Genomic DNA, 144,179 nt, shown 5'->3' on the forward strand with positions numbered 1-144,179 from the left:
GTTAAGCCAGCTCTTAGCACACCTCTCTGTCCATTTATCTAGTTATGTGCCAATCCTGCTGTATAATAAATATCTAGTTTTGAGAAATAATGCAAAATAACACTTTATTAAGGATGTCAACTTGGTGAATCTGTATTATGACAATTAACATTTTAATGGGGCAAATCAATCTCTGATGCAGTTAAAATAACCGTGACAGATCCAATGTGATTTAATTTTAACTCAGCAGAACTGATGAGGTTACTTGTGTCTTCCTAGAATGTTCTCTTTATATCTAAAAGATAAGAAGCTATCATAAAAGCAATGCTAAAATTTATTTTTCACATGTAGCTCAGAAGTGGAATTCTTGACTAGGACTGTTTAAACTCTTTATTGTAATATAAAGCATCCATCTATGTATTCAATGCTCTGGGAAAGTGGTACACAAGCTATTGCTGAGAAGCATTTAATTCAACTTCTTAAAGGAGTTCTTTCTCTAAAGTGCTCTTGATACTGATGGAAGGCCTAGCACATTTAATTATTGCTGTGTTGCTGGATATAATGCCTATTTCTGTGGCTTAAATCCTACATGTCCAGACTGCAGTGGAAGTGCAATCTGCTACTTGACCAGGACTGGCTGAACTAACTTGACAACATTCCTGCCTATTTATTATTTAGATCACCAAAAGACAAATTTAATTCTTTTAAAAGTGACTTTAACCAACAGAAAGAAATGAATTCTATATAAACTCTAATTTCTGTCCTTACATATGCATTCATTTAGCATCATGATGCAAAGATATGAATCACACTTTACTGAAAGATTAGATTTTCTAAGATTTTACAATTTTATGCAAAACACTTGCACCAACATTATTTAAAAAAACATCTCCTCTTCCATGTCAAGAACAGCCATTTTCAATTTCAGAATTTCTCTCCTTTTTAAAAAAAAAGGGGCTGTTCAATGGCTGCTTGTTGTTTTCCCCATTAGCAATGGTAATGGTACACTACAAGGAGGCAAAGTAACATCAACATGAGGATTCAAATTTTGTCTAACCAACAGCTTACCTGTAAAACATACCAGTATGGCTATGTGTTACAAGTAAGCTGGCACTCGGGGTGTCAGTACTCCTGAAAAAGAGGTAGCTTGCTTATAGAAAATCTGCTGCATATTCTGATTTCACCTTTTGTTTGACAATGAGTGGTTAGAAACAGAGCAAGTCTCTAATGGTTCCTTGGTTTTCACCTAATTTATAAATAAAACTAAATCACAGACTTTTTTACGTCTGTGTACTTTTGTGTTTTGTTTTAAAGCACGTTCTATTTATTAAGCCATGGTTTTATCCATGTGATAAATTGACATCCCTACATGCTCCTTTGGTGTTGCAAATTCTAAATTCAGTGAGAGACAAGATGACACAAGGATAAAGCTGAAGGATATGTCATCTATAGAGCAGACTCCTCTTCAAGGTGTAAATGTAAACACTGCTACTCCGAGTATGCCTACCAAAGCTTTCTGAGGCAGACATGAAGTGTTTTGGTTTTCCACGCAGTCTGCCTGTGATCCAGCTCACAGGGACACAAGCCAGCTGTACACAGAACCCCAGCCAGCAACCCCAGCCAGCAAACTGAGCTGCAGGCAAAGTATGTTAGCTTGGGTTCAGTGCTGTGTTAATGTGGGCTACGTGGATCCTGTTTCAGAGACGGCTTGGTGTTTGGGTGGAGCTGAGACACCTCTGCCTGCAAAGCATTGCACTGCCATTCCCCGGATCTTCTTCCCCACTGACAACAAAGCCTGCCGCAACCCCTTCTCTTCCCCACCAAGTGTGTGCTGCGTTTTGGAGGATGACAGCAGACTGCTGCTATCAATCACTCTCTTGCAATCAGTGGCTGAGGTCTATACAAGTGAATTACACAAAAGAATTGTTGTAGGCTTCATAAAACTCAGTGTATCTCCCTTGTCTCTGTCTCCAGTGTTTTCTGAAAGGTGTCTGTCTTTCTTGAATTACACCCTTACATGTTTCAGTCATGATTAATCATTAAGGAGTGCCATTTTATTAAGTACCATGTAGTTATCTTAATTTGTATCTGGAATTCTAGCATCTAACACAGGGACAAACTGAGAGAGGGATTTCATGCACTTTTCCCCACTGCTAGAATCACTGTCCCTTTTCACTCTGGCACATTATTCTTTCCTTCACATTTCTTCTTCCTCCTGGTCAAGCTACTGCAGTCAAGTGTATCCAGTACTTAAAAAGACAATTCAGAGGATTTGCTTCTGCATGTAACTTCCTGAAATTTGGTCAAGATCTTACAAATGGCCCTTCAAATTTCCCCTCCCCTTTTTGGAAGTCCAAGAGATACCTGAAAAGAGTAACGTTAGTAAAATATTATGCCAGTGTGACTGAAGAGCAGATCGGAAGAAAGGATTTCAAACTGTAACAGTAATAATTTCCTTTTCTGTTTAGTTGAATTCCATCTTCTCTATCCACAGCAAATGGAAAAAGATTTTCTGCATCAGATATTTCTCCTCAGATAAACATGAGGAATCAATCCAAAGAATGCTTTGAGATAATTCAGTGATGTCAGGAAAAATACCTCAGTATGTAAAATAAGGATTTTCTGTTCACTGTTACTCAGGTTGGTTTGCTGCTCTTTTAATTCCTGCCTGGCACAAATTACCTCAACTTCCTCCTCAGAGATCAGCTCGTCTGCCTGTGCCTTCTTTCTCTTCAGTTGTGTGATCTCATTCACTAGAGTCTGCTTCTCATTAAAATAAATTTTTAAGTTGCAAAAAAGGTTATTTTAATGGGAACAGGTGTTTTTCTTTTTTCTCTCTTTTTTTTTTTTTAGAATAAAAAGATCTTTTTTTATCCTTATTTGATAAGCACACATTGACAAAATCACAAACATTTATGTAACAGTCAGCCAGGATAATTATAGATCATTTTACCCCACAGGTAGATCAATTATTTCTTCAATCAAGTTAGGCATGTATTACGTCTTATCTGTAGCAAGGCTGGTACTAATTGAAATGATACATGATTACTGCATAATTTTAAACATCCTCAGATTGCGGAATCCGGTTTGGCCTAGCAAAGGACTTTGTTGTTGTTATTCTTCTAGAGCCAAATTAATTGTGCTCTTTTAAATTCTGTATTTCATCATTTCCATTCATTTTGACTGCCTCTACCAGCAGCCGGCCCCATCCAAACCCATTCAATGGCCAGCAAGGAAAAGTTAAGCAAACATAGTCACAATGCAGTTTACTAGTTCTGCTCTCATTTTATAGAACTGACATTTTTAAGGCATCACATAGAAAGAAGAATAACAAAAAAAGCCTATATCTGCTTTTATCCTAAAATGAACATTGTTTTCGTGTTGATCACCTGTAAATAAACTCAACCTCAGTACTTTAGACTGAAAATAACACCACTGATTACTATGATATATTCAAGCCGAAACACAAATATTTAAATTCAGTACTTTTCTTGAGAAAACCTCAGGAACTTTTTCAAATAACCTCAGTAAAACCTATTCAAAGATTTCTTTAGGTTCCTTTCTAACATACAACTATATAAATTGCCCCCTTTATCGAGACTCCTATGAATAAGCAGTACACCGTTTTGCCACTTGATGGTGCCAAATGTTTTACACACTTAAGCAAAGCTAAAACCACTTTAAAAACAGGTTGCCTTTTGAAATACAATTTAAATTGAAGCTTAAATTGTAATCATTTTCTTAGGAAACATTTATCATTTGATGTCATAGATATTTGAAGATTAAGCGTTACCATTCACTTGCTGTAACTTTAGCACTGAAAACTGTCTTAAATGTGTCTATCTGCCAGTGGTTTATCTGGCCTCCTCCTCTCAGATGCCCACACACTTGGTGTTTACACCCTGCAGGTAAGGACAACTAGGCACATATCGGTCTCCAGTGTGCTCCTTTTGCCCATACACATCCCTGTCAGTGTGAGTATCTGCCCCACAGCCATGTCCTTGCCAAAATCAGCATCACATCCTCACCATTTGCAAAACTTTCATTTATATTTAAGTCCAGGATAAAATTAGCTAATCAGAGCAGTAGAATGTGGCTGACTCTTAGCCCTTGGCTTACCATCACCATGAGCAGAGTTAGGCAAGAGCAAGTGCAAGATTCTTCAGGGGGGGGGTATTAGCTTAGGTTAGCATGGTGCAGACTGTAGGATTGATTTGATATGGGACAGTGAGCAATACTAGGGTAATTCAGCACTAGAAGAAGAACAGTCTTGGTAATTAGAAAAAATGTGGCTGTGGACTCATGCTTGGTCCTTAGGACTTTGATGTGGTAAAAGACAACATCCTATGAGGTGAGACAATGGACTTATATGTACTTGTGTTAATGAGGGTGGAGACAATTTGCAGGCAAGCTCACATTTTGCTGTAGTGTGGCTGCTCATTAGAGAATTTACAAGAAGGAGACCACCTAAGTGCTGCTACTGCTAACTTTTTGCACATTGTGCTTTTTAGGCCTCAGAGAAAAGCTCTCCACTGGTTTGCTCTGCTTCAGGATAGACGTGAACAACATGCTGTGCCTTTACAAACTCGTCTTGATTACTCATCACAGTCTTCCTAAGGGCTGTTATGAGAGCTGCAGTAAGCATCCTGTGCAGGTCTTCTTTTCAGCACAGAGTGGTTTAGGCTGTATGCTTAACAAAGTCTATAGATACCTTCTGAGAATATGGAATAATTCCCCACAGGCCTGGTGAATGAATTCCTATCATTCATCTGTTCTAGCAAACATGGGGGTCCTGTGTCTCAGAAACACCCCTGGGTTCATACCCTGCCAGTGGAATCCATTCCTGCACCCTGGAATATATGTCCAGCCTCCATTTAGCTCCCAAGGCATCACCAGCATTTGGTGTTTCTAGCCAAGGAAGGAGACCTGCACATTCCTGATTCTTACAAAAGATATTGAGCAACAGCATGCACAGAATGAGCACTTTGTCAGCCTTCAATACAGAGTCAGGCAGGATGACATACAGGACGCACAGGAATTCCAGAGCTGGAGGAGCAAAAGAAACACCTTCTCAGGTTAGGGCATGTCATCACTCTTCTGCCACAGCACCAAGGGAATAAACTAGTGGAGAACGATTTCCTCCCTTTGCACAGAAACACATATGCCCTTGCTGGCTGTACTTTGTTTTCAGAGGCAGGGAGAAAAATGTGCATCAAGATAGATTTATAGAGGAAAAACTGTTAAAGTTACGCTAAGTGCAGAAGGAAGATAATGTAGGGAGAGGAAGAGCAGAAGGCACCTGTCTTGAGGACACCTTCAAGATGTTAGGAAGCTGTCTAGCTGCAAGAGAATTACACTGAAGTGCAAACCTAGGTGTTGAGTGTGCACCGGTCTGTGCATATGGGAAATTATCTGCCATGCTTTGCGACTTGTAATTTGGGAAAGGGATTTAACTACACTTTCTGACATCTGTGCTATGGTAGAAGTGTCCCAGCTATGTGCCTGCAACAACTTTACTCCTGATTAACTTCTGATCAGGGTGAGAGGCTGGCATCAGAAACCATGTTTAAAAAAAGCTATTAAGTTACACAATTTTTGGAGTATTGCAAAACATGTTGGCTCAATAATCTCACCACTATTAAACCCAGTGTCTATCTGCTACTTTCATATTTTTAAATTGTCTCATAGAAGTCTAATTAAATTATATTAATTATAATTAGGAACTAGATGATCTTAAGGTCCTTTCCAACCCTAACTATTCTGATTCCATATTAAACAGTACCTGTCCTCTGGCACTGCCCCAGCCCAAGAGCCTGAAGATACAGGCCTGTCAGAGCACAACTAGAATCAAATTGCAACATGCACACAAAGCACGTTTCAGGGTAGGTTTTTCCTGGAAAACAGTTCTTGCTTCCAACTGCTCAGTTAGATCCAGTTTTTCATCTGCTGTGCTGAAAACATCATGCAGGAATGAAAAGTTCAATTTCTGAGGCTTTGCTACTCTGCCTTTTGTTTGAAAGAACTTTGCTGTCTCTTATTTGAGGAAAACCTCCATTGTTACTGCTTTCCTGGCCAACTCTCCCTTTTAGCACCCATCTGCTTAGCTGGGATGGGACCCTTGATTCAGGCTAGCACTTCCAATGGGCTCTGACATGTAAACTTCCATTCTTGGCTAATATATAGAACTGTCCTAATCTTAGGTCACCTAGGGTGGGAAGGATTTGTTGGCATACATGCCTCAGCATAGCTGCATGTCCAGTTGCCAGTGCTACTGCTTAAACTTGTATGTGAGAATTAACATAATGAACCTACAGAATGCATAAATCTAGTACAATTGGATAAACAGGACTAACTAAAAATGTTCAATACAGCATTCAAATTATATGCATACATATACAATACATACAGTAACATACACTTTCATAAAGCATACTACAACATGTAATAATGCATGTATATTCAAGATAGAGGAGAAAATAATCTGCATTTAAGAAATACACTATTTTGTTATTTTACAGTTTACATAAATATGAAAGCAAAACAAATAGCTCAGTCTATGAGCTTGGCTATACATATACGTCCACAGTGTCAGTAAGCAGGCTGAAAGTTTTTCCAATGAATTAACTTCCTACTGTGGGTGGAGAAAATGACAAGCAGGGAGTTTTCCTTCTGGGAAAAAATCTGCCCTTTAGTTCTCAGGCTGCGTTAAGAAATTGGTGGATAGGTAAAATGGGAACATTTTGAATCATTTAACTAAAACACTGCTTATCCCTGTAGATAAGAAATAAGTGGGGTGTGAAAACTGGTTGAATATACAAGAACACTAGAACTGTGAAAAAGGGAAGGACCCAAGCCCTTTCCCATCTGGGCAAGTATCAATATATTAGTTATTGGTATTTAGAGGGAAGACTTTTTCTCATGACAGATTATTTAGCATCTGCTCAGTGCATAGTTTCTTGCGGCTCTTTTGGAAGCAATAATCAAGAGGGGTCTTCACTGCTGGAGGTGGTATTCTAAAACAGAATAATTGTTGTAATCTACTAGAACTGTTCTTCAATATTGTAATATTGACAAGACAGGACATATATATATGCTTATAACATTAAAAAAAACCCCAAACCTAATCATATGAAGCATAATTAAGCCATTATACAGTTCCATGTTTTCCCAGATATTCAGGACTGTGCACATCTCACCTTCTCTACTATACCACCCATCTCAAAAAAGACCTGACAGAATTGGAACAGAGAACAATAAGGTTAGCCAAAGCAATGGAAGAATTTCTGGTATGTGACCAGTTCACAGGCTAGGCTCCTCAGCTTGGAAAAGCCATCTTGGATGAGGGAGAACAAGAGGAAATTTACACAATGAGATAGACAGCAAGGACACACATGTCATGAATCACATGGGACAGTGAGCAGAGGCTGATAGCTCACTATCTGTTCCCATACAAACTTCTTATCAGGATCTACTGCTAATTCCAAATTCCAAACAATCATGAAGACATACTGATGCACGTCATGTGTGCTGAGCTGTGCAGCTTCCTTGCCACACCATATTGCTATTACAAAAATTCACATTTGTTCAAAAGCGATTTGGAAATTTCATTTTAAGATACCCATAAGGTCAACAAAATATGAAAATACCACTTCTCTTCCACAAGATCCTGCAGAGTCTTCAAGACTGCTTAACAAGTTCTTACACTACTCAAATTATACACTATCAGACTGATACAAGCTCTCAAGTACGGAAGTTACTGATTCAGAAAGACTGTTGTGAGTGAATTGGTAATCCATTCCCTGGTTGAACACTAGAGTCTGTGGAGGACCAGAAATCTGCCTCAGGGTGGCCACTCCCACGCTGTTCTGCCCATGCTGTCCTAATGTTCAGTCTATTGTGAAATATTGGTCACTTCCCATGGAGAGGTAGAAAGGAAATGAAAATCTAATATAAAAATTACCTGTGAGTGACCAAAGATTGGAAGCAAATATGCTGCCCTCTGATAGCAAAGAAGATGATACTTATCATCAGTGGAGAGACATGTTTACAAAAATTTAAGTGGTCTGGGAAAGATGCATTTGTTGAAATTGAAAAAAATAATTATGATCTACAATCTCAATCTGGTTATTAACATATCCTTTTTCTTTCTGCAGAATATTTAAACCATTTTCCTTTTGCTATACTGTCAAATGAAAGCTACCAGCTTGAGAATGCTGGTAGCATTCTCAAAATACTGTCCAGAAGAAAATATTTAGGGTGTTTTACAATACAAAGTTTGATTTTTTACAAAGTTTGATTCATCTCTTTAACTGAATGTTTCCATTCAGATAATCATCTGCCTTATTGTCTCTCAGGTCAAATTAATAAATCTTTAAAAATAAAATAAATATTTTAAAATTGCATCCAGATAGAAATTTGCATGCTTAGTGCCTGACAACACTTCAAAGAGTCAGCATCAAACTGCTGTCACCTTCCTGCTGAAAGCTGTATTTCAGACATCCTAAAACTTTCAGTTATGAGTATATAACACTAGTCTATTGGCCTCTCCATCTATGTCTGCAATGATGTTTCAATTAAAGTAGTTTTAACTAGTCAGATAAGACAAGTGACACACAAAGATTGCTACTTGTTAAGTTGTATCAGTTATCTAAAAATATAATTTTAGACATAAGATCTGAACACAGCCTAAAAAATACTGGCCACCAAGGCACTTTATAGAATAAATAATGGAGTGATATATAATTTTCTTCCTCATGTTTTAAGAACAATGGGCCATGTGCAGCCAGCCTCAACTCTTACACTTTTTATTCCCAGTTGGTGCTACACATCTCCCAGCTAAGAGCCCTTCCTGGCTCCTACAAGTCACTCTAGGAAGATCCTGATTCTTCAGGATGAGATGGAATGAGACTTGTTTAGATTTCAAACCATTCAAGCACATATGGTTATGGCTTATCACAGGTTACATGTGGAGCAGCTTTTGTCTGTACACACCATATCAAACTCTGTCAATGGATATCTAAGTCTTTTCAGGATGCAGTATTTATGCTCTGGCTCTCTTGCTTAGATGCATGTTCAGAGACCAGAAGTGAATCAACCAGGCAAAAATATCTGTCTGTGATAAACTACGTCAAGTCTGCAGAGACCCAGAGCCTCTGTGCTGAGGCACTGACATATTGAGGGCTGTGTGAGATGTAGTGTGTTGCCCCTGATAAAAGTCACTGCAGGGTCTGCAGGATCATGTGGTGGGTGAATACATCTTTCTGGTGCAGTTACGAACTGGGAGGTAATCCTAACTTCAACCACCTTTCAACTCATGCAGAATAAAATTCAGTGTTCATCAGACTAAAACCAATTTTGAAAACATAACAATAGTCTGTTATTTTGCAAAAATCATTCAAAGCTGTATGCTTTTACCATCCCATTTTCCAAGCAGTTCCTTCCCCTTTAAAATGAGTTTGGGAGGCATGCTTCAAACAGGTAAGGCTGATGCTAGGTTTCCAAGTACACAAAACCTTTTCAGAAATACCTCACATTCATCAAATCCACTAAGGTCAGTCATATCCCATTTCAATGCATTTCTGAACAGTACTCCAGTGATTATGTCTACCCCAATTTAGTTTTCTGTTCATAAGCAAAGAGTACAATATTCTTATTCAGTAAAATGGCTGCATTTTTTCCTTTTCATAACATGCAAAATGTCTCATAAAAATGCCTTAATTTGATTTATAATTATGAGTAAGCTTGATGTGCTGTTCTTCTACTGGGTCATTTCTGACTTTTGTTAACTCCTGCACAAATTCATTAAGTGCCTGGTTACAGAAGAGCATGTCATACAGTATTACTTAAACATGATATAAACCACTAACACACAATAAATCTAATGTCACGCCTCTTAACCCACTCAATCATTTCCTTTTTCTGGCATGGTGGGCTATCAGTAAAATAAGTGGGCATGAACATGAGAGATTTAGCAAAATGAAGTGCTTTCTCTCCTGAGGCTTCACAGCCTTGCCAGCATAACCAGACTGAATCAGAAAGCTTTTTCCATATGTAAAATGAACTATATTAAAGCTCTTGAAAGTGAACGCTGTACATTACTGGTCTTAGCCTCCATCTATGTAAGGAGACAGACTTTGGTGGACTGCATGGCTCCTGATGAACCAACATTTTGTGGATAACACACAAGGTTACAGTCAACTAATAATTCCACTGTTACTAAGCAGGAAAGGAACATGTGAGTGAGCGTTTCCTTCAAGACTGGTATTCCAAAAAAGCAAATGCAGGGATTTTTTTCCAAGGTAAAGTAACTTGACTTCAGAACAAAATGATTGTAATAAGCACTTACACTGGCACAGCTATCACAGCATAACTGTTCTATTGCTTTGTCCGGGGTATCTTAAGTCCCTAGTCACCATCTCTGGCTGGTTCTTTTAATTGGAGCAAGACTTAACTAAACATGGTCAGGTGAGATAGCTGAAAACTGACTCTTTCCCCAGTGCAGGAAAATCTCATCAGGGAAACTGTTATAATGGCAGAAAAACAATTTAAGAAAGTTGAAAACTACATATTGATAAGATTATTTGTAGCATTTAAGTTTACATCAACAGAAAAATGATGAAGAAAGGCCCCTTAATGCATTTGTATAGCCTTTACATGCATATTTAAGTATTACATGTACACAATAGTTGTACACAGAAGTTTACCTGTACACAGGTACACGGTACAACATCACAGGTAGCCCAACTGCTCAAGTATCTTTGCAGATCAAAGCCTTATTCATCTGGAAGTCCCTGCTTCTGATCTAAATAAAATGATAAACTGAATTATAAAAACACACAGTTGACTCTGAAATATTTAAGGCTAGACTATGTACAGAATAAATCTAATCATAGAATAGTTAGTGTTGGAAAGGACCTTAAGATCATCAAGTTCCAACCTAATAATCTAATTCAGAAATGATCCATGCCAGAAGATTTATGGCTTTTTTAGGCTGCCCAACAGTGATGACTGAAATATGTTTGTTAATTAGTTTCTCATATTTTTTAATATCTCACACTTTTTTAAATTTAAAACAAAAGCTATTATTTGATAAAAAATGGAAAGCAATATAATTTATTAGCAATTTCTCATTTAGATTCTTCTCTAGCAATTGTTTGGCTGGTGACTTACACAGCACCACAAAAGGATTAAGAAATTTCAATTCAGGAAAACTTTTGCTGGAGATTCTTAATATATTCAGACTTGATGCTTGAAGAAATAGTCTCCATAGCCAGGAAATATCAGGTCAAAACTATCAGTACCTTTTGATTTCTACTCCTAGCTCCAGAATTTATCCTGTGCTTGTCTATGTACCTCTTTTCCTCATCTTTATATGTTTCCATACCTGCTGCTAGTAACTGCTATCCAACATGCAGCTGGCACACTTTCAGTGATCCAATTACCATTGTTGTGCTTTCATACTAACGTTCAAAAAATAAAAGCTCACACTGAACTTAAAGGGAGAACCTTACATATGCACATGTAAAAATCTGCCCTTTATCCTGGAATTATAAAGAAACAAGTCTTATAACATCATTGCGTGGTGGTCTAGAGTAGAATCATAGAATAGTTAGAGTTGGAAAGGACCTTAAGATCATCTAGTTTCAAGCCCCCTTCCATGAGCAGGGACACCTCACACTAAACCACGTCACCGAAGACTCTGTCCAACCTGGCCTTGAACACTGCCAGGGATGGAGCATTTATCACTTCACTGGGTAATCTGCTCCAGTGCCTGATCACCCTAACAGTAAAGAATTTCTTCCTTATACCCAATCTAAACTTCCCCTGTTTAAGTTTTAACCTATTACACATTGTCCTATCACTATAGTCCCTAATGAAGAGTCCCCCTCCAGCATCCTTGTAGGCCCCCTCCAGATACTGGAAGGCTGCTATGAGGTCCCCATGAAACCTTCTCTTCCCCAGGATGAGCAGCCCCAGCTTTGTCAGCCTGTCTTCATGTGGGAGGTGCTCCAGTCCCCTGATCATCCTCGTGGCCCTTCTCTGGGCTTACCTCAAAAGCTTCATGTCCTTCTTTTGTCGATGACACCAAAACTATACACAATATTCCAAGTGAGGTCACACGGGAGCAGAGTAGAGGGGCAGGACCACCTCCTTTGAACTGCTGGTCACACTCCTTTTGATGCAGTTCAGGATACGGGCTGCAAACACACACTGCTGGCTCATGTTAAGTTTCTCACCAGCAACACCAAGTCCTTCTCCACAGGGCTGCTCTGCATCTCTTCTCTGCCCAACCTGTAGCTGTACCCAGGATTGCCCCAACCCACATGTAGGACCTTGCACTTGGCTTGGTTGAACTTCATGAGGTTGGCTTTGGCCCACCTCACAAGTGGGTCAAGGTCCCTCTGGATGGCATCCCTTCCCTCCAGCCTATCAACCAAACCACATAACTTGGTGTTATGAGCAAACTTGCTAAGGGCGCACTCAATCCCACTGTCCATGTCACCAACAAAGATGTTAAAAAAGATAGGTCCCTATGCTAATCCCTGAGGGACACCACTCATTATTGGTCAATTACACACTGAGCCATTGACCAAAACTACTTGTGTGTAGCCATCCAGCCAATTCTTTATGCACTGAGTGGTCCATCCATCAAATTGATGCCTCTCTAGCTTACAGACAAGGATGTCATGCGGAACATGAAACGACTCCAGGCAGATGATGTCAACTGCTCTGCCGCATCCATCAGTTCTGTAGCTCCATCATAGAAGGTCACCAAATTGGTCAGGCAGGATTTCCCCTTACTGAAGCCATGCTGGCTGTCACCAGGCACCTTGCTGTTTTTCATGTGCCTTAGCATGCTTTCCGGGACAATCTGCTCCAAGATTTTGCCAGGCACAGAGGTGAGACTGACTGGTCTGTAATTCTGTGAATCTTCCATTTTCCCCTTCTTAAAAATGGGGGCTATATTTCCCTTTTTCCCAGTTGTTGGGAACTTCACCTGACTGCCATGATTTTAATGTTAATAAACACAAGCAAATATCTAAACCTTCTGTGAAACAAATGCAGAAGAGATTTCCGAAATTTGCCTTTCCAAGAAGAAGACCTCACCATAAGCAGTGCAGCAGCAAATGCCACTTGGTGTATTGGTAAGGAATGGTGAGGAAATCCTGTACGCTGTCTACATTTCTGCAAAGTTCATGCAGAGGGAACCAAACCCCCTTTCTTTCCCCTCTGGTTTTGCCACAGTCAAATGACTGTACATGGTAGAAAAGCCTTTACTGACACAGTATAAACATACAGATTAATTTACAGGGACACCCCGCAGCGGTGCCCAGTCTGTGGCTGCCATAGGCAGGGACATCCTCCTGGGCCTCCTGGGCAGAAGCACTGCCTCACAGCCCGAAGGTCTTTCTCCAAGGGATGGAGGACGAAGGGGCAGCAGCAGCAGGGCTGTGGTGGGCAGGGCTGTGGGGGCCTCAGCTCCTCTCTGGAGCTGCTCACCTCAGGAACGGAACGTTTGTATTGACACTTGAATATTTAAAGTTCCCTTATGGTGTTTGAAAACCAGTACCTCAGGAAGAGCAGCTGAAGTGAGAACGCTCGAGGTAGGACAGAGTGAAGCACAAAGTAGCCGTTTCCTGGTGGGTGCCCAGCCAGCCCATCACGTCTTGAAAACTGTTCTGGTAACCAGCATAGCTCTAGCAGATGATCAGTTGGCACTTATATACTTCAGAAAAAGGTGGAGTACGTGCTATTCCTTGCTCAGCTAGAGAGGGGAGAAGGCATCAGGTGATATTTTGGGGAGCGTAGGGATGAACTAGAGATCTTCAACAGGCAGGAGTGAGTTCATATAGGATGTACTAGGTGAAGGCAGATTATGGTGGAGTGCCACAGGAAATAAATCAATGAGAAATGTGACTGCTAGTTTTTCTCTACATGGAATGACTAATGTTAAATATTTTATACTTAACAAGCTCAGGAACCAGCTCAAACAATGACTGGACTGCATTTCATCAAGGAGTTGCCAGAGACTCATCAAGGAGTTTTCATGTATATCAGTCTAATGTGGTCAGTTTCTAACCTAAACAATGTACAATTCTCATCAGATGTGCTCACACAGCAGTCATTTTCCTTTCCTGGTAATCCTATGTTTCCGTAATCTTTGTAACTTTAAAGCCTCTTCTTGTTTCTTGTTTCACTTTTCCATACACACAAAGTCACATCCACAACTCTCTTCCATTCCTTGGTCTTACCTAAAAGGCAGTAGATAATAATTATATAAAAAGGCCATTACTGAAGCAAAGAGATACATTTCCACATTGGAATGTAGATAACTCAGTGCCAAAGAATGCCACTGAGATAAGCAAATTAGCAAAAACCCTTAGAAGTGTACATGCACAAGGAAACAAGCAGCAGTCAAACCATTCTGTTCTGTAACGTGACAAACTAGCAAGGAATGAATGGTTTTGGTTTGTTGTTGCTATCTATCTATATAATAATATAGCTATAATTATCTATATGATTACAACATATAAATTATTGTTAAATATTACATACTTTACATATTACATATTAAAATATATATTACTTATATATTTAAAAAATAGAGCAAAGCTCTCACACCACAGTAATATGACCATGCACGTGCTTCATAAACTGAGTAACATAAATGCATTTTTCTAAAATCTGTGGTTTAGGAGATTTTTGTCAGTTCACTTTGCAGTAGACAAACTCTATGCTGAAGGATACTTCATGTCTCCATATGCTTCTTATGTGCTTCATATGCTACTTCGTATACTTCTTACATATCATAGAATCATAGGTTAGGGTTGGAAAGGACGTTAAGATCATCAAGTTCCAACCCCCTGCCATGGGCAGAGACACCTCGCTCTAAACCATATCACCCAAGGCCTCACCACCCTAACAGGAAAGAATTTCCTCCTTATATCCATTCTAAACTTCCCTTGTTTAAGTTTTAACCCATTACCCCTTGTCCTACCACTACAGTCCCTAATGATAAGTCCATCCCCAGCATCCCTATAGGCCCCCTTCAGATACTGGAAGGCTGCTATGAGGTCTCCACTCAGCCTTCTCTTCTCCAGGCTGAACAGCCCCAACTTTCTCAGCCGATCTTCATATGGGAGGTGCTCCAGTCCCCTGATCATCCTTGTGGCCCTCCTCTGGACTTGTTCCAACAGATCCATGTCCTTTTTAAGTTGAGGACACCAGAACTGCAGACAACACTCCAAGTGAGGTCTCACGAGAGCAGGGTAAGGGGGCAGGATCACCCCTGTGATGTTAAACAAAACCGGTCCCAACACCAATCCCTGAGGGACACCACTCATTACAGGTCTCCAGCTGGACATTGAGCCATTGACCACAACTCTTTGCATGCAGCCATCCAGCCAGTTCTTTATCCACCGAGTGGTCCACCTATCAAATTGATGTCTCTCCAATTTAGAGACAAGGATGTTGTGTGGGACAGTGTTGAATGCTTTACACAAGTCCAGGTAGATGACATCAACTGCTCTACCCCTGTCCATCAGTTCTGTAGCCCCATCATAGAAGGCCACCAAATTGGTCAGGCAGGATTTCCCCTTAGTGAAGCCATGCTGGCTGTCACCAAGCACCTTGTTGTTTTTCATGTGCCTTAGCATGCCTTCCAGGAGAATCTGCTCCAAGATTTTGCCAGGCACAGAGGTGAGACTGACTGGTCTGTAACTCCCCGGGTCATCCATTTTCCCCTTCTTGAAAATGGGGGTTATATTTCCCTTTTCCAGTCATCGGGAACTTCACCTGACTGCCGTAATTTTTCAAATATGATGGCCAGTGGCTTAGCAACTTCATTTGCCAGCTCCTTCAGGACCCACGGATGGATTTCACCAGGACCCATGGACCTGTGCACGTTCAGATTTTTAAGATGGTCTCGAACCAATTCCTCTTCATATGCTACTTCAAATACTTCATATCTAGATAGTTCTCTGGAACAATGATGGTGCAAAACATGATACTCACTAACATGTTACCTTTACATTTGTTAACAGGAGTGGGTCCCATACCCTCTTCCAACAGCAAGATGGGGATGTGCAGAGGTCTGCTATGACTTCACTGATCCAGTAACTCTTGAGCTGGCACCCCCCCCCCAGCAAGTCCAGGATGCTTCCACCTCCTGGAGTTCCTGTACACATACCTCACATTTACCCGTTGCACAGCTGGGGGAAACAGCAGCTCAGGACAGGTTGCCACAACTGAGGCAGTAACTGTAGCTCACCTTAAGCCACTTTTTTTGGAGCACTCCTCATTTGCCAGGCTGTCAGGTGAATGAAGAGGTTTGGCAGAGATGGCTGCTGCAGTTGTCCCTGATCAGGGTGACAAGTGGCTCCAGCTAAGTTTGGTAATTTTATGAGGTTTTTTAAAATTCTAACAATGACACTTAGTCCTTAAATGCTCATTTAGGGAAAGAAGTCAGCCTTTCTCTAGCTTGTCTCCTTTTATTGTTACAGGAAAGGTAACATCAGTACGCTCATTTCTCAGGTCCAAAGCTACAAAATAGCTCATTCAAGATTACAATGAATAAATAAATGACAGTTAAATGAAGGCTACATGTTGCCTGTAATTTAAGTAACCTGCTTTGGGGGGTGTGGGCCCCAGCAGAGGAGCCATTAGCCCAGTCTGCTCCTCTTACAGCCAAGGCCACCGTACAACCTCTAGGAAAGGCCTGTTTAATGTCACAGTGCCACTTTTCAGGCTTAACTGGCTTTATGATTTTGATTTACTTTTCCTTCTATCTGCTAGATTTGGGAGACTGTCCAGCAATTTCTAGCATGAAAGAGGACAAAATAAAGCCCATCATTTACAAAATAAAGTAGGTTTGATGAGATAGATGGCAGATGGAAGTGGGTGACAGGCAGCTAAAAATGCATCTGTCTCATTAGAAAAGCAATGTTATTTATTTATGTCCAAGCTGGTCAAGGAGGCAAGGCCTGGGCCAGCACAGAACACGGACTTGGATACGTCCATCACTCTTGCCAGGCTGTAAAAAGAAAGTTTAGCTTCAGATCATTGCAGCATTCCAGTAGGGAGAGTGTTAAGGAAGAGGAAAACCAGCCTGGGAACTGCTGAGGTGACCGTTAAGTGCATCCAAAAGAGGGTAAGTGGACAAGCTAGGTGGAAGTTTGGTTGATACAAGAACATTGCCCAATCAGATGGAACAAAAAGGAGTGATGTTGGTAACAGCCTACTACAAAATGGACAGGCTTGCACCACCTCTCAACTTTGCAAATTCATTCCTTACCTATCAGCATATGCCCACCATTACCATGGATCACTGCTGGGATCTACTATGACATTCTCCCTACCCAACAACCTTCAAAACAAGAATAAAAAGAGGATGACCTAGAAATACAGGGATGGAACAACGCTTCAGGGAGATCAATATCCTCTGACAGTAAGCAAAGCCAGATGTCTGAGAAAGGGTGCAAGATATGGCAAACAAATACTGATGTCTACTACTGTTCAGGCCTCCAAACATTTTTGAGTTGAGGACATCCTGAGCCAAACAGGGTATCTGTGTATTTGGTGAGTTGCCACAAATTTCTTTCCTGAATACTACTCAAATTTCTGCTTCAGCCCACAGCATCTACAGTGTCATTTAGCAAGGTTTTTTTCTTTTTGTTACAGCTCCCACTTAGTGACTGTTTTCTCTTTCCTGCATCACCAAAACAGAGACCTTTGTTACAAACATGATAACCATTATGCATTAGTTGTATCATTCCCAGACTGAAGTGCCCTCCTCTATTTTTTGCCCAAAAACCATTTGATTGCTGTTACTAGCTGTCAGCTTTACTGTCTTAGCTAACGCTCCATCATCAGCATTGCTTCTTATGCCATTACATACCTTTTTCTTTCTGTCATTTGCGAATATGTTCAAGAGCCAAGTCCAAGCACCGCTCCCTTCAGAGCTCAGCTGGCATTCTCTCTTCATAGCAAAAGCTATTTACCCCAGCCATTCTGTATCTTCTGACCATTTGATGTCTAGATGGTCCATGTGAGATCCTCTTTCTTCGCCTGTACCCACCTGGTTTCACTTGAGGCTATTGCAAGGAATTCCAACAAAGATTTGTAGGACTTGCTGACCTGCCAAAGAACACTCTGTGGCTGGTAAGGCAAGACTCCTTCATAAAAGCCATTATCAACTTTTCCAAAGTATGGCAGCTTTACCCACATGGCTGATAATTCTAATTTTGTACTCATTAGCTGGTATTTCAAATATCCCACATTCCAACACACTGGTACCTCATTTTTCTGCTGAAGACAAACTGCTAAGCAAATACATGAGGAATTCAAATATTTATTTTTTTTTAAATAATGGTTACATGTGATTTTTTATAAGCAGGCATAAATGCATTAATGATTTAGAGAAAATGCACATCTTTATTTCCTATAACTGCTATTTCAAGTACTTGCAAAAGCACATCCATCTTCTGAAGGGAAGCATCTAAAAATTAGATGCTTATCTGTGATCTCTGTGGAACACATTAGTCCTATTTATGTAGAGAAACACCATAAAGTTTGCTTTTCTAACTTTTGTCAAACAGTTTAAGAGTGCAAGTGAGAAGTTAGCCTTTAACTTCAGTTTCAGCTCTAGGAATATCGATTTCTTTGGCCTCCTGACTATTTTTCCATTGCTGCAGACTGCATGCTAGAATTCCTGCAGATAAGGCACCTCTGGCATGATGTCCTTGACATTGGAGTGCAAATCTTGACTGTTTGGGAGGTGGCTGGGGAGAAGGCTGAAAGGCTTGTCCTTTGCCAGAAGCAGCTAACACAAGCCTCAGTATTTTGCTGTGTATTTCACCACAGGGAGTTGTTTTTCAGCTTGATTTCCTACAGAAACAAACTGTAGGTAAGTGTGTTACCTTGTCTGCCTGTGCATGAATGTGTAATTTCATAATTAGGCAGTGTTTAAAGCCCCCAACACAACAGACAAAACATTCCGTCAATATGGTCAATTCACAAAGTGCTGAAACTGAAAACAGCTTTTTTTCCAAAGAAAGGGCACCTGGTCCTATTAATGGATTACATATTTCAAGTTTATACCTACAGACTGCTTTCTTCAAAAACTGTCTTTGAAGGAGATGGAGCTATAGGAAGTAATCCTAAACAATGCAATTGGAAAACTGGATTGGAACTTATTGTTTCATTTTGTATTGGGTTATTTTAAGCTAACATTTTAACATTTCATGAGGAGGTAAAATTTTGTGTTGTGTATTAAGATGCTTTTAGAAGTGAAAGCAGTAGCCCAGAGATAATGGCACCACATGTCAGGGAGTATTTTCCATTAAAACATTCATCATAGTAAACTGGCTTTTTACTTCTAGTTTCATTTTTAGTGTTAAAGCAGCTAAAGAACAAAGTGACTGTAATAAAGTGTTTGTGAACACACAGAGGTTTTGAGGTCGTTATAGGAGAACCATAAGAAATTATTACAGATTTAAGCAAGACTGCTTGGACCTTGTCAGCTGTAATTCATGCATGCAATTGTTTAAACAAGGAGTTAAACAAGTTTTCTTTTTCAAAACTTTATTAGGTAGACGTTGCTAGATGACATTGTAAAACCCCCTGTGTGCAACTGAACAAACTCTACAACATACATCTTCCCGAAATTCCTTAAATCCACCTCCCTACCACACACCCCCACCCCCCCCATTTCTGAATATTGATTCCAAGACAGGTGGAGTGCATTAAAATGCTACTTTACATTCTTCCATTTCATCATGGGGAAGCACTTTTTCAGTTTGTTGCTAACAGGGGCGTGGGATATCAGTGTGAAAGGAATGCCTTTAAAGGGAATGAATTACCCTAAATTTTGACTTAGGAACTTAACTCTGAATACGGACACCAGATTCATCGCAGGGTCTTTTAAATTAAACTGCCTACCGTGATTGTGATTGTATTTAGCAAAGTGAAGCAGTACAGAGACATACCTACTGCTGAATACTAGTGAGGTAACATTTTGAAAATAAAACTGTTAAAAAATTCACTTACTCTCAAAAGGTCCTGTCCAGCAGGACAAACATTGGCAGAACACCTTCCCTTTTACCCATGCATGTACATGTGCATATACAACCTGCGTCTACTACAGCTTCTTAAAGAACAGGATTTCAGTTATACATTCATCAGGACAAGTTTATAAATCAGACACTACTGTGTTAGATTGAACACAAGACTTCAGTGAACCATCTCTAGACCTCGTAAATTAAAAGGCACTCTGAGGAGGGTAGCAAGAAATAATCCAGACGAAACACTGACACAAACTAAAGCAGACACAATGGTAGCACACTCAACAGTAATTATTGGTATACATCTGAAATACCAACTTGAAGATGGATTATTTGTATAATATTGCCCAAGACCACCAAATATTTCATCAAGTTATTACAGCATGAAGACCACTGTTGCAAAACTATGCAACAGAAAAGTAGTTATCAGCTAAATGCAAAAGAAAGATAATGGAAAACCCTTATCAGCTATTTGGCTGTGTGCCTGATGGTTGCAAGAAAAAGTTCATTTAAAGGAAAGAACTTTAAAATAAATAGTAATTCATAAGATTGAACAAGCATTTTGACACATAGTGCCTCCTATTCAGTGGGTTATAGAATGACTTAGTTAATGCCTAAAAATGAGACAATACTGAGCTAGAAGTTAGTAAGGTATCTGTAAGTGATATTTCAATTATTTTATTGCAGTATGGCTCTAAATCAAACTCCCTAAACCTTCAGATATGCAAGCTGAATCCTGATAAAACACTTGTGTGTGATGGTTCATAAAGAACACTTCAAGTTATATTACCATTTAAGAACTGGGGTGGGGGTGGAAGGAAGCCTACTGTTCTGAAATTTCAGGAGAAGAGAAAATTCAGAGATACTCTTCTTCATTTCTCCCTCACTTTCTTCTTTTCTTCCTTCACAAATTCTTAGTAGAAGAAACTGAGCATAGTAAAACCATTTTGTGATCATGAATCTGCAGGAAATAGACCTTCTAAGCATCAGTTTTGCTCTTCCCCCCCCCCCCCCCTTATTAACTCCATTTCCTTCTGACAGTTTTATAACACTTTTTTTTTTTTTTTTTTAAGATAATTCAAGACAATTTTAGAGAAGTAGCTTATTCTTGGCACCTGACTTCCAATACGTGGACAAAAGTGGCAGCAATGTTAGCAAGAAAAGAAACAAAACAGATCCTTTAGAATATCTAGATCATGAAAGGTGAAATTCCAGAGTCTTCTGGGAAAGGAGGTAATCCCAGAAGATACTCTACAGAATCTATTATGAGGCTACCTGAAGATAGTAAAACGAATGCTACTTCTTCAGACCACACCTCCCACCACGTAGTGAAGGCTTGGGCAGAGATGCCAGAGCTGCTCCACCAAGACTGTTTGATGGTTTGGTCCATCCAGATACCCACCCCAGAGGAATTACCAACTTTAATTAACAGCATGTGTTAGTTCAAGTTGGATGCCACTGAAATGCTCAGCCTAGTGCACCTCCGTGCGCCAAGCTCCTCAGCACTTCCACTTTCATGAATTAGTGCTGACAGAGCCCATTTAAACCCTGGAGTTGAATTCTCCAAGAAGTTGCATTTCCTTATGTGGTTGAAAATTCCTAGCTAGTTAGCTGGAAGACCAAACTCATCCTGACAATGTAAGATGCATTTCTGCAGAAGTCTGAAAGGAAATGGAGGGGTGGAGGGAAGAGTGAACAGCAAGTTAAAAACTCAGAAATGAGATCAAGGTCAGAGTTAAAATAGGCATGCTGGATTACTTTTATAAATCATAAAAAGATAACTTCTACCCTACATTTTTCAGCTTTCTGGACAAACCATTATTGGTTACTTTGGCTTAACAGGTCTGTCTGGAAGAGTTCACAGAACTGGAATTCCCATATTGCTCTATGGAGGGGAGCGAACACGTTTCATTTGTTTCAAGCAGTAAGGCACACATTTAAAAGTCCTCATTATAAAAAACACACTGAATACTGGAATTCAAGCACTGATTACATGGGTATTGCCTACCTCCAGCTGTTACAACTTCTTAGTCATCAAGTAAACATACTACAGAAAGTTCTGATCACTGATGCATCTAGTGTGCATATAGCCCAAATGTGGAGTTAGAAATTGCTTTCTTAATGAATCTACAGTGTTTTGGCCAGCACTCTAGTTGTGCCAGAATCCTTTACACTAAAAGGATGTAATCTATCATCTCACTACCCTCATCTCCTGCTATTCAAATTAACCAGATTCTAAAGGAATACTTCACCATAAAATATATAAAAGGAATGGGTGCAGAGGAATATTTCTCATTGAACTGTCATGGAATTAAGATAAAGTCCAGCTTGGACAATCCCCTCAAACATCATGTTTTCTTTTTTTCAGCACCTATTATTCTTATCTCTACCATAGTCACGAGTTAACAAATACCTTAAAAAGTTATTTGAACTCAGACAGTAATGTAACAAAGGTGACTGTGCTTTTAATTACATTTAAAAAAATGCAAAATTAAAAGCCCTGAAGAAAAACAGATTTCAGCATTTTGCATTCAAGTAATTTCAATACAACAGAATCAATCTTTTGCTGGTATAGCTCAGCAGAGCATTACGGAAACTTGCTATGAGATCACATTTTCCAGGTCCAATTTCATCTTCAGCCATTTTCACAAGTCAGTTTCAAGTTACAAAATGTGGAAGGAAAAGGAGAGCATTAGAAATAAAGTGTATAACAAATGGAAATATGGTAAACATTTTATTACAAGATGGTAAACATAGTGAAACGTAGATCTACTCCTGTCCTTGGAAGTTGTGGACATGAAGCAGCAGAATGTAAATTGGTATGAAGAAGTCTTATTGAGAGTGCATTTTTGTTTATGAGAAATACAGTCCATGACTAAAGACTGAATCCATCTGCTTAGCTGGAACTTGCATAAGGCATGGAAATACTTCTTGACTGCATCAGCACTTTTACAGGACAGGTTTAAAACGTCTGAACAGCTTGTCTGGATTCTGTAAGTAGATTTTCCTTCTAAAAATGAGGTAAATGTGGCATTGTATTAGTAACATCATGCTCAGCGACAGTGGATTAAAACTTAAACAATACTGTTTTCAGAATGACACGTTTTCAACACTGAATGGGGTTACCATGTGTTTCACCAGGTTTGTGCAAAATCCATGTTTATGCTAAAAACATCAAATTTTTTTGACATAGTAAGTTATTCCTCTTATGACTTTGATCCATTCAAACCCTTTCAGATTAGGTTGGTTTTTTGGTGTGTTTTTTTTTTTGTTTGTTTTGTTGTTGTTGTTTGTTTGGGGTTTTTTTGTTTTTTTTTTTAAAGTTCTGATTGGCCAAAAAAGCTCCAAAAGATTTTCTTTTGCACAGTGATATTTTTTAATAAACTAACTGCTATTATAACTACTCCATTACTGTTTTTTAAACAAATGTATTTATAAACAGCTGGAATTATGCTTCAAAATTTATGCATCTATTTTTACTAAGGAGCACATAATTAAAGCTTAGTACACATTTTTATCTTTGAAATCAAAGCATGCACTCCAAGATCAGTTTTGATTTCCCTACCTCATGGTATTTCACTGTCAGCCTAAGAGGTCCACCAGCAATTAATTGCCTAATGTGAGCGTTCCATTCCTTACTGGAGAGAGAACATATAGATGCTGAGCCCTTATGCACAGACAGATAAGGAAGAATCAGCCAGGAAGCAACAGTATGTAACTGCAGTAAGCTACATTTGTTAGTTTTATTAACCAAAAAGTTTGGGGGTGTTGTGTTATAGCTTCAGTAGCACTCAAGTGAAAATACTTCTAGTCTTGCAGTTGAACCAAAGTGCAGCTGTTTTTTCATGTAACAGTAGCAAGACTAGCCACCAAATATATCAGCAATGTAACTTTCTGGATGTGCCCTCTTTTTCAAGTTTATGTCTGAAGTCTAAAACATACTGAAGAGCTGGAATTCCAATTCTTGCACCATGTTAGTATCTGTTATATGAATAAAGAATTTTCAGGTATGTTATTTAACACTGTCTGTGGATGTTGTTTCTAACTTTACTAGTGACTTGAAGCATTAAGAAGGTCTCTATGACATTAAAAGCTAGTACTCCTTCCCCTGACAATCTGCTTTAGTAAGAATCTCATCTGGAAATTCTTCACTACTCCCTGCCCTCCCAGGAAATAGCATCACTCTGCGAGTGAGAGGACTGGCTCCATGGTAATTTGCACTTCTTCAGAAGTGAACCAGGTTTTCAAGTTGCTGCACAATGGCTTCAATACATTTCCAGATACTTTTATTGAAGTATTTGTGACCCAACTCCACACTAGCATAACAACTTCCCTGGTTTAAACAGGGCTATGACAGATGTCAGGAATGAAGCTGACCTACTGGCAACTGTAAGGCTGCAAAATTAAAAGAAACCAAGAAATTCTCTCTCCCACAGCTTCCTCGGATAGGATTCTTTCCATCAGCAAAATCTGAGATCTAATATAAACTATAAAAAAAAATCCATGGTTCTCATCCACAGCTCAGTGCTACACAACAATCATCCCAAGAGTTATAAATGATATCAAGTTTGCTCAAGAAACAAACCACCACAACTAAATAATAATAATAAAAGAGTCTGCATGGCAAACTATTTGGCCATTGAATATTAAAACAATTTCTCATATCTAACTGGTGAGAGAAACCATTCAATCACTGAAGAATTTGTATGCTCTAACAGAATTACTGCCCTACCTACACATCACACAAGCTACGGCGGCTTTTGGAAGAGCAGAAAGCCCCTTGGCTAAAAGGAATACCAGACAGTGATCCCAAACACTTTCTTGTTTAATTGGCAATAGTCCCTGCAAATTAATATTTTTAATAAAGTAAAACTTCACGTTGATCAAACTTTCAGAACCAACAAATAGATGTAAATGAAAAAGCATCTAACATACCAGGAAGAGTTACAAAGTCAGTATCACTAATACCAAAGCCATACAAAATCTTACTTACACATTTGCACTGCCCCAAAGGAAGATAATGGATCACTCAAAGTGACTGTGTTTAATGACATTTGAAAGATATGAATGTTGTTTATTAGAGAGGTGGTGAGAAATGAAGACTGTTTCACATGGGTCTAAAACAGATGGGTCAGATACAGCATAAGGCTACTCAAAACTGCACTTCTGCCTCTCGCTTGTATTCTCACTGTCTAATAGGCTGACACAAGGAAAAGCACATTTATTTTCCAGTCACAAGCTCCTGGATAAGCTCTGCAAATATACCTAACTATGCTCCAAGATGCCACAGCAGTCAGAATCACCCTGCTATTGACATGGCTGAGCAGCCCTGAAACCTGACCCAGTTAGTGAAATACAACCAATTACTATTAGTGACTAAAGGGAAAGCAGTCCCCTCCCGCACAGGCAGGACAGAACACACATGGCATGGCGCTGCAGGGAGGGCACCAGCTCCAACTGCATGCATGCAAGGAGACTCAAGAGCATGGGCAGAGCCATTTCCAAGCAAGCTTGAAACAGAATGCTAGGTAGAATGGATTTAAGCATTTCCTAGAGTTCAAATACAGGTATCAGTGAGCAACAACTCTGCATAAGGATAAGCAATCTTAAATATTAAACGCGATGAAAGCAAACCTGATGATCAGCGATGATCAACATACAGTAGTGTGAAATCTGCCTTCGCAGGTTATTTCAGCTGCCTGATGAAGTTTTCTGTTAATAAAGATGGAGTAGGACAATCTGATGGTTTCTTTAGAGGACAGTTATAAAAAAACCTGAACACATTTACATAATAAAAATGTTCTTGAATTTCCTTTCAATTAAATTCATTCAATTTCTTTCAAACTGATAACTTAATTCTTGTAAAACAAATGACATGCCTTTGATGTATGTAGGATTTGAAACAAGATATGAAGAACTGTTTAAAAGCTAGCATTTTATTGAATGAAGTTTTGTATTAAACTACTATTTCAGTTGCTTTTGTTACTTAATATTAATTGAAAATTGTATTTATGTACTATTAAAGTGGGAATATTTTAATAGGAATGGAAAAAGTCTTCCATATTCCTACTCTGACTGCCTCTTGAAATACGTCTCTGTTCTACAGAAAAGCAAGTATTATTGTCATTCCTATTATTTTTGTATACTGACAGAGGAAGATTAGACTCTTCGTCTTTCAAGGTCAAAGATGCCTCTTTTTGCTACGTGTAAAAAATGATGAACCATTTCCCTTTCATTTAATCTGTACGGATAAAATAAAAATGGCCTAGATGAAATGATAACGTAGGAGCAGAGATGCGTGTTCCTTTCCTCCACCCACAATGACATGCTTTCTGAATATAAATAAGTGCAGATCTAATACGTTCCCTTTAATGCATTTTATTCTCACATCTTAATTTCAAATCTTTCTGAAGTCCCATCAGAAACTGAAAATGGCAAACAAAGCAGAGTGAAAACAGCTACAAAGACTGTAAGAATATCTCACATATTTATAAAGAGCCAGAAAAAGAAAAGAAATGAACACACTGTATAGTTAATTACAGATAATCTGAAGTACGAAAGTCTTCTCATGTGGAATAGTTTGACACCATATGACAGACTGCATTGCAAACCCAAGTCTATCTATATATATCTCACTCTGAGGTTTGAAGGTTTTTCTAAATAATACAAAAATATCTTCATTATTTGACATTTAAAGAGAGGAATAAAAATCCCTGAGTAAGCCAAAGACAACTGATATGTATAGCCTCAGAAAACACACTCAAACCAAGACTTTTAAGGCAGCTTCCAACCTCAGACAGAACACAAATAGAAAACTGATGTGTCACAGAAGAAGAAATCTAATTAATGGGTGGATTTGCATTGACAATATGCTTTGAACTTCACTTCCAAATGTCACTGCTTCCCCACTTAATTTGCACATCTTAGAAAGATACTACTTCTACGGTTAGGACAACAGAGTCAACATGCCCTTAAATTCAAAAGGAAATATTAAGTACTTGTTGACTGCGCTTGCACACACTGTTTCAACAAGAAAAACCCCCCAAGAAAACAAAACCAGACGCTGACAGAAAACAAGCATACTAACCAGCTATGGTAAGCTGATATTTGTGTTTCCAGGTAAACAAGATTCATTGGTTTCTTCCACTGCTTTGAAATCAAAGTGAGTATCTTGTAACAGTATTACGCTGGCGGGACAGAATACTATTTGCTTAAAAATTACAACTAGATTCAGACTTAATAACAATTTTCAAAGAAATTGGTGCAAAGTACATCCTCTCAAATGATACGCTATTTGCAGACCTAGGCTCTGAAGTCTGTACACTCTTTAGGACGTTGCCATCTTCCTGCTTCCCCCCTCACTATTTATATACACAGGTAACTTCAAACACACACACTGAAAAAAAGTACCTTCACAGTACAGATCCAATCTTCTTTAAGACCAGCTTGTATTTTTAAAGTAGATACTTCCTTTATTGTTTCAGTGTTCTGCTTACATAAATTTATCTTCTTGTATTTTTAATTTTAAGTTATATTTGTATGATAAATTTGGATTTTAACCAAAAGTGAAGAAAATCTCAGTAGATGATTCCTAACACTGAATTACATTGCTCTTGTGGTTTTGCACTGAGAAAGAGGTCTGGCAGCAAACAGCAGCACTCTGAAGTTAGGAAAAAAGAGCAAGGATAACTATTCTCTTCAGATCTGTAATGTTCCAGGAAGAGAAACACTGGAAGCAGAGAATAAGGACAAAATGGCCTCCTAAAAATTCATGACCACTCCCTTTACCCAAAATTCACAGATTTTCCTCATGAGACATCAAAGGATACTCTGAGACTTACGTAGCCTACTTAAACAAACAAAATGTGCTATTTAGGTTATAAAATTTCACCATCAATCTTCACACAACTAGTGTGTAGCATGTGTATTATATGCCAAGTCAGAATAGAAGAGCAGGTTCCCAGCTTCCCTGCAAACACGTTTCAGGGATATCTGGGACAGAACAGGCCAGCGACACTTCCTCTTATCTAAATCCCTCAAATTTTTTCTGTACTGGAAGGATTTCACAATGTAACTCTTCTAACAAATCAGTTACACACCCCCAGTCAATATTAACAGACTGCCATAAACACTGACTTAAACCCAATCAGTATATTTGTAAGTATAATGGACCTTCAGTACTAAGGATTATTTCGCTCTGAGGCACTGCAGTTTGGCGGTGGCAATCTACACTACTGCCTAGGACTTGGAAGATAACCAGCTGTCGTGCTCTGGCATGTGAAGGGGTTTTGGTATGCTGAACAGAATGCTGTGTGATGGAAGTTATTTACAGAAGTAGTTTTTAATACCAAAAGTAGTATGCTCAGTATACAGTAAGAGTCCAAACACTTCTAAGCATTTCCCCCTTAAAGGCTGACACTGAAGTTAAATGGAGCACATGTTAGCAGTTAAATGCTTTCTTCACAGGCCAAATCAGTAGAAGTTGTGGCTACAAGAGAGACTTTGATTGTCTAATTCAGAAACTTAGACTCAAAAAAACCCTCCAAAGTAATAATTAAAACAAAACAAAACAAAAACAAACCCAAACCCCAAAACATTTAAAAAGCAGCAGTCAGGGGGCCCATCTTGTTCAGAGTGCACCAGAACAAAGAGGCTTTCTGGTCTGCAGTAGTGTTTTTATCTGAGGGAAGACAGCAGGAGATCCCCCATTCTTCTTCCAGGGCTGTGGTTTTGATGCTGTTAACCAGCACTGTATTGCTCTGTTGCACAAAGCGTGTATAGCCCTTGAAGGACCAGCTCAGTTCAGATGAGTAAGGTCCATCCTTACCAGGGCATACCTGTCCGTGACCTTTTCCTCTGCTTTTTACAAAGGCAATAGACAGGAAACACAAATAAACCTGCCGAAACAAGAAAAGAAGAAGAAAAACATAATTAAATGCAATCCTTTATGCATGCATTGTGTTCTTTCAATGTACACATTCAGATGCAGCTTTCCATGTCTCAGGAGAATTTGGACAAACAGAAAAATACACTAGCCTGCAACAGTTTCTTCAGTAATGAGTTAAGTTACACTTTGCTTACTTTACAACAAACTCCCACTAACCTGACTACCATCTCTGACAAATTTAACTCCTGAACCATGCTGGTTTGTGTAAGATACAAACCTAAAACTTTTAGAAGCACTTTGGGAATCCTTTGATCTAAATCCAAGGCTGATTTAACTGAACTAGTTTTCAACCAGTTTCATTGGCAGCATGTTATAGCTTTACTTTTTTTGCCCCTTTAAATAATATTTATTTTTACAAGCATCTATTGTGAAGTAATACCAAATGTTTATCCTTGCCTGGGCAAGGAACTGTTTATTCTTAAAAGTCTTTTGGGAGAAAAGAAGCTGTAAAAGGAAAAATAAATACATAAATCAGACTTACTCAAGTGAAAAATAAGTGTCATAAGAGCGACTCTCTTAAGTGCAAATAAGAAGCACTTCACCATTTCTCTTGCCATCAGCTGACTGAAACGGTGAAAGGCTTACTTTTCAGACACCTCTACAGAAACAACATATGACAAAAGGCTACTACAGTAACTAGGGTCCTTCCTTTGCTCAACAGCCTTGTAAATGGTGTAAAATGGTTGTCAGCTATGATGCTGACATTACTTTAACAGTTGTGTTAACAACAAAATTGTTGTAATTATCCCCAAAACCAAATCTTTCCTATAAATAATCAATGGCTTTTGTTCTTAATCATATCTTAGCCAGCCGTGTCTAGAATGGGACTTTAATGGCACACTGAGTATTATTGCAATTATTGCGATTGTATTACTGCAAAACCCTCTTAATTTTTAACATAAGCAAATGAGGTTTTTTTCTGCCAGTATAGATTATACCAGACTGCTGAGCAAAATCAGCTTTACTGGCATTAAAAAGTTTTTATTACCTATACTTTTGGCAATAAAATGCCACTAAAAAGAACAAATATTTAAGACAGAACAAATATTTAAGACAGATACCTATCTACCTGTATCTTTATAGAGATATCTCTCTTCAGTGGATCCAACACAGAATATTGATACAGGAAGAAGATGTGTATTCTTAGCCTAAATACTGAAATTAATAGCAATATTCCTTATTTGACTAGATGTAGTCCACAAAAGCTGTAGTAGTATTTGGGTTATACGCTGTTTGGTTATGCACAATCTTATTAATGTAACTGTCCTGGTATATTTTGGCTTTACTGTATCAAAATAAAAGGTGCCCAGGCCTGAGGCATCACAACTACAAATTTTAAATGGAGTAAGTAGTTTGGTGAAGAGTGATAAAGCAGCTAGAGCCCTCATTAACACTATTATTGCCAACACAAATAGTGGAAATGCAATTACATGTACAAAATTATACATTTATCGTTATGGCTTATTTAATTTCTGTGGAAGACTTCAGCTAAAGCCAAGCAAAGAGCTAGAATAACTACATCCACATTAATGCAACCACATTAACAGAGCTTTGATACTGTATGAGTTCACAGTACTTTTTTTTTTTTTTGTGATGGAATTCAATTTAGCAGCCTATGCACTGAATCAGATTTTAATTTATTCCAATTTGCTGCCTTATTGTTGTTGTTGTTGTAATCTTCAAGCTGGAGGGCTCTGGGGACTGTGCCTACTGCCCCAAAAATCTTACTATGCACATGACCAAGACCTTAGAATTGTGATTCACTGGGATGATTAAGGGGAGGGTCTAAGTCAGCGAGCGCCCAAGGCTGCTTTTAAATTATTCTGGCCTTTTCATTTGTTTAGCTATACTAGTTAAAGATTTTAGTTCAGAAAGCCAAATAACTGAAGAAAAAAAGATAATAAAGCTAGTAGGCATAAAATGCAAGTAAGAGAAAAGATTCTAAAGACAGAGTTTTTAGAAAAAAAGTCATGTGCTTTATACTAAAACATGATCTGTGAAATTTGTACTTTGTGTCAGTCTCTGAGATTAAAGTACTGAGATGTCATAGAGAAAATTGGAATTAGATTTGTTCACATATGTAGCTCTTACCTATTACAACAGCTATGGCTCCCAATGCCAGTCCCAGAACCAGTATTATGGGTGTAACGAGTAGTTTTCCAGCTGAAATGCAAAATTCATTAAATAATTCAAAGTAGGCATTTTATTTTTCCCTTTCCAATCATCCATAAATATTTCAATACCAGACTCCCAAAAGTAGGTTTGGTTTTTGATACTTTATTAGGATTCTTATTTGTAAATTCATCCTACAAACCCAGCTAAGAGCTACCACTGCTCAGCCAGCTCCCTGCACGCATTTCTCTCTGCCCTCTTAACCCTCCATAACAGTCCAAGCACAGCTCATTTTGTACATTCACAGCTCACATTTACTTCTCTTTCCATTCTGAAATCCCTCAGGCATTGACAGGAACTTGATAGCTACAGAGCTACTATCTTTTGGCTTCTCTGGAATCCTTCTGCACAGCAACCACCCTGGAAAGATTCCAACCAAACCAGCATCTTGGAGAATTTAGGTTAGCTCGAGGTGATGAGACCATCACCTCTAAATATGCTTCTGCTCACTTTAAAATGCTATGGTGAAGTCCACATGTATAGTTCTGATTTAGGTCTAAATCCACAGCCAAGTCTGTTTTGGATCAATATTTAAAAGAGTATGATGCTTCTGTTACATGCGTAAGTTGGTGAGGTTGTGCAGGAAACTGGCTAGTATAGAACTAAGAACAAATAAAGAATGCTCATGTTCTTTATTTCTGGTGAGTTCGTGATCTGTAGGAATGCATGGAGAGAAGGCAAGGCTCCTCCTGAAACACTGAAGTTGAAACTGAACTTTGAGTCCAAGTTATCTTTCCCAAGTTGCATGCTTTGAACAGAAGTGCAGAGTCTCCCGGGCTGTGTTGGCTGAGTGGCTGGATCAAAGACATCACTTGTCTCAGCTCTTTGAAAATGCAGCAGGGCAGGCATTTTTACTGATACACCAGCAGTCTGATCAAGCCTTTGAAATGAAGCAGCTCTCTTAAGTTATACACGCATTTGAAAGGTCACCTCTAACAAGAGAGGAAAAACAAGTTTGTTACCTCTCCCCTCCCCTCCCTTAAGTCACTTGTATCAGATTGCACTGAAAGGATTACCTCATTCAATAATGATGTAAACCCCTCCATAACCTGAGCCACTAATTTGGGCAGTCTGAGGGAAAAATTAGATATTTTGGAAAAATTTACAACATTTTAATGCAAAATGTCCCTTTCATGTTCTGTTTTGATAGCTTTTGTATTTCATAGAAGTGTTGTGGGTGGAAAGCATTAATTCCTAGAAGAAAAATATCAGCAAATGTTATTGGTATTACTCTAGTTGCTAGGCATCGTAATGGTGGACCTGCCTGGGACTCCACTGTGCTGCATGCTATACACGCAGAAGTTGTCCAAGCAAAACAGTCAAGTATAGACAGGAGAAGGAACGTAGAGTGATGGAAAACCTTGAGAAAACTCCAAAAATGAGCAATTAAAAACATTACCAAAGCCTTTAACTATTTCAAAGTAAACTTTATAAAAGATTATTTTAAGGTATGAACTCTCTTTATCAATAACAACATAATTAGAATGTTGGAAAATTATGATGTTTAGTACCAAAATTACAAAAATATTAAACCACTAAACTGGTGATTAAGTACACAGAAAAAAAAGCCTGCAGAAAGAGCTAAACTAGCTTTTGAGTGGAGTAATTTCTTTGCAGACACAAAGAATGGTTCCTAAACTAATGCAGTTTAAGGTCTTGTTTACTTACATGTCATAAACTAACTCAGAGATAAAATAAAGCATAAGTGAGTGCCTTTTTCCTTCTGCCTGTGTATATGAAGTTACAAGTACTGCATAGTTCCAAGACTGTACAGGATAAAATGACCTTTCACTGTCATGGGACAGTATCTTCTTTTGGTTATCAATGCATTCTTTCTAAAGGTTAAATTTTAAAAACAAAACAAAATACTTTGCTTCTTATATATCTATCACATTTAAATCCTTTATCTCTCTTTGGCTTTGTAAACTAAAATTAAGAGCAAATTAACAAAAGGTGAACAAGACTCGCACAAATTACAGTTAATTGCTGGTGTCTCAGAGGGGCTGCATTACTTGTGATATAGAGGATGATGTTTTTCTGCAAAATGAGAAAGTATTTAAAGAAACATGAAGGAATATTTTCCTCTTGCATAACTTTGGATTTGGTTGCGCATTTTAAGGTAATATATACAAACACCCATAAATCCCTAGAGAATCCTTTCCCAGGCGAAAAAAAATAATAGTTTTCTAAAACAATTTTATAATTTGTGCATTATAAAGTTCTGATTTTCAAGTCCAAATATAATTTTATCTTTAAGCAACAGAGCCACTGAAAGTACCTATTTGCACATCAAACTAGTCATACCTATGTTAAGTTCTAGCACAAGTTTGCATCTTTTTTTAAAGAGTCCTATTGAGTACCTATAGTTGACTTCAAGTACATTTAAGACAACTGAGCATGTTTCTCCTTTCTGTGCAATCCATCACTAACTCCAGTTATAAGAAAACATTTTGCCTTCAACAGTTTAGCCAAATAATTACTATGAGAATGGAATCTCTACATCTGCTGTAACTGATGGATAAAAGCAATTTCACCTTACTGTACTGGTCAAAGGACAAAGCTTCTCTAAAAAATATGCTTGCTAAAGAAGGGAGAGAAATGTCATCAAATTCAGAGACCTTCTGCTCCCAGGTTTTCTTCTTCTCCCTGTTATGTCCATTACCTTTACAAAAAACATTGATTTATGAAGAAAAGTATGTTTAAAAATTTATGCTGCCATAAATGCTTTTCTCTTATTTTTATTACAGAACAGTTTGTGATTGTAGGCACAACTCCCTGCTTCTCAACAGAAACTATGGTAGCATGCCAGCCTGCCATGAAGTGTTCTTTCCTTTCTACACGCCTCACTCACCCAGATTTGGTAGAAACAAGCCAAAAACCCTTTCCTGCACAAGGCTACAAAACCACTATGTTTACTTAAGTATTTATTCTCCATAACAAGAAAGTAAAGAGTCACAGAAGAAAACGTGTAGCAACACCTCACCAGTCTCCCACTGACAGCCAAGATAATGTTCTCTGAATTTCCGCTCTTAACTAACAAGCAGAGGTGTTTTACTACAAGACATCCAACCTTTATTTCTTGCTACATGTTACTAAAATTTAAAGACGCTTTTAATGGCCTCTCTGCTACCATCTCCTCCTTCTAATGTCTTTTGCTGAGTCTGAGAATGGAAACAAAATCCAGACTTGTACAGCGACACCTTCTACTAAGAATGCTATCCTGCCTTATAAAGCCTTAACAGATTTACATTTAGGGTTGCAGCTAGTGGGACATCTCTGAGCCTAGGTGTGATCCCTAACTGGAATTAAACACTTCTGGGTTTTCAACTTGATCTTAAATGATTAAGACTAGGAAGCTCCAGTTCAAAAACAAAACAAATACTAAAAATAATTAAAGACCACCACAAAGAATCTGATGGAGGGTCTATAAAACAAAGATAACACACAACACATATTGAAATCCTACAGCCCTTACCAAAGATGATGTGGAAGCCAAAACTTAAGAACTGCATAAATTGGTGAATGATATATCTATTGATAATTATTAAGCAAAGGTTCAGATACAAACCTTAGCTAAGGAAGTATTTAAAACAATCATTTCCACCACTGAAGATGGCAGAATCCACAAACTGACCTGACATCCAATTAGGGATTATACTGTCTCAAAACCAAAATGTCACGGGATATAGTCTTACAACAATACAACACCTTCTTAAAAAGATGTGTCCATACCGGAATCTCCTTCTTTGGAGACATTCAAAACCCGCCTGGACACGTTCCTGTGTAACCTTATCTAGGTGTTCCTGCTCCGGCAGGGGGATTGGACTAGATGATCTTTTGAGGTCCCTTCCAATCTCTAACATACTGTGATACTGTGATACCCACATGTGTGCTTGTGGGGAAAAAAATACAAAAACCTAGACTAGCTCATGTATGCCAATCATAGCCAAAATCTAACCCAATGGAGGAAGAGCACTAACCTCAATTCCTGAAATCTAATCTCATGTAAACTGAGGAAACTTTAATTTTTTCATTTTCATGCGTGAGTTCTGTTAGCACTCTGCCGTGTTTCGGTGGTTATTCATAAAATGTACAGGCACCTGTATTTTAGACTCTATTTAAACATGCCAACTGCATATTTAGATATGTTATCTGTAAACCACTGCAAAAATTAAGTCAACAAGAATGTTATTTTTTGCAAATCTGTGATAAAACCCACTAATTTTATATTTGTATCTCCATTGTACATATAAGATTTAACCTTGGAATGAGATTACCAATGTTTCTGCACGTGAACAGCACTGACTCGGTAATAGCTCTGAGCGCGGTCCTTTGCTATCACAGTAATTCCATCAAACGTACGAAGAACCATTTTAAAAAACACATTGTTTGTTATAGTAGCTTTTACTAAAAGCTCTTCTGCAACCTTACTAAGTGCTTTGAACTGGTTCTTGAATTTTATGCCTAAATTTATTAATGAACAGTTTATACCCATGTGCTCTAGTGCCAGCATTGTCTTTAATCTATACTAGATCTTCTCATGCATTGGATTTTACCAGAGTAGGCACATCCAATCATTTTGAATTTTCACCCACTTTCCTGTTCATTTCTGTATCTTTAATATCCTTTTAGAGTAACAATCACAGCAAGCAACACTCATATTGACAGTATTTTTCCAGTTTGCTTATGTATTATTAAAAAAGTTACGAAGCAGAAGAGAACATGATACTTACACACATATGTAGTCCATCAAAAAAGGGAGTGCAAATACTATTTAAAAATATTTAACAAACCACCTTTTACATAACTGAACAGCAGGCTGCCCATCCAATACATAAAAGCACTAGGTTTTATTTAACTATTACTGACTCCCGCACTCAATCACCTCATTGTGCAGCTCTCCACAAGGAACATTTATCCACTCACCACAGACAGAGCCTCGCACTAATCTCCTTAAATGTGGTCTCTCGGGGAGGTAGCGGTATTTGCATCCAAAGATACTGAGGTTTGACGTGTGATCTCCGAAGAACCGGAGCTGACGGTATCTCTCCCCACAACGGTAACAGAAATTAGTGTTACACTGGGAACAGGTCATGTGGTCACACCCTTCTGTTCTCTGGATATGGATCTGTACCAGCAGAAGAGAAAAGGTTACTTTTTCCCCCCCTCTCTCTAAGCACAGGAAAGCAGGCACTACCCCCTTCAGTCCATGAATTAGATAAAAAGACACTGCAGCCAATCCCCTCCTTACCTCACCATTTGCATTAATTAATACTTCAGCTGTCCTAAGACAACAATGGTTTTTAAAGGCATGTTTGAGAACATCAAATATGAGCTGTAGTTGATTCCAGATTTCAACACAAGCTTTTGTATATGAACTTACTTCTTTCTTTAAACACTCCTTGTATCAGATGAGAATCTGAGTGATCCTTGCCCTCACTAAAAAACTTGGTTTTATTATTGTAAGTAGACACATCAGCACCAAACCTTATTAAACATAAAACCAGCACAGTAAATAAAGTTATGAACTCAATTTAGCCCTCTACAGATGGGCTTCCCTCTTTTGCCACCTGTGGCCCCACTCTCTTTCCCACGATGAACTGATGCTGCATTTTGTAACATCAGAAAAAGCACTATTAGAGTGAATGATTTAAAAAGTATGGGTTGTTTTTTTTAATTTGAAAAAAAAAAAAAAAATCCACAAACTGTATTAAAGAATTGCACCCAGCTTTCATAAAGCCCACGGAACAGCATGAAGCTGGGCTACCTAGGATCTACATATACATCCTTCTGCTGATTGCCTGCATAAACAGCTCCATTCCTGTACCTCCATGTACTTTTCTGAAAAACTGGTACATTTACCTACTTTGCACAGACTTGACAAGGCTTTGGTGTTTAGTTAATAGTTCTGAGAGTCTTAGGCGAGAGGGTAGTCCTGAGGCCGAATATTTCACTGGATCTACTATGATTACAAGCTACTACTAAATGTTGCCAATTGAAAATATAGCTAACAGGGTGGTAAACACACTTCCCCTAGCTCATAAAATTGCTGAAAACCTCCCCCCCGTCCCAGGATCATACCCCCCAGTGAATGGAAGATAAAATTACCTAATAATTGAGGTTGGACGTGACCCTCAGAGGTCATCTATTTTAACCCCCAACTCCAAGCTGGGTTAACTTCAAAATCAGATCAGATTGCTCCAGGCCTCATTCCACTAGATTTTAAAAACTTCCAAGTATGGGTACATCCCACTCTCATCAAGCAACCTTTTCCATGCTTCACCACTCTTCCCTGGGATTATTTTTTCCCCTTACACCCCACTGGAATTGTATTTGTTGAAAATTGTGATGGATGAATGAATGCCTCCTGAAATTCTTAAATGTATCTACAGGTATTTACTCTGCAGGAAGGTACGGGTAGAGACAAGGCATCACCATTCAGTGGCCCTGGAAGCACCAGAGATGCTGAAAGCTCAGGTACAAGGAAGCCTCTCACCTCAAAAGAGGCTTGTGACTCCCCGGGATTCTGACATGCTTGAGATGGCCAAGTGTGTTTTTTGTCTTGTGCTAATCAGGGGTCATCTGGGAACTGAGAAGTCTCGCTCACCTGAACACCTACTGAAAATGGCACTTTATACATGTAACAAAGTGATGTTTTCCACCAGCAATGCTACTGGTAAAAGATTCCAGGGCAGATTTAGTTAGCAGTAGTTCCAGATATACCTGGCAACATTCCTGTGCCAACACTAGTCGTCTCAGAATTCCTATTTCTACACTTTCAAATGCTTCTTTTGCACATATGATGGGAAAGACATTCACAAAAGAGACGACTGGGCTATAAAACCTTACTTTCTACATCCCAGCTCTAGTTAGCCAGGCACCACTCCTCAATCGCTTCTGAATCTACTTGTTTCTGCTCTAAATCCCCCAGACATACTGCCCTCTTAAAACATAAAGAGGTTTATATAGGTTTTATTTTCTTATGGACACATACTGCAATTACTCATTAAAAGCATTAAAAACCTTTTAGTGGATATTTATTTGCCCATATTTAACTGTCTGCAAAAGATGCATATTTGGAACATGTGATTGTACTTGCCTACATATTTTGTTGCAAAAAGCTTCCCCTTTTCTAGAAGGCGAGAATTCATTAAAATGATGAAATAAAAACCAACCTTAGATGTGGGGCTTGAACTCCCTATCATACGCACACAGACTGACAATGCCAGATGAACATTGTATGATTCAGGCAGGATGCTTTCAAGCCTAAAATATGACATCTTGACAGATTAACTTCAGCTCCGGTTCACAGGGACATGTTTCCTTCCTCTTAGAATAATCCACTGACAGAGATGGATTACAAATCTATAGGGTGGGAAAGCAATTACCGATGGGTCAGATATCACATGAGTGTTCCTGCTCTGTTGGCAGTACCATGGCATGCAGCAGGGGAAATGTACATGGCTGGGAATGCAGCTTGCTATAGATAGCTGCAGCCGTGTGGGGTTCAGAGCCCTGTAACTTCAGGGTCCCCAGCAGCATGGTGGGGGTTGAGGAAGCAAGATGTGAGAATAACTGACTGCAAGCCCAGTTTCTGTGTCCAAGCCTCCAGGTCTGCTCAAACCCAGGAACATACCCTCACTTTATGGGGAAAGGTTTACTCATTCAGAAATCAAAGAATGGCTCCCAGAACAAGAAGGGTGAAGAATTACATACCGATGGCAAAGCACACAGAGCTAAGAGTCTTAAGGAAGCAACTGAGGTAGTGCAGCAGCTATTTCAGACCATCACTTTACGCCCTCTGCATGTTATATGCCCTTTCATGGAAATCTTCTAGGGAAATCATTTCAAAGAGATCTGAGGATGAGTGTGTGCATTTCTCCTCCACTCCTGAAGAAAACCTGGTGCATGGCCTTATCCGCTCATATAGAAACAAGAACTCTCCTCCCTTCAGAGGATGAGAAACAATTTGCAGAGCACTTTCAAAAACTATGACCCAAGTTATTTGATAACACTCGTTATGAGAATAATCAGAACAGGGAACCCACAGTACATATTCCTTGATTTGCATTGACATCTGCATTTAAGTTTCTGCCTCTGTTTGAAGCTTTCTAAGCTAGAGCCACTGTTTGGTGTTTCCTCAGTGTTGATATTGAAATCTGTGGTAAGGTAACACAAACATGAAGTACTTCCTTGGTTTGCTGTACTGTAAAAACACTTGTGGAAAAAAGGCATCTTGCTACAAACATGTTTTTGCAAGAACTCGTAAAAAATAACACCCTAAAACAGTAGTGGGGAAACCCAAATGAAGTCACAGATTTTCTGAAAAGGCATCTATTAATACATAGCAAATTTTCACTCATTAGCCAGCTCCCTCTAGAACACTACTACTGTATTTTGGACAACTTTTATTGAGAAAAATGGTCTGCACTGTATTACTGTGTAATAAATTTGGAAAAGGCTCTATTAAAAGAAGAAATATCTCAAAACTAACTTAAGATCTAGTTTTAAAGAGCAGCACTTTTTAGTATTTCCATAATACTGACATATAGTCACACTGTGAATGTATAATCATGTATTTTGGCAACGTGTAACATTTGTATTTGCTTATGTGAGCATATCTTAGAGAGACAACGTAAATAGAAGCTATTCCTGTTAGATGCATTAAAGCTGTGCTGACCTACAGGAGAAGGTAATCAAGTTTAAGCTTATTTAACAGTGCCTACTAGTATTCACATTACCAAGGATTATGTCTTTCAAAGTACTTCCCAAAACCACTGGAAAACTTGTGAATACTTGCCTAAGGATCTGCCTATATATACATATACACACACCATAAGAGTGTTCCTGTTTTCTTATCTTCATGCCCAGACAAGATAATAATGGTGTGTTCTACTTCTCCATGGTATGGCTACTCAAACTGTACATATTTCCAGAAGGTATCTAAAATATGGTCACAGTTTACACTGTAAGCTATATCACACTTTCAAAACTACCAGTATTGTTCAAGTTACCTCATTAAAGAAATTCTCTCTTCTGAAGTTTCTGCCTTTAATTTCTGCTAGCTTCAGTTTTAGTGTAAAGATTGAATACTAATATGACACAATTTAATCTTGACTCTTCCTCAATCTATTTGTCAGTTTTGGATGCTGCAATTTTTAACCAAAACACAAAAGAGGTTCTTTGAGTACAATATATGCATGTATCAAAATAAAATATGTTGTCATATGAAACATCGCTTATGTGGATCTGGAACAAGGACGAATCAAATAGCATGTTATCAAGTCTGTTTTCTCTGTCACTTTTCTCTATTTTATTTGAAAATGCAATAGTCGTCTGAGTCAATGCTATTTTTTGAGAGAGATTTTGGGGAATGACTAGAGAGAGAGGCAGAGAAAATATTACCTCCAATCCCCCTGAATGCACACTGTTAACTGTTGGTATATTTATCTCCATGTGCCCAGATATCTATTGATGCTTCGATGAAGAATGCTGCATAATGCATGTATTTCTTTTAACTACCCAACAACCAATTAAGAAAGAAAAAAGAAAAACAGGACCACTAACTGCTCGGTAAGTGGTTCTTTTGATTACTTGCTAGTTATAGATTTGGTTTAAATACAATGTGTTGATATAAACATACTGGAGGTTGTAAGCAGGAATAACTTTTTTCACCCCTGAAGGAAAAAAAATAAAAATGAAGGAACAGAGTGGGGTAGCAGCACAGTTTATGAAACTGTTGAATTCCCTCTTTAATATTCTCTTATAGCACCACATTACCAGAAAGGACTTGTTAACAAAGGATCTTTTTCTATGCCAGTTTCATGACTTTTCACACTGCCTCCCACCATGTTGGAGGATTTATTTTCTTTTGATTAAGAAACAAATTATTTTTGAAATCAATAGCCAAACTCATGTAGCTTCAAGCTTCAAAATAAGTGACTTAACCTGGGCAAGTTTCAAGTGTCCAGCCTTTTCTTCTGAAGACGGTGAGAACAGTTTTACATTCAGCAGTTTAAATTTAAAACTTATTAAGGATAAACATGTTAGGAGCTAAAACTGTTATCCCTTTCTCTTTCCAGTTACCAGCCCTCTTTCCTCTGCTTTTACACGTTCATACTTTTTTGCTTGGTGCATTTTATTTTTTTGGACAACTTATTTCAATAGCTACACCATTTGCATTGTCATAAAAACTGAATCTGACAGAAGTCAGAATCTTTGACAGAAGTCAAAGAATTAAAACCAAAACACATACTACTTCCCAGTCCAAAAGGAGCAAAGTTCATTAAAGTATTTTGCTGTAAGACTGCCCAGAAAGTGAACATTTTTAGAACTGGCTCAAACCTATCAACTCTTACCAAACAGCAAGCTGTTAAAACTCTGTTAAAATGTCATGTGTGTGTAGGAGGGAGAAAGGGTAAACAACCAACTGCTGATTTCAGAGCTTTCCGAATTTTACTCTGTGTTTGGAAATCTTTCCATTTCAAGCTATGGCACCACAGGCATTTCATTCCCAAAGAGCAAAATAAGTTAATTAGTAAACTGATTAACATTCTTTTACTTGCACAGGGTAAGGCTCAAAGCAGACAAAAGTATACTTCGGACATTTAGAAGTGTATCTTCCCTTTCAGTATTTATTTCCTATCAAATCCCCCAGTTTCTTTCCTTTGTCCTCTCCATGAAGCAGATGTAGAGCAACACACAGGGTACTATCTGACTGCGTACTCCCTTTCAATAAAAAGGATAAGCTAATTTGGATGTAACTACTCTGTCAGTAGCTGGAGATAAGTGCTGCGAAAAAAATAGTAAAAAACCATAATGGCAACCTTCACTAAGAGCAGCCAGGGCAGGGGTATGTGAGGCTGTTGCATCTCATTTTGGTAGTGAGAAATATTTCCTATCCCCAAAGAGATTAATGATGTTTTTAAGGTGTGGGACTCCAGTGTTGACAAACTAATTCAAGAGAAAGGTTTGTGAAGAACTTCTGGTTTTGACAAATCTTAAAGATATTCTTAGTTAACTTGTTGATAAAGTACTTTCTGCCTTACTCAAAAACTGAATTCACCCAGCATCTTTGGAAAACATGACAAAGGGCATCATATGTCTCTAAAGCTTTCCATTTCTTTGAAGCTTTACTTTAGTAATAATTTATTCTGTAACATAAATTCATCATAAGCATACATCAAAGCCCCCTCTTATGATTTCCATAAAGCCATTTTTATATCCAGAGATTCTGCAGAATCAGTACAGGAACCAGTAAGTTAAATATAAGACCTGCTTTTCTCAATTGACAGGAATGTGCACTTCAAGTGTGAGTTCCACTTTCCATGCTGAGCAGAAGTTACAAATATATACTTTAAATACATATCTAAACAGTTTGTAGTCACTACCTGCAAGCCAAGGCAGAACAGCTCACCTTGCATTTTGGACATTTCTGGGCATTCCTCTGCCCGTGTTCAATTTCGTTGGCCCAGTGACGCAACAGCTTGTCTCCCTTCTTGTATTCTTTGCAGTTAACGCCTTCATGCCAGGGAGAGTGGCACTTGAAACACCAGACAAATTGGCAAGATGGACACTGGATCTGTACAAATGAGAAAACACCACACGTTTGCAAGCTGGGTGCTGACCCAACTGGAAAGCCCATTCTAAAAACACTGGTCTTCAGTTAAGAGAACAGCTGCCCAGAAAAGGTCTAACATCTTTTGATGGGTCTGTTAAAAAACAAGATGTTGTGGAAGTTGACTTATCTTTTTAAAAGGGAGAAAATACAGAACTAATTGCTAAAGCCAGGAAATGCCCCAAACAAACAAGGCATAAGTAGCTTGGTTTAAACTTCCCGAATTCACTGGGCAGCTCAGATGCCAAAAGGCTAAATCCAGGAAGCTTACTAAGTTGCCTCTGATACATGTTTTAGATCATGTGAAAATTAGCAGCCAGTTTTCAACACAGTGGATCTCAGTCTTCTAGTTAAAAAATTCACTGCCAAGGCTATTACCAGGGAGTACCCAGTCTTATGAAGGGTCTCCACACAGCCCAGGATGGGTTACAAAGCTTGTATCAGAAATGGTCCTGATTGCGCAAGGGCAAGCTGAGGCTGTGCCAAACAGTCCTTTTGCTACAGACCACACCTAACAGCAAAAATCACAAGCCAAGCTCCTAAATTAAGAAAGGATCCATTCTTCTCACTCCCTGGGTTTTAAATCGTTGCACCAAACAGGTACCATTGTCATCATGTTCTCCTCCAGAGCCCAGCAGTTTTTTGGAAAAGCTATGGCAGCTGTTGTGTTTATAGCAATATGTAGTAAGAGGCACACTGCAGGTGCTTATCTGACTTAAGACAGACCTCCTAACTGAACCATGACTAAGGAAACCAAGAACTCCAGGCCACGTTAAACATAGGCACATCTAGGCTCCTACAACATCTTAACTTCTACTGTGTTTGGCACTGAAATGTCTCAGCCTGAAAGATGGGAGGGCACATCTCATGCAAATGTTGAGCCCTGCTCAGCAGCTCCAGTTGTAGCCCACCCCTAGCACTCCCCTGGCTTTGTACCACCTGATGCATGGGTCTAAGGAATTCAGCCAGCCAAAAAATAAAGCCTTCTGGTTGCACCTGTATCCAGACCTAGTTCACCACTGAACCATTGATGTGTCTGTGCTGGCCATGCATAGTGTAGGGGTGCTGCTCAAGAAACTACATTCTAGGGTGGAGATACATGTGAAGCCCTCAAAACTTATTTCAGCAGTTCTCACTCCTTCCAGTTGCTGCGCTCTCTGCTCAGACACCCTGACTGGTGGCATGCTGCCTCAGCTCCAGGGAGAGTCCAAAGTAGGCGCTCCGATCTCCCACAAATTAGTATCTTACTTTTTGCTCAGGGGGGAGCCAAAATTACTATTTATATGTGCAATTGCTACATCCATCTACCTGTGTGCTAATACAAGGCTGATCCCATCTCTGATGCATGATGAAGAAATGAAGACGCCTGCTGCCCTTAATACTATTCCCCAAGTTCCAGACACCAGGGTTAGCATTTAGTTTTTTGCCTTTAATGTCTCATACTAAAAGCCTAATTGACAAAATGGATCAAGCTGAGCATTTATATGATGCTAGTTGACCCACTTCTCTGTGGCTGTCTTTAACTTCACCTGTAGAGAGCACATGGGTTTTTTTTGCACTGCAGCACTGCGTTAACAGCTGTAGTTTCATTTGTATAAAGTGATACATCTCTGTCTGTGCAGCACTGTTTGACCAAGTATTTTACCTTTAATAGTGGACTCTTATGATGTGCTGCTCAATGCATCACTTCAGCTTACCTCCTTATGCCAAAACACATATACAGATCAACAAGCAGAAGAATAAAAGGTAATAGTCAAGAGAATCAATAATTTTCTCACTACCCGTAAGACAGCATTTCGCCCTCCAGGATCCATTTGCTTGGGCATAAGCTACAGTGCAGAGCAGGGAAGCAGCATCACGACATTGAATGGTTTTCTTCTTACGACAACATATTAACATTTTAGTTACTATCTACTAGCCATAATCCTCATAAAAACCCACATATCATACATGAATTTAAGTGTTAGAATACATGCATTTCCTTCGTATCAAGCAGACTCAAAGACTGCAATATTAAAGTGGATAAAATTCTGGTACCCTGTACCAGGTGCAAGTATGACTGCTTTCTACAGATACGCTTTATACAGGTTTCTATAGGTGATATTTTTGCTAAGGAACACAGTAAGATACCTCACACTGAAAACTGCACTTATCGCATACTTCCTCTCAATGAAATAAGTTACTGAAGATGCAGGCAGGCAGCACAAAACCAGGAGAGAACAAGAAATTAAACTCATTTGTAGGGAAATATAACACATTAAAGTTGCAGTGTGTGGATTACAAGCATTATTATTTTTTGCATGAAAACACAGCAATATCTAAAAACCAAGGAAAAAAAAACAACAAAAACAAAAGCAATACAAAATATAACCAGTGCCCTTTCTCTAATTTGTTGGCCTACTCACCCAGATGCTAACCAAAGAAAGCACACTATGCTACATCTCTGTTTGATGCATTCTCTTGACGTAAAATTAAGATGAATTCTCTTAATGTAAAATTCAATAGGGAAGAGGAAAAATCCTTCTCTGAAGAACGTAGAGAACAGCGTATTTACTGCTACTATCCAAACTAACATACAGCACCAATACACACTTCTGCTATACTAATTTATAGAATCATAGAATAGTTAGGGCTGGAAAGGACCTTAAGATCACCAAGTTCCAACCCCCCTGCCATGGGCAGGAACACCTTGCTCTAAACCATATCACCCAAGGCCTCGTCCAACCTGGCCTTAAACACTGCTAGGGATGGAGCATTCACAACCTCCTTGGGCAACCTATTCCAGTGCCTCACCACCCTAACAGGAAAGAATTTCCTCCTTATATCCAATCTAAACTTCCCCTGTTTAAGTTTTAACCCATTACCCCTTGTCCTATCACTACAGTCCCTAATGAAGAGTTCATGCCCAGCATCCCTATAGGCTCCCTTCAGATACTGGAAGGCTGCTATGAGGTCTGCACTCAGCCTTCTCTTCTCCAGGCTGAACAGTCCCAACTTTCTCAGCCTGTCTTCATATGGGAGGTGCTCCAGTCCCCTGATCATCCTCGTGGCCCTCCTCTGGACTTGTTCCAACAGTTCCATGTCCTTTTTATGTTGAGGACACCAGAACTGCACACAATACTCCAAGTGAGGTCTCACAAGAGCAGAATAAAGGGGCAGGATCACCTCCTTCGACCTGCTGGTCACGTTCCTTTTGATGCAGCCCAGGATACGGTTGGCTTTCTGGGCTGTGAGCGCACACTGAAGCTGGCTCATGTTCATTTTCTCATCGACCAGCACCCCCAAATCCTTCTCCACAGGGCTGCTCTGAATCTCTTCTCTGCCCAGCCTGTAGCTGTGCCTGGGATTGCTCCGACCCAGGTGTAGGACCTTGCACTTGGCATGGTTAAACTTCATGAGGTTGCCATCAGCCCACCTCACAAGCGTGTCAAGGTCCCTCTGGATGGCATTCCTTCCCTCCAGCGTATCAACTGAACCACACAGCTTGGTGTCATCGGCAAACTTGCTGAGGGCGCACTCAATCCCACTGTCCATGTCAGCAACGAAGATGTTGAACAAGACCGGTCCCAACACCGATCCCTGAGGGACACCACTCGTTACTGGTCTCCAGCCGGACACTGAGCCATTGACCACAACTCTTTGTGTGCGGCCCTCCAGCCAGTTCTTTATCCACCCAGTGGTCCACCCATCAAATTGATGTCTCTCCAATTCAGAGACAAGAATGTCGTGTGGGACAGTGTCGAACGCTTTACACAAATCCAGGTAGATGACATCAACTGCTCTACCCCTGTCCATCAGTTCTGTAGCCCCATCATAAAAGGCCACCAAATTGGTCAGGTAGGATTTCCCCTTAGTGAAGCCATGCTGGCTGTCACCAAGCACCTTGTTGTTTTTCATGTGCCTTAGCATGCCTTCCAGGAGAATCTGCTCCAAGATTTTGCCAGGCACAGAGGTGAGACTGACTGGTCTGTAATTCCCCGGGTCATCCATTTTCCCCTTCTTGAAAATGGAGGTTATATTTCCCTTTTTCAGTCGTTGGGAACTTCACCTGACTTCCATGATTTTTCAAATATGATGGCCAGCAGCTTAGCAGCTTCATTTGCCAGCTCCTTCAGGACCCGCTGATGGATTTCACCAGGTCCAATGGACTTGTGCACGTTCAGACTTTTAAGATGGTCTCGAACCAATTCCTCTCCTACACTGTGCCCAAGGTCTTCATTCTCACAGTCCCTGCATCGGCCTTCCAAGACTCGGGTGGGGCAGTCAGAGCCTTTGCCAGAGAAGACTGAGGCAAAGAAGTCATTGAGAACCTCAGCCTTCTCCAAATCCTGTGTAGCTAGTTCTCTCGAGAGCTTCCTGAGGGGGCCTACGTTCTCCCTAATCTGTTTTTTATTTGCTATGTACCTGTAGAATCCCTTCCTGTTATCCTTCATATCCCTAGCCAAGTTTAATCCTAACTGGGCCTTAGCCTTCTTTGTGGGTTCCTCTATTACTTGCAGAAGGAAGTTGTCTTCCACACAATCGAGGAACCTCCTGGATTGTTTGTGCCGGGCCGTACCATCATTCCAACAGATGTCAGGGTGGTTGAAGTCACCCATGAGAACGAGGGCCTGTGAGCCTGAGGCTTTTCCTATCTGCCTATAGAGTGCTTCATCCACAGTTTCCTCTTGATCAGGTGGTCTATAACAGATCCCCACAGAAATACCTATACTTTAGATACCAATATGCACAAGATTGGCAGGATAGTTGCTAGTAATCTAACCTAACAAGTCTTCACCCTCCTCTCCTGAGCTTTGAATTTACATTTTTCAATAACGCATGCCACAGTGACCTACTGCTGGGAAAACAGATTATAGCAGTCCTCGCATGCATTACTCAGTGTTTGTTACGCCGCAGCCAAAGACGGAGCTTGCCGGCACAATTAAGTGTTCTGTAACCTGAAAACTTTTATCAGTTGCAATATTCAGATATTTGAGATAGAACACAAATGTTAAAAAAAACCCCAAAACAACAACAAACAAAACCAAAACCACCCAACCCCCCCCCAAACAAACCCAAACCAACAGATCTGGGAAGCTGCAAGTTAAAGCTTCTTTTTTTTTTTTTTTTAAATAAAGTGCCAGCATAATTTAAAACATAAGTTTTGTGGGGGCTTGTTTGTTTGGCTGGGTTTTTTTTTTTGTTGAAAATTTGACACAAATTCATTGCAAATCTATCTATTACAGTACGTATATAATGTCAAGAAATATAGCAGCTACCAGGATATATATTTAAATTTTATACACATGCATTGACATCAGATGTTTCCATATACATTAGTTCGAAAGTACTGAAATACAGGATGAGGCTGTAACCACATGAACTCACAATAATATTTCTTACCATGAATAGCCCTGACTAGCTCAAGTAAACTAGTGGGAACTGTCTACTTTGCTACCAGGTTTGGAGTTCCTAATTTCTTCTTCCACCTGCCACTCTCAACAGCACCATCCTCAAAACTGAACTGGTACATAGCTTTTACATTTTGAATGGGCCACTGGACCGTTGTTCAAAACTGTCTAAACATTCATTAAGCAGGCAAAAAAAAACTATGTTCTTTTAAGTACTTCTGAACCTTATTTTTCTTGGAACTAGGGACTGCAAAACAAACTCCTAACCCTATTCAAACTTGGATGTGGTGTGAAACAACAGGGCAATTACAGCATTCTTTCAGATTCTTACTCCATTCTTTCTCTACTTTTCTGAAAGAAAAAAAGTAAAATAAGATTTGTTTTATGCTTTAGTATTAGTGGATGAAACCATCAAAAGGACACAGAAATGCTATATATATGTAATTTAAAATGGTAAAATATATTTTTGTCAAGCAAAGCCAACAAACTATATCTGAAAAAAACAGAGCATTAATTTAGTGTTTTTTCAGATACGTTTTTTCTCACACAAACATTTTTCTATTTATTTTACAACTTCTATTTCAGTTAATCAGAATTGAGAGGGTGGATATCTATACTAAATCCTTTGCCTCCTGAGGGTCAGTTGCCCTTGAAATAGAAAGGTTATAAAATTTCTCGTACTAACCTTTTGGCACCCAGCTTTCTGCAAAACTGACAACTGGGGCTAACAACTGCCATTTTCTTAGCTAGCTGCTCTATTGCAAACAGTTCTATCATTTTCCTCACCTCCAGGAAAATACCTTTCAAAACTGGTAGGTAAGTTCAACATCAAACACTGCTCTATGTGACGCCATGACAGCAAAACTGACTGTACATTAAAAACATTCTGAGAGCCTGAAACTGCAAAAAGCTCCATGGGAGATTTTCTGCTGCTTAGTGGAATGCTAGCTATATAAAAGGATGGTCAAATTAATCATGCAACTACCTGTTTACAATGAATTACAATCACTAACTATAACTACACGGCCACTTCATTCCAAACTAAATATGGGCTCCTGCCAAAACAGCTGCCTCCTTGTCAACAACCCGTCCCCCATCTTGTACCAGCTGAATATAAGCAACAACAAAACAAACAAATCTTGTACCCCATTGGAGCTGATCTTTGATCCAGCTCCCAGTGTGACACCGAAACATCAACATGAGCAAAAGCAGGCTGGCAGGAATGAACAGCTGAGGGCAAAGGAGGGGAGCACAGCAAATCCCCACGTCTGCAGAAGTTCAGGCTCAAGGCAGAACTCAGGCTCAAGGCAGATATCTGCTCCTCAAGGTTAATATCTGATCTATAAAGCAGGAACTGATACAAACCTCACAGATTCTCGATCACAGCATATTTGCCCTAGAACTAGTAGGAATATGTACCTGCAACAAGCTTCAGAAACTCCTGAGTATTTCAAACAGAAGAGAGTTTATGTCACAACTGCACTGAAAAAACACCATTGAGATTTCTAGAGCCAAGCACTCAAGCCCTTCTTATGTCTTGTGTATCTCTTGACAGAAGTGAACAAGAAAGCTTCATTATGAAGCTCACAAGTTGATGAGGCAGAAATAAGAGTTCAAGAATCAAGAACTGCTTCTTCATGGCAGGTTGCAAGTCAAAGACCTAACACTGAAACAAGAGATAAAATCCACAGCTTAGAGGAAAAACCCAGAAGTCCCACACCAACCCCCACAAGAAAAGCAGACAACATACTTGCTCTTGTGAAACACGTACCTATTCCATGCATAGAAACAGAACTACCAATTTTTCAATGTTTACCCATTTCCTTTGCAACTCTGGCATACCAGCTCCGACCAACAGTTTATTATTTTATCTACAATCAAGTCTTACACTCCCAACTGAGGTCATATGAGAGGGGGCAGGAGTATTTCCTTACTTAAAGCTGGATCCATTTTTGCTACAAATATTTGATATAGGAAACTAAACAGTCACACTGCTGTACTGTGCTGTCCTAAGTGGCATTAATAGGAGAGAGAAGGTTTGGGTAGCAAGTTTTCCTTTTCTTCCCCCTCCTCCTCTCTCAACAAATATGTATCAGCTAACTCTCTAGGCTTAGCAAACCAACGCTTTATCTCTCAAACAAAAAACAGCAGCAGCTATATGAACTACTGGGCTTAGATCCGCTCAGCTGACATAAATCAGCTATAGGTAAGGAAAATTAATCTATCTAAACTTTGCTACCTTTTTAAATTGTTATTTATAATCCATAGTGTATCAAATTTTAGGAATGCCTTAAAAACATTTCTAAAGTATCTGTCCAAATGTACACTTGGATTTTACAGTATTTTCTTGTTGCAGTATATAGGAGAGCAAGTGTGCTGGCACTGAGCCGTCATGCACAGTGATCTTAATGGTAGGCTTGTGCATAAACTTTCCCCACGCATGACTCAGTTCTTCTGAAGGCAGCACTTCCAGTGCTGGTGCAGAATTCATCTGGTGCAATTGCTGTTTATATTGCTTGCATGTGAACATTTGAGTCTCATACTCTCAAGTCAAATGTCTCCTATGATACATGCAGAAGCATCTTTATGTCCAAAGAGCCTGTAGTTCAAGGTACAGACAAGACACATACAAGCAATAACATGAGAACCTAAGAAAATGGAGATAATAATGGTCCCTATGTATGTAATTATTCACATATGCACAAACTCATATATAGCACTCTTTTTAAAGCTTATCCCTGCAGTAAAACTTTTTTGTGCTCATCATCATCATGGCTTGACTTCATGAACAAAGATTTGGGAAGGGCTTTACCCACACTTACTACAAGCGCGCTGATGACTAAAAAGGACAATGTGAGATAGGCAAATCTCAGGTCACAAAAAGCACAGGGAAAGGTCTCCTGGGGTGGTATAGGCAGGGCACAATTCTTTCTACGTTGTCTTTTCTCCTTGAGACTAGTTCTTTGTGAGCTCTCAAAGGAATCAACGGCATTATGGATGGTGTTGTCTCCAAGTCTCCCGATTGGAGGCCAAAGCTTAAAATAAGTCACTAGAACTGTATCTATGCCAGAAAACAACACAGGATTAGGGAGTAGGCTGAAACACTGGAATATGATGATCCTATACTGCTTGTCAGCATTTTCCTGATTATATTTATGATCAGCGCCAACTAGACATCCTTCCAGGCAATACCTGCACACAGCTCAAAGGACACATTTTGCCAGAGCCTTTTCCCAGGAGATCTGAGTTCTGCAGATCAGAGCTATACATAATTTATCACCACAGGACCAGGAAACTGCTTCTAGCTTGCACTATTTCATGCATCACACAGCCTCCTAGGAAAGGAGTGGAAACATTTTAACTACAGCATTTTAACTCGCAAAGGAGTAACTCATGGTCAGGACACCCCATTTCGCACTTTGAGAAATGTTCTTAAAGTTGGCATGCCCACGATAGGCTGCACCAGACCACATGTGACCCACATTGGTGGGACAGTAACAGCTTCTGGCACATTAAGAAAGGCTGCTGCAGGAAAATTACCACCTCTGATCTACCCTGGGCTCTATACCCTGTCTACATCTGAGGGAATGCTAAGTGGATGGGTGAAGGCGAATGGCTGTGTGCATTTCTCCACCTCCATGTAAGAGGCCAAAAAAGTGAAAATGTTGAGTCCAGCAGACAGCACAGCATGCAATTCATGCACTGTAGATACACATCAGTAGCTCATGACTCAGACTTAGATTTACCAAGGTTTCAGTTCCACTGGATACACAACCTTCTACATTTAATCTCCATACTGGGCTGAATCTTATGCTGTGTAATTAGGGCTATCTAAACAGTTATCTGAACTCCTGCTGGGGAGAACCGGTTTGTCCAGGAAAGGACAGCTCAATCGTGAAATTAAACACAACAAATCTAGTAACCAGATGGAAAACGTAACAACCAGAGAGCACAATGCTGCAGACAGAACCGTTGCCTTGTGGAACTGAGACGGACCTTCAGCAGCTTAAAGCTTCTTCTAACTGCAATCTCTTGCCTTTCATCTTTGACTGAAATCACAGTAGAAGAAAATCTACTAAAAGAAATGCTATAAAAGTTTTGGGGTTTTATTAGAGCTTTTGTTGTTTTTTGTTCTTTTTTTTTTTAACAATACAGAAGAAATAAGGGCTGAAGTTCCACTGCTTGAACTGTTAGAAATCTATTAAGTAGTTAATCAATGATGTACTATGGATTCATATTCCTAATCACAGCTTGCATGTAGCCCAGTGATGCAAGAAAGCTCTTTTAATGCCCACAAAATGCTGCCCTACTTCTGTGGTGCCATCTAACACAAGGCTTGGCAAGCATGCTCACTTTGTATTTGTTCTCCAATTTGGCAGGGGTAGGAATGTGGCCTCTCCTCCGGAAGGTTGTAAAGTGCTTGCACTGAGGGCATGGCTTGGTGCTGGAGTCAATGCGGCTGAGTTCCAGGAAATACTTATACTTGATGATGTCGTCATGGGGCAGGTTATAGAGGACAGTTGTTTCATCCAGGTGCTCGCTGCATTCTGTGATTGGGCATTTTATATCCGCTTGTCCCAGCTGCACCTGTATATGAAAAAACCCAGAAAAGCTGAAGGATCTTTTGCTTGGCAGAGTGAAGCAAGTATTTGTGAATTCTGTGAGGAAATTTAATGTCAAGTACTGTAACAATCCACAGACTATCAACCATATAATCTTAACATTATTTTGACTTAGTCCAAGCACACTGCAGTTTTTCCAAATAGTATTTTCAAATCCAAACTGAAAAGATAATTACCTCATGACAACTGCAGTTATTAAATGTATAGTCTCAGTGTATGTACCATAGTAAAACCAATACACAAGTCTCAACTACCAACAGCCACCTAGGGCTCCATGCTCTGGATGTAATGGTCAGTACTCCACTACCATGACTCACAGGCTGTGAGGAAGCAGGCAGTGGAAACATTTGTATACTGTTTCACTGCAAAAGGTGCTGGGAATCACAGCTCAGAGAAATTAATTTAAGATCATCAGACTAGCAGCTCTGACTCAGTGCTAGCCCTGAGCTGGTTCCTGCTCAGCAGCTTCAGTGTCTCTGCAGTCTGTTTCCAAGAAGCTCCTTACACGCTATGTTGCATGCACATAAAGTCGTAGCTGAGACTGGGGCTGACCAAGCTAACAGATTTCCCCAGAACTTGGAGTTTAAAAAACAATCCCCCCAAACAAAAAACAACCCCAACCTTAAAAAAAGACCAGGCACAGATGCAAGCTTAAGGTTAACAGGGCCAAAACTGTTGTTGATCTAATGAGCCCTGATGGTCCCAAGCTGATCCATAGTCAGATAGCACAATGCCTTTTGAGAGTTCCCTTATCTGAGCACAGTGCTGGACCCAGGTCTGCACCCTTCACACTTGGCAGGCTTTAACAGCTGGGACTCCATGCCAAAACAGCAGATCCTACTTGGTCTGGGAGCTGCAGTTGCATTTACTTGGCACTGGGCCCAAGCTAATAAACTCTGCTGGGTTTTGAGAGTCCGCAAGGACCCAGCTTGAGCATTATTTTGCCTCCTCAAGTAATCCTGAATGAATGCTGACTGTACAAGCACAGCTGACCACCAGCCCAACTTCTTCCTCACAGAGCATCTCTGTGCAGAGAAAAAGGGGTTCCATGGTGCACTCAGCATCTCTTTCTAGGAATTACTGTTTCAAGGTTGGCAAGTTTGATCTCCGTGGACTGCTTATTCTCTTAACATACTCCATTACAGGTAAACATTATTGTTTATGTAAAATAAACTCCATTACTGCCAAACAACATGCTAAATGTGATAGGATCACCTCAGGTTTGGATGTAGATCTCGCTGCTGCATAATAGTACCAGAAAACACGTCAGAGACCCCACTAATACTATATTTAAGGCAAGAAAGCAAGAGAAAAACAAACCAAACCAAACCAAACCAACACAACTCTGTCATTGCTACTTCAGCAATGGAGCCATATGGGCTCTAACTGAATGATAATTAATCTAGTCAGGAGCCAGAGGACTAGAAGAGTCACAAAATGGTGTAAAACCCAAGGTTCATCTGACTTACAAATAATAATAATAAAATAATCCTATTGCATTAGCTTTGTCCTCTCAGCAATGCAGATAAGCAGAATAAAGAGAGAAAAGCAGGGTGAGGATGGTGGCAGCCCACCCCAGACCACAGCACAGTGGCAAACATCTCAACAAGCAATCACTGCTGCTGTGCCCTGAGCAGACCCAGTTCAGGATGCAGGCAGGTGAAGATGGAGGCAGATCTCCCTGCAGTACAGAGGAGAAGCAGCTCCCCCAGAAATACACCCATTTTTAGGAGGGAAGTTTCCCAAATTTAATTTCCAGCTCTAAAACGTGAGCAGAGCTCTACCATGTGCAAATAAGGCCAGGCTCGAGCAGTTTGGCTTTTACATGGATCAGTGTAAGTACAGAAGTATTACACAAAGGTATTATGGTGTTACCCCCAACAGCCCCCCAAAGAACAACAAAAAAACCCTCACAAATTCCACCACAAAGTAAAGCAAAGCAAACAAACAAACAAAAAAAACCCAAACCAAACAACCCACAAACAACAACAAACAACTCCACAAGCTACATAACTGCTGGGAAGCAGCCACATTTTATACCTGTAGGACACTATCTCACCTGTGTGAGAACATTGAACTCAAGCATATGACATCACTGGAGTAACTCTTGTCAGAAGGCTCACCCAGTACTTAAAGAGCTGTGCTTATAAAGCAATAGATGATGAATCCAGCACTACAGCACTTAAACGTAGTAAACCAAGAAAACAACTCGCTACAGTATCACAATATCACATTATGTTAGAGATTGGACAGAAGTATCAAAAGCTATTTCACTACTGTTTCTTTTTAAAGAAGTGTAGGTCCAACAATTCAAAACCAAATAGTCATATTAATCACAGTTATGACTACTTCAGGGGTTTGGGGGTTTATAAGCATTAAGAAAATACTATGAGGCAAGCCCTTTTGCTAAGAAAACTAAGCTACAATGGAGTAACACTTCACAGTGAGAAGGCACATTGTATCTGGCATCTAAGCTGGTGCTTAAGAAGCACTGCTTACGTTAAATGCTAGTTAGAACAAACCTGCATTTATAAAATGAAGGAATATAAAGCTGAACACTTTCTATATTTCATGCCCACACAGATTATGATTAATATATGTGGTAAGAGGCAAGTGTGGTTTCAGTATTTATTTTGAAAATATGTTTTACGCCCACTTGAAGTAAATCGTTTTTATCCTCTGTAATAATTTCAGCCTTTCAAGTCTGGCAAAGGCTGATCCTTTTCCTGTGTTTTGAATGGGACTGAAGTGAACATAGCTGGGTTTCTTATTAGCAGTAACTTCAATAGAGCCTTGTCTTACTGAACACTCCATCTTTGTTTGTGCCCTAACATCAGCAATTGATGTAAGTACGGCTTTAGAGGTAGCCTCTTAGGCTACCTGCTGCTGCAGACCCAGGAGGTGCTGCTGAATGAGAGAGAAAAAAAGAATACACCAAAACCATAACATGGGTAAAATAACTGGGTTTTTTCTTTCCCACGATTTTTTTAAATTATTATTTTGAAGAGCCTTATCCTTTAGTATCAGCTTATCACAATGTCAAACCCCTGAGTTTCAAGAAATCTTTGAATTCCAAAATACCACTGTGTATTGAGAACTTCAGAACTCTCAGTACACAAAACAGCATGGTGTATTTTCACAGCATGAGGAACGACTCAGATAGGTCTAAAAGCAGCTGAGCTGCAGTATGGTGTTAAATGTCAGGCAGCATCTAGTTCTTATGCTGAAATATGCTTCAATTCTGTAAAGCATCTCAGGAGGGGCTAGCTCTGCTTCCAATTCATAGAGAGGAAGCAGGCTCTTGTGACTTTCACCCTACAGAATGGTAACATTCAAACTATCAGGAAAGCAAAGAATAGGTGCTCCTCCTCACCCCAGTGCTTGACATTTTATTTCAAAAATGGGAAGTGAGAGGGCATGGGGACACACACACCAGACTCTACACCAGTCTCCTTACTGCCCCAAAACACAGTGGTACCAGCAATGGAAAACACAAACAGATGGCATGGCACTTTAAGTCAGAAAACTATCCCCCCCCCTCCCAAGCTTTCTTTTAAAGGAAATCTTAGTTACACAGAAAACAAAGTTCAAACTACACCAGAGAAGCACTGATTTATACCTATCATTTAGCCTGGCCCAAGCTAGGTATAATGTAACCTGTGCAGGCTGTACTTGGGCAGCTGTACTACAGCTACGTTCCTTAAAGAAGAGGCTATTCTAGTTTAACACAAATGAGCATTACTTTTAACTGAAACTTTACTCTTAGTTCAGAGATGCACGTGCTGAATAGTTCTTAAAAATTACTTTTCTTGTAGGTTTGGCAAGCAGAGAACGTAATTTTGAACTTGTTTTCTAAAAACAAACAAACAAACCCCATAGAAAATACCTGAAGGGCTTACCATGGTTCAGGATTCCATAGTGGTAAGTGCTATCCAAGTAGACATGACTCAACAAGTGCAAACCAGTCAGTGCAAACTTTTACTAAGCATTCTGCACCTGCCTTTAAGGTTGTGGTTCTGTGACTCTTTTTGTGGTTTGAGTACTAACCTTAAAAAAAAAAAAAAAGAGAAAAGAAAAAAAGAAAAAAGGAAATCCTATGAAACAGATTCTCCTTTTCAGTCCATCCATCCTTCCTTCTTACTGTCAAATGATGCTGCAAGACAAGCAAGAATGAACAACTAGAACTAACAATAATTAGATTAGGGACTCCTTAAGCTGCATCACCAGACAGGAAAACAGACTGGCTTTCTTGTGTGGCACCTCCTCTGCTGGACATCTTCACACAAGCTCTTGCCTGTTGAGTACTACTTCACAAACCACACTCCATGGGTATTTTTCACTTTTATTTCCTTTCACTTTTATTTCCCCTTTAATTAATTTCTGAATACAGCAGACTTGCAATAAATTACTTGCTGAACCTCTTTCTCATTAAGTTGCCCCACCAGAGTTCTCTGCCAGACACCTCCTGAAAACTCGTCATACACAAAAACCATCGCTCCCCTGCTCAGGAGTAAAGGGCTTCACTAGCCTGTATATTTCTGGCCTCAAAAAGATCCAAGAAAGAGCTCAGAATCATTACTATTTCCTGCATGCTGGCACTTAATTAATAACTGGGGGTGGAGGAGATGGGGGGAATGTTTGTTAGTTTTGGTTTGTTTTGTTGTTGTTTTTTTTGTGGGGTTTTTTTCTTAGTTTTAATTCATATTTTCTGCCATATCAGGAAATATCTGAGTGACCATCAGAACAACTAGAATGGCCAGTCTTTCTCTGTAGTCAGTGGAGAATGAGGACGGTGACTGAGGCAATTCAAAGAAGGTGGCAAATGTCAACAGCACCTTTAAGATGCGTAGAGGAGAAAAAAAGGAAAAAAAACCCCAGAAACTGCACTTTTCCTCACCTCAGGGATTCAAAGTAGCCCAAGAAATCTAACATCTCCCAGCACCAGTGTCTGACAGGCATACAGAGACACAAAAAAACCCCATATTTGTGACTCGCCCATTTTCAGTTGTATTTAAAATTATGGCCATTTATTATAAATAAAAGTACAATCAGAGACTTCCACTAAATGAAAAAATACCAGATTTCTGTGCCATAAGATCACATAGACCAACAGTGAAAGGGTCCATCAGCATGTCCTTTGAGGATCAGCTTTGTTCTCCTCTCACACTGGTACCACACATCTGGATAAAGTCATGACAATGATGTAGCAGCTCCTGCTGTGTGACACTGAGAAGTTACTTGGACCCAAACACTGCAGGCTTGGGCAGACATCACCTGTTCTAGTCACACTGTTAATGAGATTTGCGTTATCACATTGTCAACATTAAAAAAAAAAGTCACAACAAGAAGCAAAGCTCAGGGCCTCCAGAGAATCTGTTAGTATCTCATCCTTCAGGAGAAAGGCAGTAAAAAGGAAAAAGCTTTTGAGGGAATCACAGCATGAATAATTTCAATTCAGCCACCACCAATACATCAAAGGTCTGACCTTTCTGATCCAAAAGCATGTCTTCTGAATGCCTTACAACACATTTAAATGCAGCATCAATTTAAATTCTCACAGCTCATCCAGTTTTCACAACCTCAGCCAGAGGCTGAGATTCCAGCTTCACCTGTAACACTCTAAGTGCGCTCCCAAAAGTGGTCCTCACACAAACTCACGTCCCCAGGGGTGCTACAACCATATAACAGCCAGGGCCACAGCCAGCATCCCCTGCATGGGCAGTAGCCAGAGCAGCTTCAGCTGCAGAAACTAAACAAAACCTTAACTGGCAAAACTGGCCTCTGCAGCCTTGAGCAAAACCCTGAGCCACAGCGTCTGTTTCCTGTTCAAACTCTTCCCCTCCACAGGTACACACAGGGGTTTCCTAAAAAAACAGTGAGGATAAACTAGCAAGATATTCTTCAGAATATACCTAAGCTCAATCAAAACCTTTTTTCTTATAGACCTCTCCGTTTGCTTTCTGATTTGACAACATGCCGATATAAAGCTCTGCTCCTTTTCCCTTCCTTCCAACAGGACTAGGTTTTAACCTGCTCACATGGATTTGGTATCAACAGGAACATTCAGATTTTATTATCTGTTCAAAGGGACAGGATTTATAGAACACTACTTGTAGGAAAACAAAGTAATACTAAAATTCTTCATAATATTAACCTGAATAAGCTCCTTTCCTCTACCCTTTTATCTCCTGTTACTTTCTCTAGCACCAAGCGCATTAAAACAAGGAAACGATTTTGCCTCAGTAATGTGTTTACAAAAACTATGCTGCATTAACTCATGCCCCTGCCTGCTCCTGCTCTTCAAACCTAGTGCATTTCATCAGCACATATGGAGGTGCTCTGTGCTCTGTTGTGTTTTGGTACCCATGGTGAGCCAAAGTCCACAGCAGAGGCAATGTTAGTCCCATGGCAGGAGAAAACCAGGGCTTCTACACCCAGGTGGCTGCCCACTGAACTGAGACACTCTCTGACAAAGAGATATGCCAGAGTTGGAGGGAGAGTTAGAGGCAGGCTGGCAGAAAGCTTTCACAATCTCTGGGAGCCCTGGAGCGTGCAAGATAAAGATCTTTCATCTCTCATTCCAGGCCATGTGTGGGGGCAGAGGGAAGGAGAAATCCCGGTGGAGGAAGGTAACCTGGGAGGAAGCATGGCAGAAACTGCAAACCTTGGAGAAATCTGACCCAAAACCACAGGTCTCTCAACATGCATTAAAGGGAACAAGGAAATGCACAATAGCTTTCCCATTTTGTCAAGCTGTTCATATTACCAATGCTAGCCAAGTATGGATGTGGTAATTTTTCCATTCCTTAGAAAGCACTTTCACTTTCACTAAAAGACCCAAAGATGCTCATGAATAAGAGCTTTGAGGACAACAGACCGAGCTGCATACCTGCCCTTTTTGGGGTGGAAAATAGAAGAAACTGCACCTGCCTCACAGTGGGACCAAAAGACCACATTAAAGCCAAGCAGCTGTGGGAAGGGATTACAGAAAAGAAGTAAGGGCCAGGAGACCATGTGCATACCATGGTATGTTCAAATAACCTGGCCATCTCAGCAGTGAACCCACTCACTGGGGCTCAGCAGCATTAGGAAATACAAGTAGCAAGGAAGCAATACCTCTGTAAGGTAAAGGTTTGTTTGGCTTCATGCATCAGGAATAAAAATGCCACAGCTAAATAACACAGAACTAAAACAAGCCAACTTGAACAGCTGATTCCTGTAAAATAAATGAGATAAAAATCTATTAGTTAACTCTTCACTCAACAGCCTTACATTCAGAGGAGAACAGCCTCCTTACTTCTGTCAGCATAAGACTTGTAGAAATCATCATCTGTGTTTGAATTTGTTATCAGCCAAGCTTAATCCAGGTCTATCCTGCCCATACAACTACTCTGGTAAGTCAGAGAAATTGCAAGAGCCCAGGCTGAAGGAAGGCAAGGAGTGAACAGATCAGAGTGAACAGGTCAAATGGGATGGGATGCAGGCATGGGAGCCTTCCCCCTGCCATGGGGCAGCACCCCTCACTTTAAACACGCCCGACTTCTCAAAAGCAGGAAAGTCATGTGAATGCTTACTGCAATTCATTTAAATACCTCAGAAAACAGTAAGAAAAAAAAAATAAAATCCTATTTTTGCTTTCCAGCTAAGCATATTAATCCAAGCTGTGCTCAGTGACTCAAGCAGGTGATTTTTTATGTATATGCTACTCTCTTACAGAAGCAATGCTTAAAAAGGTACACAGCTGTTTTCTCCACTTACAACAGAAAGCCCTGAACAGTTGAACTCCAACCTCTACTGGGTTCAGACAGGCTTAACCCAGATTCAGATCAATTCCAATGGAATAATACTGTTAACTATTAAAAATAATTAGTATCACAACCAAATCCTTTCCCCTACTTTTCTTAAAGATGGATAAACAGTTAGCACTCACAAGCAGTTATCGAAGAGTAAAAATACAGAGTCTCAATCTTCATTGAGAAACATCACTTCATAATTCAGGTGGAGTCAAGCAAAATCCATCAACAACAGTGACAATTTATCCTATGACTATTTACGGTCTTCTATTATTTAATAGGCACAATCCCAACCAGACACAAAAGCTGGAAAAGGCTTCTGAATTTGCATTTGCCAACCAGCATTCTCTTTCAAATAAAATAAGGCCCTAATCACCATATATTTGCAAAACCTATTTTGTATTACTAAGCCTCTAATAAAGGTAAGCCCAGCTGGTATAATGAGTAATATCGTTAATCAAACCTTTGGTTTCACCAGCAGTGGCTGCTGTTACGTTTCACTGTTTACCTACAGAAACACTTCATGGTGCTTAGTATTTTCCCAACTGAAAGCAGTGTTTACCATGAAATAAAGAAAAGCTATCATAATCAAGAGAAGGAGGTAAGAAAGGAGAAGTATGCTCTCATATGTCTCACTACTCCATCCCAGAAAATGGCTACTAAACTGAACAGAATTCCCATATGGATGTGGATGATGACTTAAAAACAGTGAGAACTATTTTCTTCACCACTCTGATCATCTATATTCCCTGGCCTCTAGATAAAAGGACAGGCATTGTATAGCCATTCTTAAAAGAGTCCTGATTGCCTTAAGAAAGTTACCTACAACTATTTAGTTACCGTATCTTTAGATCTGAGGTTGTAGGCAAGTTTTCTTATGCACGTATTAGTAGCTTTTTCTTTCCTGACTACTGGACATGAAACCAAATTGTGCCCTCTTTACTTGACAGATTTAATATAGAAACAGCAGAGTTGAACAGGTGCAAGCAAAAGCAGAAGAAAGCCTATTTTTTAACGGGCAGATGATTTTGAGGAATGATAGTAACATACCTGATTTCTAAGATTCAAGGTGGAATATATGAGATTAAAATACCTTCATGTGGTTTCCCTAACAAACAAGGTAATTTAAATAATTTTTTAAATGAAATCATGTTGTTATAAAATAGCAAAGATTTGAATTATAGTTATTTTGCTCTGGCTTCCTGAAAAGAGACCTATCTCATCCTACCAGACCTATCCACAATAAACAAGGCTCCTTTTGGTGAAAAGCCACGCTATTAAAGCTACCGCAAAGTGAAACAAATTGGTAACTTCTACATAGCTTAAAGTGACAGGTGTGCACACTGACTCATTTTCAGGGATAAGTACCTCCTGGAAAGGCTAATGCAAAATGGACTTCCAAGCTTCTCTCCACATACCATCATTTGGACAAACCCCAGATACTGTACTAGAGCTCCAACTTCTCATGCCTTTATGAAGCTATTTCTCATAATGCATTTAAGTTTAAACTCGTTTTAATGCACATTTAACACAACGACGGATACAGCCACAATAGGGAGCAAAGGCACAAGATCAGGAAGTGCAAATAGCACAGCCTTCTCCAGGGAGCTGTGGCAGAAGCTTAAGCAGTGGCTCTGAGCTGTAATCAGAGAAGCAGAAGTGAAAGTGAAACAGAAGCGTCACTCCACATAGGAGCAAACTACCCGTCAAACAGTTAAACTGTTATGTAAGATACCTCAGGAAAAAACTATGGCACAGATGAAAAATCCTCTTATGAAAGATGAAAGAACAATTCTGCCCCACAACTAATCTAATCCAGTAGAACTGCACTCATCTAGCATGCCGTTATTTCTAAACGGCATAATTAACAGCCAAACTGTCAGAGTTAATTCTCCTCCTGATCAAACTCTGGTTGTAATTTGGGAATTGGTACATTGTCAGGTCAGTCTCCCCGAGAGCCTGCCAGAATTGCGTCTCAACTGAAGCAGTTAGCCTTCACTTTAACTGAAAGCTTTTGTGTATGAATTGCTGCAGACATTGCTTGTCGCAAGCAGCTAGAACCTTTACAACATCACAAAATCATTAGAAATAGCAAAACAAGGGGGGAAGACAACGCAGATGTTCTATACTAGGAAAAATACACCATAACAGTGTTAGGAACAATATATTCAGAACAATACATGCCACTTTTTCATAAAGCAAAGAAAACATGAAGCAAGCTCATTTGAATTCATATAGGTAGTTCTATCAGCTGATTAAGGCTGTGAACATACTCATTTTTACACCAGACTTGCCACAAGAGGAAACATTGCAACTTCCCATTTGTTCCAAAATTCTCTTCAAAAAACAAAACAAAATCACAACAAAAAACAACACAACCCGAAAGACACTAATTCAGCTGCTGTTTGTACATGTAAACCTATGTTAAAAAAAAAAAAAAAGTACAACAATGTAATATGACCTTTACTACAAACCCTTTACTAGTTTGAAACATAGATACAGGTTTGACAAACCTGTTGCAAGGCAGGCTCTGACAGCCTGCTTTTGCTGTGAGGCAGAAGCAAAGAATAGGAGCAGAGTAAGTTAAAATGCCTCAGGTTAGACTCCTGGCTACATTTTCAGTGTTAACAGCAAGGAAGAGATTCAAATGTTGCAAAAATACTGCTGTGGTCTGATAAGGCTGTGGAAATACTTGCATATAGGAGGAAAGAAACATCACACCAGATAAGTCTTCCCTGCCTCATCCTGTTCTTGATCACTTCCACTTCTTTGAGGATAATCACAGTCCCAGCAAGTGCTGAATACAAAAAGGTGGAAGTAACTTGTAATCACTGAACCCAGTTTCTTGCAACCATCTTTTTTGGCTGGTTAGACAGACTGGCCTGAAATAAAGACTAAGGAAGACTTCTACCCACACAGACTTCTCTTCCTGGATTTTATGGCAGTCTTACTCTGCACCACTGGGAGTTTAGCCCTATATCTCCAGGCATGTGATCAAACACCTACATATGCCTGAAAGATTTGGGGTGCAAATCCAGCCAGATGGCTCACAGAACAGCTGGTCCACATATACCTCCACAGGTCTCAAAGCCTTTCAACCATTCCATCAGGTCACAGTCAGCTGCCATTATCTCAGACTGTACCCTGCCTAATGTCTAAGAAATTATGGAAGAAGTCAAAATAGCTTTCCCTTCTCCCTCTCTGCTTTACAGAGTGATCACAAGGCTGCAAGGAGAGAAGCTTCAGCAGGCTAACAGGAGACTAAAGTGTTTTTAAATTAGTTTTCCAATTGATCAGACAGCTGAATTACGATCACTAGTGACATACGATCACTAGATTGCAAGCCAAGAGAAAAGTGGGAAATACAGAGCCAAGGAGAGAGACTCGGAGGTAGCTGGCCACAACTCGTCTTACATGTCAAGTCAATCTACACCTTCAGATCTTCAGGTACTTCTCACATTAACTTTGTTTACTTGTAGGAAGCTACAAGTCTGAAATATGTTCAGCAGCTCCCCTCAGTAAAAACTGTTAATGGCACCTACAGTACCAGGGTTGAGGGCTGCACCTGATCCCTTCTTCATGCAAGTCCATGCATCAGTGTTTTCCACACCCATATCCCAGAATTACAGTCTGTATTTTGGCATAGCTAGGTGATTAATAGGTGTATGAGTATTAACGTACATTTTCCCATTCTGTACAAGTACTTAAAATGCACAATGGCATACGTCGAAATCCTTCACTGAGCTTCAGGTCTGAATCTGGCATCTGCCCATGGCCCTTCAGATGGTTTTCACGATTTCTGCATTTCTGTTGACACTATTTCTGCTCTCCTCTTAGATCTCTCCCTGAAGGAGAGAAGAGTCAAGCTAAAGCAAAGGAATAATTATGAAGTTAACCAGGCTTTTTAAGATGAAGAAATGCATTACTTGGAATGAAACGACTAAGTTAATAGGTACCCTCAGGAAGTTGAGACCAAGAAGCAAAGAGAACTCCACCAACAAATGTCACACACGCTACAAACACTATGAATCAGTTGACTACAAGAAAAAAGCAATTATTATAGAAGATAAACTATGAACAGGATACATCATTAACTTGACACACACTCCAAAGAATTTTCACTAAATGCATTTGTTTGTTCTGTTCCAACAGTAAACATACCACCTCTAGGAACTCCAAAACGGTTATGGTAGGAAAAATAAATGTTTACAATTAGAGGAAAACCATCATTTACAAACAAAATTACTTCAAACTTGTTTAAATCCTCCTGCCCCAAAATTAACCAAACCAAACAAAAAATAAAGGATTTTTGACTGTGAGGGTTTGTAAGGTGATGAAAAGGTTATTAGATACCTTGAAACATCACTTCTGCCAGCACTAAACTGTTGCAGGGCTCCAGAAATTAGGTTACCACACTGAGCATTTAAAGAAGCAGTTTTCTTCCTGCCAGTAGGTATCAGTGTTTTCCAACCATCACCACCAGTAAGGATGGCAGTGCGGGGACCAGAGGGTGAGCAGGTGAAGTGAGGTGAGGGAGGTATCAAGTCAACTATATCCACAGACTCCAGCAGTAACTGAACTCAATACTAGTTGAGGAAATTCTAGTTTCATTATTTCCAAAGAACATATATAGTCCTCAGTGGGAGAGAGGAACGGAAGAAGCACAGGAGAAGAGAATTGTTACAAATCATAGTAAGAGGGAACATTCGAGAGGGGTTGTACACAAGGACACACATCTTTCCAAGTCCAGATTTTGAAACACCAAAAGGAGACTGACAGCTTTTGTGACAAAAGACAAGGAGTCACAAACTTTTTAGGAAGGAGTCAAAAACTTTTTAAAGTATCTGATTTAGCACATTACCAATACCTTCACTGAAATGGAACCACACCACATTACAGTAAACGCCACTGACTTGTCTATCCAAATACTATGTTTTGTTTGGTTAAGTTTGGTTGGGTTTTTTGGGTTTTGGTTGGTGTCTTGCTTTGTGTAGTTTTTTGGTTTGGGGTTTTTTGGGAGGAGGGGTTGGTTGGCTTGGGGTTTTTTTGTTTGTTTTTAGAAAAATTACACCAAGAGCAGTAATTTTTCAACAGCAAATAATTCTAACTAGTAACTGCAAACAGCAAATACCCTTTATGGTTAAACAATCACTGATGAACACTTGCCACCAATACAAGCTTCTGTAGAGACCTGGCTAGCTGCAGTGGTTCACCCTGGAAAGGGGAAAGCAGTGACCACTCCTCTAGCTTGTTTGGGAAGAAGAAGATGTCAAGAAGGGAAAATTCAGGCAAAAGAAAGAGGTGGCACACACTTCAGCGCTTCCTAGGAGATTCCTGCTTTTCCCACAGTTCGCATCTTTTCCCTCTTTCAGTTTTATCCTGGAACATAGTATCTTCTAGCCTCACATATGAGGCGAATAAAAAGTCTTCTCTTTGAAAATTTCTGAATCCACTTACTTTCCTTCACTTCAGTAACACACATACATAGGCTGGCTACTCTCTGAACTGCTCTTGCTGACCAATACCTTCATCCAGGGAAGGCTTCAAACTTGCAGTCTCCTGTTAACCTGCACCGGTACCAAACAGTGGGAGCTGCTGCTGAGAACTGCACAGAAAAAACCCTGCCTCAAAGCATATTGATTTTCTGTGCAAAAGAAAGGGAGGAATATTTGTTTTTGTGACTTCTGTGGTTTGGAGAGCACACCCAAACACCAAGATAAGCAATCTTTTTGTTATGCATTTACATCAAAATGCTGCCTGCAGTGAAGAAAACTGGTGGCATGTAGGACTGAGTTCTGAATTCTACTGACATTTTACTAGAACGATCAAACCATCACCGCATAAGAACAAATGGGGCTGTGTTAATTTCCTAATAAATTCAGCAATTTTGGAATTTTTGTCCATGTGTGCCTACTTTTGATTCTGTATCACCATCCAAAATGCAACAGGCTTTTGAACCAGAAGTATCATAAAAGCTAAGAATTTCTGGCAGGACCAGTAGGACAGAAAACTGGGCTGACAGTCCCAATAAAGGACTTCCCCCAATGGTCAAGATTTCTAGCACTCGTTAAATCAAGTCTCAGCATTTTTCTCAGCAGCAAGAGATCAAGCTCAGTGACCTTCACACCCTCTTATTCCCAACCAGACAGGGAAGGATGGCAGAAGCAATTGTCCAGAGCTAGTCCCTGGTGCTCCTACCTGCCTTATATGATCAGCTGATGTCCCACTGTGTAGCTGTGCAACTCCATTTCCTACAAACACAAAGGCTTACTAGACTCCCAGTACCAAATAACTAATGATACAAACATTAAGATGACACCTCTGAAATTCAGTGGTTAACCGAATGAAAGCCACTCTTTAACTTTCCTCCCTCCCATACGCTATGTGTTGCCTGCACAAATTGAAGATGACATAGGTGAAACAGCTGAAAGAACGCATAGAAGACTAATTTTATTTTTTTTTGTTATTTTGTCAAAATTTGTGGCTGGGCTTATTTATGCAAACAGCAAGAAAAAAAGGAGCTAAACAAACCTCTTAAAGTCTGTATTAATCTTTTAAAATTGGGTCACGGGTAAAAATGAGAAATCTGAAAAAGTAAAAGGATGCTTACACTTAAATGCTTAAGTCACTTTCAAGCAATGATAAGACAGTGTCAAGGGAAAGTTTAAGAACATTTTATGAAATCAATTGGATTTAATCAAATGTCTTTTATTAAAGGAAAAATTAATCCTTTGTTGTATGGTGGTGCATATGGTATCCTAATTTTAAAGCCATTTTTAATAATGAGGTCTCTGGAGTCTGCCTTCAACCTCTACTGAAGTACATGTCCAATACAAGCATTTTTATGTAAGTATGCTAAGACTTGTAGAAGACTAAAGAAAAGACTTCTGTTCTACTTAAACTGTATGTAAGAGCGCTGTAGACTTCCACTGATCAGTGATTCACCCAAATGATCAGTTACATCTCATGCTTTCACACACAGAACAATGATGTAAGTTTTGCACAAGAAACAACTTATACAGGAGGTAGTTTTACAAAAATCACATCAGGAAAACAGTAAACATCATTAAAATCAGAAAAAAGAAACCCCACACCAGAGCTGATTGCCATATAATCTGTACATTGTGTGCCAAGTCTCCAAAGTACAAATGGCTTTGTGCAAGTTGCAGTTCTGTTTGATTTCTCATTTACAAAACTGTTTTAAGTAAGACAGAACAGGTTAGGAAGTCTTTCACCACAAAGAAAGAATGATAAACCAGAGATCTTAAAAGCATTTTTTAATGTGCAACCTCAGCAATTTCTGTGCACTAAACCTCTAAAGAAAGCTTTTAATTTCTCATTACAAATAAGAATGTCTTTTCCTTACGTCACTGATTTACCACAAAGCAGAGCTCTTAGAGACTGAGCGCCAAAGGCAAGTTCACAAACTGAGTCACTGCAATAAGTGGTCATCTGTGAAAAGTCTAAATTAGGGGACTTCGCCAGAATTACCTTGGAAGGTTCTAATACTGCCAAGAAAAAAAAAAAGTCATTTTCCTACCTTAATTATTGCATTATCCTCTCTCATCTCACAGCTCCTAGATTTATGAAATCTGTAATAATCCTCTTCAAAACTAGATGTATGAAAGAGTATCAGCTTCTACGCTCTTTCAGTAAGCTGGAAGTTGACTGTCATCTATAGAGGAACTTCACCAATAGCTGGACTAGGCAGTCATTTTATGCTCTTCAGCTGCTAGAGATCTGCCTAGGAGAAATTTCATCCTAGGCAGAGGAAATGCAGACAGCAAGCAGATCCCTGTAGCCTGCAGGCAGCCTGCTCCAGCTAGCAGATACCCTGTCTCTCCCCTCCCCTGCTTCCCACATCTCCTCTGGTCCTTCTGTGTCAGGCCTCCTCACACCAGATTGTTTTTATCCTTCACTAAACCAGCCCTGGTTAGCCTTCATCCTCCACATCAGAAGCCTGAGAGGATTGCCATGGGTATGCAGACTGCCTTCAGCTACCACATTGTGGCACTGCATCCACAAACAAGGCTTCCTATCCCATTCAACTTCATTCTTCTGCCACCCCATCCTGCTGTGCTTACTACATTTTGGTTCACCCACTCCTCCTGGCCAGCAGTAAAGTAACACGTATACACACAGAAAGTGCCACCATTACAGGGGTCTAAAATATCCAGGTTGGACAAAAAGTGAATCTTGCTCAAGTCTCACAAGACCGAGACAGCTTGATGCTGGCAGCATTACTAAAGAGTTAAACCAGTCAATGAAAAAAATGTTTAACTGCATGCTTAACTGAAGTTTTTCACCAAGTATCATTTGATTCCCTGCGTATAATGTTTACAAACACAAAGGAAGTCAGACATACTGCAATGCTGAGTTTCCCACTCAATCACTGAAACACTAAAAATTTGTAGTGAAATAGCCTTAATATATTTCAACATACTGGCAGGAATAACAAAACAAGTAGGTTCTCTAAACTTCACTCTCTGAGGTATCCAAAACAACTTTTTGTTAGGATCTTCCCCACGGATTCAACTGGGATGGAACATTTCCATTTGGAAGAAACCAAGATCTATTCTAACAGCAGATAATCATAGAATACTTATAAATTGCAATTGTGATACATGAGGATACTTAAGGGGGAAAAAAATGCACTTCCTGAATTTGTGTGGGACATTAACAATTTTCCTCCTTAGCTATGACAGCAAATAAACATCTTATGATGGAAGGTGGTGGATTCATGTCCTATAAGGGCCTAGACAAACTGCATACACAGTACTGACTGCTGTGCAACAGAAGTAGATTTAAGAGACCCTTGGAAAGTAAAAACCTGTTGAGCCACAAATTTAAGTGCAGTACAGCAAAGGAATCCTGGCCAACCAGCAGAAACTGTTCAAGAGATCTAACTAGAAAAGTGGAGAGGAAAGAAAAGAAGAAGAAAAAAAAAAAAAACAACCCAAAACACCCAACCCCCCCCCCGCCCCCCAAATCAACCAAACCCAACAAAATCAACCAATTAAAAAAAAATAATAAAATGGAGTGGAAAGCCCATGAGAAGAGACTAGGTTTGTTTTGTTTAACTGACACTAAGTTGGAAGCATCACAATTCTGCCCATATTCCAGGAGTATTTCCAAAGGTGTGAAAATTCAGAAGGAAATTAACAGTAAGAGTCCAAACACAAAAATCCAATGAAGCTATGCAAAATATATATACTGCCTCTTTTATGGAACAATCTGTAGTTTAACTGCAGTGTGAAGGTTTCGTTATCATAAATATTTGTGTTGTTACAGTAGTCAGTGTCATTCGATACATTATTTACAGGTTCAAGGAAATTTCAACAATTTACAGTTTTCAAGAAAAAAAGGATTTTTAGACTTTTACAAGTTTACAACTAATTTCAGATGAAATCATACCAAACCCCACCATCTTTGCCTCAACTTTTTTGAGAAAATAGGATATTTAAGATAGATTAAACTGGAGCTATAAATAGGCATGATTTCAAGCTTTTTCCACTGTGGTCACTATAGGACAGCTAAGACTCATAAACTACCCTAATCCTATATTTTTCCAGTTTAACAGAAAAAGCTATGAGCAGTTTCTTGTTTGGCTGGGTTTGCAACACGCAGTATTAGCACAATTAATGGATCTGCGGTACAACCCAAGACATAACAATATACAGTTAACTCTTCCAAATCCTAAACCCCACAGACTATTGCACTTGAGGCAGTAGTATGCAAGACTAAAAGCAAGACTCAATTCCTTAGTGACACGTTGTCTAAATTGGGTCGTGTCAGCTGCAATTTCTTAAATAAAGCCCATTTTCTTTCTGGTCTCTTTAGTGCAGCCCTACCTGCCCAGTTGTATTTGTCACTTCCTGCACGAGCACTTGAACACCAAGGTAGAATCAAACCACCTCTTATTACATCCAACACAGCATGGGGGTTTAACTGAAGCATGAAAGCTGCAACTGAGCAAACCTCTCCCTTGCACCATCACACATAAGGGTGCCCCCTGTGAAACACTGAACAGCAACTCTACTGCTTCAGAGAGAAACTAACTCCTTTTCCCAACACTCTCCTACACCCAACCAAACTATGTTCAAAGAAAAAGACAGGAGGGGGAAAAAAAGGAGGAAAAGCGGACTCCACCCTCTTCTCCTGGCTTCTAGAGCTTGAGACAAGAAAAGGGAGAACAAAATCAGTAACTCATTTGCTACTTAAGGGATGGGGTGTCTTCCAAAATCTTTTTGTAACAATCAATGCAACAGTGAGATAATGTCCTGTTACAGGCTTTTATGATTTTAAACTTTCAACTGCTCCACTTCACCACCAAAAATATCTCTATAGTAGAAGCATAGGTTATTGAGCTTGATCTTCAATATCAGCATGCTGAAATAGCAGTTGATTAAGGGTAACATAGGCTAGTCCAGAACTCCAAGCCACAAGTAACAATGCTCCCCATGACCTGTAGTAAAGAGGGACAAAAATCCCAACAAAAAGCTGTAATTTCACTGCTGTGAATACAGCTCAGCTGCCCCTCCAGAGGTGTACAGCAACAGCAAGTAATGGCGAACAGCTTGTTAAGCCAGCTGTAACTGATGTGTCAAAGGTTCAACCTCGGCTTAAGTGTCTCAGTTTAACACCATGGAGTGACACCACCACTGTAAAGGCTGGCCAGCTCTCTAAGGAATGTGCTATGCAGATCATACTTGCTCAAAAAGCAGATGGACAGACAAAAGGATGTGACATCTGATTACAATGATCCTCCTGCAAGAAAGTCTTTCTCTCCTGTCAATTATACATTGTCAGGAATTAAAACAAGACAAACACTCCAACAGTATGAAACAGGTAAGAAGAGTCCATGGCTCAGCAACAATTCCTCTCCCCACCCCCAAGTCACACAGCACACAACAGTTGTTAAGACTTTTTCCACTACAAAACTTTCATTTTAATGGCAGTGATGAATAATCCATAATGTGACCAGGTTAGCCTTAATTTGTATAAACACCTAATTTGTATAAACACCTACCTTTGCAGAGCACTACTGCAAATACTGTACACAAAAAGATCTCTATGGAAAGGAAATACCATTTTAAAAAGCTGCAAGTGGAAAGGAAGCTCATCCAGGAAAAGGAAGGAGAAAAAGAGCAAAAGTTGGAAGCTGGTACAAACAGAGGTCACTTTCCAGGATCTTAACAGCACTCAGTAGATAAGCATATACCTTTTGAAGAAACTCAACTTCCTGCCATATATAAAGGCTTTATAACCCACTTGAAATACCTATCAGCCAGCCATTTACTTCATTTCATCTGCTTTTTCTTATTCCTTGGGCAGTACTTCTGTGATTTCCAAGCGTCTCAACAGACTGTTACACAATATATATATTATTTTATATATCCAGATATAGTCCTTATCCATTTTTCCACACAGCTTACATACATGAAGTGATCCCTTTAAAAAATCACAAAATTCCAGAAATATTTTTAATGTTTCAATGCCTGCTGGTGTCAGCATATATCAGCCTTCACCTTTGTGTCAGGTTTTTTCGAACTCAGAAGTAGCTTTGTTATGATCAGACTAGTGCCCAATATTGATTTTGGAACAAAAAAAAAATAAAAAAATTGTATCAGCATGAAATTTATGTTCCCAGACAGACTTCACTAGTAAACTCAGAGACACCAAGTGAAACTAAAACCCTGCAAACCAGTTTAGTCTGGCATAAACTTAACAAGGATTGAATAAAAATGTTCGTTAATGGTACACATTCTTCAAAAGTGCAAACACATGCAAGACAGAAAACATGTTTGCTTGGCTACCCACCATCTACCTCTGTGTAAGATTTGTTGATTTTCCCTGATGATCTAGCTTCTGCATGTAGCAGCTACAAAGAGCTTCAAGAAGTCCACTCAGGCAGCTTGCAGGTATATTTTGTGATGACTACAGAAACACGACACTCACTGCATCTCAGTAGCAAAGCCCTCCCTGTGTACACCAGGCCAGGCACAGAGCCAGGATGGATTTAACCAAATTCCCAAATGAATCTCCTTGCAACCACCCTGAACTACCGAAAGACTATGTGGCCACCAAAATACGTACTTTAAGGATACTAAAATCCTTCCACAAAACTTGTCAGATATTGGTATCAGAAACTGGATTAAAAAAAAAAAAAAAAAGAAAAAGAAAAAAAGCTTTAGAATGAGACATCAGGAGATAAATTCAGAATGATGATGCTGCAGCCTGTCAAGTGAAACATTCAACTAAACTGAAGACTAACAGAAAGACCAGGAAGTTCAACAACCAGCTATCACCTTCCAGTAATTTACAGCACATTCACCCAGATGCCAACCGTAATATCACCAAAAAAAATAAATAATAAATTTAAACAAACCCCACACCCATACCACCAAATTTCAGAGACTGGTTTTCAATGTTACATAGATTTTCTTTGGTACCTTCACCATCTGTTCTGTTGTTTTCACGTAAAAGAAATCTGTGGAAACTAAAACAAACAATCACTGGTCTTTGCTAATTGTTCTTTCTCTTGTGAGTTTCTTTATATAACAGCCTGCATGAATTCCCCAGGAGAGTTATTTCACAAAGGCATCCTCTACAGCCTAGGTCAACTCAGGTAACAGTCTCTCCTCTGCCAGCAGAGGGAACCACTTGGAAATTGCTCCAATTCTGCCAGATCAGTCTAACAGAAAAAAACAGTAACAACAAAACCCAAACAAAACAAAACAATCACACCACAAAACACACACACACACACACACACACACACACACACACACAGAAAAAAACACAACAAAACCCCCCACAACCACCCCCCCAAAAAAAACACCAACAAAAAAAAAACCCACAAACCAAATAACCCCCCAAAAACCCAAACAGACTCAAAACCACAGGTTTAAATTTATTTTAAAGCCATTTCTCTTAAAAACCCCTGGACTCAAGCTTCTCAACACAGCGCACTCTGAGAAGCGCAAGTGACCTTCCCATCCAACCAGGACAAATTCAGCACATAATGGTGCCACACAGCAGTGACAGCACCAAAGGTGATGGCTTTGAGAACTGCTCAGATACTGCACCCTTCTTACCAAATTCATAGACTAGAAGGGCTCTCCCAGGTCTCACCTTTATATCCTAAATATACAGGCTCACACTGATTTTTAGCCTAACTCGATTCATTGCAGTTTTTATAGTTTGTATTGTGCCAAAACTCCTTTAGAGCTGCCTATCCAACTTAACCCTTCTTGAATTTAAGAGGGCAGTCTTTTCTCCTCCCAGTTCTCCTTAGGTTAAAATAAACAATTCTGCATGTGCACAACAGCACTTTTCTCACTGCAGTCCCCCCTGGTTCCTGCTGTTTTTCTTAAATCCTGTTGCCCGAGATCCAAAATAAAGCCTTGCCACATACAACAGCCTCATTGCTCTTGTCTCTTTATTATATCCTTAAATCGCATTCACATTTTTAGCGGTTCCATAATTATTATTTGCATCATCTGTCATCATTAACCCAGGTATCTTGCCTCCTACTAATGTTCCAACAGTTGGGCAAGCTACTACTTGAAAAATTAAAATAATAATAAACCCCCCTCTTCTTTACTCTCTCTTTTCACCTTAAGCTCTGATAAAACAAATTTCTCCTAGATCAGAACTCAATACATAAGCTAGATGGTAAGCTAATATCAGAAAACTTACCATCTGGTGCCAGCTCATTACCGAGGCCAGGACAGAGGACCCCCTCCTGGTCTCCTCTCTTTTCCTCAAACCAGAGTAAACAAGTATCTCAATGCTCCTCACTAAGAAACATGCTTCCAGCTTCTGAAAGCTGTATTTACACCCCATTCATGACAATGCACATGCTAGAAATGTGGGTTACATACAGCTTTAAAAAAAATAAAAAAAATCTGCACCCTTGTAGAAATAGGCACCTAAACTGTAAAAAATACACTTACAGAAACATAAAAAATCAATTAGAGTGGAAAACAATATACTGGAATAGTAATGAATTCATTTTGGTTGTCATCTTCAAAACAAGTTTATTTTTTTGTACTTGTACCAAGAGACCACATGACCATGTTCAAAAGAACCTTCACCAGGAAAGATCTTCAGATGATGCACACCAGTTCTTTCACAACAGTGCTGCACCTTCTTCTGCTGTGCATTTTTAAGTAATATCATATTTAATAACAATCATAGAATCATAGAACAGTTAGGGTTGGAAAGGACCTTAAGATCATCTAGCTCCAAACCCCCTGCCATGGGCAAGGACACCTCACACTAAACAGTGTCATCCAAGACTCCATCCAACCTGGCCTTCAACACTGCCAGGGATGGAGCATTCACAACTTCCCTGGGCAACCCATTCCAGTGCCCTCACGGTAAAGAACTTCTTCCTTATATCTAACCTAAACTTCATCTGTTTAAGTCTGAACCCACAAGAAAAAGTCTTTAGGCATTTTGTATCTTTGCAGAAAAACACACACACGCACCCCAAACCAAAGTAATTCCCACAACCCACACAGTAGAAATCAAATAACCTTCTGCCATTTTGAGCTCTGCACCTCTTCACTTGCTATTCAAACAGATAAGGAGCTCTCTTTTGAGAGGCTGTCCAGTGCAGGAAGAATTTCTCTTTCATGAAAATAATGATCATACTTGGCACTCTTTGACTGCAGCAAACTAAAGCTGCTGAAACAAGCAAGATCAAAATAGAGGTTCCTCATCTGCAAGCATATCCACATGAATAATTTGTAGAACTGCCTTAGGAATAATCCATTCCATGTTACAGAATACTTGGGGATGCTTTAAAATTCCAGCTAGTCAAGAACTTCTTATTTAATAATGCCACAGGCAGCAGAGATAGGTACCAGCCTGGGCGGGACCGGGAACCTCACTGCTGTGAGCAGCTCAGAGACTCTGGACAATGCCACTATGCCTGCCCAAGACCTGTTGGTGCAGACACTAGACAAGCAGTGACTTCCGCCTGGATTATGAAAGAGGAAATGATAAAGCAATAGGACCAAATTGCAGGTTTGATTTCATTGAGCTCCAGTGAAAACCAATATGTGCTGTCATCTGGAACATGGTCTGTCCTCTTTCCTCACTCTGCCTTTTCAATAGCTTTGTTCCGACAGGTTGTCACAGCTGTCAAAACAAAGGCACTGCCTTGCCATGGACATTTCATTCAGTACCACCCTGTGGTGGAATAAACATTTACACAATATGTATGAGACAATTAGGAACTGGATAAGACTACAAGAAAGGGAAAAAAAAAAAAAAGATTGATTTTTTTTTTTTTTCTGCTGGCAGATCAGATGATGCATAAATGGTAGGGAAAAAGTTGCATGTTGGGGTCAGCAGCACTGCTAGCTAAACAGCACTGCTAGAACTTCTACAGCTTTAGACTTGTCTAAAAGCTGGTCTAAAGCTTTAGACTTGTCTAAAAGCTGGTCTAAAGCTTTAGACTTGTCTAAAAGCTGGTCTAAAGCTTTAGACGTCTAAAAGCTGGTCTAAAGCTTTAGACGTCTAAAAGCTGGTCGTTTGGGTGTTAAGCTGGTCTAAAGCTTTGGACGTGTCTAAAAGCTGGTCTAAAGCTTTGGACGTGTCTAAAAGCTGGTCTAAAGCTTTGGACGTGTCTAAAAGCTGGTCTAAAGCTTTGGACGTGTCTAAAAGCTGGTCTAAAGCTTTAGACGTGTCTAAAAGCTGGTCTAAAGCTTTAGACTTGTCTAAAAGCTGGTCTAAAGCTTTAGACTTGTCTAAAAGCTGGTCTAAAGCTTTAGACGTGTCTAAAAGCTGGTCTAAAGCTTTAGACGTCTAAAAGCTGGTCTAAAGCTTTAGACGTCTAAAAGCTGGTCTAAAGCTTTAGACTTGTCTAAAAGCTGGTCTAAAGCTTTAGACGTCTAAAAGCTGGTCTAAAGCTTTAGACAAGGTCTGCGTTTTCTAGTACAGGAAGAAAAAAGAATGAGATTCAGAACTCATTTTAGATCCTTAATTTACCAGGAGTGCTGCCTTGACCCTGTCTGACTACCTGTCCTGGCTTGGGTGAGGTCCTCATGAAGCACCACCCTCTGGGATACTTCAGGCAGGACTTTTTAATCAGTTTGCTCACCCTCTTCTGCCTTTGCTGAGGGAACTGAATAAGCCGCCGCCTTTTCCAGAGCCAGAGTGGTTTGGGTTGGAAGGGACCTTAAAGATCATCCAGTTCCAACTTCCCTGCCATAAGCAGAGAAAGCCATGCCTGGCTGGGCATAAACCACCACCCTTCGGCACACTAATCAACTGCATCAGAGACACTAACAAAAAAAGAATAACAGATCAAGCCTTTACATGAAACACCCTGTGCAGAGGCAAACACACTTGGCAATATCCACCAGTAATCATCAGAACTCACTCCAAGGAAGGTTTAAATCTTAGAGACTGGGAAGATGTAACTCATTTTAAATTACTAGCAACTCCAGATAATGCCTTGAATGACTGGGCATCTTCAGAAGTTTGAAAATTACTCTTTAAGTATTACTAAGAACTACAACAGAAATGTGGTTGAATATATTTTCAATTACACAAATGGATGAAAGTTTCTGAGGTTGCTTAACTTCTACTGTCCCTCTGTGAGGAAAATGGGGTCCATTTTCCAAGCTATGGAATGGGAAGCAAGATACGTGTGCACTTTGAAATATTTAAAATTCAACAATGTCTTTCCCTTCAGCCTCACTTTGAGGTATAGATGGCCATTGTATATGTCACTGTAAATCACTAACAGCAACAATATTGATACAGAATGTCCAGTGTTTTACTGGTGATCTTCTGCCTTAATCTGAGTAGGATTAATTTGCCACAATAAAATATACTACCACCAGCACAATTCTGCCTGGAGTTCCAACATCTACATTTTGTAGTTGGTATGCAACACTGGCATCTAATCACTACATGGCATATTTGCTCTTTCTTGGATCCATCCATTCAAAGAAAAAAACCAAAAAACATTTAAGTTGCACATTCCCTTCCCTTTTTAATCTGCATGCTAATACCATGAAGTTAACTAAGCAGAGTTTCCAAACTATTGCACCATTCAGCTGCACACACACTTGATAAAGCACTGAGGAGTTTACATACTTCTTCCATAAGGCCTCTAAAGGAGTACTTCTAAGCAGACAAATTATACCTGGCACTGCACAGGTGTGCTGGAATGCAAAGACATTAAGTGCCCTCTCCCCAAAGCACACTTGCATAGCAAGTGACTTTAAAATAGATAAAAGCATTAGGAAGCCCTCCCCCACCATTGCTGTGCTCCCATATGGCAGCAACAGTACTGACAACAGTAAAGTACTTCTTTTTGCTTGTTCAGGGAAGTGCCATTTCTCACAGCACCTCTGTAATCGCATTACAGACAGCACGCTGCACACACCTTCTACACCCCTCTCTGCTGCCCATAGGGTATAAAAGTCTGCCAGCAGTCCGGTAAAACACTAACCCATTATTTTCCTGGAAATTCTACACTTTAAACTGTGCTAAAAATCCTTTTGTTATTTTTTTTTCCTTTTTTAAGGTTAGATTTATTTCCTGCCATCCAATGCCAGTAATAGAGGTAGTCCTGTTTTACTTTCTGGCCACTATTTACCACAAAAACTGGCCAGTACTCAGCTGCAGGTTTAAACAGAGGCATAAGATCCACCTGAGACATGGAAGCCACAAGTCCTCATGATTTTGGGGTTTTTTTTGTTTGTTTGTTTTTATATGAAAGCTTATCCTAAGCAAGCCCACCTTCTGGGGCAAACAGATTCTTGCAGCATCATCAAGCCCTTCCCATTCCAGCAATCTTCTCGCTCTTCTTCCTTCCTCGTATTGTGCGAGTAACCCCACAGAGTCACATCACAGCTGAAACCATTTGGACAGAACTTCCCTTTCCTACAAGCTAAAGGGGAAGGATCATTTAGATCTCCATCCTACAGCCCTTGAGCTGATGCACCACTATTCCTACGAGATCAGGGAGCCAAGCCAATTAAACTGGAGAGCCACCTGCCTTTGTTGCTATTCGTATCACGTCAGTGATGGAAAACAATACACAGTGGCATCAGAATGACTAGGCTTGAGAAAGTTAAACTTTGCTCCTTCTATTTTTTAATACAAAATCCAATATAGTTTATACTATATTTAAAAACACCACTGGGAAAAAGAGTCCACAGAAGGGGAAAGGTACTTTTGTTATTATTATTTCAAACAGTTATTTCTTATAAAACAGACATTTGCAGTTTTACAAGTGCACTACAGTCTACTAGCAAGCTCGTCTGGAAAAGGAAGTGGGCTAGCTTTAGAAATTTCTTTATCTTTTCATGAAATTGTAATCTAGGAAGTGCACAGCCTGTCTCACAATTAAGAAAATAAACAGGAGCAACCATACTTCCCCAAAAGCTTGTCAATGAAAATATACACCAATCTTGAATTGAAGCAGTGAGGTAACTGCTGAGGTAAATATGGCCTCCAAACCTGTTCAGCTCTAAATCTGGTTTAAACTATTGTTAAACTTCTGACCTCTGCACTGAAATTCTTAAAGTCTTCTTCTCTATGAGTAAAGCTTTGAATTTGTTTTTCATACTAATCTTTTCCTATTTCACTTGCATTAAACAACTGCTCTCTCAAGGCCTACATACTTATACAATAAATGTATGTGTGCCATAGCAGAACAACATACACTTAATAACTGGCTATTCAACAGGAATGCTGTTATTTTTATGTTCACTTTAGCTTCCAAATAAAATTCATTTCTTTGCCATACCAAAAATTTTTCAAGTACTTAAAAATGGACTCAAAAGTTATACAGCCTCTTTTTCACTCAACAAACGTATGACTTCTTCTCATATAGAAAAAGTGACAGGTACTTGGCTAATAAAATCCTTTAGACGAGGACTTTCTTATATACAAGTTATAAAAAAAAAAGTATTAAAAAAGAGAGACAGCGAGCAAGAGAAATGTAAGTGTAAGGAGCTAAAGCATACTGTAAATCTGATAAACCAGCATAAGTAAATAATGGGGAAATAATGCCCTTCTTCACCAGTTTAAATTCTTTTGAAGAAATTACATCCCTTACAACTCAATCATTTTGACAATGTACTCACATCCTGGCCATGTAAGATACATACTTTCCTCGAGCCTGCCTGGTTTAAACAGCAGGAAGCAAGATATTTGTACAAGAAGAAGAGAGGAATAAAGGGCCAAGAGGCCCCAGAGCAGTTGGAAGAACAGTTGTTCTGGGTGGAGAAAAAGAGGAATGGGGCAGAGGTGAGCTGAAGGCCTTCCCAACACCCATTTAACTCCTTTATTTCTCTTTGTTTGGGCAATTAAAACCCAAGAGTTTGGTCTTCAACTCATTTCACTTTAAAATGCCTGGACTGAGTTCAGACCTGTGCCTGGTAGCTCCTGGTGGGAGCAGCAGGAGCAAAGGCACCCCACAATCTACTCATGGCTCAGCCTGGCCATGGTACCCAATGCCAACAGCACCGACACACTGGCAAGGTGTAACATACTGGCTACATGAGGCAGCTGAAAAGAAGGGCTTCGACTTCACAGAAAGTCTGAATTTTCAAAATTAGATTTCAACCAAAGATAAAACAAAATCAGTTCTCCGTCTCCCACTGAAATTTCACATTCATAGGAAGTCTTTACCCTTCTATCAGCTTTACTATCAACACCAACAAATTCATGGCACCATTGTAGGATTTGCCATTTACTCTCACCCCTTCCTACCTACATAAATAATTTCATGACACTACTTATCCTCACCCCAGTAATGCAGGCTTTCCCCCCATTAGTGAAACCCTGCCTGCAACTGTTCAAAGGTGACACCATTTTTCTATTTCCAACATCTCTGATCTTAAAGAACAGAGCTTTCAGGGAAATCTTAGCTATAAAAATAGCCACTCTTTTCCCCCTTTATACCATAATAAGAAACTATGATCATCACATATTCCAGCGCCACATCTGGAAGATTCAGCCAAACAAGAGGAAGTCATAGCTATCCATTGCAGCTATTTCTACACAGGCTACAAACATACCGCACAAAACACTTAAGAGGGACTAAAAGCCAGCTACCTGCAGCCTAGTCAACCTTAATGCTTACAGTCTTAAAGGTATTTGAGTGTCATCCTGAACTGTGACAGAAACCCCTGGGCAGCTGGCTACGCAGCAATATTTCAGCACTGGCACTGCATGCAACACATCAGGAGAACAGGACAGGCTTTCACAAGCTGTTGAAAATGACAGTGAAGTTCAGGTGCTGCTGCAGCTTACGGACTGGGTCTATCTGCCACATCCTTCTCCTCCTACTTGGGAAACACAGCCATCTTACAGTGGCTGAAGTGGCTGGTTCAGTTTAGAAACCCTGTAATCTAGCAAGTAATACATTCTCTTCTCCTGCAACTCTTTAATCCTTTGGAAACATCTGTGTTCTTGCAACGTAGCTGGAGGATGGTCATTCATTGCGCCATCACCTCCTGGCAGTCACTCTGCAGCCATCCTAGTAACCTGCTAGCTAGCATCAGAGCACGGGTTTGTATTAATAACCTTGCAAACACAGTTTCTCCCTCACTGAATGACAGAGGCCCTTCTGAGCTCTGGTCTGACTCAGGGCACATGCAGCTCATTAACCATTAGATGATTCAGACCTTGGTGCCTATGCTTCTGCTGGCTGGTTTTCATCAGCAACCAGACTATAGCTTTGAAAGTGTATCATTTATATGATACCATCAGACACCTGAAGAGGCACACAGGTGTCAGTCACTGGTTCCAAGCTGGTACTAGTTTAAGGCAATACATACTGCCCCCAAATTCTCTTCCCTATGTGGCTTTATAATCACATTCACCACAAAAATTCTGACTGGAACAGCCTGCTGCTTTTTTCTCTCCAGGTCTTTCAGCAAGAGGTCATGCACAGAAAGAGGGTCAAAACCAAGACCTCAAGTCACTGAAATAGGAAGACTGGTAACAGGTCCTGGGCAGAGGGAAGACAATCTCCACGTTTCATCCTCAGGAGACAAGAGCAGGATTTTAGTCCCACCAAAACCAGCCATACACAAACACTGGTGGATGCAGCCCTTCCCTGTCTCCAACATTCCTCTCCCATTTACTCATAGCCACTAATCTCATTAGAGTTCCTACCTATAGTTAAAGCAGCATAATATCTGATCAGGAATATAGTATGTTGTTTTAAATTAACCCCTTTAATGTAAGAATGATTGTTCCAAGAGAACTGTAAGATTTACAGAATAAAGCATCGCTAATGAAATAGGGTCAAAACAGGATTATCAAGTTTCCAAATTTGCATGAAGAAAAAGCAGGCAGTCAAGTAACCAAAGTTTCCTATAAAATGGCTGTAAAAGTTTCACAGAAAAGTGAAACAAGTACAGATACAATTATATATAGCTTTGAGTATTTATTATAGAACACTGTACTTTACTTTATAGATGTTAGGAAACAGCAAGTATCATTTTGGTCTAGTCAATACTTGATAAAAAGTGAGGAGCAAGATTGTTCTGAACAGCACTACTCAGGTTTGCAGATTACAGAGATGAGAGAACACATTTAAATCTTGGCCTCTTTACCAGTCCAGGGCAAGTTACATATAAAAACCTAGTTAAACTTTAGGTCTTCTCCCTCTCTTCTTCAATCAAAATTCTTCCCATACCTATTTGTTTATTTTTAGAGGAAATTTCCAAACATACCCTGACCCAGACACACAAGTAAACAAAAAGCAAAACTCCCTCTGACTCAGACATGCAACCAGGCAGAAGAGGTTAGGAAGTGAATCACCCATTTAGCAAACCTATGTGTGCACACAGCTTCTGGAGTAACTCGGGTCTGGTGCAGTGTTAAATGCACAGGAAGATGGGAAGTGAAGGAGATAAAAATGCAGTATCACACCTGTAAGATCAAGTGCTCCGCTTCTCCCTGCCCACCCCTCCCCATCATTCCCCACATCAATTCCATCCCCAGTTTGTATGCTGGATGCACAAGCATAGAAGCACACAGCTCCCAGCTGAAGGGGAACTGTTCTTCCACCCTTCTGACCCCAGCCTCACTGGACACACACCTGAGAGCCCATGAAGATGGGCCTCCCTGAGCACCATGGTTCTGGAAGAGCACTGACATTTCAAACACATTCTTCAGCCTTATCCATTTTACATTTGCAAATGGACCCCATCAGTTCCTGGAGACAGAGCTTGCTGGGATCTGACACAGGCTCTTTGGGACCCACACCAGATCCTGAGGTGCAAAAGCCACCACCTCTTTCATGCTGACCTACCACCTATACCTACCCCTCCTTCAATTTCTCTGGGTCCAAGAGAATAAAGTCATAGAATTTTTTTCGTAAATGGTAGATAAGTGTTTGTCATCAGATCCTGAAAAGCCCTGAGGGGTCTGCGAGTATTAGCTATTCTTTCTCCTGGCCTAAACTGAGGCAGAGGTAAAATTACATGATTTACCAAAAGCCAAGCTGCAGATCAGCTTGGGCGCTCCAGGCTCATCTGCTAAGTTTCTGCTTCAGCCATGAAATCTTTGAAAGAGATTACGCAGCATGGTGCCCAGTGATAAGAAAGACTGGATTTGAACTCTAAGGACCTTCAGATGAAACATTCCTAAATCAATTACTTTCATTTTCCATCATGCCAGTATAACATTACAGTGAACTCTGCACTTGCAGTATTTTCACCTGGATAATCTTTTCAACAATGCCTAAAACTTCAGCTGATTTTCTGATCCATAAAGCGCTCCAATGCAGAAGTTTTGATGCTATTCCATGTTTGCTTAGAAGAGGGTAGAGTGAGTCAACAGGGGTTTTACTTTGCTACTCCATGAAGCATCATTTCAGAAATCACAATGAAACCGTCATCAAGAATCCAGCTTGCTTCGGTGGGAAAACACACATAGACATGAAAGAATACACAAATTATTTTAAGTATTATACTTCTGCCAACACACGATATTTTCAGCATGAAAGACCACTCCTCCAGAGACATTTGGCCAGTATCCTCTCAAATGAAGGGCAGAGATTGCTACTTCTCTGACAAGAAAGATCTAAACAATGCACGTTGCTGTTTGCTGCTTTGGGTTTTGTTTAGTTTTGTTTTCAATTTCAGGTACATCCCTAAATCAAGCTGACTGTATTCAAACGTAAGATCTGTTAAGATTTTCAAACAGAAACAGCTTTTCAACATTTGCTCCTTTTGAACTTCAGTTTTGGTTGTTTTTTTTTTTTTTTCTACACAATCTGCTAAATCTCAAAGACGAAAGGCCACTATTTCTATCCTACACTGCCTTTCCACACATCCTTCCCAGAAATTCCTCTAATATAACTGGCATAGAGAAGTCTTTCCTCTCTCCTCAGGATGAGTCACAGGATCCTTCCAGTGCACAAAGGAAAGATACATCACTTCTTGTTCTTCTCAAAGAAATATCACTTTCTTGTTCTTTTCAAAAACGAAGATAGGGACAGAACACATTGGACTGATACTTGTTATTTGTTTCCCTTTTCCTTGAACAAATTTATCAAACAGCTAAAATTCTGCCTGGTCATACCAGCATCTGGAACAACATGCTCACAGAAGTGCTCTGAATCAAGATCAGTATCCCTGCTGTAGACATCCCCTCCTCCATATCAGTATCCCTGCTCCAGCTTTTATGTATAGAAATAAGTACCCATATGGCTATCTGCCAAGCAGACCTTTTAATAGCTGCTGGGATAAGCTTTGCAGAGTGTTCAGCAATAGTAGCAGCCTCCCTGAAGAGGGCATCCCTGCACATGCATCCCACAGCTGGCCAATGCTAGCCCCACTTCACAGGGCATATACCTGATTCCCAGGCCAACCAGCTATTTCAGCCACCAAGCTCCTGGATCATTCTCCAAGAGTCCTGCCTAAACCAGGCAGAAGAGTTCTCTGGTATGGCTTTAGCTATCAGATCACATAACCTCCATTAGATCATTGTAAGCTGCAGGAACATGCAGAAGCTAGAGACCACCCTGACATCACACCACTTTGCAATTTCCAGCTTCAAAGCAAGACAATTTTCTGAAACGTGACTTCAGTGGCAAGTACAAAGGTGGCGCAAAAGTGCACAGACAATATACTCTTAAAAACTTGCTGAGAGCTGCCAGTCCACCACTTAACTACAAGCCAAACCACTCTGGGCTCTGTCTACGAAGTCCTGAAGAAGCTTATTAAGCGCTGCCGAGTTTCAGTCTCACAGGAAACATACAAAGCACAACTCTGCATCTTCTATCCATCAGCTCCCACATTAAACAATTCCTGTTACCTGAACATAAAGAAGGTGATCCACAAAAACACCAGGGAGTTTACAATGAACCAGAACAAATGCAACCAGCACTAGTAAATGTTACATAGTCTACCAATGCCCTGAGAGAAGCACGTTTCACTTCAATCAGCAAGTACAACTTCCAAGCAGTGAAATGTCCCCTGGTCAAAGCAGCCTGACAACTATTTACAGTGTGTTGAGATAGCTGTAACTATCCATCCTGTCCCTACACACAAAGCCCAGTGGGAGCACAGACTGCCCAGCATGCCTCCCAGCCCCAGCAGGTGTAAAAAAATCATTCTATCAAATGATTTTTTTTCTATCAAATCAAGCAGACCCCAAAAGTCTCTGCTGAATAACAAAGGTGATAAGCAAAGGGTTTGTTTGGCTTTGTTTTTCCCACATACCCACACTTGTCCCATTGCTCTTTGGGTTTAGGGCGTGCCTACACCAGCAGCAAAAACGTTGCACAAGTGCTCTGGGATGCTGAACTGGCTACTAAAACCACTGACAGAGACAGCACTGTGCTTTCAAGCTGTTCATTTCAGTCTGAAACAGCGGTTCTGACAAAACAGTGACGAAGATATAAGCAGCCTGTACGTGAGTAGCTGTTTACCCAAGATGAACAGCTACCTGCCCAAGATGGAAAATTTAATGTGTTTGGCTTTGTTTTTTCTCCCCCAGAGAACTTCTTATTGTAGTAACCGCGGTCCTTCACGAAGAGTCAGACAGAGCCCCCCACTATTTTAATCTTACATAATTGGCATAATACCAAATACGATATATTCTCACAGGAACAGGCCGAGCAGCTGCATCAAGGGCATGGCAAACACCCGCACGTACAAGTGGCAGCATAGACAAAATCCCCAGCCTCTGACTTCAGGAGTCATCTCAGAGGCGGCTGCTAACCCTCCCAAACTGTTCCTTATCCTTCCTTGCACTCCTCTTCGAAGGAAACGGGTGCCAGACACGTAGCAGCAAGAATCTGACAATTTAAAGAAAAAAAAATCCTTTAGAAGACAAGGCAGAAAAGCCACCACCAAACAAACCGGCTACGTAACAAGGCGCAAACACTTGAAGAACAAATGGTCATTAAACCAACAGCTCACATGCAAGCAGGCGGCTGCCAAACGCGCTCCGTTCGGGAAAGGAAAGGTTCCTCCTACCCCACGCCACGCCACCGGGGATGAACAGGCCGGCCGCGGAGCGATGCTCCGGTCCGCAGCCCGACCTGCCGGAGCCTCACGCCCGACAACCGGCAGCAGGAGGGCGAGCTGGGGCTGCGCCTGCACCCCTCAACAGTTTCCCCCCTCAGCACAACTTAGGAGCGCCTGCTGCGCCGTACCTGAGAGCTGAGGTACCTCCTTAGGCAGTCTTCGCACACCGCCTTCTTGCAGCACGACAGGGGCTTGATGGGCTTCTCCTCCAGGCACACACGGCAGCTCAGCACCAGCAGCGGCCCGAACTCGCCAGCGATCAGCCCGGAGAAGGGCTCGGGCAGCAGGTACAAGTCCACCACCTCGATGCTGCCGCCCGCCGACAGCGGGTCGCCGTCTGCCACCACCCCGCGCCGCGCCAGGGGCTGCCCCGCACCTTGGCTGCCGCTGTCCGTGCCGCCGCGAGGGGAGGCGGGGGCCGCCGCCGGCCTGTCGTTCTCCACACAGTAGACTGTGCAGTACAGTTGCCGCCGGGAGAGGCGGCGGCAGCCGTGGCCCCCCTCCGGCCCCGGCCCCGGCCCCTCCTCCGCCAGAGTCGCCGGCTCCTCCGCGGCTGGCGGCTCCTCCGGCCCGGCCACAGCCTCCGCCTCCTCCTCTTCGGCCCCTTGCCGATCAGGGCTGGGGGCGGTCGGCGGCGGCTCCCCACTTCCCCCCGGCTCGGCCGCCTCGCCGCCCGGGACAGCCTCTCGCGGCTGAGGCGGGTCGTCCGGGCTGAACTCCCAAGGGCGTCCGGCCGGGCTCGGCGGCGCGGTGGTGGCGGCGGCCGCCCGCGGGGCACTCAGCGAGCTCTGTTGCTCCCCCATCGCCGCCCGCCGTCGCTCCTTCCCATACAGCCGCCTCCCGGCCCCGCTTCTGCTTCCGGGTCCCGAGCCCCACGGCCCGCCGCACCGAGCCCCGCGCCGCCCGCCCGCGGGCGCTAGTAGCCGTCGCCAGGCCTACTCCCCACGGGACTGCGGGGGTAGAGAAAGGGAGCGAGGGGTGCCGCTCAGGTCAGCGCCGCCAGCGGGGTCTCGGCCGGGGCCCGGCCCCCATGCCGGGGAGGACGCGGGCGGCCGCAGCTGGTGCTGCGGGGCAGCGCGCCCAGCCGCGCCTCGCAGCCGCCCCGGCCCAGCCCACCCCTCGTGTCACCGCCCCCTGCCTGCGGCAGCCTGGCCCACCCCTCGCGTCACCGCCCCCCGCCTGCGGCGGCCGCCCCACCGGACACACGCGCCCCTGCCCACCCGCTGCCCGCCTCCAGCCCGCTCTGACGCAGCGCTCCTTGGCCTCGCCCCTCATTCAACCGTAAACACCGCGTGCGTCCTCGCACGGCACCGCCCGGCCCTGGGTCTGGGCCCGTCCCATCGGAAGGTGCCGGTACCTGCGGCCGCGGAATCCGGCTGTCCTCTTTCTCTCCCCCTTTTTTCCCCCCTCCTGTGGGGGAAAGCGTTTGCCGCCTCTCCCGTGAAGCCGTTTGCTGCCCGAACACACCGAGAGAGAAGTAAGAGGGGACGTTTGGAGGCAAACACTTTTGTGCTCCGAGAGTAATGCTCTCTGAGCAAACTATGAGCATCCGCTTAAAAACTAGCCCCCCCCCCCCCCAAACAGCCGTAGCGAGCAGAGGCAGCGCCGCTGTTAAGTTACACGCTAAAAAGAGGCGATACAGTGACATTCACAAAAGTAAACACCTAAAACCAGGTGGGTCCGCATAGGTACAAAATGGTATCTGGTTGTTCAGGTACATGTAATTAAGGGGAGTAGAAGAATGTTTGTGCGTTCTGCTCTGACAGCCTGCGTGTACGTCAGTGTGTTTGCTTGGAGACAGCATCTCCAGACTTTTCACATCATCAGTTACATCATCACACGGGGCAGGTGTCACAGAGCTGATCCTGCATCACCTGAGTAACTTAAGAGGGGACTGTGCAGTTTTTCCATCCTGACCTTTGTCTAGAGTGTTAACCAGAAGTTAATAAATTCCTCTGCTTGGGAAGGCAAGGGGATGGGCTGACTGGAGTAAGGAGGAGGTCTGGAAGTGGAGAGATGGCAAATCACCTCTGGCTTGTGAAGGCCCCATCGAATCTGGAGCCATTCTATGCATTTGTCCAGCGCCATGCTTGAACTCGGCAGCCCCAGCCCCCCATCTGTTTTGGAGCACAGGGTGTCAGACACTGCAGTGGGGCCAGTGCAGTTTGGGAGGGCTTTGCATGGCAGTGGAGTACATATGTGCTCTGGGAAGGTGCTGAGCCCCCTAGAAAGCCACAGGGGAGCCTGCCCTGCTCAAGGCTGGAAATCGAGGTACCCCAGGCTCTCTGTGTGGCAATTCGCAACATCTGCTGGCGTGAAGGCTCTTTGGCTTTGGAAATGCTGTGTTTCTGCCAGACCCAAGCTGATCGGAAAGTCAGTGTGAATGAATTTGTGCAGTGTGAAGACTGTAGTTACCCCTGCAGGAAAATCAGGTAGAGGAATTCTTTCTTTTAAACAATACATTTATTCAGCTTTTGTTGTTTGAGTCTCTAGAGTGTATGCTCCCAAAGCTTACTTTGAAAATACAAGTGTAAAACTTCTAATGAGTGAATAAACATCAGAATTTCCTACACTGATGGTGCTCAAGAAGCTGGAGCATAAAGAAAAACCTTGAAAGACAATGTTATTGCAAGAGCAAGCAGTATTACTCAGGTGTTAATTCATAAATGTGTGTGCTAAAGCACAGCAGAGGAAAAACAGTCCTGGGGAATTCAGGCTGGGAATGGTTAATAGTGCTCAGCTGAGGGGAAGCATTAGGCAAATACTAGTTACAGAATTCCCTGTACCCAGCCACAGCTCCTGCTGGTGCCAACCATAAACAGCTTGTTCACTGGGCGTGCGCACCCCAGTTCCTCACATCACCCTACTTCTGGCTTGGACAATGGGACTAACGCTGAGTGTTGAAGTCCTGCTAGCAGCCCCTGAGGGGCCCCTCCACCCCCTGACACAAGGGTGCTAGACACACGTATGCTTTGCAACAAGTCTTGGCTATACTCTGTGTATATTCTTTCAGAATGGTTTGGGTTGGAAAAGACCTTACAGATCACCAAGTTCCAACACCCCTTCATGGACAGAGACTTTCCACTAGACCAGGTTGCTCAAAACCCCATCCAGTCTGGCCTTAAACACTACCAGGGATGGGGCAGCCACAGCTGTTCTGGGCAATGTATTCCAGTGCCTCACCACTCTCACAGTGAAGAATTTCTTCCCAATATCTAATCCAAATCTACCCTTTTTCAGTTTCCTGTAGTTTCCTGTCACTACATGTTGCATGGCACTAATCTGTTTCCCACAAAAGCTGGTGAGAGAACAAGTGGTCAGCAAGGGATTCTGGTACTGTTGCTCAGTACACTGCTGGTATTTGCCTGGGTGCGTGAAGTGGGAGCCTGTATGGGGCTGAATGTGTGGTTCCCAAACATGCTGACTGATAGCTGGCATGATACATTTTAGGCTGGCTGTTACCCAGGTTTTGAGAAACCGTGAGTCAGATTTGAATCCAGAATGACTCTGTTGCTAAAACCTTTGTTCTAAAAATGCGATTTTAGATACATTTTATACTCTCTGTAGAGCATGTCTAGACTTTAAATAAAACCTTATGGAAGAGAGCAGCATTACCGGATTTCATGAGATAACAGATTTTTAAAAATTACCCTACAGAGATAAGCCTTTTTCTTGTCAAATGCTTTGTTTTATGAGAACTTCATTGTGTTTGAGCACAGTTGTGTGGAACTGAGTCTAGTTGCTTAAAAGATTACTTTTTTCTCCCTGTGATATACTGCCAAGTTGAGCTCCGCAGAGGTTCACACGTTTGAGCTCTGCAAATGAAGTATGAGGAACCAGCTGTCAGGGATTCATTCTCTGTGAGGGATCCCCAGTTTTGGAAAGCTCTACCCACCATCATCCACCAGAACCTGGATTTGTTTACAGAGGCAAAGTCTGTCATTTTTTTCTTTCTTGTTAAAACTGTTGGAGGGCTTGGTTTGAGTAGGTATGTTTATGGATGGTCCTTCTACTCATGCCTGACTTTTAAATTCCTCATCTGAGATCCATGGCAGGCACTTGTATTTTCAAAAATAAATGTAATTGACTGCCACAGTTCTGGTAATGCATGAATTTAGGGTTGGTTGTTGTGGGGGTCTTTTTATTCACACTGAACAAAGATGTTGTGGTGGCTATTGCATCAATTGATTCAGTTTTTGCCATTTTGCAAAATTTTACAGTATTGCCTGGGACTCTCCAACCTTCCTTATTTTCTCTCAGTTCCTTCTTTCCTCCCTTCCTTTCTTTCCTTTAATCAAAAAACACAAGCTTACATGAAACTTCAGCAAAAGAAAGTACTAGGCTATGCAGCATATAAGCAAATTATTATGCACAATCCCTGAAGCAGTTCTATAGTGAATTTAAATACTGATTGGATACTTTTAGCAATACAGCAGAGCTAAAGCAGGATAAACTGTCTTTATCAGCTGTGTACATGTATCTATATATATATATATCTTTGTGTGTGTGTGTATACACATATAAAAGGAGGACTCAATTTCCCAAGGCTGTAGTTCTTGAGACTTCATGAAAATTACTTCTACTAAAAAAATGGATATTTTTAGGATGAGTAATTAACATCCATTCTTCTGGGCTCATGCTGATGGCCTCTGAGGAAATTTGAACTCTTATTTTCCTGTGTATAGCAGTAAGTAACTGGCAGCATGATACTGGGTCAATGGGTGTAATTAATTAGGGGGGCTTGTTTTTTTTTACCTCGTTACTGGTTTTTTTCCAAAGTATTTAGAATTTTCATTTTCTGTTTTGCCTACCGTTGCAGAAGTGTGCTGAGCACTTTTATGAGTTGTCTTTAACCAAATGTTTATATTTATCTTGAAAATGAAATAAAAATTCAAGTTCTCATGTTTTCTCCTCAACTCTTGTAATTCTCATTATTCTGTACGCTACATGTATGTCATCTTACATTCTCCAGAATACATTCAGTGTACGCCACTTACACTCTGGATTTGGTTCTGCTTTCAGAAGTTATAAACTGTCCATGCTGGATTGACAGTTTTCACAAAAAAATTTCTATAACCTTCTGTGACAAAAGCTTGTAGCAGTAGTATAACAGTCATAACAGTTTCCTGGGACTGCCCAATGAGAACAGAACTCTTAAAGCTTCTCCTTCACCTACAATTCTGAATTTAAGTGGATGCATAGGCATTTTGGTGGTAAAGAAGATGTACTCATATGACTCACCTAGGAAAAGTGTCCTAGCATCTGAATTATAGCCTATAAAAGAAAGTATCCTTGACAGTACTTGAATAGTTCCTGCAGCTAGAAGGAAACTATAGTTATCTGCTTGGGTCTCTGTTCATCTTGTGAGGTGAAAGAGTCATGTACGTTCTACAGAAAGGGCAGGTTAGAAAAAAGCATGCACTAGAATAGTTTCTTATGAACATCCTAATTAAATCAGGATGATGTGCTTAGTTTAACTGTTACAGTATTGATTTTGAAAACAATCAGTGCCATTATTTTTATCTAGCACTATGGAAAAAACCTTCAAAATATAGCTTTGTATCTTGAAATATCTCCAGGAACTCCAATAAATGGCTTTTGCATATGTGTTCATTAGAAAGCTTTGAGCCAACACATTCAATTGACACAATTCACTGGAATTGCAAGATAGATATATTAATGTATATGAGTTTCTTCAAGCAGAGAGAGCATTACCTAAATGAATCAAACATTTTGGACTACATACGTGCTTACTAACCATGTCTGGGCTAAGGACAGAAAATGCTTTTCTAAAATTTATGGATCTTTCCAAACAGATCTTATGTCTAACATCATCTAATGCTTCTGTGTACCTCTAACACTGTTGGTTTGGGTTTGGGTTTTTTTTTATTTTCTCCCTGCCTCACTTTTTTTTAGTATCTTTCTCTTTTTTCCTATCACATCTCTTCTTCCTAAAATACCACCGTGCTCTGTGTTTAGCCTTTGGCTTTGTAGACAGACTCAGGACCATGTTTCTGTTCCTGATCTTGCTGAATCCCATTTGTCATTGAGGGCTAGATGCACAAGCAGCTTAATCTTAAAACCACACCCAAACAACATATCAGCATTAACCTGGAATGAAACGCCTCAATGAACAGCCTGGATGCAATGCAGTTATTCTGAGGAAGCTGAAGTTATTTACCACTGCCAGCAGCAGTACAGGCATGAGACCGTTCCAAACTACATCAGCATTTTTAGACTCTCCCAAAGAAAGAATCCTTCATTACTGCATTACTTTTATTAATATGCCTTTGAAGTTATTTTTATAGTAATAGCTGGCCACAGGATTACCTGACAACACAGCAAGAGTAGTTCTGCTGAAGGGCAAATATATTTTATAGTTATTATTGTTTTCATTAACTATGAAGAATGACACACAAAATAGAATATTTTGTAAAATAAAGACTTAGCAGCTATGTTTTCAAACATATTGTAAGTAATTCTCTGATGTGCAAATTGCTATCTTTTCCTTCTTAGCTTCAGGCTTGAAAAGCAGTTGAACATTTGTTAAAACAATTGTCTATCCTTATTACAGGATTATCAAATTATGCTTTTATAATTTTGTACTAGAGGACTGTTTTTTTTCAATGTTAATAATTTAAAAGGATTTCAGAAAATAATCAAATTAAGTAATTAAACTGATAAGGCAGTGGGGATACATAAACTATTCAAATTAGCTATTTTTTAATTATGCTTCTCTGCTTCTTAAAGCCAGATTTCAGGATGATTTTGAAGTCTTCCTTATGCTTGTCTCTGTAATTCAACAAACCCCACTGTTGTCAGCAGAGGTTACCATTATGTGCTTGGTGGCTCTGTTGAGACTTAAAACTTCTGCAAGGAGTTGCTGTAACAAATCATGCTGCTTTTGTGAGCCAAGCATGGACTGCAGCATGGTCTCATGGAAAGGGCACTGCAGTGGGGGCTTGGGGTCGCCCTTTCTAGCCTCAGCTCTTTGACTGTCCAGCCGTATGACCTTGGATGAGATACTCCTATATCTCTGTTTCCCCTTTTACCCTTTCCTGTCTCAGTTATTTGGACTACAAGCTGTGTGTGACAGGGAGTGTTTGCAGCTGCAGCACTGCATGGGCCAGTGAATCCCCAGTCTTGGCTGATCCTTGAGTATTTGCCATATCATGGGCAAAACAGTCCTTTCCACAGCCAGCATATCATGAGAAATTAGCTAATCAATAGCACATTTTATAGTTAAAGGTAAATTACGTGTGTTCAGATACTTCTCCTTAATTTTACTTTGCTTGACTAGTAAACACACAGCATTCACAGGAATTTCTCTGCTGGGCTGTAACCATTACTGAATAGCATGTGTGTGCTGAGGGTTTTATATGTATATGCTAACACCAGGAACTTAAACCACTTTCACCTTCACATTCTCTTTGTGTAAGAAGACAGGAATATAAACTTTTTTCCTTGTTCAGATAATGTGTTCAGAATTCCAGTGGGATTTTTCTTAGTGTATCAAAGCAAATATTTGGTAGGACATGTATGGCAATTCTACCAAAGAAAGAAAAGCCATGATAAAATCTGATTCCTGTCCACAAATTTAGTTTTATTACTGACACAAGTAGTAATGTCTGCTTATACTCAGTAAGTCATTCTGCAGAGTAAGATGATGCCAATTTCATACCATCACAGGCCAAAATAAAGGTTAATTTTATGGCTTTGACTAATTTGCAACCCACTGTGTTTTCCAGCCTCTGAGGCTACCTTCACTGTAGAGTTATCATGCTGAGCACATCTTCACAGTTGGATGAAAAAAGGAGGCTGAATTGTGATTCTGCAAAATTAAAATAGTGGTATATTGATTATTCTGTATGTTGTATTGATTATTCTATAGATAGTTTGGCTTCAATGGGGATTGAGAAGCATCAGGAATGGGAACAGGCAGCAAACTGAGTTGATACAATTTAACAGTTTACTTGCTGCATTACACATCTAATATGACACAACACAGTGTCAGGTGGCATGTCTGAAGGGCTGCTAAGGTGCAGCGATTAACAGAATCAGTTACATGACTTCCTTGAAAGGTATTTTAACTATTTTGCTGTGGGGTGTTTGTTTGCCTCGAGCATTCTTTGAGCCCCCCTAGTTAAGCTAAAGGCTGTTTCTTAAAACGGCACTGCACACATTGAAAAAAGTGTTGCTAAATGGCATGTATTTTGCCCTAGGAATGACTGTATACTGCTGAAACCAGCCATATATTCGTACACATGCCAGTAAAAAGTCTGCATACAACATCATGTCTTTTTGCATGTAGCACTCAGCAGCCTTGAAAAAACTGTTCCTAGAAATCTTTTCCCATATTCTCTTATCTAACATGTCTTGTTTTAAAACAGGCCAAAAATAATAATATTAAAAAGTGCAAGCCAGCCAGGGCAGTTGACAGACTGCATGAGAAAACTGTTTGTAAAGAAAAGTTCAGATAGGAATTTGATAAATATAGGTGAGAAATGGTTTGCACTCTCTCTACAAAAGTTGGGGGTTAGTAGTCATTTTAGAAGCAGCATTAGTATGTTTTGCCTAACAATAAGGCTAGTTGCTTGGTGTGCAGATTAAGTGCTGGGTGGAGTGAGAAAAAGAAAAAGAGATGTTGAAACAATCCCCGGAGTAATGAAAGGGCATCATAAATCTCTTATTGTAGTGAAGCATAACTGGGGAAAAAACCGTAACATTTGAAGATACTGTCTGGACAGAAAAGAAAAAATCCTTAGGCTGTCAGAGTAGAATCTGAGACTGCCAGCAAAGACAAGGCTGTGGCGAAAGCCCTGCAGTTTGTGCTGTGGATCTGGTATTGCTTATCAGCAACATAAGAAAGAAATCTCAGAAATGCGAAGTGTCGTGTTTAAGCCCAGTCGGCAACTCAGCCACACAGCCCTTTGTCTCACTGCCCCCACCTTTCCTCCTGCCAGTTTCCAGAGGGATGGGGAAGAGAATCAAAAGAATGTAACTCCCATGGGTTGAGATAAGAACAGTCCAGTAACTAAGGTATAACACAAATCACTGCTGCTACCACCAATAATAGTAATGATAAGGAAAATAACAAGGGAAGAGAATACAACCGCTCACCACCCACCAACTGATACCCAGTCCGACCCCAGCAGTGATCTAACCCTTCCGGGTAACTGCCCCCAGTTTATATAGTGGGCGTGACGTGCTGTGGTGTGGAATGCCTCTTTGGTTAGTTTGGGTCAGGTGTCCTGTCTCTGCTTCATCGCTGCTTCACCTCCTCCCTGGCAGAGCATGAGACTCAGAAAGTCCTTGGTCAGACGAAACATTACTGAGCAGTAACTAAAAACATTGGTGTTATCAGCGCTGCTTCCAGGCTGAAAGTCAAAACCACAGCACTGCACCAGCTACTAAGAGGGAGAAAAATGACTGCCACTGCTGAGCCCAGGACACCAAGTTATCACAAGAGCCTTCAGAAGGAGGCACTCATGTGCTGTGTCTGCTGGGAAGCCAACAGCTGTGATGGCTACACGACTCTCTGTTCATGAGGACAAAAAGCAAGTCTAAATCACTCAGTGTAACACCAGAGTAAAAAGCATTGGCATGACTTTAGGTCTCAGATAAATTTGAATTATACTCATGGAGAAAATGATCACCGTCATACTCTGCAGTGCCACTTTTACACAACAGTGTCAAATTTTAGAAAAATTACTAAATAAAATTTCATTAAAGATTGCTCTTTATTTTAATTAGATCAGGAGGTATCTGACTACTTGTGATTGCTTGACTTAGTATGACCTCACCAGCTACTTGAAGTGATCTGTTCTGCTTATACATGGGATTTTAAAAATAAAGAGAGCAACTGTGAGAGATCAACAAATAATTTCAATCACAAATTTTTATTATTATCACCTATGAACTTTTTGCATGTGAAAGGGTCTAATACTAGCAGACTATTGTTTAAGCAGCTCATATGTGAAATGGCTGTAGGCTTTCTTTATGCTGCCAATACTACTGAAGTACATTTATTGAATACTTACAGTTTTCCAATGGAAACATTTGTCTGTGGTTCCTTCAGGACAGAACTATAAGATGCATGGTAAATTTTTGTAAGCTAAGGATTGATCTGAACACAGCACTAACAGCATGATTTTAAATCAGTGAAATTAAATTGATGAAATTCAGAGCCAGCGAAGGTAAACTGATATAACTTGCATCAATGCCAATGAAACAATGCCCAGAACAAGAAGGTTTTAAATAAATCATTTATCAGTTATGTTAACCTCATGTACTTCTAGATATTGTGTTCCCAGCTTCCTTAGTCATATCAACATGACAAGAAATAGGTCTAAAATTTCTAAAATTGACTAAGTATGCATGTATTTAAAAATGGGTGAAGGGTTTATCTTAACGGTGAATGATATTCTTGTTTTAAAACACATCACATTGCAACAGAAGTAAGCACACATGTAAAATACATGAAAAACTGGTAACGGAGTTTAAAAAGTATCTATCAGTAGAAAAGGTGATCAGGTGGTGCTATTTCCAATAGAGTTCAGTAGGGATTAATGTGAGTCCTGGCATTGCTCAATAATTTCATGAGCAGGGTGGAAATAAAAAGGGTGACTAAAAGCCAGTGAGTAACTAGCAAATCATAGAATTAACTAGGTTGGGAAAGACCTTTAAGATCTTCGAGTCCGACCTTTCCTCCGGGACCGCCAAGTCCTTCACATGCTTAGGCATGGCTCTGCTGAAGGAGGCTGAGCTTTTTCTGTGACTGTGTTAGGCATGAATTAGGGTCCCAGCTCTGCTGGAGTACTGAGATACACAGAAGTGTTATCAGGAAGAATCACAGCAATTCCTGCAAACAGAGCGTGAAGGAACATGATGTGCTTCTTCCAGGTTAAAGCTTTGCTTGCAGTGCAATTTTTTTGCTGGGGATGCAGTCCCTAGTGTGGATGTAGATACATTGGATCTTTTTATACTGGAGCAGGCTTTTCACTTTCTTGTTTAGAAAGCTTAAGCCTTTGAACTGGCAAAACTGCGTTCATGTGAATGGGGTTACAGCACATAAAGGATTCCAGCACAGCTGTTGCCTTGCTTTCATTTAGGCAAGGTCCATGATTCTTAGGCTGCTAAAAATGGATGTCTTGAACTTTGAGTTCAGAAAGGGAAAAAATGCCCTAGGCACAGTGTCATACCATTTTAACTCTGCTTGGTTGTGTGGGACCATGAGAAGTAATACTGAAGGTAGACTATCTAGGCTATTATTCAGCATTTAAGTACATGACAGCAGAGAGACCACAGCTAAGAATATGCCAATACAGTTCCCATGATTTTAAACACCTGTTTTCCCATGTTTCTTTCTTCGGGGTGGAGATATGCACAGAAACATTTGAAAACTTGGGGAGGTGATTTTTTACTTTCACATTTGTGGATGGTAATAAAATTTCAGCTTGTGGGCTTCTAGGTACATTTTGAAATCTTTGTGCCCTGCATTAAGCATAGATTACAAATTGAAAGTGAAGAATGATAAAGCTTATTTTTTTATATATATTTCTTATGATTAATATTAAAAGTGTGTGTGACAGAAAAGGATTACAGACCAATAGCACCACTTCCCCTGTAATCTCTATCCTTTTCCTGACTAAGTGCTATCTGCTAATACAAATCCCCAAGATCCTGACCTCTCTTTTTTTTGCTTTCCTTCCCCATAAGCACAGTGGAGGAAATGATTCCTGTCACGTAGCCAAAGGGGGCATATTTACATGGCCCCACATGATGTGATGAGGAAATCCTGTTGCAGAGAATTCAGGAGAAAAACAAGTAGCTTGCCTGCTCTGCCCCTGTATTTTGGAAGTCCTGCCTCCACTCCTGCACAGGTTTGCTTCCTGAATCACCACTTCTGTGACTTTATCAGTACAGATCTCTTTGTTTCTCAATTTTATTTCTCCATTTTTAAACATGGAGGTTTCCAGGACATTATTCTCCTTGCTGATATATTGCCATATATTAAGTGATTGTGGCATTGTCTGCTACAGATTTTTGATTTGCAGATTTTCCTTGTAGTACTCACATTTTTTTGTTCCTCCACTGATCATCTTTAAGCTCTGCACCAACATAAGGAACCACTGTAAGTGTTTTAATTCTGTTCTTTTCTGGGCTGGGGGAAAAAGCCTCCACTGCAGATAGGAGGGTCAAATCCTAAAGCATTCAAATAGCTTTGGTTGTAGTCTAGAGGAAACCAAACACAGAAGGGTTTAACATTTGCTTTACAGTGAATTTAGAACATATATAGTATTATGGTTCATATCTATAAACAATATATGAAAACTCAGTGTAAGAGTCAAGTCAATACCTACAGGGCTGAAAATGCTTTCCTGCTAGCTCTGAGATCTGTAATCAAAATCCCTGGTGAAACACATCAGTTGACTAGCAAGGAAACCTTTAATAAATTTAGGACTCTGTAAAATCAACATGCAGCTTATGCTGAAAAGCAATTTTATTAAATGCATGTGATAGTGAAAGCTACAGAGCAGTTGTTAAGAAAGCACAATACATGTGAGTGTCCGTGCGGTTTCAAACCAGGAATACGCTCCTTCAAGGGCTAATGGCTCCTTCAGCTGGCAGCCAGGTCATATGCGTTTAGAGCTGGATCTGATCAGAAACCACAAGATTAAGAACAAAAGCAGTTTTCTGTTGTAGCATTAGTTTTGATCCAAAATGCTGTATGTTAAGAGCTTTAAGCTTTGGGAGCATTTAGGTTTAGATCCCACTTCATGCCTCAGAACCATTGTTACTGTTGTACAATGGACCATAGACTATTTTAAAGTATCTCTGACTTCAGAGAGGAGTTTATCTGAACAGCAGGATTTTACGGTTTATTCCAAACCCATAATTCCACATATATCATTCCATCTGTATCTCCCATTTGTACAGTCTTTCGGAAGGACATAGAAGGGACACAGCAGGCATTCAGTGATTAAGTAAAGTTTACTCAGATCAAATGATGGTGCTGTGTTCTGCCTTTTGCCAGTCCCAGGATATGGAGAGACAGATCCAGTTTCCCAGTCTGGCATTTCCAACATGGCAGTAATTTAGAAGCACCAGTCAAAGAGATTGTGCAATTATTACTTGCTCAATTTTTCAGTGTTTTTCCTCTTTCCAGAAATACTTGAATTTATCTAATTTCATAAACATTTTTGACTTGCTTAAAGATATTTGGGCTGAAACTCTAATAACTTTTTCTTAAGGTAAGAGCTACTAGAAAAATACTGTTGGGAACAACCAAGTCAGATTTCCAGTGTAAAAGTGTACAACCGTGTGGAATAGAATACTGTAGAATAGGATGTTTCAGGGGGGAAAAAAGCAAATTTACTCCATAAAAGTAATAAAACCATTTAAAATTTCAGATTAGGAAGAGCCAAAGATACTAATGACCTCTTATTCTGTAGTGAAGCTGTTTCCCCCTCTCTTCAGAGTGCATTGTGAAAACAAGGTAGAAGTGGAATACCAGGGCAAAGGCAAGAAATATTGAATGTATAAATATTCTTTTTTCTTTTTTTGTTGAAAAAATACCCAAAACCTAAATGCTGAATAAATTTAAAATTCCTGTGGCAAATTTTTTGTTTTACTAACAGATCTCTGTATCTCAGAATGTGCATAAAGCTTAGAGATAAGGAGACAAAGAGGACAAGAGCTACAGTACTAGCCCTGCCTTAACATTTTAAATGAAAAAAAAAAGCACCAGAAACTCCAGTATAATTATGGAGAGTCAAGTTATCAAAGATTGTAAGATTAGGGTTTTTTATACTCACATTTTACTTTCAACAAGGAAATGGTGAACACCCTGAAAATATCTGACATGAATAAGAAGCCGACACTATGAAAAGGTTGTCTTGCTGCTCATGAATACAGGACCTTGACTGTTGTGTCTGGAATTCGGGGTGTTTTCTACCCACTGCTGGGACACAGGACCAGGACTCTGTGGCTGCCCCAGTCTGGGCATCACCTACGTGGCCACCTTCCCCATACATAGCCCTCAACTCACTCAACAGTGCTGGGAGACATTACCATCTGTGCTGACTCTGTTCTGGTGAATGGGATGCTGCAGGATACAACACTTAGACACAGGGTGACGAGAGCCGACAGCATGTGCTGTGGGTGTTTTAAAGCTACATAGGTTTTCTTGTGTGGATTTGCTCAGTCAAACTGGTTGTATACCCTAACTGTATGAAAAATGTGATTTCTGCGAGTTTGACTGATACTTTATGAGGCCATCAATTTTTTTAAGAGGGTTTTATTAAGTCTTGATGTGGGCAAATATAGTTATTAGATAACTTCTACCTAGTCTTAAGAAGAAAATAAAACCTACAAATAAAGTAGTAAAAATGGGCAATAATAAAAACCCTGAGGGATTTTGTGTGTGTAAGGTGAAGACTTAGGTTCAGTTTTGACTGACAGAAAGAGAGGGAACTAGAGATCTCTAACATGAATCATTGTCCCTTGCTCATCATAAAGTTTAATTTTCAAGTAGTTTAGCAATAGTAAAGACCCTTAAGGATTTTGTGTGTGTGAGGTGAAGATTTAGGTTCTGTTTTGTCTGACAGAAAGAGAGGGAACTGTAGATCTCTAACATTCATGTTAGAGAATTATATTAACATGTATAGAGAATTAAGTTTTAACTTGTATAGAAAATTACATGTTAACATTGTCCCTTACTCATCATACAGTTTAATTTTCAAGTAATTTAGCCTCAGGTTACCAGAAATAATTTCTGGTTCCACCACTTTAGATAATGTTGATGAGACTGATGTAGATCTAAGGGGTCATTCAAAAATTCTTATTCACAATATTATGTGCTTACCTTTAATCACATATTACTTCTCATTGAAGCTAATGGGGTTTTAAAAAACGTTCTTTCAGTCCTTTTTCTTTCAATGGATCTTTCACATTTTCTTCAGCTGTGAATTTCCCATAACGTTTTCTTAACTGGGGCCCTTCCCATCTTCCTGCTTTGCAAGATCAGCCTCTAGGTCATTCCCCTGTGGCAAGCACCGGCTTCCCACGTACGGAGGGCGGGGAGGGGATGGCGCCGAGAGAGACAGGATCTAAATGGGGTTAGGGTGAAACTCTACCAACTCCCTTTACTCTGTAATGGCAAAGACTAAGCACCACAGGGAATAGTGTGTGCCCATATGTGAGATGGTCTGGAGTCTATTGGTAAATGCATTTCTAAATCGCCGCTCACATGGCACAGGCAGCAAGCACTACACCTTGCTTTTCTTGCTGCAGGTATAAGTAAAGGGGAGATTATCTGTTGGTTTTGTGGTGGTGTGTTGTTTTTGTGTTTTTTGTAGTTGTTTTTTTTTCCCTACAGATTTGCACAGAGTGGGATAGTTTCCATTATTATTTTTCCGCTCTTAGTGTATTTTTAGGAAGATGCATCAGTTCAGATATGATTGATAGATGATTTTCAGTCATTTGTCCTCGGCATCCCCTTGGCCTTGGTGTTTTCTGCTTTGTAGGGGATTTTCTATTTCATTTTCCATTCAGCAAAATGTCCCCAAAAGCACACAAAAGAGTAAAATTTTAATATTTCAATTTAGAAGATTTTTTTAAAGAATGATGATTCTTGCCTACTATTTTATTTAAAGGAGAAGCTCTATTCAGGGACAAATTAAAAAACACATTTGGTATAACCGGTCAAATGACATTCCAGGAACTTTCACGTCACTGGGGGTCCCTAGTGGCTGAAACTTCAAAACGTTTGGCTTCTCTGTTTATTTAGTGACATAAAATGTGGAAGGCTTTTGCCAGATCATTTGGAAGAGACTTAGTGGTGAGTAATCTGAGTTTTCTGCCAGGTTTTCCATTCCTTGTGAAATTCAGTGGTACTGCTGTACCTAAACTCATGTGTGGTGTATTTACAGCCACAGAATATAAGAATAAATGTCTGTAGTAAAAATATCTGAATATGTTTTGAATATAAGGCCAAGATGGAGAGCCATGGGGTAGTCAAGTAGAAACATGGGTAAATGGACTTTATCTACTTCAGTGTAGAGCAGTGAAGAAGCTACTTTTTTTCTTGCTACCTATAGAACAGGCATGTTTACCTAAGTTTTTATTTACCAAACAACTAATGTTTTGTTATTTTATGGTTTGGTTTTGATTTAGTTTGGGGTATTTTTTTTTTTAATATCACTACGTCACTGGAAGGAAAGAACATAGTTAAATTTTATTTTTCTTTGCTAGCAGGTAGAAATGACCTAATTTGGTTCTTTCAATCTAGAAAGGAAGAAACATAGTGCTAACAATTCTTAATTGTTATATTGCTTAAGCATTGGAAAGAAACATAGCTATAGCTTATCTTAACTTACGAAAATAGTCTGAGAGTTAGAGTTATGCCCTGTTTAACTTTATAACCATCATACAGAGATCAGTCTGAGTCTAGGTACATTGCCTAAAATGATTTCACTAAGTGATGCTGTTATTTTATTTAGAAATGGAAAGAAAATGGGTTTGTAATTCAGAGCTTTGTCAAGACTTTTAATGTAATAGCTCTCAAGAAATCTCAAATTGCTTTATGAGTCTAGACAAACACCACTGTGCATGTCCTATGTCTATCGGGACACAAGTATCTGTGTCTGTCGCAGTCTTTATGCTGCGTTAAAATGTCTAGCTGGACTCAGAGTGCTTTTGTATCTACCAGATATTCCTCTTAACCCTGCTCCACAAAATTCCTATTTAGCACAGAGAAACACAGTGAACGTGCCACCCACAGAACTGGCTCTGCTTGACCTCTGCCAGTACCAGTATTTCTTTGGCACTGGTAGAAGAAACTTGGGATTTTGTGGTGTTTTTGCTTCCTCAGGAGTTTTCCTCAGGACCTGTCTGTATTTCCGTGTGGTGGGTGCTTGCTTTGCAGACCTAGCTGTTCCCCTGAAAGCCCAAGGCCCAGAGACCTGTGAGGTTCCTCCTTTATTTTCCAGGGGAACCCACCTGGTTCCACTTTGAACAGTATACTCAGTCCTGGGCCAGCCAGAGATGACCAGTGCCCCTAACACGGCTGTGAACACCTCCTTTGGGTTTACGTGCAGGGTAAGTGTTCAATGGCTATAGCTCTGAGTGTGAGTCCTCTCCTCAGGGTAGCAAGTCAGGAGATCTGCATGCTATTCCTGGAGAGACAAAACTTGTTGTTATTCAGTTCCCAAAATTACTTTGTTCTTTTCTCCCACAGAGGCTGAGGTGAAAAAGGTGTCCCTGATACTGCAGAGAGGAGCTTCCCTGCAGGCTTCATGCCCTCAGGGTGGTGCAGAAATCACACCAGCTGCTTTGACAAAAGAGTTGCTGAGGAACTCTGGAATAGCCTGAAGTGGATCATTTAACAAGAAAATAGAGCAGGATTTAGGTTTAACATCTTTAAAAGTTTGGCCTTCTGTAGAAGCCTCCCTTGATTGCAGGCACAGCCATGCTCCTCTGCTCCAGCCCCCAGGAGGCATGGTGAGCTCTGCCCAGGCATCCACTCCCTTAGCTGCCTCCTGCAACACCACAGGGTCCCTGGGAAAACCAGGACCCGTCACCCCTCCTTGGAGGGCCTCCCAGGCCCACCCTGTCTTCTCTTCTGGTCCAATAGGAGTTTTAAAACCTCAGCTATATGGAGAGTTTAGATGGATACCATCCTTAAGGCATCCCGGGGCAAGGGCTCTGCTTTCTGTTTCAGCAGCGCATATGGAACCAAGAAACAAATACTGGTCCAAAACCTGCTCCCCTGCAATCCTTATATTCTCTGTATAACTTCTGTATGTCCTTGCTCTCCAGAACAAGACTGGTTGCCTGAGAGGACTTTCTCACTCCCAGGAATGCCAGTGTAATTGTTGTGCCCAGGAGAAGATTTTATCATGACTAGGATCCTTGACAACGGCTGGCAGAGGATGTGGAGGATAGTGAGGATGAGGGCAGGGCATTTGATAGTAAATGGGACTTACCACTGGTGGCAGTGGAGTTTGGCAGCACAGTAGGTACAAGTTATCTTTTGTATCCTGATAAAAAACATGAGTGTTAGGCTTGTCCCTACATGAGTATGTAGGGCTGCTGTCTGTTTAAGTGACCAGCTGGCTAGAACAAGCTCTGATGACTTTTATTTTCTTTTGGACTGGGGGTGGGAAGGAAAGGAAAACAAGGAGCTGCCTGGGAAAAAAAGGTTAGAGTCAGACGCACACACTTGTGGCATGCCAGCCAGTGAGGTATGATGTTATTGTCTAGAGCTTTTCCAGCTCCTCTGAAACCAGCTGCCAGGGAGAATTTTTCAGCTCATAATCGCCAGCAACGGAGAAGAGCTCAGGATGGAGAAGGGAGGGGACATGCTGTACATGTGAGGCAAGGAACGGTGGGAGTCCAGCCATTGCAACCACGCTACCCAGGAAGGTGTCTGCTGGTTGCTGTGGGCAAGGCACCTTCTGACTCTGACTGTAGCCTGTACCTGGTGAGAAGAGCATGTTAGCACACCACCATAAAGCTGTTCTGGCAACTGCATGTGGCAGGGAAGTGGGACTCTGCTGTCATGCAGAGCATACAGAGTCTCAGCAGCTCAGCACGTGTGAGCAGCAGCAGTGCTTAGGTGCAGACCCAGACTGGCCCGGCTGTGCTGCTTTGTAGATCCTTCAATGGACTTGAGTTTCTGTCACACTGTAAGCCCAGAGGGTGTACAGAGTAGCTCACAACGTGGAGAACTAGGTTTCCTCAAGATTTTTTTTTTCCCAGTAATCAGGCTAGAATGTTCTTTTTCTGACCCCAGGTAGTTAGATGCACTCCGAAGTTGCAGAAGTTATCCTTGGAAGAAGAGGGAGAGAGCCTAGTTCTATCAAACTTGTCATCTCACCTTGCTCCCATGTTTGTATGCCTTCTTATATACTCTTTGCCACCATTTACTTTGACTGTATTCTGGTTTAGCAGCAGAACAAACATCTATAATACAGTAATTAGGTAGTTACTATAGAAAAGATAGAAAACTTTATTAGATCTGTTACTGTTCAACATGTTCATAGACAGCCATAGTTCGATCAATGAGAAAGATGGATTGTAGATGACCCAAATATGTTTAAGTCAGTAAGGTTAATTGTGGGATGCAGGAAGACTTCACAAGACTGAATGAGCTGGCAGCAAAGTGGCAGATGAAATTCAATGTATGTACATGTAATGTAAGGAGGTGATATGTTCCACTGCGAGATGTGGATCTAACGTATCAGCCAAAAGAGGTAGCCATTAAAAAGGGAGCTGAAAAGAGTTCACTGAGGAAATATGAAATGCATAGAAGCTATATCTAACCCTGAAAGTCCCCAGGCTGAAAATAGTTGATGTCTGGAAGAGCATTAGAGGTAGGCATTGCACATACTTGTCCTGTTCTTACTCTACTCTGAGCAATCTTTTAGGACTACTTTTGGCAAGACCACAATGGGCTAGATGGACTGTTGCACAGCACGCATTGTATCAAATAGCACAGTGCTTACTGTTCCCTCCTATCTTCCTCCCTTCTTTCTTTCTTCCTCTCCTTAATGCAAGAATTGTTTAAAAATGCTGAAGGTTAAACAGAGCACAATTTGGAAGAGGGAGGAAAACAAACCCTTCATGATCACTGAAGGTGGGTTTCCAAAAAGAAAGTTAATTTCCTGTGATGCTCCATTAGCATCCATGGGATGCAGACATGAGCAATAGGGAACAGGATTACATTCACTGAAAGACAAAAGGCGACCGAGGCAGTGCATAAATTGCTCTCTGTTTGTGGGATTATTTAGGGGGTTATTTTATACAAATGGTAACACTGTTGTAATTGTGATAGTCTAAGGATATAGATGCAGCAATTTTTGAAGAAGACATAATACCTTTTGTGAGGCTGACTGATACAGCAGCAAAACCCATCAGGCAGTGCTGGTAACCTTGGGCACACAGCCCTTCCTCTGGGCTCAGACAGATGCTTCTATCTGGGACACACAGGCCTTTCTTTCCTCTGAATTAGGAGGTTTTTCCTGAAATGGTAAGAAAGGCTTCTGTGCCTGAAAGCTTGCTTGTTTTCTGCAGCTCTACTGGCTGGTCTAATACAGGAGATAATGCCTCATTTGATCGTATCTGTTAGGGATCTCATAGATTAGGTGCCAGGAGATTGCATGAAAGAGATTTCAGGACTGGTTTTGGATACTACAAGACTATTTACATTTTTCTGCAAACATCTTCTGTGCACAGTTTATATTGGGCCTTATGACAGGGACTTCATAAAAATAAAGAGTAGGGAACCTGAGATAAGGAACTGACAGCAAAAATGTTGGTATATTCAGCAGCCAGTCACAGGTAGATTATTAAGGCTGTCTTTCAGCAGAGACCTGGCCAGTTCAGCTCAGGGCAGCCAGCATGTATCTTTCAGAGGCCCCTGGGACAAGCCCTCTATGGGCTTCACCTACACTGCTGCTGTCTTGGGAGGTGGGGAGATGGTGTGAAAGGTGTGAAAGGAGCCACAGCTTGTCCTGCCTTCAGTTGTCTGAAGTTTACTCTTTCAAGCGGTATAAACACAGCCAGGATGGTCCCACATTTGCAAAACCATTTTGCAAACTGAGAAATGCAGACAGGGAGGAATTAAGGGATTTACTCACCCTGATGTAGAAAGGCAAGTTGCAGCTCACAACAGTTCCAACGTCTTCAGTTATGTCCAAGACCAAATACTAATAAAAGATCTGTATCCTTGACTGTCTTGTGGTGTGTTTGATTGTCTTAATCACACTGTATGATCTCTTGGTCTCATCAAAACTGCAGCTTAACAGAGCTTTACTCACAGTCATTGTGCTGTCAGGGAGAGCAGCTTTGGATGCCTGCTTTTCTGTTTCCCACTGAAACGCTTTGATGTGGATCCCCCACATCTTGAGTGAGCTATCTAATAAGTCACCTACTGTGTAAAAGCTGGGTACAGTTCCTCTTCCCACTGTACTTTTTAATGAAAATAACCATGGCATCTGCTTTAGTCAATCCTTCAGAGACATAGCTTGTCTCATAATATGGGCTTGGGAGGGAAAAAGAGTGAAAATTTACCTAGGTTACAAAAAAAAAATATGTCTGGAATTTTTCAGTTCAAGCAAGATTGGATTTAGCCCTGAACAAGAGTTTCATTTCATTTAACACTGGTCATCTAAAAGGGAGGCATTTGGTCTAGTCTTGAATTTCTCCTAAGCCATAAAAAACGTACCTTGCACAGGAAGGCAAGTCAGCCCCTCTCATCTAAGTCCCTGTTTAGGGATGGGGTAGGAGGAGCCCACTTTTTTCACTTGTGCCAGTCTCTAGAGCAGGTTCAGGACTACCTTTCTATGAACAGAATTTCACTGATGCTAAATATCCATTATTCAGATGGTCTCACAATTATGCATCATGAATTATAAGTATGCACAGGCTGAAAAATATAATGGTCAGATAGAAAGAAACCATAACTTATTACTGGTCTCCAGGAAAAAAATGCAAAAAATCCTGAAGTATTCACTCTAAGGTAGAAAAAAATCAGAAACACTTCCATGAATTAGTTGTTGGCCAAGCCCTTCAATCAAGAGCACCAGCTTCTCATTACCATAGAGGATAAAGTGATAAAAGCTGCAAAAAATACAGTTTCAAGGGGTTGATTTTCTATAGAAAAAGACACTTGAATGTCTGGCTTTTCTGATTTCGAAGACAGAATATCTGAGGTTCCAAGCACATCATAAATATTAGCAAAAGTGATCCGAAATATGTTTTTTAACTCTGATAATGGTGTCGGAGGTACCTGAAATGCAATGCCAAGCCTGCAACACAGTCTGTGAGTCAGGCACTACAGAAAATATGATAGTCTCTGAAAGCTCAGTTTAAGAAAACAAACTCTCTGAACAATAGAAAGTACCCTCTATGTTTGAAATGAAACATCAGCTCATATATTATAGTTTTGGACAACAGGTCTGTTTATTTGTAAGCCATGATGGGTGCTCCTGATAAATGCTGCTGGGAGATTTTTCTACTAGTTTTTTTTGTTACTGAGAGAGCATTTATAGTGGATTTCTGTGTTTAAATCTGCTGAAGCCATCTTGGTTCAGCTTTTAGAATATCTTTCAGAAAGTTATCTCATGGTGCAATGTTTGAGCCACTGTGATCAGGATCAGGGATAATCTTACAAAATTTGTAACTTTTGGGGGAATGCAACCATTATTGCTACAGTCTTTGCAAATCAAATTTAAAAAAGTCTAAGGAGGAGCAACCTATTTGCTATTTTCTCATTATTTCAACCATCCTTTGGCCATTATCATGTGTTTAGCTTTGCAAGGCTCCTCTAGTGAAAATCAATCTGGTCTTACAGCCCCCTCTCCTGTGCATTTATCATTAGTGCAAGAAATCTGGCAATTTGCTCTGAAACATTTGTTTCTTGCATAAGGAACAGGGACTTGAAAGTTTGCTCATTAGTCCAGGTTTGAGCAGTTCATAGGTAGTAGTAAATTTATAGTCATTGCACTGTGTTAGGGGCGGTATATTGAAGTGAGCAGTTTAAAAGGAGGCAGAAGCAGCTACATGTTTTAAAAAACTGTACAAAGGTACAGATCAGCATCTGCTGGGTTATTCAGAAATGCCAGAGCAGACTAAGTATCTGCTTTTCAATGGGAGTTTTATTAGAACCTGTTTATGCTTATTTGTCTGTCTACTAAATGCCAGCCTTCACCCTGGGGCTTCTGGACACCTTTGAAAGTCTGCTGGAGAAGAGCTGCATACCTAGGCTCTGGTGGAGGCATTAAACTGCTTGAGAACAGAATTTCTCTTTTTGCTTTTATTGTCACTCCAAGGGCAAGCAGAACTTGCCTAGCAGAATCAAAGTGTAAACCAGGGATTACATCAAGAATTTATCATTCCTTAGGTAAAAGCTGAAGCTAATTTTATAGTTGCATTTACTCTGCCGATGGTTGTCCTTCAAAGCTACCTCTGCCAGGAAGTTTGATCTCAGTCAATACTGTCACTGATGCTTCCTTAACCCGGGCAATGCAATAAGGAGCACTACAGTGGCAAACTCCTGGGCAGCTGATAACCAGTGGAGCCTTTTTTTCCCCTGGATAAAGCTTCTCTTGTGTACCTAATTAATCTCAATTGACTGCGTTACTTATTCTCCCATTGTTTTAATGGGATTATGTGTGACATACAGATACATACAACAGATCCGGTGCCGTGTGCCTTCTCATATCTGGAGCTGTCTCAGCTTGCAAACAACTGCTAGAAGTAGGTTAACATCTGTAACACTATATGCAACTACTGTCTAAGTCAACAGCACTTAGCCTTAACTCTTAGCTTGGTAACATAAGCGTTTCTTAGCACTGCTCTGTATTACTCAGCCTAAACAAGGCTCCAGCCAGACTAATAGACTTCTAACCCATTGTTATATATACTCTTTATAATAAGACTAAAATCTAGGATTCCCATAGAAAGACGCATCTTGTTGATAGATCAAAAAAGAGGGACAGAGTATCAGCAGATGAGATGATGTATGGTAGGAAGAGCAAAGTGGTGTTTGCATTTGGTGTTAGCATTTGGTGTTTCTGCAAGCCTGGTCCCTGGCTGTGGTTCTCATGGTGGCTAACCAGAAGATGTTGGGCAGTGAGTGCCCAGCAGTGAGCACCTGGGTTTAAATGTTCTGGTCAGGATCACAGAACCTGTGTGATGGAGGGTGGTCCAGAATCCATCTCCCAGTTTTCTTAGCCTGTGTTTGTATGGGAGTGCTCTGGCTCCCTTACCATCCTCATGGTTCTCCTCTGGACTTGCTCCAACATTCTGTGTCTTTCTGTTGGGGACACCAAAAAATGTATAGAGTACTCCATGTGGGGTCTCATCTGGGTCTTGGATGCCTGGTCATTATTCAGGTTGTTACAGATCATCTCCAACATGGCTAATTTCCTCAGATACTGGATACTTCCCTCAATATCAGTCCATTTGCTTCATGAATTTGCAAGATTCTTTCTTGAAGGAATATCTGTCCTTCATGCTTGACAAGAGTTGCTGGCAAAGACTGAGGACTCCTGCCTTTTTTCCAGTCCTTTTGTCAATGATCTTATCATTAGCAAGGGATCCTAGCTGCCAGGCTTCCTTACCTTCTAATTCTTGACTACTGGCCCCAGTTGTCTCCCTAAGATGATACAGAAAGTACAGTAATGGCTTCAGTACAGAGCCCAAATACCAGGTTAAGCTCAAGGTCAGTGTTTTAATAACAACTGCCCCAGGCAAACATCACTAATCACTACAGAGCACAGCAAACTGCAAAAGCCAACACCAATCTTTAACATGTACAGAAAAAAAAAAAAGAGGTGGTGCAGATCAGATAAACTAATATTGAGAAAAAAAATCAATATCTTGACCCACAGCTGTTAGCACGTATAAATCCCTTCTAATATGCTCTGGGTGGTCTGTTACTATCTGAAACCCCTTGAGCTCCACACTGGACAACAAAAATGACTGTCATGGTTTAACCCCAGCTGACAACTAAGCACCACATGGCCTCTCATGGGTTTTGTGTTGAGACAAGAATGGTTTAATGATAATAATAATGAAAAATAACAAGGAGAAATAAACCCCAAGAAAGACAAGTGATGCAAATGAAAGCAGTTACCACCAACTAACTGATGCCCAGCCAGTCCTTAAGCAATAGTCCCCTAGTTTTATTGCTGAGCATGATGCCATATGATATGGAATATCCCTGTAGTCATTTGGGATCAGCTGTCTCAGCTGTTTCTCCTCCCAGCTCTTTGTGCACACCCAGACATGAACTCTTGAATTTTCTAGAATGGCGTTTTTCGTTTTCCATCTCATCCATCAACCTCAGGAAAACCCCAAATTTAGTACTTCTCTGTATGCATGCCCTAGTGAAGCTAATCTGATAGGTGATCCCCAGTGAGGTTGCAGAGGAAGTACACTGGTTAGTCCCCTTTTACCTTAAAAATCAAATTAAAAGAGAACACTCTGATTTGTCTAGTACTAAAACATTGCTCTGGGACATGAAGGAATGCCCTCTTCTGCCTAAAGCAACTCAAGCTCTTCCTCCCCTTACCTTCCCCCCCCCCCCCCTCCAACATCTGGCCCAGGCTGTGGAGTGGTAGCATAGCAGTGAGAACAAATTAAATCCCTCCTGGTGAAGTTACTCTGCTTCCCATGAAATAATAAGTGCTTCACAGGAATCAGAAGACAAAGAGAGCTCTGTTGTTGCTGAATAGCTGGGATAACCCCATGGTTTTCCTGCTTGGCTCCAAGGGCTGCTCACTGACTTCATACTGTTTAACATATAGGCATGAATGAGATGAAATAGAGAGCACTCAGAGGAAATGGGAACCCAGGGATTCCTCTGTCAGCATCATTCCTTATCATATTTCTTCTGATTTTCCTTCCCCTCCTCTTCCAATGTTTTTTTCTCCTTTTCTATGCTATGACTGAAGGAAAAATATAGGGGACAATTTTCAGTTTTAGCTAGAACACTGGATTTTGGGAGGCTCTAGATGTTCAGTTATTGCTTTTAAAAATCACTGCTTGGGAGAAAAGTCATTGTAAACCCAAGAATATACCAATTAAACATTTGTGACCAGTTCAACTAGTAATTCATGCATATAAAGAAAACAATACCTCTGTACATTATACATTATGGATATCATGGTATTCATTAACAAGAAAAAAACACATAGCAAAGAAATTTAGCACTAGGAACGTTTTAAAGACTTTTTCATTTGCTAAAGAAGGATTTTTGTGGAGGGTACAATTTTAGGACATCCTCCTGATCTTCATGAGACTGGGGGGAGAGGGGGAAGAGTGGGCAGGGAAGAGAAAATGTGTATTTTTGTCTTTCTTAGTTTTATTTTCTTATGAGTCACTACTCTCTTCTTAGTGTTCCTTATAAGAGTCTACACAAAATGCATATAATATTATCTTAGCTTATTTATGGATTTATTAAGTATCTTGTAAAGTTCAGTGCATTCTCTTCCCTCCAAGCTACTCAAGCCCTTTTAACACGTAGTTCTTCTGAATCACTAGCAATATTTTACCCTACTCTTATCATTATACAAAAGTAGCTATTATATGGAAACAGAGATATGAGGAACTGCTTTCTCTTATTTTTCTGGAATAAAAGCCTCATTAACCAGACTAATTCTGCCTGTCAACTGCTCATTTTGACCCTGGTCTGGAGATATATGATGTTGTGTGTAGCACATCACTAAAAATTGGAGACAGTTTTGTTATGGATGGTCCCAGTGGGATGTCTAGCCCAACAGGACTCTCATACCTGCTGAGAGCCTGTAATGTGATTCAAAGACAGAAGCAGAATTAAGATCTCCAAAAAATAAGTAGCTGCTGTATTTTATCAGTGCATGCAATCAGATTGGGTAGGAATAAGCTACTCCTGAATAGATTAAGGTTTTTAATTAGCAGAAAGGGCCTTATTATTTGAGTGGAAAGGTTCAGCATGTTTTGGCTGCAGTTTTAAAAAGTTTGGTAAATGTTCAATTACTTGGATTGGTGGAGGACTAGGAGAGCTCATCCACTGCTCTGTTCCCACTCTGCAGATGCCTGATGTGGCTATTGTAGAAAAGAGTTTCATCTGACTGTGTGCCCTTGCCTTGTTTCCTTTGCTTCCTTGCTGATTGTCTGCATGGGTCTAGATACTGCAGTGGTGAGGTTAAGCTGACACAATTCTTCAGATCTTTCTTGATCACTCAGAGTACCTTGCCAGTTCAATGACTATCAATGTCTTTCTCTCACAGGAGACTTACACTGCCTCTCAGATTGTGCCTTGGATTGCTGCCTCCTATGGCCCTGTGGTCACCTGACAGGTCCAATTTATCACCCATGCCTGCGACACTCTGGGAGCAATAACTGCTTCAGAGAGAAAAGTTACTGCATAATTATTTATTATGCCAAATTATGGACTTTAAAGCAATACAGTCATGCACGTTCACTCCTAGTTTACAAGTTCCCAAAGCCTTGAGTCCCTGAATACTGCCTTATGTTATGGCAAAATTGTCTCTTTGCTCTAGAATTTATCATTTAAAGTTTAGCCCAGGTCTATTATCTTTTCACAACTACCATTGTGTAGCTGTCTATAGCCTTCTGCTGAAAATTACTACCTCCAGCAACAGTAAACAAGTCCTGCAATGCGATGGAGATGGAATGGAAGAGCTGTGAATTAAATAGCTCCTACTGTTGTTTTACACATCTACACCAGAAGTCCTACAGCTTTTGCACTTAATCTTTCCAGAACTTTTCCTTTTCCTCCCTTGTTAATAGGTAAATAAAACTTTTCTGATTGGAAGCTTTAACAATCCAGTGAAGTCATTCATTGTCTCTGACCAGAACCAGGGCGGCAATCACCCTAAGGTGTCAAGAAAACAATTAAATGGAGGTGTTGAACAGGTGGTGCTATTATTGAGTGGCTGGATGGCTTTTGGAATTCCACCGATAGCTAACTCACATACAGAGTCTTAAACGGTATTCCCAATCTGGAACTGGTTCTGACCTGTAATGTTTCTTTCCTGGCTATGGGAATACTTCGTGAGAAATGAAGTGCACCCAGATGGCTACAGTTTTCTCCTGTATGGAGTCAGAAAAACCTCCTGCCATCTGACATGGATCCTGGGGAAGGAAAAACCTTTCCATTTCCTACTGATATTGAGCATAAGGGGGAAATGTCAACAGGAATTGTGTGAATATGAAGCCCATACAAAGGCATGTGGGGAGCACAAGGACAGCTCCTGCCTTTTGCAGCTCCTCTTCTGAGCCTGCAGAGAGGAACAGGCATAAAGCCCAACCTCAGCAGAAGTACCGTGAAGGCTCTGCAGGCAGTTCCCCTCTCCTGTGTTGTGTAGCTGAAGGTCGTTGCATTCATACATTTTGCTGCAAATACTGTCAACTTTTACTCTTTCATCAATAGATGGCACTAAGCAGTTAGGAAGAACGATGTCTTTATATGAGTTTTTTGGTCAGTAAGTAGACTGTTTTTGTTCTCACTTCCATGTACTTTATATGGCTTAGGATCATATTTTCATAGATTCTGACACTTTTTCAAAGTTTTCTTAGTTATAAAGGGCAAAAGATGTAACAAGAGGCTGGCAATTCTGACAAAGAGCCTCAGTAATATTAGGAGGAAGATTCTTTAATAAAGATTGTAAGCATGGCTTGCAATGGTAATTTTATCTGTGAAAACTCTGACCCAATGTTGATTTGCCTGATTTTTGTTTATACCCATAATTTCAGCTCCTCAGCACAATTCTGAGTTGCAAAGAACACTTTGAGGCTATTGGCAGGCTATGTTTTCCAGTTTAAATGTGTATACTGAAAAATACCTTATGAAGAAGGAGGGGGGGGAGGAGATGATATTGGGAGAATCCCATGAATTACTGATCCCATGGGTAATGTGAATCAAGCACATGTGATCAGGAGTGTGAGCAGACATAATATCATTGTTTCTGAGAAGAGACAGGTATTAAAATCCCACCTGTATCTCTACAGTTTTTTGACCAGGTCAAAGTAGTTAATCCCTCTGCAGCATGTCTCATTGACTCTGTAACTGTGTGATTGCTAATGAATAGCAAGGGGAAAGCTGATAAAGTACTTTTAGCTCTTGTAAAAAATATTTATTGGCCAGGATTAAGATTTTTTGATGGGATCAAGGTAAAGTATATAAAAACCCTGAATGAAAGTACAACGAGACCAATGAGAGCAGACCCTTCTATTTGTGTCTGATACACGTTACAAAGTGCTGTTTAGTCTGTTTAGCCTGGGTCTGTTAACAGACTCAGCTGTTGCCTCAGCAGACTGCATATGCAGCACTTCATTAATGATCCAAAGCTATTTTATCCATGCAAGCTTGTTTTATGTATAGAAAATATTAAGGCAAATTTAATTTTACTACCCTCCCAAACTAGATTAACACATAATACCAGGAGTGGCCACTGGTGCAATGTTTTCTGATGAGGCTGTCGTGTACTTTTTTCTCTCTAGGGCAGGGGCAGTCTAATCTGAGTGTTGGAGCCTGACTGTATGTCAGATCACAAGCACAGCGAGTGCAAAAGAACATGGAATATAATAATGAATAGCCCAATGGAGAGTTAAAGTTTCACATTTCTGTATTTTGCCTGCTATTTAAGTAAGGCAAGGCATTTTGGTCTGTCTAAATGCATGCAGTGCTGGGCTGAGAGATAACTCTTCCTCATCCTAGCTGTTGCTATCTACAGTAGGTGCTAGGGGCTGTTCCTGCATTACGATTTGACACTGATGACACTCTGGCGCTATCATGAATGATGGAGATCAAAAAGGCATCTTGCGGTACCTTCCTTTGCTTACACTTGCTGGGTCTGGCTCCTCTCCATGTATTAAAGAACTACAAGGAACAAGCAGCCTTAGTTTGGAAGGAATACACTTTGCCACAGTCATTAACTGCTTTTAAAAATAGAATCACGACATTCACGGGTGAAGGAAAAGCTGTAGATGCTCTGTTTGGATTGCACTCCCGCCTTTAATTACGGTGTCGCACAAAATTGTGATCTCAAAATTAATTCAAATGGAGTTGGAAAGGGAAACTGTTATGCAGATTGAAAGCTGACTGCAATACCATAAACAAAGGGTGATAGTAAATATAGATGTAGCCCATTCAAACCCGAAGGCTCATGGTGATTCTGAGGGCTAATACAATTTAACAACAATCTGAAGTGAGAAGCAAAGGTTATAATTGTTATTTGGCTGAAACTCAGGACTGGAACAGAGTCACTAGGTTTAAAACATGAGATTGCTATGCAGTCTGAACTGGGGATGGAAAGAACTCATCTGCTCTGCAAGTTAAAGTACCAGGGAAGTTTTTATCTTACATGCAGCAGTGGGTTCCATTGACAGTATACATACTTAGATATCTAGATCCTGGGAATAAATGCAAACACCCAGGAAAACAAATTAAAAAATGCAAATGTGAATAACAACCTGACCCCAAATCTCATAAAAAGAAAGGAGAACATCACAGTGTATGTGTGTTTGGTTTTTTTTTTTTTAACATCTTTCAGTTGGATCAGGCTAGGAAGACAACAAAATGATTTAGAGTAAGACACGGGAAGAGGGTGGGTGCAATTTAGAGCTCATTCAGTGGGACGCAGGAAAGCGGGAAGCACCACAGCTGGGAGAGAACCATGGTTGGTGGCAGACAGCAAAACTGCTGCTTCGAAGGTCTCACAAGCTCAGGCTAGGTACTGTTACAGCCAGTTCATCCTCATGCTATGAGCATCTTGTCAAGCTACTGCTGTAAAGAATCTTCGAGAAACAATGTCCTCAACAATTTTTTACTGAAATAAATATGCAAACTAAAACTTTGGAAATATACAAAACTTACACAATATATTTCACAACAAATCACAATGCCTCCAGCTGTATCCTTCAGGCACCACATAATGCCTAAAGTCATGGAGACCCAAGATATTGTTCTCTGAGCACTGATGAAACCTGTTTTTAGTGTCTGTCTTCATTGCAGATGCCAAATTAAAGGTGATATTAGCCACTCCCTCAATTTTTTTTCAGGCCTATCAGCTGTCTATCTAGAAATGCCTCCTACCCAAACCCCACCTTTACAGAACTTGCCTAAAACTGTGATCTCTCCCCCTCTGGCCAGAAGTTTGCACTTAGACACAGGCTGCAGAACTGCTTACACCTTATTTTCTCAGGTAAGCAGGCTAAAAATTATTACAGGCTGCAAAAATAAGCTATGCACATGTCTCAGATGATTCTGCAGGCAGACAGGAACTGAGGGAGACAAATTAGCTGAAGTACCAGTAGATCATAACTACATAGCCTTTGTTCAGGTTGCAATATGGACAGTTTGCTTATGAATGTGTGCAAAATGCCCTGAAAATTCAGAAATCATGCAGAACCAAGGAGTATGACAGGGATCTGTTTGGTCACAGATCTGACTGATTTGCATTACTTAATCTGAGCTGCAACATGACATGTCAGCTCTTTCCAACTGATACATACCAAAACCTTTTAAATACAGAGTTCTCCAAAGGCTGTATTAGACTGTAGAGTAAGCTTGCATAAAATAGCAGGGGAGCCATTGCTCAATAATGTATTCTGGAACAGAGTATTAGGAGATACTGATTTCAAAGTACCTGGACATGTTACATTTGTAAGCAGGCTCTTGGATTACTCCTAAAAGAGCAAACTCTTATCCTAGTTATTCTGCAACTTGCAAATGCATGTTCTAGAGCAAACGTGGCACTGCACTGTAAGCCCAGCAGCCTAAGTTTGAACTTGCCTGTGAACTCACACTCAAATATCTTCTCTTTAGGCAGAAACAAAGAGGTGACTGGGTGATTACAGCTGGTTGTGAGGTGACCCTGGCCACAAAGGTGGCTGTGGCTGTTCCTTACCAGTACTGAGCTCCCAGCCCTTTTGGCCACTGGCTGCTGCTGCCAGCACAGAGCCTACAGGAGCTGTTCTTCTGGAGACTGATGGTGTGGTGGTACTGAGCCAGCATGTCCTGCATTCACCTGTGCTTGCTATGTAGATGGTTGATTCAAAAAAGCCTAAGAAAGCCCTCTTCTTGCTCCCATGGTGTCCAAAGAGGTTGAATAAATCTGATATAAAACTGATGAACAGGTCTTGAAACAGTGGCCTGCCTTCTCCTGCCAAATAGAACTACAGATAAGCACCAACTGTTTCTTTTGCAAATCAAACTTCTTGACACTAAGCAAAGCAACTGTAGTGGGTCTTCTGGTAATTAAATGTACTTACTGCTGATGTTTTTAAAATAGTTGTTTACAGGGTGCCAGATAGTAAGACTGTATATAATTCATAAGAAATAGCAGCATGCCAGAACTTTAAACTCTTCTTGCATAGTAATTTTCCTGGTAGCTTGGTTGGGTGGAAGGAGAATATTTAGCTTTCTGCTGTAAATATACTTTATGATGAAACAGAAAATGGGAAATACAGCATAGAAAATTCTGTTAACCTTTATATACAAAGCATTAATCAAGTGCCTTCTGTATTGTATTCTTGCATTTGTCTTCTAAATTGACCATTCTCTTCATCCTGGAAAACATTTGCTATTGCAACCAGTTATTTCATTCTTTATTGCACTCTAACAGCCCAGAAAGGAATGGAGGATTCTGCTGTATTTTCCATGGTAGTGTTGATGTAAAACTTCATTAGACCTATTAATATGATGCATATTTGGCTGGACAGCTGCACTGAAATTTTTTTGTGTCCTTATAGAAGCTGCTTATGCACAGCATGGCAGCTATTCCGAGCAGCTTAGACAAGAGAGGCATGTAATAATTTTTTGTAGGTAATTTTTTCTCACCTACTGGAATGAAAGATATCTTCTACATGGGGCAAACATGCCATATACTCTTTGTAGAGCTATTTATCTGCTTCCAAGAACACTTTCTATCCTCAATTCAGATCGGTGCTTGTAAAGTTGGTCTAGGAAGTTCTGGGAAAAGGTAGCTGTACCTGCTTCCTGGTCAGTGGCATCATCAAGGGACCAAGAAAGCAGGGGTGGAGAAACTGGTGTAGGTATCCTAAGCCTTCCTGTAGACAAAACCTATATATTATACCAGGAGTTGGAATAGAGACTGTGGATATATATCCTGTTTCATGCTCAAGATAAGTTTCTTCATTTTGCAAAGTTTTTGAGAGATCTGGCTGGATATTGGACAGCACTGAGATGAGAGATGAATTGTACTCTTGATCAACAGATCATCTACAATTCTCTCAGCAATTGACTCTCTTTGCCCTGGAACATGCGCACTCATATACAAACAAACACACATTCACACTATTTCTGCAGATATTTCAAAAATCCTTTCATGTAGGTGTTGTTTTTACTTTGTGTCCTCACTGAACTTCTTTATACAGCCTTCTGAGGTGAAAAAGCATCCATGAAATCAGGAAATAGATTTAAATATATTTTGGTTTTAAATTTCTACTGTAAATCAGAGCTGAGGTTTGTGTTTGTAGTCATAACAATTTTTGACCTCAAGACAGACTTTCTGATCTCCAAAGCTCACACCACCATAATAAAACAGAGTATTCTGTTTTATGCTGGAACTCAGAATAATGGCAACGTTTATGCAAAATACATCCAGTGAAGTGTTTGGGTTTTATTCTATTTAGAGTTACAGTTTGCAGAAGTTCATTTTTTCATCTGGCAGAAAGACAGCTTTGAAATTGGTACATAAAACTGTAAGGAGAATGTGTTGTGGACTAGTTTTTCTGCTATTGTAGTTCTTAATTTTAAAGTAATAAACACATTTCTTTTTCATTACATTAATTTATTTCTGTGTTTTCCTCTCTTTCCATCTCTCATCCCAATTATTCTTTTCTTTTTAGAATGCAGTTGTTAAGTACTTACAATCCAGCTGTAATCTGTTGCCACAGCATTTGTACAGCTGAAAAGAAAACATTAGTGAATTGTCAGCATGTTTTCAACTTCATTAAAGATGACAACCTGGTAATCAGCTGTGCAGACTGTATTACCACAGTTACAGGGAAATCTGAGCTATTTCCCTGCCATTAAATCATCCTAACAGCAAACAGCATACTCCAGAGTTGAGTTACTCAGTTCACGCTCTCACGCTTCCTAATAAGTTGTTCTGAGAGAATCTGGAATTTGCTTCATGCAGGTTTCTGGAAAAATGGCTGCTCCTGAACCACTGTTTGAACTAGTGGTAGAGCATCAGTGTAGCTGTGATAAGTTCACTGAGAATGAATGGTTTTGACATAAAGTTTGAGCTTCTCTTAAATTTAAGAATTTAAATCTGTCAGGGACCAAAAGTCCTGTTCAAAGAGAACTGACTTTGTCTAATGTTGGTTAAATTACATCTTAATTTCACTAAATTGTGTTCTTTTGGAAATGTCATGTGCACACAGGAAATGTCATGTGCACACAGGTAGGTCATTTTAATTTTTCTATAATTCCACCAGTACAAATCACAATCCTTACAGAAATATTTTGAAAGAGTGCAGAGACTAAAACTGGCACAAATGAAAGGTAGTGCAGTCAAGGAGAAGGAAGAATGACAATAACATAATGTGATACCTACATAAGGCAGAAGACATGGGTTGATTTAATTTGGGTTTTTTTTCTCCTTAGAAAAAAAAAAAGGAGAATCTAATTAGCTATTCATGACTAGACCTTTAGGACTAAGATAAAATATTTTAGGCAGGGTTTGGTGGAAGAAAAGGAATGGCTTGATGCCAAGTTTGGAGGTGTGTATACAAAACTTAAGGGTTAGGATGGTGGAAACTACAAAGGTACTGATGAGAGAAAAGTCTAGTTAGAATTCATCAAGACAAGTGCTAGTGACAGAGCAGAATTGAACAATGAGAAAGGAGTCCAATTGTTTGTCAGATACAGGCAAGGTAATATTTTCTATAGGAAATAGAAAGGAATAATCTGAAGGTGATGCAAAAAGACTTACTGGAAGAACTTAAGAGAGAGGGTCAAAGAGATATGTAAAAGAAGTGGTTCTCAAGCATCAGATGAATTTAAATGGGAAAATATGTATAGAAGGAGCAAAGTGACAACAGCTACAGTAGTCAGATAAAACCTCTCTGAGAGAAAAAAAGGAGAGCAAGTTCAGGCAGGGAAGGACACAATGAATATATGAACAGAGAAAGACAGGAAAGGAGCCAAAGATGACTTCCTGTGTCAAAAGAATCATTCATAAAATGTGTATGATGAAGAGCTGTATAGCCAATAACCAGATGTAGAAATGAAAAAAAAACATAAAATAGGAAGGCAACACCAAGGTATATACACAACAGTTGAAGGAAAGCATGTGGCAGAGCACAGCCACAGGAAGTGTGTAGTGTCTGCCAGACCACATTGTTCAAAGAGAAATGCCCCAAGCAGTACCTCTTGCCAAATGGCTGATGTTCCAAGACCAGATAAATTCGCTGTTTGCTAGAGACCTTGCATTCTCCTGATCAAAAGTCCCCAGACAAGAAGCATACAAATGTAATAAATATATCAACAGCAAGCATCTGACAGATTGTGCATGTGCTGTGCAACGGCTGTGCATGTGCTGGTTGCCCAGATTTGCAGTGTGTCTGCAGATCAATTGGACAACATATTCCCAGTGGTTTTAATGCACTTTGGTTATGTTGGACTTGCTCTAAGGATGAGACAGAGTGGACAGTGTGTGACTCTGTGTGTGGACAGTAACAATTTGTCTAGGATTTCAGGACATCTGCCAACCCAAACTCATTCTTTTCTGGAAGGTGGAAGAGGCAATAGAGGAGGACAGCTAGGGGTATTCATGAAGTGTGTAAGAGCAAAGCATTCTGCATGACACAGGCACAGGAAAAAATACAGTCCAGGTCCTTGCAGAGCATGGGTGGATAATTTAGCAACAGTGCAGCCACTTTCATTTTTGCTGCAATGCAGTATGAGGAAATGCACTTATATGTCACCTAACAGGTTTATGTTAACTGAGCTGCTCTGCCAGAATAGGCAGAACAACTTGGAATGTTGAGTCTAAACCATAACATTATATCTGATAATGTCATGGAGGTATAGTGGGGAAATGCAGTTTTAGATATAAGTATTTGGGCAAATCTTGATGCCTGTGTGATAGCTATGACAGCAGAGCCACTCCTAAGAGCATTTTCTTTAGCATCAGGAAGCATGATATCAATTTTAAAGTCTATGGGATTCCTACGAACTAGCACAAAAGTTAGAGGAAGCTTTTCCTGGTGTGTTTAATGATACCTGATGCCTCACATACTCTGACAATTCAACTACTTCCAAATGCAGTGTGACTAACACTCGTGCCATAATGACTGCAATTACTGACAGGGGACAGCAACATATGGCTGAGCATAACTGAAAAAGGGGAAAACCTCAACACTGAGATTACTATCACTAGTGTAAGTGAGCATGGGCTTTCTGTAGCTACAAAAATCAAGTATTGATAATAAGGAGACTGTCTCTGCTGAGCCTGAGCTACCATGCAGCTCTCGCTCTTCTTTTTTTGTGCAATCACACAGGACATGACCCCTGAGACAAGTGTCTCACTTGTCTTTTCCTCCTCTCTACAGCTTGGCTACAGTCTAACCACCCTAGAGGACTTTTCTTACATGCCCTCTTCAGCAATTGCAGTCTGCTTCTGGACATTGTGTCAGATTGGACAAAGAAGGTCTCAAAGTACCCTCACTTGTCTGTCTAGATGATGGCTCTTCCAGAATATGACTTCTGGTATACTCATGTAGCAACTGCACAAGTCCAGAAGGGGCACAGTGAAATATTAGATGGAGTAGGAGTCCTTGCTCCTGACAATCTAGTGTATAGAGACACTCAACATAAACCTAATAGCACTACTCATAAGATGGAGTGCCATCTAAACCTGAATCATAACAAACTAAATTTTGGTGTTGTGTGAGTTACTTTGATCAGACCTTGGAAAAAAATATCTGTAGATTTGTTCAAACAAAGCAAAAACAATAAAGCATTTTCAAATCTCTAACTTCTTAGTGGAAAAATCAGAATCCATAATAATCACGATGGTTTACCCAGCACAGATGAAAACAAATCCTTGTTCTGAAGCCCCAAATAAAAAGCAAAAAGCACAGCTTATTGGGAAAATTTGATGAGAACTTTTAGAACATGGGACTGTATTATTTCTAAACTAGAATAAATGGCAGCAACAAAGTCACTGGATGTGTCCCAGGGTATGTTCCTCGAAATTCAGGTCACAGCACTGAAAAGGTGGATATGCTGTAAATAGTGGACAAAACAGTATTTTGCAGGAGACATTTTGGGGACATAAGGCTTGAGAGTGTGGAACTATCACACAAAGCTGTACTCAAATAGAAAAGAATTTACCACTGCCACTGGATATCAGCACATACTGCACAGTATAGCTAAAATAGATCACAAACCCTAGGGGATATTTTTGACAAATCTTGAGGTTCTTCACCACCTAGACTTTGCACATGATCAAAAACCTACAAAGGCAGAACTTCAAAGTGAAATACAAGCCCAGAAGAGAAATTCCTGTAGCAACATGTACTGGTGTCTGCAAAAAAAAATGGAGCAGAAATTCTGAGGAAAAGTATAATTAATATGATGAATCTTTTAAAAGAATAGGTCAGGATGGCTTGCCCAAAACCCAGTTTTCCTGGCCTATCAGGACTTCTGCAGTATAAAAACCCAAAGCTAACCTGGGAAATGAAAGGAAGGAAAGCAGTGACACTGAAGAAAACTCCTTCCAGGCATCAGAAAAGATTTATGGATCTGACAATGATGTTATGGAAAGTCTGAGGATCAGACGTACTCCACTGGTCCCAAATGTGTGTGAAAGACTAGATATGGTTAGGACATGCAGAATATTTGTATCTTTTTCTTTTGTATGACAATAAAATGTGTACAGCAACGTCTGAAACATTTGAACAAGCTAATCTGCATGAATCATTAAATAGATACTTTCATTATGGAAAGTCCATTATATTCTAAAGGCAGAAGCAGAAGCTCTTATACTATCAGATAATGCACTTTAGAGAGCCCAGGAGCTGTGGATAACTGATCTGGAGGATACGCTTAACCTCATACTAGATTATTATTACAAAAACATTTTTGAAATAGCTCCACTAGACAATGCATTGCTGATCTCTGGGTGGGGTGACACAAAGGTGATGTTCACCATCTTAAGTAGCAGTAACGACCTCACTTCATTCGAAGAACCACAGGGCACATCTGAAAAAATTCAAGGCACTGGCATTTTATTTCCCTTCAGGCACACATGGAGAATTAGAGGCAAATCTGGCCACCAGCACCGCTCACTGTCCCAGGGACTGGCTGAAGGACACAAAAATCAGCAATCAGACTCTGTTCACGTTGGTCAATAGTGCTGGTGATTTGTTTATTAAGCTGCTAAAATGCACGTCTGAAATCAACTATTTCATCTTCACAGGCTCTAGAAAGGAGACAGCACAAAGCTGTAACCCCTGTGAAGAGACTGTTTTTTCATTTCCAAAACCTCACATTGGGGTGAAACAGAACAGCTGAATGAACAGAAGGGGAAAATATTGAAATACTGTTCATGATAAAATGCCAGTACACAAAATCTCTTCTGAAACAGGATTGCAAGGGCCAGTGCCACTCCACTGAGATAACTGAACACCCTGGGTTGGAGTTTGGGAACTCCAAAGGAGGAATTCCTCACTGGTGAAATTGCAGAAGCTTAGGAGCTGCTTATATTAGTATGAGCATGGCAGCTGGTGACCACACAAGTCCTGTGACATGTGGAAGGTGCCTCCCTTCCATAGCTTAACCATATTAATTCCCATCATCCTAACCCAGATTCAGACCTTATGTTTTCCTTAAGCTTTATCTTCTCTATGAAAGCATATATACAGAGCTTTAGCTCAGGCTCCAAAGATGCATTTACTTACAATATGAGACATGTACTTGACACAGCAAGCTTCCTAAATGCAATGTCCAGTGCATTTGTTACATATGGTAGGAGTGAACTTCACTATCACATCAACTGAAACAAAAGTCGTGTCCACTTGCATCTGGATAAGCAGTAAGGCAGCTCATAGTTGGATCTTGTAAAACCTGACCAGGCTCTCTTTTGGTGTAAAACATACTTACCTGGTTCTCCACCTGCTCTAAAACATCCTCACTTTTCTGGGGTCTTCCTCTGCTATGCCTACATCTCCTTTCTAGCACTTTTCTGCCTTGTTTAGCTGTTGATGTACCTTCAGGTACCCTTCTAAAGAAAGAAGTGTAACAGCACCAGCCGCCTCCTTAGTGTGTCTAGGGAAAATCAGCCTACACAGGAGTTCAAGATCTAGCAACTTATATTTGTGATAAGGTCCTCCAAATCTCACAGGCAGGATTTTTGATACTGTCTATTCCAGATACCTTGCTGCCTTTAAGCTTGCATTGTTTCCCATCACCATTTGTTCATTCAAGGCAGGTACTGAGCTGCATTCTTATTTAAATCTTCTACAAGTAGAGATTCTAACACAGAGTGTTTTTTACAATTTTGTATGTTCAAAATTATGTAACAGAAAAGTATATAGACCCCGTGTTTGTAAGATGGGTGATGCTAGTCTTACATGAACAGTTCATACCTGCTACTGCCCAGAAAGAAGACACATTTTCCTGAATGGCTGAGGTAGAAAGGCATCTCTGGAGATGGGCAAGTCCAATCCCTGACTAAGCAGGGACCCTAGGAGCTGGTTGCCTGTGGCTATTTCTCACTGGGTTTCTGAAGTTCTGTTGCGTATTAGAAGTTTACGTGTGACAGACAACATTTTGTTGTAAGAAACTTCAGAGCTGGTACCAAAATTACAGATGATGGGATGAAGGAAGAGGTGCATTTCCAGTCCAAGGAATTCTTAGTGAATAAGAAGATATAGAATCAGATTTTTTACATCAGCTTAGGGTCTTATTTAGAAAGACAATACCCAAGAAAGGTCTGTCTAAGGAATTAGTCCTTAATTCTGATGAGTATGAAACTGTCATGTCAGCTTTGCCAGCTGAGCAAATTGGACAAAACAGCCCAAGACTCAGCTAGTAGATGAAGCAGTCTTAAGGTGTGCTGCCATTTTATTTCTTTGCATTTACTACCAAAGCCAATATTTTCCTGACTTTTTTCCCCATCTTTTCTAGAATAAATATCTCCAATTTAACATTATGTTTTCTCCCATTTCAGGACCTATTTCAGACTGTCTTGATAAATATTAAACATTTTACTTTTCAGGTTTAGAAAAGTCCCTGGAAGATGCTGGTTTTATCCAGGGCACTTCTCTTCTAAACAACAAGAATTGATAATACAGGCCGCCAGGCTGGTGGCTAGAAATATCCCTTGCTATCAGCCAAAGGCTTTGGAGGAGCATGCAACAGGGAGACACGGAGATGGCCTAAGACACAAGCTTTGTATTAATTCTGACACCTAATATTACTACTGGCTGACAGCATGACTCACTGGTGTAACTCATACTTGCAAATCCATCAGGGATGTGCAAGGAGAGCAAATTCCTCAGTGTCAGAGTGCCCGGAACTCCCAGGTTCTGCAGTGAGACTCTCCAACTTCCCATGTAATATGTGCCACCACAGTTCACCCGCGGCAATGTGAGGGCTGACATCCGTAGATTTCATGTTTGTAACAGAGTGTGGTGGAATACAATTGTATTGCAGTAATTCATGATGTTAGGTTTTCATAGTGATACTTTTTCAAAAGAAGCATAGTAGGTAACCCCTAAATAGCATTTCTGGGTTGCTATAAACATGATCCAAGCATGAATTAATGATAACAGAATGCTTTTTAAGTCTTCAATATTTTGAGAGCCTGTTACATTGATTTCAGGCTAGTCTGATCCCAGTCCCAGAGGCCAGTGCAGTAGGAAGGTCAGCAAGATTGTCAGCTGTCACAGCAAAGGAATTTGGAAGAAGACCTTTGAGCCTGTCGTTGTGTGGGTTGATAATTTGTTCCTTTGCAACACCGTTGGTATCTGTTCTTTTCAGCAAAGTTAAGACCAAAGCCTGGTATGAGTCTGGATGGAAGTTAGGGTGAAGATAGTCTGTTCAAGATGAGAAAATAACAGAAAGAACTCTGAACTTTTAGTCCAGAAAGCTATCAAATGACCTGGTACCTGATATTAAATGGCACCTATTACCTGAAAAAAAACCCCACTATATATGCAGTAAAAAATGTTGAAGGATTCTGAAGTAAGTTTTTAAAATTTTGATGCTACAAAAGTTTCCAAGCCCTCTTAGAAAAAATCCTTTTGCTTTAACAGTAGTTTAAGCTCACTAGCTTCCATTTTAATTACCTATACTATACTATGGCTACCTGATACCTTGAGATCATCTTCTCCAGGACGCCAAGGTACATGTCCCATGCTCACATGCATGTGCCATGCCCCTAGCTTTATGTCTCATTGCCAATCCTGTGAGTAATGCAGACCTCACAATTTTTCTCTCTTTAACAGAAAGTGTCATCAGCAGAGCACACATGTGCCAGTTGCATTTGTGCAGGGAGCTGCGCACAAAAGCCAAAGCCTGATGGTTATCATGGGATTCTCTCATTAAGCTTTTACTGAATATACTGAATTCTTCAGTTTGTTAATCTTCTCTGATCTTCCCCCCTCCCCTAATTCTCTTGCCCTCTGTGCAGGAATATGAGGAGTATCAAACACTGATGAAGGCAAAAAAGCTGCTGCTCTCCAGCACCTGGCAGCACAGTTTTATGGTTGCATTCGGCTTGAGAAATCCCATATTTCAAATTCTTGCCAAATAGGCATTGCTGTGTGTTTAAGAAGAAAAAGAAATCATCTACTGCACCTGTTGTTATTTATGGATAGCAGTAAAAAGCTCTGAAGAAGGTGGGTACTTAATCTACCCCCCTGCTCAGCATTGGAACAGCTTCTTGTTTTCACCAATCCCCCTTTGTGCTCCTTTTAACAAGTGCAGGAGCCTTCCTTGTCTGTCCCACACGACATCCTTGTCTCTAAATTGGAAAGACATCAATTTGATGAATGGCCCACTCGGTGGATACAGAACTGGCTGGAGGGCTGCACACAAAGTGTTGTTGTCAATGGCTCAATGTCCGGCTGGAGACCAGTAACGAGTGGTGTCCCTCAGGGATCAGTGTTGGGACCGGTCTTGTTTAACATCTTCATCGCTGACATGGACAGTGGGATTGAGTGTGCCCTCAGCAAGTTTGCCGATGACACCAAGCTGTGTGGTTTGGTTGATACGCTGGAGGGAAGGAATGCCATCCAGAGGGACCTTGACACGCTTGTGAGGTGGGCTGATGCCAACCTCATGAAGTTTAACCATGCCAAGTGCAAGGTCCTACACTGGGTGGGAGCAATCCCAGGCACAGCTACAGGCTGGACAGAGAAGAGATTCAGAGCAGCCCTGCGGAGAAGGATTTGGGGGTGCTGGTCGATGAGAAAATGAACATGAGCCGGCTTCAGTGTGCGCTTGCAGCCCAGAAAGCCAACTGTATCCTGGGCTGCATCAAAAGGAGTGTGACCAGCAGATCAAAGGAGATGATCCTGCCCCTTTACTCTGCTCTCATGAGACCTCACCTGGAGTATTGTGTGCAGTTCTGGTGTCCTCAACATAAAAAGGACATGGAACTGTTGAAACAAGTCCAGAGGAGGGCCACTAGAATGATCAGGGGACTGGAGCACCTCCCATATGAAGACAGACTGAGAAAGTTGGGGCTGTTCAGCCTGGAGAAGAGAAGGCTGCGTGGAGACCTCATAGCAGCCTTCCAGTATCTGAAGGGGGCCTGTAGGGATGCTGGGGAGGGACTCTTCGTTAGGGACTGTAGTGACAGGACAAGGGGTAAAGGGATAAAACTGAAACAGGGGAAGTTTAGATTGGATATAACGAGGAAATTCTTTCCTGCTAGGGTAGTGAGGCACTGGTATAGGTTGCCCCGGGAGGTTGTGTATGCTCCATCCCTGGCAGTGTTTAAGGCCAGGTTGGACAAGGCCTTGGGTAATATGGTTTAGTGCGTGGTGTCCCTGCCCATGGCAGGGAGGTTGGAACTTGATGATCTTAAGGTCCTTTCCAACATTAAGTAGTCTATGAATCTATGATTCTATATGGGTGTGTTTCGCCCCCATGAAGGCCCATTTACACTTCCGGAGAGGTATGAGAGGGTCCCAAAAATTAACATGATTATTATTTCACATGAAATTTACATATGTAAACTGGAAAGGGTTTACACATATATCCTGTGTGCCCAGGCTTGTAGAAATGGTCTTTGGGGAAGACTTAGCTCTGCAGAAATGTCAACTTTAACTGTACCTAGGCATCTCAGCAGAAAGATTTCTGTCCTTTTGGATCCTAGAAAAGATATCAAACCCCCCAGGGAGGCCATCACAACACTTTAATGCACATCCCATTTCACTTAAGGGTTTTTTCCGCCTTAGCTTCTCAGATAAAGGAGCCTGAGTGACAGATGTTTTCCTCTGTGGTCCAAATCTCCAGTGTGCTCCAAGTACATAAAAAAAATCGTCAGCTATCACAGTGGTCACCAGCTATGGATGTGCCTGTTTTGAGACAGGCGCTGGCCTGGATCAGGCTACCCGTGCCCATTCCACTTGGTCTGTGGGATGTGGCATGAGTCTGCGACTGTTGTAAGCCAACAACAGGTTTTAGAAAACCAGAAAGGCAATTATAGTGACTTGCTCCCGGCATATTCCTGTTAATGTGTTCGCTTACTTTCTTCAGGATCTTAAGGGAATTAGCAGTAAATGCAGATAACTGACAGAATCTTAGTTATAATTAGTAGCAGCTTCCACTCTAACACACGCAGGGCTAACAGCGTTTTTCTCAAGGCAGAGTTGTTATGCCATCCTCCAGAGAGGTACTTTAAAAAAAATACATTTTCTAGCAAGAAACCTCTCCCCCTTGTTTAGGACAGATGGTAGTGGAGGAGATTCTGAAGTGATGGAGTTAGAGGGCAACTAAGTATTGTAAAAACTGTCACAGTGCGAGGGCTGTTGCAGATCATCTATTTTTGTTATTACTGACACGCATTCTTTATATTGGGAACTCAAGCAAAAGCCACCAGTGGCAAAATAAAAATATCAGCGCAGATGTGGATGAAATCTTTATTTCTCTCTCCATACAAGCTGTGAAAAATCTCAGGGAAATTAGCAGGGTATAATACATGTGGAGCCCTGAAACTCAAGGGCTGAATCAAATTATGGCATTTATTTAGCTTGATGAGTGAAGTGTACCTGTCCATAGGGTCTAATCACAGAATAGTGATTTTCAAAGGTCCTTTTGTTCTGTTTCAGAGGAATTTGAAAATCAAAATAAACATTAGTGGGGCTTTCAGAAACACCTAAGAAGCTAAACACCCAAGAAGCTAAACACCCAAGAAGAGTTTAAGATCCTCTGAATATCACTGAAACTGGGAATCTGGCTTGAGGTTATCTCTCCTCATTGACATCACAGAAACAAGATGCTTGAAGGGACATCTTAGGTTGCTGGACCCAGCAACCTAACTTCAAACAGCCCTGTAATGTTTGAGAAGCCTCAGCCTCAAGGCCCCTTCCCTGTCTGTATTTCTCCAGAAAGTCCTGTAGTTTTACCTGCCAGCAGCTCCTTCTATGAATCCATCTGGTCTCTTTCTCCAGGTTCTGTTATGGACAATGGAGATGAAAAGTGAAGTGTAGAAGAGGAATAATTCAGGGACAAGAACTGAATGATGAACTTCCATTTCACAAGGATGGAGCCCTTAAGAGAACAAGCTACAGCAAAGGTACTTCCGGGAGATGAGGAAGTGGTGTGACCAGTCAACCCAGTTAAACAGAATTTGACAGCCTGAGTTAAACAGAACTTCTGGCCATAATTCAGGTGATTTCCAGGAGTAAGAAGGCTTTTTTTAGTGTAAATAGTCTGCAAGTCTGAGGTTGGGGATGGTTTTTGAGATTGATCCTGATGGTTAACCCAGCAGTCCTCTGGTGGCATATAACATCTTCATGTCAATTTTTCCTGCAATTTCCTTTGATTTCTCTAGATATAAAATGTACTTTTAAATGTAAAATGTAGTCTACTGAAATGGCGAATTATAAAATAATAATAAGTAAAGCAAATAAGTACATCAGTAAGCATTAATAAAAGTAATGGCACTAAGTAATTATGCATGTGATTGAGGATGTTTTCACATCCATAAAAGAGGTTTTGTTAGGTTTCAAATAGTGATTTATCCTTTTTCTCCTAAAGTTTTTCAGAAGTGCACCTGAGTTATAGCTTTCCTAATGCAAAAGTTTTGGAGTGTTGTTCTTACTTGCCAAAACTCCCTCCTCTAATTGAACTAACTCTCTAGCAATTACAAAGTCTCAGAGGAGTGAAGCAAGGGAGAGCTTTGCCACCTCAAATATAAGAAGCTAGAACCAGACAAAAGTCTGACTGCTTCTTCTACAAGAAAGGCATGATCTGAGTTAAAAGAGAGACTTGGGAAGAGATCCCTGACGATCCAGACTTGTTTTTCCCACTGGTGCCAAGAGGGTGTGACCTCTTGGACGGTACTATTGGTCAGCTCTGGGTACTGCTGGTGGTGAAGCAGGGGCAGGGTGTGAGTGTTTGGGGCTCTGGCAGGAGCAGGGATCTGGGAGAAGAGAGGTAGATCTTGCTGCCCTTCCTGGCTGCCCCTGCTTGAAGGACTTCTCCTCTAAATGTGTGACCAGAGCTGTTCCTGCTCAGGTGGCGCAGCACCACTGCCATACTGGCTACTTTGACACTAAAGACATAGAGACCCTGCTTAGTTTTAATTGGAACTCACCAGATGTACAGATTAGTTACCCAACATGCCCATAAGAACTGAGGCTGTTGTGGGGCAGCAGTCTCAAGTGTCCAGGCATGAGAAAGAGAAGCCCAGGAGAACAGGCCTGAAGACACGGTGCTGGTTTTTTCATAGATTTTCTTTCACGGAGCAGACTGTGAGGTTGGACATGTCAGGGCTGCCGAGGGTTGGGGGGGTCTCACTTGGACAGAGTTGTCAGGAACTACTTTTCAGTCTGTGAATTAATGAACAAGAGGCATTTTTGCACAGGAAAAACTCCAGACTGGGTGATGCTTTTGGCAAAAGTACTGGATTTCCAGAAGCACAGGGTATTACTGGCCCATCTTTTGAGCTTGTGCTTTATGTGCAAAAATTTCCCTGCTGCTGAATTAGTCTGCTCAATAGAAAACTTGTCAAGTCTGAAGAAGGCTGTGCAATTGATCAAGAAGCTAGAAGAACATGAAATACACTGAGAATTGTAGGTTACAACTAATATTTAAGGGAAAAGAGGTCATGTAACAGATTCCTACTATCACATTGGCCAAATAGATATGCAAATATCTTTTGATTTCTCCTTAATACTCATGTTTTGCAGAAAGTCTCCCAGGGTGCTAATCCCCTGGAGTGATATTCATTCACATGAAATGAAATACACAGAATAGTGGGAAGGATAGAAAGATATTACTGGCACAATTATGGCAATGAGCGAGTTATGTAGGTTGGCACAAATGAGTGTAGATAAAATTTCTGTATCACCAGACCATACATTTCACAAATGCTGAGCATGAAAGGGGAAAAAAAATCACAAATTTTGTCGAGCATTTAAAAATTATTGAGGATAATTGCTGTAGGTTTTTGTTTTTCAAGCAAAGCAAATATTCAGGCATCTTAAATGCAAAAAGTGAGATCCTGAATTCTCACTGAAACAAACAGCAAAATTCCTACTGACCTTAATGGAGCTGGGATTTCATCCAGGTAGCCAACTGCAGGACTCAAAGAAGGGAAAAATAATAACCAATACATTTTAGAAACTGATATTTTTCCTGATTTTTTTTTTATACATAAAACTTATTTTTACTACAAAGATAAATTCAGAGACTCCCTCAGCTCAACAAGCAATATTTTCGCATACTCTTAAGATGCTAGGAATATTTCCATTGGGAAAGAATTGTAGCTTAAATGACAGGTGAATCACAGAATCAGAGAATGGTTGGGAGGTGCCTCTGGTTATAATTTAGTCCAACCCCACCACCTGCTCAAGCAGGGCAACCTCACATAGGTTGCCCAGCATGATGTCCAGATAGGGTTTGATTGCCTCCAAGGATGGAGATCCCACAACCTCTCTGGGCAACCTGTGGCAGTGCTTGATCACTCTCACAATAGAAACATGTTTTCTGATATTCAGAGGAAACTACACTGTTTCTCTATGTGTTCTCATTGCCTCTGGTCCTATCACTGAGTACCACTGAGAACTGTCTGGCTCCATCTGTCTATTATAAATCAGAACTGGGGATAGAACTAAAAATTTTGTACCTAAGGCTACAACCCTTTTTTTTTTCTAAGGGTGTAATTTTCACACTTGCTAGGAAGAAGGAAATAGTTTTTGTATTGTTAATACAAAAATATTAAAAAAATATCAAAGCTAATAACAAGAATTCCAGCAACCATTTGCATGATTGGAAACAACCCCAAGAGAACAAAACTGATCGACAGAGAAAAATGGGAAGATAGAAGCAAATGGTGCTGGCTATATGTTATATGGCCTCTGAAATCATTGCCTGCATGTTACCACCACCTGCAATGTGACCATGTGCTGCCTTTCTTGATCCCAGAGCATCTTTGCAGACACAAGGAACAGCACAGCGTCATTGCTCATACAGTCCAGGCACTGATACTCCTCTAAGTCAGCCGGGGTATGTGGTATAGGACTCAGTCCCTCAGTCATGCTTACATGGTTTCCTCTGACATCCTTGGTTTTGCCACTCTCCCCACCGTTAACTTTGCACCACAAACTTTTGATTATAATCTGACTTGTACCATAATTTCACTTTGCCAATATCTTCATTAGTCTTTAAATGTTGCTTTATTTATTTATTTGCCTTCATCCCTCTGATGCCCTCCAATTTAACAGACAGGGTGGAGTTTTCTAAATCCACTGGTGAAGGCTGTCACATGATGCACTCAATGCAGGCTGCCATGGCTTTTGTTACTGGGACTGGGATATTTTATTTTTCCCTATAAGTTTTTTCTAGCCACTTAAAAGTGGGGTCAGATTTTGGCTAGTGCTGAAGATGCCTGAAATTCACACACATGCTACATATATGTATGAAACAAACATGAGAACTAGTGGGGTTTTTTGCTTTCCTTTTTTTTTTTTTTTTTTTTCCTTAGAGGTCAGTGTTTCTGGTAGTTTCAAATAAAAAATTTTGTCTAAATGAGTTTCAGCACTTTCAAAGCGCTGTTTCCTTTCTGTTTTTGCTCTTCATCCTTTATGGACCTCTGTCCTGCCCAGTATCTGCCATTGTGTAGTCTGTGATTTGATCTATTTATTGACTTAGAACCATATACTATGACAATATTAAAATAGAAAAGTTATCTAATCCTATGGAAAACATAGTCAAAATGCTGACATTCTCAAAACATTCTTGTGTTGTTTTCCTGGATTTGAACTACAAAAGATAAGGCCAAACCAAAGATGGAACACTTTTCTTATTCAGCATCAACAGTGTTCAGAATGTTTTGCATAGTAATTTTCTGTCTAAAATTTAAGCAGGTTTTCACATATTATGCTAGACAAGACCTTACATTCCTGTCATGTTGAGCAGACAGTGAAAGCAAAGATTAAATGGAAAACATGTCTTCATATTAATTATAGATGGCTAGTATTTCTCAGGACCCCAGGGAAATAAGCAAAAGTTCTTGGTTACTGGAAGCTTGAAGGTATTGCTTCAAATTAGTAAATGTGGACAATTTACATGCATAACATACCAGATATCGGCATGAAAATATTTTTCAGAAATTGATGAATGAAACAAGAAGAATAATGAAGAAAAATGACAGTACACATACCCTCCAGAGAGCAAAATAAACAATGTAAGTGTTTGGTAAATAAATCTCTGCAGAACTCTTAGAAATTACTTACTGATTAATTGAATCAATCCATCAACCTGTTGTAATGGTATCAATTTGCAGTCCCTTCGATGTTGTTCTCCTTCCACACCTACTGCTTTAGATGCCTTTAAAATGTGGGTTATAATATAACACATCTATATGGAGCTATCATAAATTATTTAGATACTCTAGTGAGATATGTGACTGATGTTTTACTCAACTGTCATATGCACATGTTTAAACTAACCCTGTCACCTTATAATAGTTCCCTTTTCCCTGCCCTCCTCCTTTTCCTGACTTTTTTTGTTCACCCACTTTTTTGATTGATTAAAACAAAATTTATTAGCAGAGTGGGACTGTGAAATAATATTTTGTCTTTTAATTTTTTTTTAATTTAAATGTTTTCATTTACTCACTTTAATTAACATATAAACTCTTTGCAGAAAGACCCCTCTTATTTAATGTGTTTGCAGACTGTACCATGCTTATACATCCAGTAATTATCAGAAATGGTAATTTTTTTATACAGAATGCCCATTGAAAAATAACCACTTGGGACTTTTGAAAGGAGTGATAGGAAAAGCTAAGTAGAAAATGGGAGAGACTGTGCATGTGTTTTTATATCCCTGCCATTAAATATACTCACATAACAGCATGTACGTGTGTATGGATGTATGACAGAAATGAACCAACATTTAGCAGAAATGCACACAGATGCATGAATACTGAGAATACCATGTAAATTCTTAAATTGCACATACTTACATGTTCTCCTAGGAACAAAAGGTTCACCTGCATGCATAGAAACCAACCATCCAAATGTTTGCAAGTGAAAAAGCTGAGACAAATTTGAAGAGACTGAAATGTGAATCTGACTCAGTCAATGTGTTCACAAACACATTTTCTATAAATTTCCTTCTAGCCCCCCTGTGCCTTTTGTAGCTCCAGGTATTTATGGCTCTCTGTACACTCACTCAGCTATAGCTTTAGCAAATGTGATTGCACATTTGAAAATGAGTCCCACTAGGGCTTGCTGTACTTGATGCCTTCTGTAACACTGCAACCCTTACTGCGCTATTAATTGTCTCCCTGTGTTTGGAGCCTTTGGGGGATGTAAATAACCTTTGTGCCTCCTTCCAGGTTTGCACATAACCACAGTGACACCATCCTCCATGACTGTCATCACCGTCATTATGTGAACAGTTTGAAACAATGGATGCACAAAAAAGTGGTATGTCATTTTGGAAAGGTATTTGGGGTTGTGTACAGACAGAGGGTAGAGTGAGAATGGGACAAGATGATGGTAATTAGGAGAAAGAAATGAAATTCATATGAAATAGCATTCTGTGTAGCAGAACAGGATACTGTTGAAGAGAAAAGGCTCAATATGAACATACTTCTTCGTGTTTAGCTCCATATAACCTACTTCCCAGCAGGACAAAGGCAAAGCTAGGAAAGTGGTTAGGTAACAGATGGCAGCAAAGATCCTCTTCCTCTGGTGAATGCAGAAGTCTGGATCTAATTTTGAATCAGAGATGACCACAAGTGTTTTTTTTTGTAATTCTCAGATTTCATGGTGTTCCCATCTATCAAAAATAATAATCCCAAGGCATTTGGAGTCCCAAGAGCTACGTCTTCTACTCAACAGAGGGCAGAAAAGATAGTTTTTTGATTGGACCTGATGAAAAAAACTCTTTAGTGATTTTGGCAGGATTTAGAAAAATGGATTTAAAAGGTCCTTCTTTTTTACATATGGAGAGAGGTGAATAACAAATGCATTTATGATGCTATGTAAAACTCCACATTTGGTGTAATATCTTTCTTGCTATCCTACTCAGCTATGCAAAGGCCACAACTCCAACTAGCTGAAGTTGCCCCTCTTGATGAAGATCTGAACACAGGGACTTCTCAGGACATGAGACCAAACACAATTTATTTCTCCAGTCCATGGCTGGAGAGGAAGTGTATTCCTGACGACAGGAAGGAAACATCTTTTACTGACCCATTCTGCATTGTGCCACTTCTGTATGTGAATGAATAGCTAAAGGGCAGTTTCTTTTATGAATGGTAACTACATTTAATATTGCACATAGCTTGGAGCAGACTGATTAGCATAACAACTGTTTACGTCTCTCTCCAAGGAGCAGTGGACACAGTGCTGTCTGCAGTATTTCTATGTATTGATTCTTCAAGAAAACCTGGCTCACCTTTACTATCTGTTGCCAATCCAGATGCACTGGGAAGTAGCCAGGTTCAGATTAGCTAGAAAACAAAAAGTCTATGCTGTATCATCTCAGCTATGCTGAAGAGATTGGTAGAAAGAAAGCAACACATACACAGACTATTCATGGGTCTTTCCATCTTTGTGAGAAAAGTCCTCATCCTCTGAGTAATTGCATTTGAAAATAAAACAGAGGACTGGAAATGAATATATTACAGGTTGGAAGGTGTATGGAGTTTTTGCTTTGCCCACTATCAATGTGCTCAGATGAAGAGTGAGAATGCATGTGATTAAAACCTTTAGACACTGAGTTAATAGCCAGTCCAATCTGGAGACATCCAGGTGTCAATAAATACCACACTAGCCTTTGTCAAAATGCTGTATGGCAGCTGAGGACTTAATTTAAGCAAGTGAAGCACAAACCATTTTCCCTTACCTGACTGAAGAGTATCACTTGCACTATAACTATAGCATAAAAAATCCTAATGACAATAACTAATGAAGTCTCTTTCTAAGGAATTGTCTTAGGAGAGCATGACTGAGTATCTCAAATATGTATACTCTTCTGCTGTGCCTTTATTAAATGACCTCAGGCAAGCTGTCAATGTATGTGAGCTCTATAAACACATTGCCTAAGACAGGATTTCACCATTTCAATGACAGGATTTCATCATTTCAATGTAGGGACAATGAACAGCATATAAAATAATATTAATGCTATGGAAATACCCATGTTACATAGCTCCTTCTTAACAAGGATTACTTTTGCAACACTTTACACTCTTGGCAACTGTAAACCTATCATAGGCTTAAAATTCCTGATGAGTGGGCAAAAAAGCCCTGTTTTCTGTAGTGAAGAGTCTATTGCAGTCAACCTTGTAAAAGAAACATTTTAGTGTCAGTGATAATGAAAATGCCTGCTACCTATGACAGAGTTAAAATGGTGTCATGACCTGGCAATTTCTATTCAATGCTGTCACATCCATGCAGTGCACAGATCGGGACTGTCATCATGTAAATGCAGTAAGATTCTTTATCCTGCATTGTTGCTCAGTTGGGAACAGTAATTCTAAGTTTCCTGTAAGTTGTGAATAGCAGCAGGGGGGCATGAATAGCTTGGAAACCTATATTTTTTCCATTTATTTTTTTTAAAATGCAAATTACACTAGTAAGTCAAAAAAATCACTTTTGTTAAAAATACATTCAGAATTAACAAATGCCAAAAGAAAAGAAAAAAAAAGACACATTTGGATTGCATCTCTTGCCTTCTGAATATTTAAGTTTCTAACAAAAGCCCAGCCTAGAAAAATAACATTCTTTACTGGATTTTGAGGAGGATACAGCTGTACAAATCAAAAATGTCATCCAGATATTCTCACATTACTGTGCTCTAAACTGCTGTCAGAAGAGATCTGTCCACTAATCATTTAGTTTAGTAGTCAACAGTCCTAATTATTTTTAATGGCGGTGCTCTAACTGCAACTTAAGCAGGGTTATGAATATCAATTTCATACAGGTATGTATGTGTATATATATGTATACTGTGTGTATGTTAGTGTGTGTATATCTACTCTATATGTAACATGAATACGCATTTATATCGTAATCCTTAATAGTTAGATGTGCTTCCTATTTCCTAAGCACTTTACAAACATTGACAATTCAGACCTCACAATAAGCCTGTGAGGCACAGATTATTCCCGTTTTATAGGTGGGAAGACTAAGACACAGAGAAATTAAGGCCAAAATTTTCTAAATTAAAATCAGGCCTGAAAGCTACATGTAGACACTTCAGTAAATTGTCTGAATTCTAAAATTGCTAACTACCGGTACCTGCCGTTCCAAGGGAAATAACTGAAAGGTATGAAAAATTACCTTCTGAAAATTGGATTGCTGCTTAGGTGCCTAAACTGGTTTCTTTTTACCTTAAAAAATGATTTTTATAGAAATATTATTTTGATTAACTGGCACGCAGGGAAAGCTAAAATACCCTGTTATGACATTTTTGTTCCATTTAAACCTCTACACTGTGTTTAATACTACACATCTGCTATATTCCATACTACATAAAAGTAAAAACTTTTGAAAGTTTTCCAAGTTATGGGAAATTTCAGCCTGCCACTTGGAGGCTGCACGCTTTTTCAGGGTGTGAAAAACAGCTCTATCCAGAATGAACTCAGATTTTCAGGTACCGAAGTCTGAAAAGTTAAATTTGAGATGCAAATCAGCAATGAATGCTGTAAGGGATCACACCTAGGGACCAGCCTAACTAATTCACACAGAAAATCCCTAGCAGGATCTGGGGCTTGAGCCCTTGGCCCCCTTCACCAGAATCTTCCTGGGTTATGCAGCCCCTGTCATAGCTATTCTCGTGTATTTTATATATATAGACATACACACACACACACACACACTTACAAATATATATATAAAAATCTCACCGAATAAATGTAAATATAGTTCCTGAACCTGTCCCATATCTTGTTTTCAATGGTGAATGCCTGTTCCTCTGTCATTGTCCAGAGTTGCTGCTTGTGACACTGTACATCCATGCAGACACAGGAAAGGGTGCTGCTTTGTACAGGGATGGGTAAGTGGCGTGAGCGCACAGGTCTTGGGATCCTGGGAGCTGTGTGGATGCAAGGGTTTGACCAGCAAGGAAAAGGGAGTTGCTCAGGGCATCTCAAGCCTTTCCAAGCGCTGACCTTCTCTCTTGCCCTCAAAAGGTGCGTGGTCACCTCAGGTGTGGCAGCTGCGTGTGTTTGCCTGTGCAAGGTCTGACCAAAGAAACAATGACAATCCAAGTTTCTGAAAAGCCTGAGCAAAATATTGGGGTTTTCCTAATGAAAGCCACCTAAGTGCTTGAAAATACAGATCAGATGTAGAACAAAACATATGTGCCTAGGAGTTCAGAGTATTTCATATACACATTGACCTACTAGCAAAATTCCCAAAGGCATCTTGTTGCCAACTACGTAACAGCACAGGATTTTTTTCAGCCACAATAATACAGGAAGATAAAATACACATTCTAACACACAACAGATCCCCCAAATATACCACAAAAAGGTCTCCAACATTTCTTCAACTCAACTAGTCCCTCCCTGCCCTCCCCAACTGAAACAAAAAAAAAATAAAATAAAATATATGGATCCCTTATGGTGCAATTAGAAAAAAAAAAGCTCACTTACAGAGAATTTTCAGTTGAAATTAGATACAAAAGAGTAAACGTAGTTAGTACATATTCAGTTGGCCTTTGTTGATATAAATCTGCAGATGTCTCTGTAGTTAGTAAAAGACATTTAGGGATAGCTATAAAAGCACCTACAGTGCGATAAATAAAAACAGTGGGATTAAGAAGCACTCTTTCTGCTGCTTATTTCCAGTAGGTTAAATTATTAGTTTATGGTACCCCTTTCCCCACCCTGGCCTCCAAAAGGTCTCATTTCCTTTATTTATTTATTTTTCTTTTTTTATCTGTTAACCATTATAAAGTGTTTATTTCTTGACCACTGTGGAGTCTCAAAAGTAAAGCACTTCTCAGACAGCTGGCAGTTTTCTACTTGGTCGCTCTGGAGCTGTGGAGCAACAGAGCCTTATTCCCTGACATGAAAACAAAACAAAACCAAACAGAAGAAAACCACTGACTTAGAAATCGTTCAGAATTAACAGCAGCATGTTACTTCAGAAAGCTTGCACGGAGTTTCTTTGCTGTGCAATGCAGTTGGGTTAAGGCAAGTATGAACTGTACAGCCTTCAGGGCAAACAATGCGCTGTCTATTGACTTCTGTTGCAAGGTCATCCTGGTATTTTTAGTGTCGTGTTGACTAAGGGGACTCGACATGGACAGGAGTGCAGAGGGGGCTCCAAAAGCACCAAGTGGGCTGGGTTCATGTCTCAATCCAGATGGGCCACACTGGTGGTAGCCAGGATAGGGAAGACCCAGAAGATTGCACCAATGCCTTTGCTCTCCCCCTGTGGTGCTGGGAGGCAGGAGGTCCAAGGTAGGGGTCTGGGGCATCATCCTTAGTACCTATTAGAAAGAGGGACTGAAGGTTTCTGGTGTCTCACTGTTCGATCAGCTCTTCTATTTTTTTTTTTTTTTAGCACAAAAACTGGGTAATTTTTTGCTCTTTGAAGAACCAGGAGGCCATCCTGAAACAGTTTCTTTGACAGGTCCTCTAGCCCATGTTGAGTAGTTCTCATGTTTACTTTGACCTAGACGAAAGACAGAAAAAGAAAGGTAATTATCCATCTTAGACATGTCTGATCACTGCCCTGTTGCTCTTGTACCCTTTTGTAAGCAAGTATAAGCCACCAACCAGTAGCAGTTCAGCTACACATGGAATGAGGAGGACAGAATGACAAAGTGTTTGCTCAGGTGGTTGCCTGGCTCTCTCTGGAACATTGACAGAGAAGTCAGCAAAGGTTTTCTCAACTGTTCTAAGCAGTAGTAATATTTAATTATAGGCAGTACTATATCTCCATGGGTCAACTGGAAGATGACTTGACCTGTAATAATCAGTCAGAAATGTACCTGTTTTTGTAAAAGCAAGAAGTGACGCAGTATGAGGACAAAAGGACTGAATCACAGGTGCCAGGGAAAACCACCCGAGGCTCAGTTGCAAAGCAGAGTGCATGTGCAAGTGCCACAGCCACATACACCCGAACAGTGGAGTCCTAAACCTGCGTTTTGTAATGCCAGCTTGCAGCCTAAACCAACAAGATGTTGTTGATGGTGAGGCAAGGCTTAGCCGGTAGTTTATTTAAATTAAATTTTGCTGATACTGTCTGAATCCCACAGACCTGAGGAGGTCATAATGCAGCAGATTTGGACTACATGAACTTGCTGAGTATCACAGTGGTTATACTCTAGGTGCCATTTTTTTGTGTCTTGCATACGTTTCATTTATGCTTAAAATGAATGGTAAAGTAGGTAGTACCTTCAGGCTCAGTACTTTAAAGGCTCTACAGAGGGATCTGGACAGGCTGGATCCATGGGTCAATGGCATGAGGTTTAACAAGGCTCAGTGTTGGGTCATGCGCTTGGGCCACAACAACCCCATGCAACGTCCCAGGCTTGGGGAAAAGTGTCTGGAAAGCTGTTCAGCAGAAAAGGACCTGGTGGTGTTGGTCAGCACTCAGCTGAACATGATCCAGCTTGTGCCCAGGCAGCCAAGAAGGCCAACAGCATCCTGGCCTGTATCAGCAACAGTGTGGCCAGCAGGGCCAGGGCAGTGATCATCCCCCTGTACCTGGCTCTGGTGGGACCGCACCTCAAATCCCGTGTTCAGTTTCTGGCTCCTCACTGCAAGAAAGACACTGAGGTGCTTGAGCAGGTCCAGAGAAGGGCAACAAAGCTGGAGAAGGGCCTGGAGCACAAGACTTATGACAAATGGCTGCGGGACCTGGGGGTTTTTAGTGTGAAGAAGAGAAGGCTCAGGGGGCACTCTCTACAACTACCTGAAAGGATGATGCAGCAAGGAGGTGGCTGGTCTATCCTCCCACGTAACAAGAGGTAGGACAAGAAGAAATGGCCTTAAGTTGTGCTAGGGGAGATTTAGACTGAATATTAGAAAAAAATGTTCACTCTCACAGAGAGGGTGATCAGGCATTGGGACAGGCTTCCCAGGGAAGTGATGGAGTCACCATCCCTATAAGTGTTCAAAAAACATGTAGATGAGGCCCTCAGTGATATGGTTTAGTGGTGAACTTGGCAGTCCTGGGGTAATGGCTGGACTTGATGATCTTAAAGGTCTTTTCCAACCTAGTTGATTCTATGATTCTATGATTCAGTATGTACAATTATCTAGACAAATACCCACAATCTTAGACTAGGAGACCATGACCAGTATAATACATAGAAAAGATGGGACCAAGCAGTAAGGCAAATACATTAACCCCTCCTAAACCCCTCTGTCCCCGAGTGATTGACCTGAAATGCTTCTCACATTTGGTGAAAGGTAGCATCTCATTAGCCACAAACTATTGTTAAGTGCCTTTTAGTGAAAAGCAATGCCTACCAATAATGTGTAGCAGAATACACATAAGTGGGCATACATATATTTACAAGCACATATATATAAAGGGGTCTGTGTGCATGTAGGTATGTGTGTTTCTATGCATATATAGTATATGTCTGTGTATATATACATATATATATATGAAAAATGCAAAGATTCACAGACTTCACAGTACATAAGGAAAGCAAGCTTCACTTCAGGGATGAACTGCGTTTGAGCAATTTCTCCAGTGCATTAGGCATCAGCATCAGATAGGCATGCTTTTTTTTTTTTTTTTCTCCATTTCTTCTTTTCTTGGGCAAACAAGTTTACTGTGAAAAATGTAAAGAAAAATCTCACTCCCATCCCTCCCTCCTTCCAACTGTTTTTAGAACAGTATTCATGCAGTGCAGTCTTGTTCCACAACTATAACTGTGTTTTTTCATGTGCAGCAGAATCAGTGCTTTGGAGTGCTTAGTCACCTTCCTCAGTCACCTTCCAAGAGCAGAATTTTCTCTTGACAATTGATTTCCACCATCTTATTGTGTTCTTGTCCTGTGGTCTGGAAATGAGCACTGACATCTCTCACACCGAATACCAGGAAGCTGCTTTTTAGTACACCAGCTGTGGCCACGTTGCAGGGAGGTACACGAGCACCAGTTCTGTCCCATTCTGTTTAAAAAGCGTATTCGTTTTGAAGGGACTGTCTAGGCTTCTTGGCTTGTACAGCATGGAGCACGCTGCTAGCGCTTAAATAGTAAGAAAAAGCCATTTGTAACATAAATGTCATTACAAGAATTCTTCCCCAAAACACCAGTGTTTTATTTAAAACATAATTTTAAATTGAATATGGTTTTCTCTTTAAAGTAACCTGATTTAAATTAAATGTGAAATTGAGAGAGATAATGTGGAGTGTTGTGATTGGAATTCAAAGCCTAAAACACAGAGAAAAGAAAGTGAGCCTGAATCTAATAATTTTCAATGTTTTAAGGAAACAGTAGCCAGGATAGTCACATCAATTCACTATCTACAGATAATGCTTCTTTTTAATAAATAAAGACTTTTTTTTTCCCTTGGGTACCCTGTTCATTTATGGTAGTTTTGCATAACTCATGAAATTCCACAAATATGTACTGTATGCATTTAAATGGAATTGGAATGTTCTTATAAGTAGAGCTTGATTGATATCACAAAGAAAAAGTAGTAATTCTTTAGAGAAAAAGTACTGACACAGTAGAAATGTAAACATGAGGAGCCTGAGTAAATCCATATAATAATTTAATTGCATATGTAAGTTTGTGTAGGTTCAGTATAACCTCCAAATTAACAAAATGAAGTGCTAACTAGCATACAGAAGGAAACTGGTTACAAAACACTGTGTCTTAATAGTTAGCAATTACTAAACCCAGCATTCCT

At 40.4% G+C, this 144,179-nt stretch overlaps 2 protein-coding genes and 1 long non-coding RNA gene across 8 annotated transcripts in view; 1 reads left to right on the forward strand and 2 right to left on the reverse strand.

The window, feature by feature from the left end:
* Positions 1-24,846: 24,846 nt before the first annotated feature.
* On the reverse strand, positions 24,847-87,212 carry RNF217 (ring finger protein 217). 3 transcript variants are annotated; one of them, XM_061378415.1, is made up of 7 exons: positions 86,235-87,212; positions 52,519-52,752; positions 42,575-42,739; positions 36,085-36,286; positions 31,078-31,149; positions 28,867-28,936; positions 24,847-27,768 (listed from the first exon to the last, which is right to left on the reverse strand). In XM_061378415.1, the coding sequence occupies exons 1-7, from the start codon at positions 86,907-86,909 to the stop codon at positions 27,738-27,740; spliced, it is 1,449 nt and encodes a 482-aa protein (XP_061234399.1). In that variant the 5' UTR covers positions 86,910-87,212; the 3' UTR covers positions 24,847-27,737. The 3 variants fall into 3 exon arrangements, with proteins under 3 accessions (XP_061234399.1, XP_061234400.1, XP_061234401.1); XM_061378416.1 differs by having other exon boundaries at positions 24,847-28,936; XM_061378417.1 differs by lacking the exons at positions 24,847-27,768; positions 28,867-28,936; positions 31,078-31,149; positions 36,085-36,286 and adding an exon at positions 36,694-38,523.
* Positions 87,213-87,684: 472 nt separating this feature from the next.
* Positions 87,685-97,990, forward strand: LOC133225711 (uncharacterized). The gene is made up of 2 exons (XR_009729247.1): positions 87,685-87,716; positions 97,830-97,990. It is a non-coding gene; the product is annotated as an uncharacterized LOC133225711 (long non-coding RNA).
* A 39,883-nt stretch (positions 97,991-137,873) lies between these two features.
* Positions 137,874-144,179, reverse strand: part of NKAIN2 (sodium/potassium transporting ATPase interacting 2) — a 551,406-nt gene continuing 545,100 nt past the window's right edge. For 2 of the 4 annotated variants that reach the window (XR_009729244.1, XR_009729246.1), the window contains 2 exons: positions 143,246-143,512; positions 137,874-140,979 (listed from right to left, as the gene is read on the reverse strand). Coding sequence is in view for 1 of the 4 variants with exons in the window: in XM_061378426.1 (XP_061234410.1) it covers positions 140,970-140,979 (10 nt within the window). In the remaining 3 variants the exon portion in view is untranslated. The remainder of the gene's footprint in view (positions 140,980-143,245; positions 143,513-144,179) is intronic. The other 2 variants (XR_009729245.1, XM_061378426.1) reach the window with 2 other exon arrangements.

Source organism: Neopsephotus bourkii, unplaced genomic scaffold, assembly GCF_033783945.1.
Source record: "Neopsephotus bourkii isolate Nb327-2 ecotype Australia unplaced genomic scaffold, CSIRO-AGI_Nbou_v1 NB_1765, whole genome shotgun sequence".
Lineage (NCBI taxonomy): Eukaryota > Metazoa > Chordata > Aves > Psittaciformes > Psittacidae > Neopsephotus > Neopsephotus bourkii.

What these genes read in the sequence shown, in the direction of transcription:
- RNF217 (XM_061378415.1), bottom strand. Translation starts at nt 86,909, where the DNA reads ATGGGGGAGCAACAGAGCTCGCTGAGTGCCCCGCGGGCGGCCGCCGCC. An exon ending in AATTGGAGAACAAATACAAA is followed by an intron (nt 42,740 to 52,518) that starts GTGAGCATGCTT and finishes TCATTTGTACAG; the next exon opens with ATCCAGTGTCCATCTTGCCA. An exon ending in AGTGCGAGGCTCTGTCTGTG is followed by an intron (nt 31,150 to 36,084) that starts GTGAGTGGATAA and finishes TTTGCATTTCAG; the next exon opens with CTGGAAAACTACTCGTTACA.